Genomic DNA, 101,085 nt, shown 5'->3' with positions numbered 1-101,085 from the left:
AACAAACAAACAAACAAATAAATAAAAGCTATGCAGGGGCAGTGTGGTGTGGTGGTTACAGTGCTGGTCGAGCATCTGGATAACCTGGGCTCAGAGGTGTAACTAGCCTACTTGGTGCCTGGGGCAATGGGTGGCTGGGGCTTGGTGATGCATGGGCCTCAAGCCTCTGCCCTCCTCCTCCTCTTCGTGTGGGATGTCACTCTGAAGAAGTTTAACTCTACCTGAAGGAGTTTCAGAACACTTAAACTGCTAGGGCTCTTCTCTCTTTCTATGCAAAGTTGTTTCTATGCGAAGTTGTTTCAGCCTAGTGCTTTACTCCTCTCTTGCAAATTCGAAGTCTGCCCCCATGAGGTCCCTGTTCTCCTCCAGTTCCACCTTCAAACCTCCAGGAATGTCCCAACCTGGAGTTGGCAACCCTGCCCTTCTGCCCCCTGCCGGTTAAACGCATACTTGCTTATAAACATGCTAGAAGTCCTTTGTTGTTGTAATTAACGTGCCCTGGCATCTAGGATTCTAAACTGCTGGGAAAGCTGTGGGTGGGTCAAATACCACATTCATCAGTTTAGTTATTAGAAGGGCATATTCCTAAGTGACATCTGTATGCAATTCTTCCTGCTTATTGTTTATCCTGCATTGAACTAAGCCATAATGCCACAGAGTCCTCCCTCCAAAGCAACCAGTTTCTTCAGGTGAACTTATCTTGATCATCTGGAGAACAATTATAATAGCGAGAGGTCTCCAGGTGCTAACTGGAAGTTGGCACCCCTGATCCCTAGATTGACACTTGGCTTGCTAACTCTGGGTTGGGAGAGTGTTGTTGGGGGAGGAGAAGTTCAGCTGGGTTTAATGCTACAGAGTCCTCCCTTCAACCAGCCAGTTTCTTCAGGGGAACAGATCTCTGGGGTGTGGAGATCAGTCGTAAATCTAGCAAGCCTACTGGTTACTATTGGTTGAAAAGTTTCATCTCTCTCTCAAATATTGTCATTGTTTGAAAGTTTTTAATCATGTGTTATTATCTGGGACCACAGCCATGAGTTCCTGGCAGAGGCAGTGTGGGCCCTGGATTTCCCCACCTAATCCGTCATGAATGGCTTCCAGCCTTGGGTCACCAAGAGCCGGGCTGCCTGCGGTTGGTGCACACACTCTGAGGCAGGCGTCAAAGTCATGAAATGGTCATGGGGCACATCTCCCACCACTCACAGCAGCTTGATGGGGCCCCAGAAGCGCCCCCATTAACCCCTGGCTACCATGCCCTTGATATGCCATTGGTTGGAGCCTCTCCTTTCCCCAAATCCTACCCTCCACAAGATCTTCCACTGAAATCTCTAGGTATTTCCCACCTCAGATCTGGCAGCCCTATGTATTCAGCCACTGACTGGCGGAGGGTTACAGAGTTTGGCCCACAGTAAAAAACCTTTGTTTGTTGTAGTCTAAACATATCATTCAGATTTGCATTTTTAAAGGAGTTTCCTTTTCCTTCCATTTCTGCACTGAAACCCACTTCTTCAGGTGCAGACCTGAATTGCCCCCTCACTTGCCCTGCAGCAAAGGAATCCTCCGGAAACCTTGTGGCTGCTCAGTGCGGAAATAGGTGCAATCAGATCTTTTTGCTGCGCCTGCCATTTTGAATGTTTGGACATGCCCCTTTCCTCAAGGTTAAAACAAGCTATGTCTCCTAATGTGGAAACAGTCACAGATCACAGGGCCGTTCCGCATTCGTCCAAAATAGCACAATGGTTACTAATTGAAATCGCTACAGTTTTGCCATTATGCACAACGTCATTGACAATCTGCAACACTCCTGAAACCGATCTGCAAAAAGCGCTTCGTTGTAGCACTTTCAGGGAAATCCCAAAAAGTGGATTCACCCTCCGGAAAGCGCTACACTCCTGCAACCAATCTGCAACCTTAGGGGTAAAGTTCTGTGCATTACAATTGTTGCAGTTTCTGCAAAGTCCCTCCCCCTGGCTCTCTCTGATCTTCCGGCGAAGCGATCACCATTTTTTTTTCTCCGAGCGAGCGGAGATCAACGCACCAGCGAGCCTTCGTTTACCCAGCGAGGCTTCCCTGGCTGCAGCCCCTCTGTTTAAAGTCACCAAGCACAAGCCCGTTTGCTGGTTTATTTTCACTTTATTTTTCACACTGTTTTCGGCCGAAAATCATGCCCATGAGGGGGGGGATTTTCTTTTTCACTCGGGGGGAGCGTGGCAACGATGAAACGGCAGCTCAAACACCACCTGCTAGCTGGATGGGTCTCTCCGTTGCAACGAATCAATGCATATTCGTTGCAATGGGTGTGTTTTTTTTTTTAAAAAACCTTCCTTAAAGGGAAAGGGGCTTTTTGGGAGCATGATAACGGCCACCCATTGGCTGCTTGACGGCCAGGGGCGGGACACAGCTTAGCAATAGCGCTTCCTGGCTAGCGATTTGATTTTTGCAGAGACCGGAACCCTGTGGGAAACGATAGAAATGCAACTGGATTCCACTACAAAGGCAGGTATGCGTTACGCCGAATTCCACTATTTAAAATGGCGATTTTTCGTTCAGCAAACAATTTGCTACATGGATCCCTGTGTGGAATGGCCCACAGAGTTCCTCAAAGCTTATTTGAAATGAGCTAACAACTCTTGATTTGTCCGTAAATGGCAAGATGCTGACTGGAGAAACCTCAGTTTTCCTCAGGGTCATGTGAGGACGTTGAATCAAACGCAGCTCCCTGATCTGTTATCGGCAATTTAAAAAAGGAAAGTGAATGTTTTTGAAGGAAATGTCTTTGCTCCTTTGAACTCCTAACAGCAGACTTGGAGCCCTGGTTTTGAAAAGTGAAACCGAGTGGAAGTTGAAGGGTTAAACATCCTCTTCCTTCCCAGCATGCTCTCAAGGCAAACTGAGGCTGTCCAAGGCTGTATTTGGCGTTTGGTGGCCGAACTGAGGTAGACGATCGCCTTCTTATGTGTTTGAGCCCCAAGTTAGCTGGGACATGACTTGAAGATCTGCAGAGCTCCCAGTTCAGCCATACAGTGCTTCCTTTCGTTGGAAACCTTCCTGCCATTTTCAGTATTTAGTTGAACTTGAAAGCATTTCAAGGCAGTTGAGGGCAGCCCAGAAGGAGAATAAGGGTAACTGTGGAATGTGTGATTGCGTGGTCTTTCAGCAGCAACTCGATGACACCGAAAGTTTGAAGTGGAAAATGCCCTTGGGTGATGATGGCAGGTGTGTGAGAACCTTTCTTTCATGTATTCTGAGCATTGACAAGAGGTGGATCACCATTTATTATTCAGATAGCATCAGATAGCATATTATTCAGATAGACTGCACAGATTGTGGACTGCAGGAATGGTCTTCTGCTTATACTGATAACCAAGAATGAAACAGGAGGGGTGGGAGCCAGTGGAAGACCAAACAACAAACAAGCAGAAAGGCACTGGGACCCCAATATGCTACATCCAATTATAATAAACTGGCATCCAGGGAGTCCTCAATTATCAGTTAATTCTTTAATAAGTGAATCATTAAAGAATTAACAGAAGGCTGAAGACTCCCCGGGTGTCTGTTTATTACATTGGTAGCCAGCAAGGTGACTTTGATCTATTCACAGTCTTGTGAGAGCTGTTCTCACAGAGCAGTTCTCTCAGACCTCTGTTGGCCCTGCCTAACTCACAGGGTGCCTGTTGTGGGGAGAAGGGAAGGCGATTGTAAGCCACCTTGAGACACCTTTGGGCAGTGAAAAGTGGGGTATAAAACCAACTCCTCCTCCTCCTCTTCTTCTGCCTCGGGCGCTTCCTATGGCAGTAAGAACAAGCAACTATTCTAGAGCAGAAAAAGTCTGCAGCTGTTTCCCTGAGCCATTACTTCACTGCAGTCATTTGTGTAAAGGAAATCACGGTCTGTGCCAACAACTGGAATTATGTGACTGAATAATCTGTTCTTTCACACTCACACCCAACCACATTGTACTTAATACAACCGACAGGAAAGTGAATGGCATACCTAAAAGAAAGGCATAGGCTGATTTCGTGTTAGTCCTGTCTCCTCAGGAAACCATGGGAAGTGTAGTTCTGTGAAGGTAGCGGAGTTAGAAGAATTCTCAGCTGAGATCTATTTAATTTTCTGTGAATAATAGAGATTGCTTACCATTATTTGTTTTGCTACATGTTGTCCGCCTCAAGTTCTTAAGGAGAGAATCACCCCATAAAACGTAGGCATTTTCGATCCTCCACTGGTTACCCACCTCTCACAAGCTATTCTCCACATACATGTGTTTCCTGACACTCATTTCGGGTAACATGCTGGCGTGGGGCCAGGCCCTGTGGTTTTATCATATTGTGCCAGTAGCGTTATACAATTTAACTCCAAGATGTTTCTGCTTCATTAGCATCCCCTTTCTAAATAGATTCTTGAGGAAGTGTATGCGACAGATTTCACAAGGACTCATTTCCAGAGGTGTGGTAGATGGCACTCTCAGGGTTAAACAACACATCTACAATGCTATTCAAGATGCATAAGAAGTCGTTCTCTTATCTCACACACACACACACACACACACACACACACATGCCCTGTAGATTAGAACTGTACAGATTCTTTTGTGCTTAGCAATTCTGCCATATAATGTCTTGGTGGTTTATGTAATTACAGAACGCAGCTTCCTGGGTGACTGCAGAGTGGTGACAGTGTGGTTGGCATACGGTCATTCCATGGCTGTCTTCACATGGGGAAAGGTCTCACAAGAGGGATGCCAGCCTCCAGGTGGGGCTTGGGGATCCTCTCTACATAACAGGGAGCAATTCCCCTGGAGAAAATGGGTGGTGTGGAGGGTGGACTCTATAGCATTGGACTCTACCAAGGCCCAGGCACCATCTCCTGATGTTTCCCAACAAGGTTCTGTCAACCTTACCCTCCAGGGAGTAAAGGGGGAACCTGGCAACTCAAAAGTGCTAAGCTAAAACTTCTTTTTGGAATGCAGGGGATGGGTGTGGAAGAGGGTTGTTTAATCTCTCTTTTACTGGCAATTACTCCCCCAACTTCCTTTTCCCTCTATGGCAGACTTTCTCAAACAGGGTTTCATGAAACCCTGGGGCTTCTTGAAGGCCTCGGAAGGGTTTCCTGAATGGGTGGGAGTTAGTTATTCTTATACATATTTCTTAAGCCAGTTTGGTGTAGTGGTTAGGAGTGCGGACTTCTAATCTGGCATGCTGGCTTCGATTCTGCACTGATAAAACTGTTCTGACCGAGCAGTGATATCAGGGCTCTCAGGGTATCTGTTGTGGGGAGAGGAAAGGGAAGGGGATTGTAAGCTGCTTTGAGACTCCTTCAGGTAGGAAGGATGCATGCTGGCCAGCATGATGTAGTGGTCAAAAACAGCAGCTTCTAATTTGGCAAGCTGGGTTTGGTTCCCTGCTCCTTCACATGCAGCCAGCTGGGTGACCTTAGGCCAGTCACAGTCCTGATAGCGCTGTTCTCACAGAGGAATAACATCAGGGCTCTCTCAGCCTCACCCACCTCACAGGGTGTCTGTTGTGGGGAGAGGAAAAGGAAGGGGATTGTAAGCTGCTTTGAGACTCCTTCAGGTAGAGAAAAGCAGCATATAATAACCAACTCTTCTGCTTCCTCTTCTTCCTCTTCCTCTTCCTCTTCCTCTTCCTCTTCCTCTTCTTCTTCTTCTTCTTCTTCTTCTTCTTCTTCTTCTTCTTCAATTTGTTAAACATTTATTAGGTGATATGACCATATATGATCATGTCTACCCGCCCTCCCTCCCCAAGTGGCCAATGGTGGGCCTGGAGGGGTTGAGAAGGAGGTGGACCCCGGGTTGACATACGCACAGCTCTGCTTCCCAACCATATTCTGCATGATTGTACCACTTCTGGGGTTTCTTGAAGCCTGAAGGATATTTCAGGGGTTTCTCAACAGTAAAAAAAAAGTTGAGAAAGGCTGCCGTACGGGGATCTGGTCAAAACCAGATCTGCAAAGTTAGGTGAAAAGTCAGCTCATCCCCTCTAAACTTCTACTTCCTCCTAAGGGCATTTGAATAAGGATTTAGTTACAGTCGTTTGTAGGGGTGAGCTGGTCACACCCTCCATCCTGTGGCCGATCTTGACCTGAAAGCTCTCAAAAATGCACTGTTAACAGGCATCTCAAAGAGACTCATTGCACCAGTCAAGAGCATGTGTCCTCCTCCAGAGTTGGTCAGGTGATCTTTTCTGCCTTCAAGGGTATTTTGCAATGGTCTTTTGGCGAGCCAAGGATGAGGGGAAAGATTCGAAACTGGCCTTGGCCCTTTGAGCTCCTTCCATGCATGTACGGATAAGTAATTTTAAAAATTGGCCCTCTTATGCATTCCTTTCTGGGGAGGGGGGAGAGGAGCATTGGGCAACAGGAAGAAATACTCAAGTTGCAGGAGAAACAAAGCAATTGTGGAGCAAATATACCCTTCACCTGTCCCTCACCTGAGAGCTGATTGTCAACTGAAGAAAAAATGAAATAAATCTCTGAGAGCACACCAAGGCTGGCCAGCTGTAGCCCTGTCGGATCCCTTGCTGTCAGTTTAAAGGTCCTGCAATGCCGACTAATTTTTTTTATATCATAGTTCTCCATTGCAATGCCTATGCATAGAATCATAGATGCATAGTGCTTTTGAATGCCACCCTTGATGGGATCACGAGTAGGCTAGTGCACAAAGGACCCCATTCTGCTAATTTGGCTTCGGCGCCCATGGAAATCAATGTTGCCATAGACTATAATGGGAATGTTGGTGTGGGGGGTGGGCCTGGGGGGGGTTGAGGTACAGCCTGCATACTTTTAGGATAGCTCTAGGAGGCTCTTCCCTGACTCCCCTCCAAATTTCATAATGATTGGTCCAAGGGGTCCACGTCTAGGGGCTCCTGAAGAGGGTGCCCCCATCCCTCCATTGTATCCAGTGGAGAGTTGTCCGTCCATCTGTCTATGTACCTACCTACCTATGTACCTACCTACCCACCCATCCACCCACCCACCCACCCACCTACCCATCCATCCATCCATCCATCCATCCATCCATCCATCAATCCATCCATCTACTACTTTGTTTATGTATTTTACTACTCTACTAATTTATACTTCCCAATGGGGACCCAAAGTAGTGTACAATGCTCATCGCCCCTCTCCGTTTTATACCTGCAATAACAGGCTGAGTGCACATGACTGGCCCAAGATTCTCTGGAAAATTGGAGATTCATGGATCAGGCCTGACACCCAAATCACTGCAATGCACCAGTGCTCTTTATTTGCTTTTCGTGACCCTCACAAGATGTTTACAATGCATGCACAATGGTCTCATTCAAGTCTGAATACAGAATAATCTTTAAGGCCATTACATAATAGCCGTCCTGTGGTCCGGGTCCCCTCACATTACTGGAGAGCAAGCTACTTGTGATCTTCCTGATACATGCAGCTATTTGGGGGGGGGGCAATGCACATCATCTCCAACTTTGGCACACCCGAGCCTTTACCTGCAAAGAAACAGGTCTTCTAATTATGTGTCCCCAAACTGAAAAAAAAAATGTTGTCCTGGGCACTCAAAATGGCAGCCACACAGATGGAAACGATCGCGTATACTACAGTCACCTTTGAGCAAGAGACGCCTGAACATTCTGTAGTTGAGTTCATGACCTGCTAGCTCAAGCTTTCTCAACTAGGGCTTTGTGAGACCCTGGGGTTTCTTGATGGACCTGGAAGGATTTCCTGAATAGGTGGGAGTTTATTTTCTATAAATTATTTAAATTTGTTAAACATTCAACAGGTGATATGACCATATATGGTTATGTCAACCTGCCCTCCTAAAATGGCCAACAATGGGCCTGGAGGGGTGGAAGGGGAGGGGACAGTTATGCTTCCCAACCATATTCTGCACAATTGGGCCACTTCTGGGGTTTCTCAAATTCAGAATTCTTCCTTCCTTCCTTCCTTCCTTCCTTCCTTCCTTCCTTCCTTCCTTCCTTCCTTCCTTCCTTCCTTCCTTCCTTCCTTCCTTCCTTCCTTCCTTCCTTCCTTCCTTCCTTCCTTCCTTCCTTCCTTCCTAACCTAAGTGCAAAATAGTTGATGCATAGCTACTTTCCCGTGCTCCTTTACCAGTTAGTTATTTAAGAATTTCCCTGTTAAAAGACTGTGAACAAAATGACATTACGTAAGATTAGCAGTCCTGCAAATTGTTTTATTGCCGGGAGTGAGGAGCACATTGGAAGAGGCTCGGTTTGCTTCTCACCTGATTCGGGACGGAGTTGTGTACCATTACAAGTGCCATGCTGAGACAAGGGAATAAGGGTCAGTGACTTGCACAAGTCCTGAAGTACACTGGGTAGCTTTCAGCAGCAACCCCCCCCCCCCCGATCAAACTAACGCATGTAAAATTCTCAATGTGGGAAAAGTCTTACCGTGGTCAATTTTCTGCTCTTTTATTAATTTATTTATTTAAAACAATTTCCACAAAGCATTTTCGTCCGATCAGGAGTCATTCAACCATCTGGACAACTGAAAACAACATTTACAATTATAAAATAAGTGAGTAAAAACACGTAAGCAGAAACCTAGGAGGAGGCTAGTACCCATTAAGGGGATATATGTTTAAAAAAAACAAAATTTTTCACACTGATTACAGGAGATAGAAAACTTTCCCTGGGAGAGGGACTGCCAACGTTTTGGTGATATTAACAAGAAATCCATTGGTTTAAACAATGCCTATCAGGAGTAGTCAAACTGCAGCCCCCCAGATGTCCATGGACTACAATTCCCATGAGCCGAGGCCATGGACATCTGGACATCTGGAGGGCTGCAGTTTGACTACCCCTGGATAAACTAAACAGGCTTCCTCAGGAGGTGGTGGGTTCTCCTTCGTTGGACGTTTTTACAGTAGAGGCTGGATAGCCATTGGACAGAAATGCTGATTCTGTAAACTTATACAGATTGTGAGTGTCAATGCTTGGCTCTTGTGGCCCTTCCTTGCATGCCCAGGGAAATGCCAATTGTCACTTTGGGGTCAGGTGGCAAATTTCCTCCAGGCCAGACTGGCCAGGGATTCTGGGTTGGGGGGGGCATGGAACTGAGGTCACTGTGGGTGGGCAGGTAGTTGTGGGTTTTCTGCATTTTGCAGGGGATTGGACTAGATGACCCTGGAGGTCCCTTCCAACTGCATGATTCTGTGAGTCTATGAAACGAGAATAAATAAGAATTCTGAGGCATGATTGTCCTGTAAGTTTGGTGCAGTGGTTAGGAGTGCGGACTTCTAATCTGACAAGCTGGGTTTGATTTTGCACTCCCCCACATGCAGCCAGCAGAGTGACCTTAGGCTCACCCCAGCACTGATAAAGCTGTTCTGACCCAGCAGTGATATCAGGACTCTCTCAGCCTCACCCACCTCACAGGGTATCTGTTGTGGGGAGAGGAATGGGAAGGCGAATGTAAGCTGCTTTGAGCCTCCTCTGGGTAGAGAAAAGCAGCATATAAGATCCAACTCTTGTTCTTGTTCTTGTTCTTGTTCTTGTTCTTCTTCTTGTTCTTCTTCTTCTTCTTCTTCTTCTTCTTCTTCTTCTTCTTCTTGTTCTTGTTCTTCTTCTTCTTCTTCTTCTTCTTCTTCTTCTTCTTCTTCTTCTTCTTCTTCTTCTGCCCAGACCAAATGTTTGTGTAGTCAGAAGAAAAATAAGAGCTGGCAGCTGTGGGATGGGGGAAGACAAATGCCAGCCGTGGAGAGGCAGGGAGGGGGAGCCTCGGACAGCCGCAAGAGCTACCTTCCCAATCACTTTCCTGCCTGCCTGAGACCCCACCTCCAGAGGCCTCAGCTGGCCTGTCCGGGGCGGGGTAGGGGGGACCTCACACCCATTGTATTTTGCAATACAACGGGCTTTTTAGCTAGTATGTGTGTATGTATGTATGTACATATGTATATACATGAAAAACTGAGGTGGTTTCTCTATGTACTTCATAATCATAGAAGTCAGTATGCAGAGCGGAATAGCCAGTCATGAACATGCCCTAACATGCTGCAGTACTTTGTTCAATTAAGTTAACAGGCTTTTTTCCAAGTAGTTTGCAGAATGCCCTCCTCAGAAGAAGCCTGGATATCATCCCAGTTTACTGCCTGACATGAAACGTGAACTTATCTGCCAACAGGCAGTTCATGAAATCCAGATAATACTGCTCTCCTGAGCGCTTTCGACATGCCAAGGCAGGGGGATCAAAACTGTTTCTAGCTTCTGCCAGCACAGCTTGGCGAGGACTGCCCCGATTTTACGGCCCCCGATTATGGTCATCTGGAGATCGAGTGGAAAAGCTTTCCGGGTGTTATGCAGAAGTTATAAAACTTATTTCCATATTTTTTGTTCAGTTGTTTACAACCTTGTGACCATGGAGGAGCCCCTGGACTTTTTTTCAGGCTTCAAGGAGCCCTGGAACCAGGCAGGAAGTGATGTCAGCTGGCCACGCCTCCCTGTCACTCCTGAGGAAGGCTGAGAAGGGGAGAGAAAGGAGGAAGGAGTAGGCGGCCAGGCTCCCGCCCCCTTTCACCAATGTGCAAAAATGCCACTCCCAGGTCAACGGAAGCGGCTGGGTTTCTGTTTTCACAACCATGCCAGGAATAGCTCGTGGATGAGTCCATTAAGGCAGGATATAGAGGGGAGGCTGGGAAGCCCCTGGGGAACTGTAACAGAGCCCCAGGACTCCAGAGAACCTTGGCTGGGAATCTCTGTCTTAACTTCTCTGCAGCAAATTTTCACCAAGCCATGGCCCCTCCCATGGTGTCCTCTATGACTGTCTAGTCCACACTGTTCCAAGCCCTAAGGCTTTCTTTTTGGTGTCTGGAGGGCCCTTCAGGAGAGAGGCGGGTGAAGGATCTGCTTCCTGTAGCTTTATTGCCTCCTCCTGGAGGATGTAGGTATTGCACTCAACAGCATTAGTTGGATCAAGCCAAAGGTCCTTTTGGTTTGGCACTCTCATCAACCACAACCATGTTTTTGGGGAAGCTCACAAGCAAGGTTTCCAACTCTGGGTTGGGACATTCCTGGGGATGTGGAGGTAGAACATGAAGAAGGACCTCACTGGGGTGGAATGACATGCATTCCACCCTCCATACCAGCCATTTTCTCCAGGGGAACTGGTCTTTGTCATCTGGAGTTCACTTGGAATTCCAGGAGGTCTTCTGGTCCCACCTGGAGACTGGCAACCCTACTCACGATAGAAACAGCTGATTCCTGATACTTGCCCATAGCACTGGATAATCATGGCAGAGTGTCTCTGATAATGGAGTTTCCACTTAGCCGTCATGCTCAGATAGTACTATCTGCCATGAATTTGTCTAATTCAGGGGTTCTTGCACTGTGGACTGCGAGACAAAAGGCAAGGCGCTGGGTCACAAAGTTCAATCTCTTGAGCTGGAAACACCCCACCACCCTTCCAGCTTTGGAAGGAGAGCGTGGAACTGCTGCATTCTCCCCTACTTTCCTTTCTTTTGTCCATTTATTCCAAAGACTTTGGCTCACTTGCAGGCACCTGTAGTGTGAGAAGGGATGGGGTTTAGGCCATGCACTTGGCTCCCCGGACCCACAGCACCCCCAAGGGCCAAACCAGTGACCATTTCCCGGTGCTAACTTGGCCTATGCAGCCATTTCATGGATCTGTCCATGGTCAACATTATTTGGTCTGCAAAATATATTGTAATTAGTATCTCCCATGGAGAGTGAGACATTGAGGTGGAAAGAAGTAATAGTCAAAGAGAGAGATCAAAATGTAACTTGGACAGAGGGCTGTCAACTGAGGATTGGGAAGTACCTGGAGACTTTGGGGGTGGAGCTGGGAGTGGTTGGGATGGGACCTCATTGAAGTACAATGCTATGGAGTCCACCCTTCCAAGCAGCCATTTTCTCTTGGGGAATTAGAGTTTCCAGCTCTGCATTGGAAAATACCTGGAGACTTTGGGCATGGAGCTGGGAGTGGGTGGGATGGGACCTCATTGAAGTACAATGCTATGGAGTCCACCCTCCAAAGCAGCCATTTTCCCTTGGGGAATTAGAGTTTCCAGCTCTGCATTGGGAAATACCTGAATACTTTGGGGGCGGACCCAAAAAATGAGTGGGATGGGACCTCAGTGGAGTATAATGCAATGAAATCCACCTTCCCAAGCAGCCATTTTCTCCAGGGGAACTGATCTATTTAGTCTGGAGAGGAGCTATAATTCCAGGGTATCCCCATGTCCCACCTGGAGACTGGCATCCCTACTTGCCGATAATTCTATGTCACAACATGAGCTCAAACCTTGTACCTGGTTTTTACTTTTTCTTTCTTGTTTATTTAGACAGAACACAACACAGGTTAACGTGACATTAAAAGCAACCCTGTGATTGACTAATACCAGGAGATTTATGACCTGCTCAGGGACGTATCCCCACAGGGAGTGAACACCGCTTACATAAAGCTCCCCAGAAATGGGAGACACCATTCCCTTCATGTTTCTTCAGAAGATGCTTTAATCTCATGGCTGCTCTCTCTCTTCTCCTCACCCGCCCCTCCACCCTAGGACAAACAGGAGGCGATGGAACATCAACCAAGAGCTAATTTGTCAGCATGGGTGCCTTCCCGTCCCAGCTGCCCCCGTTCACCCTCTCATATACAGAGATACCAGTCACACTAACGCACCCAACGCACATCTACAGGGAGGGACCTCCCAGTTACGACCCAGCTTATGTGTTTGTCTAAGCGCCACTCCGACTTACTGACCTTTCCATCGGGGAAAGGAAAAAACAATTTATGACCCCCCTCACCCTTCGCTCCCGTGCCTGCCCACTAGGTTAGCAAACAGCGGCCCAAGCAGCTCCCGTATATCAGAACCAAAGAGGCTGCTCTCGTTGGTTGAACTGTAACCAAACAGTTTTTATTGCCCGCAGAAGTTCATGGGGTTTATCTCCCCAACGGGATGGACTCGCTCACCTGTTGCGTCAAAATGAAAATAATCGGGCTTCTTGAGACAAAAGCAGATATCAGGGCCGTATCAGCTCCTGAGTAAGGGCAATTCTTACTCAGCAGATTTAATGTGCATGTAAAGTCCCAGCAAGCTGAAGCCAACTTACGGCAGCTCTCTGGTAGAGTTTTCAAGGCAGGAGAGGGATGGAGGTGGTTCACTGTTACCTTTCTTTGCTGAACGAGCCAAGACTTTCTTGGTGGTCTCCTCCGCAAGTGCTAACTAGGGCTGATCCTTCTTAGACGTCAAGGTCAGAAAAGACTGAGCTGGTTCTGAGCCGTCAAGGTCAGAGGATACATTCATTAGGCTGAGAGATAAAAGGAAACGGAAAATGTGAGTGACGGGGTCTAAGGGCTTGGTTTTGTGATGTTTCCAAGCAGGCCAATAAAAACACGGATCGTTTGCAAAAGCTGCAACTGATGATAACCCGACTTGCTCCATTAAGTTTATTTTAAGAAAAAGATCTAGGACAGATTTAGAACTTTTTTACCATTGTGAAACCCCTGAAGCATTCTCCAGGGTTCAAGAAACTGCAGAAGTGGCGCGATCATGCAGAATATGATTAGGAAGCAGAGCTGTGTCCATGCCCACCCATGGCCCTCCCTTTCCCATCCCCTCCAGGCCCATCATTGGCCACTTTGGAAGGGGGGGACTTCAGCTAAACTCCACCCGCCCCAAGTTCTGTTCCCAAAATCTCCAGGCAATTCCCAACCCAAAGTTGGCAACCCTAGGTGGGAATACTGGAGCAGCCTGCCAGCTGGGACAACTGCAGGAATTCGGAAGTGGAAAAAGAAACGTTTTTGGGCAGATTGTCCTTCTCTTTTCTACATTTCGCCAGAAACCCATCAAACGGAGAGAGTTCTGGTTCAGGTGAAATTTTCAGAGAAGACGGTGGCTTTATGATAAGAATAGGGAGGTTTTTCAGGAGGAGGTTTGCTTATCCCCAGAGCAGCCTTTTTCAGCTTTTTGCCGTTGAGAAACCCCTGAAACATTCTTCAGGCTTTGAGAAACCTCAGAAGTGGCACAATCGTGCAGAACATGGTTGGGAAGCAAAGCTGTGAACGTGCCCACCCAAGGCCCCTTCCCTTCCCACCCCCATCCAGGCCCATCATTGGCCATTTTGGGAGGCGGTGGGTGGGCTGACATGCCAATGCATGGTCATAGCACCGGATAAATGGTTAGCAAATTTTAAAAATATATTAGAAATTAATTGACTCCCACCCGTTTGGGAGACCCTTCGGGGGCCCTGCTTGAGAAAGCCTGACCAAGCATGAGCCTGGCTGTCCAGGCTACCCCACTGCCCCATGCAAGGTCACCCCGGCGCCTTCTCCCAAAGCAGTGGCACAGCTACAGGAGGCACCTGCACCATTGAGAGACAGGAGCGATCCAAGACTCTGCGATGCAGCAGCGCTCCCCTTATTGTGCCATTCTAGGTGATTATATGGATGGTTTTGTTGGAGAACCAGCCTGGTGGGTGATATGAAACATGGGGGCTGAAGCCCTCCAGGGCAGGCAGGCAGAAAGAGTCTGTGGGGGACTGTTTTCTTAATAGCCCATCATTTGTCCCTCAGGGCCTGCCTGGCCAATGTGTGCCCCTCTCAGAGCCTATGCACATTGCTTTTCTCCTTCTCTTTCTTTGCTGCTTTGCTGGTGTGTGCTAGGGTTGCCAACTTCCAGGTGACACCTGGAGATCTCTCCCTATTACAACTGGTCTCCAGGCCAGGGATATCAGGTCACCCAGAGAAAATGAACACTAGGTGTAGTGGTTAGGAGCGTGGTGGTCTAATCTGGCGAGCCGGGTTTGATTCCCCGCTCCTCCTCCACATGCAGCCGGCTGGGTGATCTTGGGCTCACCACAGCAGTGATGAAGCTGTTCTGGCTAAGCAGTAATATCAGGGCTCTCTTGGCCTCACAGGGGGTCTACTATGGGGAGAGGAAAGGGAAGCCGACTGTAAGCCGCTGAGGCTCCTTCTGGTAGAGAAAAGTGGCATATAAGAACAAACTGCTGTGCCGGCCTTCATCTTATTATTAGAGAGAAAGGAAGAGAGGGTGGGGCCAAAGCATGGAAGAGTGACCCCCGGATACAGATTTCACCAGATAGGCCAGGATAATTTTGATGTTGTTCTGAGTTATGGGTTGCTAATCTCTCTCCTGGAATGACAACTGACCACTGACCTCCAAATTACAGAGACCAGTTCCCCGGGAGACAATGGCCGTTTTCGCGGGTAGACTGTATGGCTTTGTACCCAGCCAGGGTCCCTCCCCAAACCCCACTCTCCCCAGTCCCCACCCCCAAATTTCCGGAACTTTCCAACTCGGATCTGCAAAGTACTGGTTATTCCGCACGCGTTGAATACTGCACTTTCAATTCACTTTTGAAGTAGATTTTCCGGTACCGTCCTGACCCGGTTTTGGGGAGGGTGGTATAGAAATTCAAATAACAATAATCACAATGTGCAAAAGAACATTGAACGTGCATTATCCAACATGTACGGGATGTGACATTATCAGGCAGGGCCTCGCAAACAGGTCACTGATGGCCAAGTTTTCATTTCAACACCCCGGGAATTGCAGAAGAGCCTCCCGGCTGGTGGTATCAGCAGAGCTCAAGCGCCCAGAACTCTCTGTTTCTGCAGCCCCTGCAGTCAACCGGCCTCCGAAACAGCCCATGCAGCCGTTCTTGCCCGAAACCATTACAACATCCCGTGGCAATGAATTCCAAAGCCCAATTAGCCGTTGCACAAACACGCATTTCCTTTTGTTCTCCCAGAACCGGCTGCCAACCACGTTCCGGAGTTTTGCGATGCAGCAAAGAAGGCAAGAGAAAACAGCCTCAAGGCCAGGTCGGAAGTTGGAGCTGTTCCCCAGAGACTGCTCCAGGCGAGAGTCTTGAGAGGTGGGAGCTGCTTGGCCTTAGCCCTCTGCATTTCCCTTGCAACCAAGGACTTAAGAATCTCGGTCTTCCCTCCCAGGGAGAGCTGTTGAAGTCTGAAGTCACCCTCAGGTGACTTTCCTCCACCTCAATTCCTATGGATGCCTCCAGTATTCAGAAGCCTGGAAGTCCAATGCCCAGTCCTAATGGATGTGCCCGATGCTAATGAGATTAAAAACAGGAGCGGAACATCCATCCCGTGTTCCGGCTTCGGATGCAAATGAGAAAGCCACCTCCGTAATATTGATGAAACCGAATCCTGTCCGACAAGTCGCTCGCATGTCGAAACAGACTGACCATGGGCTAACCAGGCGTGAACGGTGGGTCAAAATGTAAAGCCAAGTTTGAAAGTGCAGATTTCCACCTCCTCCCTGATTAGTAGGGCATTCCACAGTAATCTTTTACGGGGCCTGTTTCCTTGAAGGATGGGGGCGTAGGGTGACTCATCTCTCGAACTGGCATGGAAGAGAGAGCCAGGGAATTTGAAATGTGGCATAGTCAATTAATTATTATCCAAACTCCTGAGCTTAATAGAACGATCTAATTATCCAACCCATTATTTGCATTGAACATGGCATTAACCTTTGGTTTGGCTTTTGTGGATTAGATCGTTGACTTTCTTTGAGACTCCGACATCTGATAACGTGTCACGGTATTTTACATAGATTCAGGTGGGTCTCCGTGTTGGTCTGAAGCAAAAGGACAAAGTTTGGGTCGGGGACACTTTGAAGACTCACATTTTATTCAAGGTGTGAGCTTTTGTGCACAAACACATTTCTTCAGAAGAATCTGGGGTAGTGCAAAGAAGTCTGCCCACACACGAAAGCTCACACCTTGAATAAAACTCTCTTGAGTTTTAAAGGTACCCCTGGACACAGACTTTGTTATGGTATTTTACATGTTCTGGAGCAATGATAGTCATTCCATAGTTCAATAGGTAAGGCCTGGTAACTGGTGGGAGATGGGGGAGTAGGAGGGTAGGTGAGTATTTATGGTGGAGGAAATTGCTACTGCTGTGTGATGATGTCCCTTCCCGTGTATCACACTGGGGCAATAGTCAAGCGCTCACCCCAAAACTCTATGGAAACCATAGAGTTTTGGAGTGCTTACTGCAGCCTCACCCTGGTGCAATGCTGATGCTGCCAGGATGCACCAGAAGTGATGCCGTCACATGGGAACAGCGACCACCGCCCTTCCATTTGGTTGGCCTACTTCTGCCTGACGACCAGCTGGGTTTTAGTAAGAAGTAGCCAAAATGTCCAGGAGTTGGCCTAGCCTAAGCAGGCACCTGATGGACAGCCACATCCACAACTACAGCATCAAACAAAAGAGCCACATGACTAGAGTATGCCACTCGAAAACCATCTGTTCCACATAATATATTTCTGTTAAGGCCTTGGAGGAGGAGCTGGTCTCATGGCTTTCGTGCCACTCTGCGCTTAACACCCACTCATGGAAGCTGTCCCGCCCCTGAGTGCCTCCTCCTCCAACCAGCTTGTCTGTCTGTCCAGCGGCCAGCCAATCACCTTCCGTCCTCCACCACTGACCACCCCTTTCCCCTTCCACTTCCCTCGGAGGCTGCAGATCCCTACTGCATGAAAGCTGCCCCTGCCGGTGAGTTCCTTTCCCGGGGGCCTCCAGTCTGCAGCCTTTCCAGGTCCTGAGAGAGCATATATTGTTCCACTGCCCTGCTTATGTAGACATTCGTAGCAACTTGATTGAACCACTCCTTAAAAAGTTGCCAGAACATCATGATGTAGATCAAGCAAAGAGGCTGCTAAGTGATGAGTCCCCCCCAGGTGACAACTCAGCTGGCTACGTTTTGTGCCCCTGCCGTAAAAATCCGATGCTCTAAAGTAGCATAGTTTTAAGTTCTATTTTATGATCTGTTTTAAATTGTATTACATTAAATCAGTGGTCCCCAACCTTTTTATCACTTTTTGTTACCTTGACAAGTCAAGGCTTGACAATTTTACTGAGGCCTGGGGGGGGGGGTAGTCTTTTGCCGAGGGACGTTGCCACCGCCGCCTGAGCCCCTGCTCCACTTGCTTTCCCACCAGCACCCCTGACTTCCCACCACTTGCTGGCCGGCGCTGCCAGCAGCAGCTGTGCAGTCCCACACCGAGGGGGAGCCCCAGCCATGGCGGCCGCTGGAAACCACCATAGGTAAGCCGGTGGCAGAGTGGAGGGTGGACTTGATGGCATCGTATCTTACTGAGATCCTTCCCTCCCCAACCCTCCCCAATTTTGAGGCATTTCATAACCCTGAGTTGGCAACCCTACCCGCTACTAGCCTCCCCTGCTTTCCCAAAGCATGGGGTTGGTGTTACATTGGGGAACAGTGCTCAGGACAACCACAGGTGGCATGTCAAAGAGTGTCACACAGTTCCTGAGCCACTATTACTGTTAGAGAATATAACAGTGTAAAGAAAAATAATTAGTAGTTCATGCCTTCCAAAATTAAAACCATGAAGCAATGTCAAATTTGAATTTCACAATTAAAAATATCATACCAAATTCTAATTCCAAAATTTAATATTTTGCATTCATTGGAGATGAATTTTGCATCTCCGCTAGGGCCAAAGTATGTGTGTGTGTTTGAGGGGTGTGTGTAAATTTCATTAACAATTTGACAGGGCTGAAGAATGCTTCTCCACCACCCTTCTGTTCAGTGTCTGCTTTGGAAAGAGTTTGCCAATTCATGGACTATTGGCCTTCATTCTTTTTCTTTACAACCTTTTATTTTGAAAAGGACGCGCAGTAATGGGTTTAAACTACAAGTACAACGATATAGGCTAGATATCAGGAAAAAATTTTTTTACAGTCAGAGTAGTTGAGCAGTGGAATAGGCTGCCTAAGGAGGTGGTGAGCTCCCCCTCACTGGCAGTCTTCAAGCAAAGGTCGGATACACACTTTTCTTGGATGCTTTAGGATGCTTTGGGCTGATCCTGCGTAGAGCAGGGGGTTGGACTAGATAGCCTGTATGGCCCCTTCCAACTCTATGATTCTATTATTTTCATTATTTTAAAAAGTTACAGAAGCAAAGAAAGTTACAAAGCTTTTTGATATCCCTCCCAACAATCTTGGAATTCTTCTGGTGGTCTCCAGTTGACCAAATCAGTCAATTTCACCATCAGGACAAGTTCTCTTATTTTCCCCACGGGTGCATCCCTGTGTGGAAATTCTTGCCTTTTCCATCCTGCAGCAATTTGAAGTATTGGAGCTGTAATTGTGAGGGGGAAACAATTCTCTTCCGTCTTTGGTAAATATGCTGGTATAATACTTAAGAGCATATATTTTTTTGGATCTAGAGAGAATTTACATTTTAAAACAGACTGTAATTTATCGTGAACTTTTATCCAGAATTTTTGATGACTTCACAGTTCCACTAAATATGAAAAAGTACCCAGTTGGTCTCACCACATCTCCAGCATTTATCATCATACCCCTTAATGGGTTTTGCTTCTTTACATGATTTTACCAGAAAGCCAGATCTGATTGAGTACGTTATGACCCAATCCTGTCCACTAATTCCTGATTGGCTGGCATCAAATAAAAAACCTTTAGGTGGAAAATCTAAGCCAACCGGGAAGGATGGGCTATAAAAATAAAGTCATAATAATAACAATGATGATGATGATGATGCATTTATAACAGATTACACTATACTGCACAATGTCAAAAAAATAACACACATGAACTGCTTTACGGAAAGTGGAAAAAAAAATCAAAATTTTCCAAAGTTATCTACAATCAGTTCCTGAAGCTTCATGGCAGCTAGAAAATACCTAGCTGCTTCTTTATTGATAAGAGGGTTCTGGGCTGATAGAAGATATAAAACGAACTGCTTATCAGGGTGGCCTTCCAACTTACGTAAAAGAGTGCTAATTAAGGAGCTCTTCAAGTCAATATAAAAATAACAATGAGGCACAACATGAGATAAAAATTCAGTTCCAGCTCTACACGGGCAGAGTCTTTCCTGATGCGAGCCATAAAAGCTCTGCAGATTTGCAGAGACTGGGAAGTTCAAGAAATAAACAGCTGCAGTAGCCCCATATTCAGGAACTGTATCAGAGGGGTGGAAGTCATGTGTGGGCTAGATCTGACATGAATGTTACCTTGTCAGGCCAGGCCACCTGTGCTGTAAAATCTAAGGGCAGGTACAACATTATCGATGACAGGGGCCAGCCCAATTAATGATGTTATTTTTTACTCAAAAGACAAATGCAAACAAGTCTTACAATTGATTGAATTTGTAGGAAACATAGGGATGCCAGTCCCCAGGTAGGGCCGTGGGATCCCCTGGAATTACAGCTCATCTCCAGACTCCAGAGAACAATCCCCTTGGAGAAAAGAGATGCTTTGGAGGGTGGCATTGCCCCCCACTGGGTCCGTCTTCCTTCAGGCTCCCCCCCCCCCCCCATCTTCAGGAATTTCCCAACCTGGAACTGGCAACCCTATCCTTCATCGCCCAATGATGGCCAGGGAAGATCTGGCAGCCCTACATATCTCTCCCACTCCACACAAGGGCTGCTCTCAATCTCAAAATGGTCCATTATCAGATCAAATTAAATATGGGAGGCCTTACTGATGTCCTGGAATTAGTACTTATTAGGATTGTATTCTAGTATATTTTTACTCCTAACAACATGGGCTAGCACAGCAGTCCACTTTTTAGTTTCCAATCCCCAACTGAAATGGAAAGTGTGTTTTTTGGGGGTTTTTGGGGTTTTTTTGCAGTATTGAACGGATGCGTGCTTGAAATGTGGAGGACAAAATGACCTTAAATAATATATACATCTATAGAAGAATTATTTTTACTTGGATCTAGGACGTAGATATCTAGGGACAAGTGGATTCCATTTATCTGTTACTTACTTTAATGTAAAGTTTTGAGCGATTTATTATGTGACTTTTGGATGATGTATACAGTGCACCAAGGGTCTTGTAGTCTTTGCTCCCCGTTATTTCCTGCAATGCATGCATTTCCTTCACCATTGCTATTTTTCTTCTGTTCATCCTCCTTCTATCCTGTTAATTTTTAAATTAGTTTACCAGCCCAAGGGCAGCATCACTTATGCGTTTTAATGATTGCACAGCTCCTAGAAGACATTTAGATATGCTCTCATCATCATGTTCATCTCCATGAGCAGTTAGTCCTGCACACATTTTTGCTCCATCTCACTGCATCATGGGTTCTGTACATGAATGAACCCTGGAGCAGAAATTCAAAACATTCAAAGGGTTTAACTGCAAATATATGAATGAACCCTGGAGCAGAAATTCAAAACATTAAAATGGTTGTCACACAAGCTCATATCGTAATATCTGATGCCATTGTAGGCATTTGTATGTATAAGAACAGTGGTCCCCAGCCCCCGGTCCGGGGACCCGTACTGGTTCGTAGATCAGTCAGTACCGGGCTGTGGCTCCTCCTTGTCCTCCTCCCCAGCTGCTGCCTCGGGGGCTGCTCTGCTACTCTGCCACTGGCTCACCTTTGGTGGTCTCCAGCGGCCGCCATGGCTGGGGCTCCCCCTCGGCGTGGCACTACGCAGCTACTGCTGGTAGCACCCTCCAGCAGGCGGCGGGAAGTCAGGGGCACCGGCGGGAAAGCAAGTGGAGCAGGGGCCCAGGCGGTGGTGGTGGCAACATCCCTCAGCAAAAGACTACCTCCCCTGGGCCTCAGTAAAATTGTCAAGCATTGACCGGTTCCCGGTGATAAAAAGGTTGGGGACCACTGTATAAGAAGACTGAAATATTTTTCAAAAGACATTTGGAGATTACGTAACAACTATTCACATCAACTTACCAGCAAGGCATCCTTGTTCAGGACAAGAAAGTAGGATTGTATTTGGCCCTTCCTCTTGTGGGTATATGGAACATTTTATCTTCTTTTATCCATTTTATCCTCTTGTCAATTCTATCACTTGTCCAAGCCTGCTGGTTGAACATCATGGTTGAGAGGGGATCGAAACTGCAGTCTAAAGTCCAGTGTTCTAAGCATTACATCATATTTACGTGACAGAAGCACCATCCTTTTCCAAACAGCCAGATCACAAAATTCAGCCCAATTCAGCTTTGACAGATGCTTCTAACTATCAAGAAAATAATGGGACAATTGAGGATTTCCTGAGAAGCTTTCTCTGGGCTTAAGAGCCCTGCAGTGAAGTGAGTCTCCTTTGGAAACATAGAGTTGCCCATGTGTGACATCTTTAGAGCAGAGATGTGCAATGGCTCGGGAGGCACCTGTGGCTCTTTAACAATCCACCTGTGACTTCTTCTGATTCCTCAACTGTTTGAGTGTAATATTTTTGTACAGTTCTAAATGCTGCAAACCGCCCTGAGCTGGCCATGCTGGGAGGGGCAGTTATAGAAATAAAATAATAAACAGACGGATAGACAAACAAACAAACAAACAAGTAAAAATTCTGTTGGCCAACCAGAAGCATTGCCACCGAGCCCACCCACCGAGCCCTACCCGTTTTCTAAAAAACAAACATAGCTGGTGCCAGGAAAGGTAATCCTTCTGGCTTTGCCCTTTGGGGAATTTTCAGAGAACACAAAAGCAATCAAGATTGCAAGATGTTAATTCGCTTTCTCCTGTTAAGGGCAATGCAAATCACCATTCCATTATGGAAAACACTGTGTGATTTTGATGTACAATGGTGGAACCTACAATTATGGCTCCTTGCCCTAAAAGAGAAACTCACCCATTGGATAAGGGTTAGTTAAAGGTCTGACTAGCCCAAACGGCATTTATAGGGCTTGGCATCTCTGTCTCTGTCTCTCTCTTTCTTTACTCACTGGGCCCTGTTTTTTTCTCTTTCCCCAAAACGATTGCAATCCTGAAGATTTTTGTCACTTGTCGGTTTCTACATTCCTCTGTGTACCGGCACAATGCGTTCTCTCCCGCTATTTTTGCCTTGACAGGTTATCATTATTGGTTTCCAGGAAGACTTCTTCCTAGCTATGAATGTACATGCCTTAGATTCCTATAATTTAAACCTTATTTAAAATTAATATCCAGTGTCACATTGTTTAAATCCATTTCGACTCATTGAGCCAGTTTGGTGTAGTGGTTAGGAGTGCGGACTCCTAATCTGGCATGCCAGGTTCGATTCTGCACTCCCCCACATGCAACCAGCTGCGTGACCTTGGGCTAGCCACAGCACTGATAAAGCTGTTCTGACCAAGCAGAAATATCAGGGCTCTCTCAGCCTCACCCACCTCACAGGGTGTCTGTTGTGGGGAGAGGAATGGGAAGCCGCTTTGAGCCTCCTTTGGGTAGGGAAAAGCGGCATATAAGAACCAACTCTTCTTCTTCTTCAGTAATATCAGGGCTCTCTCAGCCTCACCCACCTCACAGGGTGTCTGTGGGAGGAGAGGAAAGGGAAGGCGACTGTAAGCTGCTTGAGCCTCCTTTGGGTAGGGAAAAGCGGCATATAAGAACCAACTCTTCTTCTTCTTCATTGGTATAAGGGGTTCCCAATTTCTCCACGTGATATTAGCTCTTAGGGGTCTCCAGAGCTTCAAAATATTTTAGATTTATTTGTAATTTTGCTTTTCTAGCCAGTTTTACCATACTGACGAATCCTCATGCTTGATGTACCATATTTACTTGAAAAGATGACCCAGAATATAAGATAATGCCCCTAAATATCCGCCAAACCTTCTTTATCACTGGGCAAAACTGTGTGCGAAACTTCTTTTTTGATGCCATTGTGGGGTGGGGAGCACCTATCCTTGCATTTAATACTGTAAATTAAAGTTGCTCATTCTAGCTTGGTAGATGCCTCAAGATCTGGGGGCAGTACTTGGGGAGAGACCACTATTTCTCTCAGGCTGTGTGGTAGGCCCTAGAGCCGACCCTCTGAAGTTGCCATTTCCTCCAAGGAAACTGGTCTCTGCCACTTGGAGATCTATGGGAATTCAGGAATTCAGTGTCGTGTGGCAACTTTATTACACGTTTCCCCAAGGGGGGCTATAGGGCGCAAAGCAAAGGCCAACTGCGCAGGAAGAAGGAGCCCTCTAAGCGGCGTCGCGGCGGGGCGGAGCCTTGCGCGCCTCTCCTCCCCCGCCCGGCCGGTCGCGCCGCGGCTGTTGCTGGGACGCCGCCAGGCTCCGGCCTCGCGCCGCGGCCAGATGTTGCCTCCGCCACCTGCCGCGCGCGGCGCTGTCGGAGCGCAGCGCCTCTCCTCCGCCATCCGCAGCCAGCAGCCCGGGAAGCCCCGTCGGGGATGCGCCGCCGTTCCTGAGCCGCCCAGCGATGGGGATGCTGCTGCCCGGCGAGCGCGGCTGGCTGCGCGGGCTGTGCGCGCTTCTCCTGCGCCGGCTGCAGGGCGAGAAGACGTGGGAGAGGAAGCTGGACGAGAGCAACCTGCTGCAGCAGAGGAGGTGAGTCGCGATCCCGGACGGGGCGGACGGGGAGGGGAGGGCAGCTCCGTCGGGGCTGCCGTGGGCGAGCGCCGCGGCGGCTCCCAAGCCTGGGCAGGCGATGCCCGCGGTCCCTTCGGAAGATCTAGCTGCATCCCTCCAAGCAGCTTCGCGTTCCTCGACTCTGGATCGGGCGCAGGCTCCGGATCAGTCGTCCCGTCTGGCCCCGGAGCCCTTCCTTCCGATTCCTTCCCCCAGTCCTGTCCTGCGCTCTGGAGCTGTAACGCGATCCCCGAGAGGGGCGCGGCTGCGGACAATCCGGTCTTCTGTGCTACGCTTGGCTAGACGGAGCGCTTCACTCTCGCTCGCTCGTTCTTGCGACGCGTGGCGCAAACTGGAGTCTAATCCTGAGCCCCTCTTTGCCTCCTCCCGGGAGCCAGAAACCCGCCTTGTATCGGAATCCCGACGCTTGCGGCTGTTCTTTTCCGCGTCGCCCGAAGACTTGGCACCCGGTTTCCCTTAGCCCGGCTCAAATAACTCGCCGGCGGAATTTGACACCTGTAGATTTAACCTCGAGTTGTCTCGAGCAAATCGAACATTTTGGGCGCTTGGTTTTCGGATCGGCGGGACGGGAGCTCGGAACGGTGCCTCTGGGCATGTGCAGACGTCCCCGGGCGCCTACACCATTAGCGTTTTGTTGCGGATCAGGGATGGAACTTCATCTAGGCTGAAGGGCAGGACTGGAACAAACAGGGCAAAGTTTTGGAAAGCAAGCGGAGCTGGGGATCCGGCCAGGAAGCTCTCTGCATTTCTCAGTGGTCTTATTAGATAAGCAGTGGATCAGGGCCGCTGCTGTTGCAGATTTGCCTGACTCGGGTGGCGACCAGGGGAGAGTTTCCTCGGAGTAAGCCCCCATTGAGGAACATGAAACTTATGTCTGAGTGTCTTGATGAAGGAATGGAGTATTGTACTGAGCAAATCCAGTCAAGGAGGGTATCACGTTTTGATCTAGCCTTGCAATGACTGTCAAAAAAAATGAATAAAGTCCCTTCCTTTGAAGATTCAGTATGGTTTAAGAGTGCCGACTCCAGGAGTGGGAATTTGGGCTGGAGACCAGGGCAAGGCAGAGTCTAGGGAATGGGCAGAGAGGCGATTATGCCATAAAAGCTTGTCTTGGAAGCTGTTGTTTTCTCTCTAAGTGGGCATATCAGTTGTCATTCAGGGACAGTGCCAGCCTCTACCTAGAGGTTGGCAACCCCAGCATGACTCCTGCTTGGAGACCTTGGGCATGGGAAGCAGGGTCAAGTCACCTCTGACTTATGGTGCTCCCTCTGACTTATGGTGATCCTATAAGGGTTTTCAAGGCAAGGGACATCCAGAGATTCTCAGACTTCCTTGGTGGTCTCCCATTGAAATGCTAACCAGGGTCAATGTTGCTTAGCTTCCAAAGTCAGATGAAATCAGGCTAGCCTGGGCTACTCCAGTTTGTGCTGTGTAGATCTCTTTGCACTGATGCTACAGCTTCCTTTGCATGTGATTCAGGTTTGTGTCCTGGTGGTGTGGTCTCAGCTATCTAGGATATAGTTTTGTGGAGAAGGGGCACCAAAGCATTTTCCAGCAAATTAGTAAATGGGACCCTGGCATAAGAATGGAGTCAACACAGGCCTTGGCTGGTCCTGAGGCCCAGGAAGAAGCAGCATCTTTGCTGTTGTGTAAAAGGTCTGTTGCACTTTCTATAAAGTCACTCCTCCCTTCCCTTTTGCTGCGCAAAAGCTGCCTGGGAGGTTTCTTTTTTTTTCTTCTTGAACATTCTAAGCGGAGCACTATAGCACTAAATGAGATCAATTGACCAATTTATAAGAAGTGGTTATATGATTTCAATGGTGCTGCTATAGCAGTATAATGCAACAAAAAAAAAAAAAAACACCTCCAAGGTAACTTGTGCGGCAGAAAAAGACAGCAAAATTAGCAACACTGTTTGAAACGGCCACTTCAGAGACATCTCATTGATGGAAGGAATCACTGTGTGAAACTCCCATTTCTGGATTACTTTACTTGAAATCGGGCCAACAACGAATACCATCCAGTTTAGAACGGTAATGTGAAAGCCCTCTAGAATATGCGAGATGCTCTGGAATGTCACACGAATCAGAATTTCTGCAGGATTTCATGAATGCCCAGATTCGAATGGCAGACTAGAATTCGGGGAAAGATTCGAGGGGGGAAGTGGCGGGAGCTCCAAAACATCTCCAGAAAGCCCTCCCCCCAGCCTTTCATAATGATGGGAGTTGATGATTTATTTAAATCATACATCATTATTCTACTCTTCCTCCAAGGTACTCAGGGTGGTGTACCTGGACCTCCCCATGTCCATTTTATCTCTACTATTCTAAGGCTGTGAGGAAAAGAGGGAGGCTGACCCAAGTAACCCAGCAGACTTCATGGCAGGGTGGGGATTTGAACCCGAGACTCCCAGATCCTGCTCCCATACCTTGAACACTGCACCATGCTGACACAGGACTCCGCTTGGGCCTAGCAGGAGCTGATCTGCTGTTGCTTCCTCCAGCCAACAACCCTTGCTGTCTTCTGTGATATAATGTCACTTCTGGGGAAAACCATAGAGTTTCTGGTGATTCCTAGGGCTACCATAGGTCACTTCCAGGTTTCCCCTGGAACTGACATGATGGTGCAGATGACACAGTACCCATCCTCATGTCCCTGCCTCCTGCCTTTCTGCTGGTTGCCAGGCAACCCTTCCTGCTGGCCTGGCCTGGCCATCCTTGAGGGGCGTCCCCAACCACTTTCTCAGTAGCAGGAGCAACGTTGGCTGTCTTGACAGGGCTGAACTTTAGCGCACCAACATAGGTGGATGACTTTGGTGTATGCAAGTAGGCCTCAATTCCATCGCGTTTTTCTCCCATCCTTCCCCCAAGGTTCTGTCACATTTTTATCCCACCCGACTCAGCCCTGCTTGACCCTCTATGAAGCGGGTTGTCCTAAAAGAGTGTCATGTTAATGTTAAAAAAATAGCATTACACAATGGTAAGACTTCAACAACATTAACACTGTGCAGAATGGCTCTCATAGTTGCCCCCTGAACTGAGTGGGGCTTTGAACCTGGATCTCCTAAAAGAAGAAAAGTTGGTTCTTATATGCTGCTTTCCTCTACCCAAAGGAGTCTCAAAGTGGCTTACATTAGCCTTCCCTTTCCTCTCCCCACAACAGACACCCAGTGAGGTAGGTGAGGCTGAGAGAGCCTTGACAGAACTGCTCAGACAGCTTTATTAGTGCTGTGGTGAGCCCAAGGTCACTCAGCTGGCTGCATGTCGGGGAACGGGGAATCAAGGGAGGGAGGTGAGGCCACATGTGCAAGTCTCATCCATGCTTTGCCTGCTGGCAAGTGATCTGGAGCCAGAGTCAACCCATGGATGTCCCGATGACTCATCTGGGTCAAAGGCCATGAGCAGGGCTAGTTGGCCTATGGGTGTAATTGTTCCAGGCTCCCATTTTTAAGTAGCATTCCTGATGGCTGTTCTTCCATAGTCATCAGGTCTACCAACCTCCGGACAACAGAGATCCCTTCCCCTGTGGCTGCAGGCTGCCAGGCCGGAACACCAACCCCCCGGAAGGAAATGGGGAGGCAGCTGTGCGCTGGCATTTTGCCAGCGTGCTTATGTCCCTTCCGGTAAAAACCAGAAGTGAACAAGGGGGCCTGCTAGCCTTTATTAAAAACTTCACCAGACTCTGTTCTCTCCAAGCACTGCCCCCAAATCAGCAGGGATATCTCAGACTGGATTTGGCAGCCTTTTGTATCACCCCTATGGAGACTGGTCTTCCTTTGGGTTATTATTCAAGAGGATTCAGTAGCTGGGTGTGACGCTCCAAAAAAGGCACCACCAGGAAGAGTTCTGAAGGGAAAGCAGAAGGGGTTTCGTTGTCATTCAACCCAAGCGTGACCTGAATTGGGTGGCCCAGGCTGGCTCAGTTTTGTCAGCTCTCAGGAACTAAGCAGGGTCGACCCTGGCTAGTGTTTGCATGGGAGACCCCTGAGCAGGTCCAGGATCGAGACGCAGACGCAGGCAATGGAAGACCACCTCTGAATGTCCCTTGGCCTGAAAACCATACAATGCGACCATGTCAGCTATGACTTGACCGTTCTCTCCACCACGAAACCAGAGTGCAGCTGGTTAAAAATAAAGCTATGTAGAGCATTTCCCTGTTCAACTGCAAGGAAGCAGTCCAGAGAACAAGAAACCAACCCCATCCAGAAGGAGTCCAGGGAGCACCTTAAGGACTGACAACAATTGCAACATCAGTTCTGTGAGTCAGAGCTCACGTCATCAGATGGTAGGTTTCTGAATGGGATGTATGTGAGCTTCACGCACCTGATGAAGTGAGTTCTGACTCAAGAAACCTTGAGATGGATTTCTACTAGCCTGCAAAAGTGCTACTAGCTTTTTGACCCTACTGACTAACAGGGCTACCCCCTCTGGAACTAATTTCAGCCCAAGAAGATTCTGAATTACTGATTATTTGTATTATTAATCTAGTTTCTAATCTGTTCTTCAGTTATGGCATATGGGGCACTCTAGTTGAATCCAGGCAATTTGAGGGGCTACTGCAGGCTTGGAGAACAAGTGATCTCTCAAAGAGGTTTATAGAATAATTAAAATTAGGCATGGGGTGGAGAGAGTCAACAAAGAAATATTGGCCTGCCTCTCCCAGAATACTAGAATTCAAGTATATCCAATCAAATGGATGGGCAGTAGGTTCAGGGTGGATTAAAGGGAATACTACTTTACATAGGAAGTGATTAAAATATGGAGTTTGCTGCCAGAGGATTTAGTGATGGCCACAGGACAGCTTTAAAGGAGATTAGATTTTGTCAATGGCTACTAGCCATGGTGACTGAAGGGTACATTCGGAGGCAGGAGGTAACATCAGGGGAAGGTCTCAGCCTCTATGATCAATGACTTTTTTCTTCTTCCTGATATCTAGGTAGTACTGTTCTCCATGTACTTTAAACCCATTACTGTGGATCCTGCAACATGAAGGGCATTTTATGACATAATGACTAAAGCCAAAAGTGTTTGGATACAAATACAGAAGGTTTTAATCTATGAATGAAACCAGAAACCTTTTTTTGAAGGAGGGATGGGACGAATAGAAAAATAGCTTGAAAGTAGCCATGGAGGGTTGGTTTTAGATTTGATTACAACAGCAAGACTATTATATGCTCAGAACTGGAAAACTTCAATTAGGTCCACAGTGGTGGACTTCCTATTGAAGACGTTGGAACTTGCAGAGATGGCTAAACTTACTTGTTTGATTAGAGAAAAGACAATGACCTCATTAACCTGGAAACCCCTTGTTGACTTTTTGCCTGGAAAGGAAAAAAAATAATTTGATGATTTGTGGTTTTGTGGGGGGAAATATTTTCTCAGTTTGATGATAAATAGAAAAATTGTTAGAGGTTAAAAAGGAGATTTTTTGGTTATTAAGATTTTTGTTATTACTTGACAATAATTTTAGGAGTAATCTTATGTTAATTAGTTTGTAATAACTATATGTATGTGGGTTGGTTTATTTTGCTGAGAAACTCATCAGATTGATATAGTTTCACGTTATCATCTATTCCTTTTTCTTTTCTTATTATTGGTTCTTGTTTCTGAATTTTTATTGTATTGCTTTTAACATTTTCAATAAAAAATAAGTTAGAGAAGAGCAGGTTGGCCACTGTGTGAGACAGGATGCTGGACTTGATGGACCACTGGTCTGATCTAACAGGGCTCTTCTTATGTTCTTATCAAGGAAGGCCTCAGCCTCTAAGCCCTGTTGTGGGCCCTCCAGAGGAACTGGTTGGACACTGTGTGAGGCAGGATGCTGGACTAGATGGACCCTCACTGGTCTGATCCAGCAGGGCTCTTCTTATGTTCTTATCCAGGAAGGCCTCAGCCTCTAAGCCCTGTTGTGGGCCCTCCAGAGGAACTGGTTGGCCCCTGTGTGAGACAGGATGCTGGACCTTTTAAATTCACAAGCCTCCTTCACTGGGTTGTTCTCAAACAAGCTGTAATACTGGCAGTGAGTTATCATCCTCGCTAGCTGTTCCTAAAAAAGTCTTCTCAGTAATTGGATAATTTTCAGCCGGAAAAGATATATAAGGTGGTAGCGAAGTCACAGAGGCTACAGTTTAAAGGGGGAGATTGGTACCAGGGCGGAGGAGGACTCAGCTCAGGTAAGGTTGCCAGCTCTGGGTTGGGAAATACCTGGAGACTTTGGGGGCTAAGCCCAGAGTGGGTGGCATTTGGGGCAGGGAGCATAATGCAATGGAGTCCACCCTCCAAAGCAGTCGTTTTCTCCAGGGGAACTGATCTCTGTCACCTGGAGATGAGCTGTAAAGCTGGGCAGGTCCCCAGGTCAGCACCTGGAGATTGGCATCACTATGTTCAGGCCTTCCAGGAGCAGATCCATTGTCATTATGTCACTTTCACAGAGGGTTGCCATGTGTATGTTGGAAAGATCCTGGAGATTTGGGGATAGAGTTCAGGAAGAGTGGGGTTGGGGGTAGGAAGGGACTTCAGCATGGTATGATGCCATAGAGTTCACCCTCCAAAGCAGCCATTTTCTCCAAGGAATCTGATCTCTATTATCTGGAGAGCAGCTGTCATTCCAGAGATCTCCACTCACCACCTAGAGGCTGGCAGTCCTGTTTTCAGGGCCACCCGAGGATCAGGTGTCATGTTGAAGATTGCCTGGAGTTTGGTTAGCGCTACCTGGAAATCTCATTGGTCTTTCAGCTGCTTCTGCATTTGAATCTTGCTCTTCTACTGCAAATCAACAGGACTATCTGCCTGAAACAACAAACTGCAGATGGGGGGAGGAATCCTTCAGAGGTCGGAATTGGATAGCACGAATGCAAAGGAGAACTGGAATCTTTATACAGCACAAATCGTTCGGAACTGTGCTCCAGAGCGTTCTGGTGTGTTTTCTGCTCAGGCACTATGCGGACCGGACACAAACAGAAGGGCCATTAAATTCCCCGGATCGAATGACTCCCTGCCCGTGTCTCTCTCTCGGTCTCTTGTTAACTCTGCTCGGACACTGTCCCCAGCGTGTTCCTGGGCCTGCAGACAAAACACTCTGTGGCTCTACCCCCTTAATTATGACTAACTTCCAGGATTGGACGTGAAATGCCTTTCATGAAATAATCATTGGAACGGCTATCAATAATTAATTTTGACTTGACAATAGGTTGTGGGGTAGCTCCGCGATAGAATTTCAAGACCGCGGAGGAGTGTTTCTGCAGAGCGGTGGTTAGGGCTGACTTGACCGGGCAAACAGTGACTTGTGCTAACACTGAGGCGGTGGGGGGATTGACTCAGAAGCGGAGCATGCATCCGGAGCGTATTCTCACCATCCAAGACGTCCCGGGACACTCTTCTGTGGTTTGCGTGGTGCTTCAGGAACTTGAAGTGCCACATCGTTGTGGTGCATTCCTGACCACTGACTGTTTGTGCCGAGCGTGTTGCCTCAGTGTATGCTTTTGTGAAGGCCACAGCGTGACCAAAGGGTGCCCATAGCAGAAGACAGCTTGAAAGAAGGAGCTGCAAAATATTCCCAGCATACTCTGTGATTTATTTATTAATTTTGTATACCGCTGTTGCAGCAGACTGGCTCAGGGCGGCGTACGTCCTACTGTCCAGACATCAGCAAAGTTAAAACAGTTTGTTAGTGTTCAAATTTAAAATATAAAGGGGTCAAATTTAAAACTGCATGGCCTTTTAGTTTAATGTCAGATATCAAGTGTCAGAATAGTAGCATCAACCATCCTTCTGTACTCTCCCGGAATTAATGTATGATCTGGGGGCATCTTTTTAGATAAAGAGGGCCCAGTACTTGTTCCTGCTTCAATGGCCCAAACCGAAAACCAGGCAGAAGAGCTCCGTCTTGCAGGCCCCGTGGAACCGTGCGAGCTTCAGCAAGGCCCGAATCTGCAGCTGTAGGCCGATACATGCTTGCATTGTGCAGAAAGTACAGATACATATCTTTGCAAGGGCTCTCCCCCCCCCCCCCCACACACACACTGATGGTGGCATCTTGAAATGCTAGAACCAAGGAAACAAACCCTTGGTCCATCAAGGTTGATATTAACTCCTCAAACGGGCAGTAGTTCACCAGGGTCTCAGAAGGGTCTTTTGCATCACCTGATTCATTAACTGGAGAGTCTGGAGTTTGCATGTGCAACCTTGCACATGCCTAGCAGATGCCTCACCTGTACCCTCTAGGGTCAGGATTGCATAAGCATTAGGATAAGGATCGGAGGTGCTCCTTCAGTATCGCTGATTAGCTATCCAGCCAATTACAACCTGATGGCCCTTCTGCTCTAGTCTGTATGGAAGAGAGTGGAAACTGAAAGGGGAAGGTTTGTGGGTGGGGTGCGATTAATGCTTCCATTACGTCTGAACTCTCTATGGAAGTATTTCCTCAACTCTCACTTGAGTGTTATGTCGTCTGCCTTGAGATACCAAGGAGTTCCTTTTGAATTACTGCCGTCCTTAATCGATTGGAGATTTCCAACGGCATGGGTAAGGCTTCCAGTTCCAAGTTTGGAAATACCTGGAGATTCTGGGGGTAGAGCTGGTGTCGGTAGTCCGGTTGAGAAATCACCTGGAGATTTTGGGGGTGAAGCCTGAGGAGGGCAGGTTTTGGGGAGGAGAGGGGCCTCAGTGGTCCATTTTCTCCAGGTAAAGTGCTCTCTGTTGCCTGGAGATTAGCTGTAATCCTGGGAAATCTGCTGGAGATTGGGAACCCTGGGCTTTGGGACTCATTCCAGTCTTTGTCTCTCAAACATGAGTGGACATGTTTGCTCTCTTTAAATATTTGAATGGTTGTGACTTGGAGAAGGTTGTGACTTGGGGAATGATTCCTGTTGACAACAGTAGACAGTAATGGGTTTAAACTCCATGGAGAACAGTACCAGCTAGATATCAGGAAGAAATATCAGAGAAGCTGAGCAGTGGAATGAGCTGCCTAAGGAGGTGGTGAGCTCCCCGTCACCTGGTGGTCTTTAAGTAGTAGATGGACAGATACATATCATGCTGTAGGCCAGCCTTTCTAAACTTTTTTACCATTGAGAACTCAATGAAACTTTCTTCAGACTTTGAGAAACCCCAGAAGTGGCACATTTGTGCAGAATATGGTTGGGAAGCACAGCTGTTTACCCATCCAGAGCCCCTTCCCTTCCCATCCCCTCCAGGCCCATCATTGGCCATGGGGATCCGACATGACCATATACAGTCATGTTGTTGTTAGGTGCGAAGTCATGTCTGACCCATCGCAACCCCATGGACAATGATCCTCCAGGCCTTCCTGTCCTCTACCATTCCCTGGAGTCCATTTAAGTTCTCACCGACTGCTTCAGTGACTCCATCCAGCCACCTCATTTACAGTCATATCCCCTGATAAATATTTAACAAATTAAAAAATACATTAAAAATTCATTAACTCCCACCCATGCCGGAAACCTTTCAAGAAACCCCAGGGTTTCACAAAACCCTGGTTGAGAAAGCCTGACCTAGAGTTTATGGGGCAAGGGTTATAATCTAAGAGATGGATGCGTTGCACACATTGACACGGGTGTTGGCATATGGCCATGTCGGCTTCAGGACTGAAGTGCCGGGTTGGATAGAGATCTTTTTTGGGGGATGATCTTGTTTGACAGCTATAATAGCCATAACTACCATAATAATACACCCACTCATGGCTTTTGGGAGAGTTTCACAGACACCCTGGGAGGTGTGCAAGTATCTGTCATTATCTCCACATTTCGGATTAAGAAGACTGAAAGGGAGAAATGGTAGCATGGCTGCAGACGGTGCCAGTTTCCAAGTTTTTGGGTTTTCAACATTTAAATACTGCAAATAGACAGATGTACTTTGATGCTGGTTTTTGTTCTGGAATTAAGGAAACCTAAACCAAACATTGGTGAGATTCAAGAGTTGGCCCAAAAAGGTGGTTATGGGGAAGAGAACAAGCATGACCAAGGCCTAGTCTGCACACATAGGATAAAGCACTTTCAATGTGCTTTGGCCGCTGGATTTTCCTGTGCAGAACAGGAAAATCTACTTCTAAAGTGCATTGAAAGTGCATTATCTATTGTGTGCAGACTAGACCCAAGTCTTGCATGGTGCTAGTGGAGGTGTATTTTGCTGGCTGTCACTGGACAGGCTCCTGTTTCCCAAATTCAAGTCTTCATAGTCAGTGGATGTCATAGAATCATTGAATCATAAGAGTGGGAAGGGATCTCCATGGCCATCTAATCCAATCCCCTGAAGAATGCAGGAAATTCACAACTACCTGCCCACCCACAGTGACCCCAATTCCATGCCCAGATGATGCCCCCTCCAAAAAAAACTGACTCCCTGGTCAGTCTGGTCTGGAAGAAATTTGCATTCTGACCCCAAAGTCCACGTGCTCCATCCCACGTATGGCCCATGTTATGTATGTAAACGTCATTGTGCGAATTCCAACCGCTATGCAAATGAAGGATTTTAACTTAGCCAATCATCTGGCAGCCCTAGTCTCCATCACCTACCAGTGGCCATGGGGGACCTAGTAAGCTTAGTTTTGTGGTGATGCACCCCCAACCCCTCCAGCGCCAAACGTCCCTGGGGAATGATGCCTAGCTTTGTACACTGGCCAAGATATTCCCTCTCAGTAAACCACATTCCCCCCTAAATGAACTTGTGACTTCTACTTTTTAATATTTCGCAATCTTGTTTGTTGCTTGGGAGAGAGGGCTAGTTTAGTATAAGCTTGTGATTGCACCACAGCAGCTCTGACCTGGCTAGCCTGATTGTGTCACATTTGGGAAGCTAAGCAGGGTCAGTCCTGGTTAGTCCTTGGGTGGGAGACGGGTGAGCAAGTTCAGGCAGGTAATGGGAAACTCCTCTGAACGTCTCTAGCCTTGAAAACCGCAGGTTGGCCGTGTCTTGACAGCAGCAAAACAAACCGCAACCAGCGTTGCAGCCTAAGCAAAAACTCCCAGCGATAAATCACTATGGGCTCCTCCCCCAAGTCCTCCATCATTGTGAGTTACGGATGGTAGACCTGTCAGGAGGGTTGTGCAATGCTGCTTATTTCCCCATCATTCTCAACTGCAGACCAGTAATTAACTTTTTTGCCCTGCAGTTTATGCAATCATCCCAACTAGCCTTCCTAGGTCTTTTGGCTTTGGGACATTCATAGTCTGCGAAGGGTGCTTGCACTCGAAAGCTCACACCTTGAATAAATCTTTGTTGGTCTTAAAGGTGCTACTGGACTCTGGTTTTATTGTGCTACTTAGACCCACATGGCTATCCATTTGAATCATGCTTTCTGCGGTAAGTTTTCTGGCCCTGACATTCAAACCAAGAAAAAAAGACCTATCCTTATAGGAATGTTTTTAAACAATATCCTTTCTTGAGTTTGCTTTTAGTTTATTTCATTCCAAGGATGTCAGCCAGAATGGTTTTCCAGATAAACTCTGTTTTCTATTATTTTTTCCTCAATGGCAAATCCTCAGTACAAGTATATATACCTTTATTGGCATAACAATAAGAGGCAAGCAGTACAAGTCATAATATAAATTGGCCGATGGTTCAAAATAGTATGGAGATCCTGGTCCAAAAAGATAAGGTCCCCATACTGACATTCAGCAAAAGTACAGTGGGTATCTCAGTCAGTATTCTTTATTAACAATATTGAGAACATCACTGTTGAAGATATCGAAAACGGACTATACCTAGGAATCTGTTTTGAAATTGGTTTGAACATTATTTTCACTGGAGTAAATCATTTTGCCATTGCCAGCTTGAGACTTTTTTCTTCTGCTTATCAGAAGGTCCACCAGCAGGACCAGAACTCCAGAAGACCTACCACTGTGGCTCCTCAATCACCAAGAATATAGAGCTTCCCTACCTCAGACACAGTGTCCCATCTATATCTTGTGTCTAACAGCCACTGATGGACTTCTGCTCCAGATGTTTATTTAATCCCACCCATCTTTTGAAAGTGTGATACATGTTAAGTTCTACAGGACACCGCAGTAGGGGGCAGGACGCCATGGGTGTGGTTTTCTTAGGTGCCCAATGACCATCTCATCTTAGTTTTGCTCTCCATTAGACCTGGGGTTTTAACCCTATAAGTGGCAACTGGAGATCTCTCACCATTACAAATCATTTCCAGAAGACCAAGATTGAGTAAGTGGCTGCTCGGTAGGGTGCTGCAATCCTGCCCCTCCTCAAGCCTCTCCCTCCTAGGCTCCACCTTCAATATGTCCTTTCCCAACCTGGAGCTGGAAACCCAGTTTCAGTCCAGAAATCAGGATAACAATTTATCCTAATTTATGTTCTGCCAGAGATGAGGGCATTTTTTCTGTGACCTCTTCTCCACTCTCAGGCTTGATTATATCACAGACTTAAGACACCTCAGCTGGTGTTCGCTTGCCCTAGAGGAGCTCTAAGAAATTCTGTGGAGCAAAGACGGTCAAATAGGTTTCCCAGAATCCCCACCAAACTGCAGCTCCTAAGATTCTTTAGAGGAAGCCGTGACAAGTGATACAAACCGGATGCCAATTTCTCTGACAGATGTTTTAAAACAAACGTTGAATACAATTGTGTCCTGGTTTTCCTTGACGGAAATGAAGGCAGCTTTTCCTGTATTTTATACTCACAATAGCCCTGTCAAGTAGAATAGGATGACAGAGAGTGGTGGGTCCAGGATAGGATTGCCAACTCTGGGGTGGGAATTTCCTGGAGATTCCTGGAGATTAGGGGTGGAGGCTGGGGAAGACAGGGTGACGAGAGGAAACTCAATGGATATATTGTCATACAGTAAATCCTCCAAAGAAGCCATTTTTTTTCCAGGGAAGTTGATCTCTCTGTTAGTCTGGATGCCAGTTGGGAGATCTCCAGGAGGTTGGTAACCGTGGTCCAAGGCCATCTAATGAGCCCCAAGGCGGAGTGAGGTTTTTAAGCAGAGGTTTCCTCAATCCAAGGGCAAACCTATGGCTCTTACTCAATTGGCTGTCAAAAACCACCAGTGGCGTTGGGCTCTATAAATATGCTCATCCCATGTTCAAAACAGGTGAGCTTGTATCATGTAAACCTGACCCTGTAATTATGTTCATACTACTGATGCACAGTCACTGCCTCGTAAAAACCAGCAGGAACTTGACTTGCTCTTTCCTCCTAAGTAAGGTGATGGAGAAAGTAGTATTAGAAACCATGTTGGTCACAGAGATTCAGTTATCTCCGTCAGAGTTTCTCTTCTCTCTGTTTAAACAAAGCTGGGTGTTTTTCCTGGGCAGAGTTTATTGGTATCTTCTTTGCACTGATTTCCCAACTGCGGGTTCTTGGTGCTAATTTTCATAAATTATTTGTGTGTTTTACGATCCAGAGAGTGTATTCCCTAATTCTTAGCTGTCCAGGATCTAAATGGCATTGATCTCATTTCTCAATGTCACGGTTAGAGGGCTGCACTAGGATCTGGGAGACCCAGGTTCAAATCCCTACTCTGCCATAGAAGCTTGCTGGGTGGCCTGGGGCCAGTCACAAATAGCCTAACCTACCTCACAGGGTTATTGTGTGGATAAAATGGAAGAGAGGACAATGATATAAATCACCTTGAGTTCCCCAAACCTTAAAAAAATACACAGGGGAATTTAAATCATCCACCCTAATTAAATAGTATTCTATGTGCAAGTGCAGAGAACTTTTTTACCTTTGATGGTCAGCATCAGAACCTGGAGGAGCATGCTGCCTGGAGCAGAGCAACCCAAGAGTTGTAATAGGCCCAGCAAGAAGGGGGGGGGGGATCTCCTCCAGAAGTGATCCCAGGCCTACATGAGGTACGCCTGGCCTCGACTAGGACCAGGGCCTTTTTGGTCCTGGCCCCTACCTGGAAGAATGAGCTCCCGGGAGAGCTGAGGCCAGGGCAGGGAGATCTTATTGGCCCCCTCCTCCAAGCACCTTTCCTGAGACATTAGGTCAAGATGGGCTATAGAGTCAGAAACTTTGGAGGGTGGGTTTTCATTGTAAGAAGTTTTATTTTATTGGACTATTATGTTAGTCTGTTTTATTGTATTTTACTTGTTGTAAATAGCTGTGAGCCAGCTGTCCTGAGACAATATATAAAAATAAAATAAAAAATAAGTATTGCAGGCCCACCACACTTGTTGTTTCTAAGCCAGATGAGGAGTATGGAAGAAGAACGTCCTGTCAACCTTTGCACCTTCTGTTGACTCTGTTTCTGCACCTCCTGGAAGAAGGCCTTTCTTCTTTGATTTGTAGCGCTCAAACCAGCTGGGCAGAATAACTTTTCAGCAGCTGAGGAGGAGGTGCTCAAGACTATTCATCCGCGAAGCATCTGAGATATTCATAGCTGAGTTGCCCAACATTTCAGCCGTAATTTATCACCGGTTTTGGGGCATCCCAAGATTCTTCGTATTCTTGGGTTTTTTTAAGCATAGTTTCGTCAGTCCTGATGTAAAAAACAGCCAAAGACTGTCACAGAAAAGATGAATGTAGCTTATCTTGGAATGCTAAAACAAGATTGTGTCTTAGAGGCAAGGTCATCCACCTGCCTGTCCTTTGTAGATGGGATCTAGCCGATGCAGGCCAATTTTAGGCGTGTTTGCTGAGAAGGCTCACTGGGTTCAACAGGACTTGGTCCTGAGAAAGGGTTCCATGGAGTGACTTGATATGCAGTGCTGTCTTGAGAACATGTGGAGATCATGGCTTGGAACAGGAGTGGGCCTGTGGTTCTCGTGCTTCTTTGACGCTTGTCTGCTCCAGTTCCCATCCACTCTTCTTCTTTTGGGGCAAATTGCAGCTTGCACCGGGAAGCTTTGGCTTGCACCTGCCAACTAATGGGAAATTATCTTGGAACGGTTTTGCAGGAGGCATGGTCTACTTCACGGGTTCCCAGTGCAGGGCCCAGGGGCACTGTGCCATCCACTGGCAGCTTCCCTGTTTTTTTAGACTGTGGTCTTGGGGTTCTGCCCAGAAAGAATTCCAATTGGCTGTTGGAAATTTGATTGACTGTACTGTTTGGGGGTTGTAGCCACAGCACAAGGATCTTCCTTGTGCCACTGAAGGGAAGCCGTGGCAGCTTTATGGCTGGCTCTGCCCCCTTCAGCAGCCATTTTGTGGCAGCCATTTTGTGGCTGCATCCACCACCCTATATCAGAACTGCAGAGGTGGCCATAGGCTGAACATGTTTGGGGACCTGGATTTACATCAATTATTATTTGGTTATTTTATTTATTTCCCCATTTTTAGCACCCGCTTCCCCGAGGGTTTGGGGCAGGTGACAAGCGGTAAAAATACAATCCAATATTTCCTATAAAAGCTAAACATTAACTTCCGTATAAAATATAACATTATGGAACACATTATAAAGTACATTCAAAAGTTACATACTATATATAATCATGACATGATTTGCCTGACTCTGTATCCCCTACTGAGGAGAGAGGAGGAGGCAGTATATCAAGACAACACCCATGATATCACCCCCTTCTCTCTCCTCAGAATATGGAGCTGACATGATGGAAAGCAGGTCAAAGATCAGGCAGGGAGGCCAGCTGAAATGAGATATACCTCAGGACTCAACCATAGCCTCAATCCATGGCTTGGAGCGCTCAAGCAAGTCATGTGCACCACCGCTTTGCCGTTTTTTTTGGAAGGCCTGCTTCAAAGGCACTTGTGCACTGAGCCAGAATACCGTGCCTTCTGCCTCTCTTTGTGCACTTGATGGGAGGAACTGGAAATGAGGAAGATTCCCCTCCTAGCAGAAACGGTTTCCGAGATTCCTCCTCTTCTTGGCCTGGAACTCTGGCATCACCGCTGGTGTCACAGGCTTATAGTTCAGTGGATGTCTCCTGCTGCCAGGGAGGAGGGGGTTAAATTTGGAATCTTGAGACCCCCACCAGTCTAAGTAACAGATCACATGACTTTGTGTCATCCTGAATCGGAACATGAATCCATCATGGTTAGCATTGTCTAAGCCTGGCAGTGGCTCTCCGGAATCTCAGGCCAAAGAAGGAGAAGAGTTTATACCAGGGGTGGTCAAACAGTGGCCCTCCTGATGTCCATGTACTACCATTCCCATGAGCCCCTGCCAGTGAATGATGGCAAGGGCTCATAGGAATTGCAGTTCATGGACATCTGGAAGGCCACAGTTTGACCAACCTTGGTTTATACCATGCTTTTCACTGACCGAAGCAGTCTCAAAGCGGCCTTCAATCGCCATCCTTTCCTCTCCTCACAACAGACACCCTATGAGATAGGTGGGGCTGAGAGAGCTCTGAGAGAACTGCTCCTCAAGATCAGCTCTAACAGGACTGCGACTAGCCCCAAGGTCATCCAGCTGGCTGCACGTGGAGGAGGAGCGGGGAATCAAACCTGACTCTCTGGATTAGAGGCTGCTGCTCTTAGCCACTACACCAAGCTGGCTGTCCCATCTTCCTCTTTAACTGGAGTTGCTGGGCACAGAACTTATGCGGCCAAAGCTAGTGCTCTGCCACTGAGTCTTTCCATCCTGCGCAACAGCATCTTTGGCTCTGCATTGCACGTGCAACCGGCTGCTGTGTTTGCCTCCTCCGAGGGCTGAATTGCTGATTGCGGAATCCTGTGCCGTCCACCCCACACCGTTTATGGCGTATTGACACAACAGTTTATGGAGTATTGACCCAACAGCTGAATGGCCCTGCATTGCTCAGGCACGGTCCTTTGAGTCGCTTTTTATCTTCCTCTGTCATCGTTGCCTTCGATAAACATCTCCAAGTTTTAATTATAGCACTCAAACAGCCCCGAGCCTGTGTATTTTCAGGGACAAGCTTTGCTCTCAGCGAAATCACTCAGCCTCAATGACCTGGTACAGCTTGAAAGTTGAGTGCAAACACGGGATGAAAACATATTTACTCTCCAGAGGGGAGCCTTATTCTGGACAAAAATAGCCAAGAGTCTTCAGGCACCTTGAGTTTTATCCCAGCATAAGTTTTTTGTCTGGCCCAGGGAAGTCTGCATAGGAGAGACTATAGCTCAGTGTTACAGCAGATACTGGGCATGCAGAAGGTCCCAGGTTCAGTCCCCAGCTGGACCAGTTGAAAGAACCAGATGTTGTGAAAGACCTCTGCTGGAGATCTGGGAGAGCCATTACTCATCTGAGTAGACCTTGATTGACTGACTCACTGTATATATTCATGTTTGATCTTGTCAGAAGCTAAAGCAGGGTCAGCAAGATCCCATCAGATCTCAGAAGCTAAGCAGGGCTGACCCTCTTTAGTATTTGGATGGTGGACCACCAAGGATCTGGGTGGCGGTTCCTCCAAGGGTCACGAGGGGTCATGCTTGTGCCCAGGAAATGGCAAACGACCTCTGAACTGGGGACTAGGGGCAGAATCCAGTTCCCTTTTCCTGTTTTATTCATTTCCCTGCTGCTACTCCCATCTGCTTCTTCTGCATGTGGGCAGCTGTACTCCCACAGGGCACAGAATGGCTTGTGTCCAGAGCTTTTCTTTTAAATTCGTGATAAGTACAGTCAGTGCTTCCAAACTGGAAAAAAAGAACTGGTGGCACCTCTTGGGCAGGAACACACACTTATTTTATTGATAAGGTCATCGACCAGTAAGATTCCAGCATAACATAATATAAGAACGAAAGAAAAAATCAGCAAATTAAAATTCTGGAGTAACACCCCTCTTCTAAGTAAATACTGTATCCAACATCATATGTATAAAAAGTGCATCATAAATATAAGAACAAAATTACAAAACCCAATGCAACATAAGTATAAAAACTGGATCATAAAAAATGCATCATTAGCTAGTACACATTAGCTGTGCATGTTATTTAGGAGTGATTTCCGTTTACCAATCATCATGTAGCAAAACTTTGATATTGCGTGCAAAAGCAAATCGTGTCTGTCCTCCAGTTGGTATTTCAATAGTAAATCCTCTGCATAAATCAAGAAACGTTCAAGGAGATTGAAGCACATAAGGAAAGGCATAATTAACTGTTTTCTCTCTTCCTCAGATAAAGCACAGTGTATAAAATATCAGGAAATTGTCTCTGCTGCGTTGTCAGAGCAGAGACAGTGTCTCAGATGCACCAGGGTTTGAAGAAATCTGCAGCTCTTGTGCAGCTCTTGGTTGGTTGCCGTTGTGAACATACTCTGGTTTCTGCAATTCTGTGTTCTGGTATGGAATAGAGTCATAGGGTTGGAGAGAACAACCTGCGCTCCAACCCAGTCTCCTGTATTTTACTGGTGAAAATGGGACAGAACTGTCCTTTCAACATACTTTCCTCAGAGGCCCTTGCATGAGGCCACCTGGTTCCCCTGACCTCCGGCCATGCGTTGATGAAAGCTATTCTGCACTGGACGAACACTGCACTGGAATTTTGTACTGGAACTTTTAAGGCTTGCCTGGCTTCCCACGGCCAGTCCTTGGCCGCCACTGCTTCAAACAGCAGTGAGAGAAAATGTTTTAAAAGGTCAGCCTTGTCTGTGCTACAATATCACTTCTTACTCAGAAGTCCCAAGGGGAACCTGGAACTGGCACCAGGTAGCTCTAGAAATCACTGGGCACTCGTTGGTTTTACCACAGAGCTTCAGGCAGTTCCTAGAGCTAAAGGTAAAGGTATCCCCTGTGCATGTCTGACCCTTGGGGTGACACCCTCCAGTGTTTTCATGGCAGACTCAATACGGGGTGGTTTGCCAGTGCCTTCCCCAGTCATTACCGTTTACCCTCCAGCAAGCTGGATACTCATTTTACCGACCTCGGAAGGATGGAAGGCTGAGTCAACCTTGAGCCGGCTGCTGGGATCGAACTCTCAGCCTCATGGTCAGAGCTTCAGACAGCATGTCGGCTGCCTTACCACTCTGCGCCACCAGAAGCTCTTATTCCTAGAGCTACTGGATGTTATTTCCAGGTTTTCACAGAAATGATATCTTGACACAGATGACGACTCACACCTCACATTCCAGCCAGTTGCCATGCGCAGCCTGAAAATCCTAACAGCTGTCCCCAACCCCAGTCTGGGGACTGGAATCAGTCTGTGGATCAGTCAGTACCAGGCTGTGGTTCCTCCTCCTCCCCGGCTGCTGCCTCAAGGGCTGCCCTGCCACTCTGCCTCCGGCTCTTTGGTGCTCTTTGGTGGCTGCCATGGCTGGGGCTCCCCCTCGGAGTGGCACTGCACAGCTGCTGCTAGCAGCACCCCCCAGTGGGCGGCGGGAAGTCAGGGACGCCAGCGGGAAAGCAAGTGGAGCGGGGGCTGGTAACGCCCCTTGGCAAAAGACTAGGCCTCAGTAAAATTGTCAAGTGTTGACCGGTCCCCGGTGATAGAAAGGTTAGGGACCACCTAGAACATTCACCTCAGAGTGAATCTGGCTGTGCTTATTCTTAAATAACTGCTGCTCCAGCATACTTAGCAAAATGTCCTGGCTATTCTCCTCCTCATTGGAAAATGTGCTTCATAGGTTCCCAGGATGAATGGGTCTGCAGCCAGCAGGAATCACAGGAGGATGCTTGGCTTGGAACCTCTCAGTGTTTTGTGATTGGCCCCAGCACCCCATGGCAACCAGTTTATGGTGGTGCCTGAAGTTCCTTGTGGGCCTAAACAGGAGGAGCTCTGTGTGGGAGTACACAGCTAGTGGAGAAAAGTTTTGTTTTGGAGCTTCAAGTGCATAAAAGCAAGCTAGGGATGTAAAAAGGAAAGTGGAAATCTGTCTTCTTGAATGGAGTAATGTAAGTTCCCAAAGTAAGCATAGCAACAAAAAGTTTGGAGATTCCTGAAAATGATTACATATGTTGTCTTGGTAGGTTGACAGAGGAGGGCTTCTGGAGTTCTGGCCCTACAGGTGGACCTCCTGATGGTGCCTGGGTTTTGGCCATGTATGACACAGAATGTTGGACTGGATTGGCCATTGACCTGATCCTTTTTGCATACACATGAGCCTAGTCAATGTCACACCAGAATTAGAGGTCAAACTTTGAAAGTCCTGGGAGGTGGGGTGGGGTTGTTGAAACCCCAAAACATTTTTAAAGTATCCTTAAACAGGCTTTCTCAACCAAGCTTTTGTGAAACCCTGGAGTTTCTTGATGGCCCCGGAAAGGTTTCCCAAATGGGTGGGAGTTAATTATATATATATATATATATATATATATATATATATATATATATATATATATATATACACACACACACACATACATACATTTTGAATTTGTTAAACATTTATCGGGTGATATGACCATATATGGTTATGTTGATCCCCCTCCCAAAATGGCCAATGTTGTTTATTTTATTTTATTTTATTTTATTTTATTTTATTTTATTTTATTTTATTTTATTTTATTTTATTTTATTTTATTTTATTTTATTTTATTTTATTTTATATACCGCCCTCCCCGGAGGCTCAGGGCAGTTTACATTGAACTTATGAACCATACATGAAACAATCTGCACTAATAATCGTACAATAATATTAACAACAGTGGCTGTAACAATTAAATAATACAACAAATACAGTTGTAACAGCACACAATACAATACAACAGCACAACAGTGCAACAGTGCAATGGCACAACAGGTCCAGAGCGCTCCGGTGGAGTTCTGGGGTGGGGGGAGCAGGGGCCCTTCATTCGTTGTTGGGCCAGGAAGGGGTGGGAAGACAAGGGGCTCTATGTGGGCATGTCCACAGCTGTGCTTCCCAACCATATTCTGCACAATTGCGCCACTTTTAGGGTTTCTCGAAGCCTGACGAATTTTTCAGGGGTTTCTCAATGGTAAAAAAGTTGAGAAAGGCTGCCTTAAAATGTCAAACAAAGGCAAAATAGGTCCAGTAGTTTACCAAGGACAGGAACCAGGGTGAAAAAAGTCACTGCCAGTACAACTCTAAGTACACTTTCCTGGGAGTAAAGCCCCACTAAATAGCCCTGTCTGCTCAGAATCCTACCCAGGTCTCAGTACCAGAAAAAATTTCCCCTTAGATGGTGCTCTTGGTCTGGCGGAGAAGGGCAGTGGTTGGCAATATCAGGAGTTGTTGCCATAATCAGGTTTTTAGTGGTGTGAGAACCCTTCATAATTTTGAAACAAAGTGCTGGGAAATTCTTTTTATGGATCTTTTTACAGCCACATTGGATAAACCAGTACAGCAAAAAAGGCAAGATATGAATTTATGGGGAAAGTTGCCTCTCTCGGACATTTAGGGCAATAAGTTAATTGCTTCTTATGTAATTTTTAAAAACCACTTCCCCATGGAGTGACTACAAGCATTGCGGACAGAAGGGCAGAAGAGCAGAAGGATGATGTAAGCATAGCTACTTTGAAGGCATTGAAATCCTCTCACTGCCTTCCTACGCAGAGTAAGAGGGTTAGCAGCTCCTGGGTTGGGAAATTTGGTGGGTGGAGCCTGAGGAGGGTGCAAAGATTCTGTGAGTGAAGTCTGAGGTGGGCGGGGAGATTTTGTGGGTGGAGTCTGAAGAGGACTGGAAGATTTTATGGGTGGAGTCTGAGGACGGCAGAGAAATTTTGTGGATGGAGTCTGAGGAGGGCAGGGAAATTTTGTGGGTGGCATTTGAGGAGGGCAGGGAAAACCTGTTTTTTTTATGGCCCTCAAAAAGTTTCCAAATGGGTGAGAGTTAATTCATTTTTAATGTATTTTTCAAATTTGTTAAGCATTTATCAGGTGACATGACCATATATGGCCATGTTGACCCACCCTCCTTCCCAAAATGGCCAGTGATGATCACGGAGGGGGTGGGAAGGGGAGGGGCCCCATCGGGCATGTCCACAGCTCTGCTTCCCAACCATGTTCTGCACGATTGTGCCACTTCCACAGTTTTTCAAAACCTGAAAAATGTTTCAGGAGTTTCTCCATGGTAAGAAGTTAAGAAAGGCTGGGTTAAAGCAGCCATTTCCCTCAGGGGGATTGATCTTTATCATTTGGAGATCAGGTGGCATATGGAACTTTGCTTAATAAACAGTTATATATATTTATGTTGCTGTTTCAGTCAAACACTATAAGGGAGGGAGGATTTGTGCAACAAACTGGTTATTTCTGGAACCTGTACTAACAGCCTCAAAGTGGAACCTGGAGTCATCCAGAAATTAAATCTGACTACCAGACTACCCAGAGAGAGGCAAATTGTTTAAAAGTACATCGGGATCCTCAAAAATCAGTGAATTTTCCAATGCAAAATTAACACGGAAGCTAATGACTACACTAGTGAAGTTGTCGCAGGTTGGTCACCCCCTCCGGTGAGCACTAATAACCTAAAAAGAAAAGAAAAGAAAGCATCTCCGCCACAGGTGTGGTAGGGACAAAACAGGGACGGTATTTTACCAAAGACAGCTAATGATGGTGGGAACCATTGGAGCATGCACCATATGTGTAGTGCATAAATATGACCACTTCCTAGAATTGCCCAGTTCCAAGGTCGTTCATTACACACTTGCACAACAAATGGTTTGGAGTGTGGGTGAGCGTGAAGCTCCAAATTGGACTGCACAGACAGACCTGACAGTGTTGTCTCCTGGCCTTAACCAGTATGGGGGGGTTGAGTCACTGCATCCAGCCATTATGCGATTTATGCAATTAAATTCTTTTCAAAAGCCTGGGTGTGGCTGGGCCTATTAGCATCTCCGGGACTGCCTGTACCTAATGACTGAGCCTTGTTAACTTCCGTTCATTGACTTGTGTTTGTAAAGTATTTCCCTTTCTGCTCCTTTATCTTTTCCTCTCCCCCTTATAAAAGCCTCCGCGCCCCCTGAGCCAGACTCATATATCATCTGCTGCCTTTCCTGCATCTTGCCTACAAAGGCTAGGACGGATGCCTCGGCCTTTCGATCACTGCAGGATTTTTGGCTGTTTATCCTGAACTTGTAACTGGATACTTCTGTTTAGGTCCTGTTCTGGCTGGGGTTCAACAGGAACATTATTACAAGCCGTGCATAGGCACAGTGTAAATTTTCTGAATTGCATTGCAGCGGCCACATGATGGGTTGAGCAGGGTCTCCTCCTCTCCCCTATTCCTTTCAGGGTGACTTGGACAAAAACTGCCTGCACCTTTCCTCCTTTATCTCTGCAATGAAAGGGCTAGAGGCCCGGGCCTATTCTGCACGCAATAGATAATGCGCTTTAAATGCAGTTTAGAAGTAGATTTTCCAGTTCCGCACAGGAAAATCCAGCTGTCAAAGCATATTGAAAGTGCATTATCCTATGTGTGTGGAATGGACCCTGGTGCACCCTCCTGTTCACACAACTAGCAAGTGTGCATGCGATGTGTTCTTTGGGGGAAAAGGAACATAATCTCATAGCCACTTTAACAACAACAACAATAACAATAATATATTTTTGTAGCCTGACCTTCCTGGAGAGCTGAGGTTGGGTGACAACATGGTTTAAAACAAGCCAACACATAGTATAAAATCTATATAATCAATAAAGCATCATATAGTACATCATCTCCTGATTCATTTGAATGCAGGGGGTTAAGCTCTCTAGAGGGGAAAAGCCTCTCTCCATTTTATCACTGAGGCCAGCACTACTTGATGGTCTCTGTGGGCCTCGACCATAGGCCTGGTAGAACAGCTTTGTCTTTCAGGCTCTGCAGAACTGGAAATTTCAGTGCCTCTGACTCGAGCCCCCCCCCCCCCCCCCAGACTGCCAAATAGGCCAGTCCTCCTTGAGTTTTTTAACATTGAGAAATCCCTGACACATCCTTCAGGCTTTGAAAAAAGCCAGAAGGCATGTGATTGTGCAGAACATGGTTGGGAAGGATAGGTGTCTATGTGGTCACTCAGGGCCCCTCCCTTCCGCACCCCTCCTGGCCCATCATTGGCCATTTTGGGAGGAGAGGGCAGGTCAGCGGGACCATATAGGGTCATATCGCCTGAAAAATATTTAACAAATTAAAAAATATATATTAAAAATTAATTAACTCCCACCCATTTGGGAAACCCTTCCAGCGCCATCAAGAAACCCCAGGGTTTCCCGAAACCCTTGTTGAAAAACCCTGAAATAGGCAGAAAGGGGGAAATTTTCATTGATTTTAATGGCGCTGAATCACTTTGGATTTGGCCGAATCCGAGCCAGGTATGGGCGCTTTGTGTGCTTCAGATGCGACCGGAATCGATCTGGTCCGAATCCAAAATGGTCTGATTAAAAAAAAAAAGTTTGCACATGCCTAATTGTGGCACGTGTGCAGAGAGGTAAAGATGCTCTGGGAAGCCTGATGACGCTGCTAAAATTCTTGACTTCTCTGCTACAAAGCAATGTCAGCTCCCCCATCCCCCCGCCGAAAACTTGGCTAGATTCTTAGCAAGCTGTGTAGCATCACGCCTTCAGAAATAACTCATTAATTACAAGATCAGGGAGAGGAAGCGGAGCCTTCCGGGAGTGGCTGAGTTTCTTGGCGAGGCGCTAGCAATCCCGGAGCATCGGCCCAGGTCGGCAGGGTTGTGCACGAAGCCGTCTCTGATTCACCCGCTGCCTCCGACACTTAAGGCTCTCGGCCTTTTACTTCTGGCTGAGGCGAAGGCGAGGGCCATGATCCTCAGCCACGTGCCGCTCGTGACTTCCTCTACTTGCCCTCGTGAGAAACTGCTAGCTTTGCGATGCAAAGTGTTCGAGGGAGTGTTCAAGCATGACTGTGTGTCTTGAATAGTGCAAACAGCAGCACTCTGTATGCAGATGAGATGTTGTTGCTGTTTTTTAAAGAGCCCCGGGAAGAAGAGGGTGCTCTGCAGCATCTCAGGTTTGCCTGAGGCAGCACTGCCAATCAGGCGCATCCGACTCTTCCCCTCGGGAAGCCAAAAAGATCTCCTCTGCAAACAGGCTTTGCATTTTGTCTCTCGGCACCCTGCTGCGTTGCTTCTTGAAAAGGAAGTATGTTCTAGATAGGAGCACCCATCGTGAGGGCTGCCTTGGTTTTCCTTGCAGTCTGTTTGATCAGGGCACAGGTGTGCACCCACGGAGCCAATAAAACCATACAATAAACCATCTTGATGCAGATCGCTCAGGACGATAACGTCAGTATCGCTACTTGTGGCGTTTCATCCAGGTGTGCAGGCACGTTTTATACTGCCAAGGAAGGGAAGGAGATGAATGTTGCAAGTGCAAGGCTCTGGCCAAAATGCTGAACCAGAAAAAAGAAACAAAACCATGGAGAATTGTTCATATATCAGTTCCATGGGGAACCATACTAGTACTAGGTATATTGGAGTCTAGTAGCACCTTTAAGACCAACAAAGATTTATTCAAGGTGTGAGCTCACGCCTTGAATAAATCTTTGTTAGCCTTAAAGGTGCTACTGGGCCCTGATTTTATTGTGCTACTTCAGACCAACACGGCTACCCATTTGAATCTAGGGATTTTGGAGTTTATCTAGGGAGATGTTCAGATGCAGATAAGCTAGGGAGAGCCCACCTTCATGAGAGAAGTCAAATGCTAGCTGTAACTTTTTAAAGATAGCTTTTAATATGCTGGTGATGGATGTTGGCCGTGATTGGCTGATCTACTGTGATGTCACAGAGAGGGTGATGTAGGCAGCAGGTGTCTGGTTGCCATTGATTGAGCTTGCTCCAAATAAATAGCTGAATACATTGTGAACCGCCACAAACCGGCTGGTCCTGGAATAGGTGGTATAGAAATTGAATGAATGAATGAATGAAAAAAATAAAAAGAGGAACTTCCCCTTGCTTGGAGGCATCATGGAGGCAGCTGGAGCTGTTTTTATACCCTGTTTTTAGAAGAAGAAGAAAAAGAAGAGTTTGTTCTTATATGTCGCTTTTCTGTAACTGAAGTAGTCCCGAAGTGCCAAAAAATCTCCTTTCATTTGTCTCCCCACAACAGACACCCAGTGAGATACATGGGGCTGAGAGAACTCTGAGACAACAGCTCTAAGAGAACTGTGATTGGCCCAAGGTCACTCAGCTGGCTGCATGTGGAGGAGTGGGGAATCAAAAGCAGTGGTTAGAGTCTGCAGCTCTTAACCACTGCACCACATAGCCATGCTTTGTGTAATGTTTGCTGGCATCTCAGAAACATCTGGAGGCTCAAAATGGTTGGGGACCCCTGGTTTGGAGTGTCAGATTAGGATCTGGTGAACCCAGGTTCGAATCCTCGTTCCGCCATGGAAACTTGCTGGGTGACCTTGGACCAGTGTTACACTCTCAACCCAACCTACCTCACAGGATTAGTGTGATTGTAAAATGGAGAAGAGGAGAATAGTGTCAGCTGCTTGGGATCCCCATTGGACAGAAAAGCAGGGTATAAATGGCGCAAGAAAATAAAATAGATCCACTGGGCTTCCCCCTCACTCAATAGCTACTACACAGACTAGCTCAGCAACTCTTGGTGCTTCCTAAAGGCACCTTTGCAGCCACTGTTTGAAACACGATGCTGGACTGGACAGATCTTTTTTTTGATCCGTGTTTGTGAATTATTAACGCACTAGGATCTGCCGTGCTTTCTTCACAAGAAAACTGTTCCTGTAACTGACTGCCTCTCCCAAAAGACCGCCTGATAAAAGGAGCATGAATCACGTATCTGATCCGCGCAAGAACCTTCTGTGTACTTTTGCTGCGGATTTCCAGTAACATTTCAGGTCTTGCAAAAATCCCTCTTTCTGTAAGCAGTCCTTGTGCTCGGCCTCGGATGGGAACACCTGCCTCCCTGGCAAAAAGCTGAAGCCGGTCGGGTTCGTGCAGTCCTGAGCCATATTGGGTTTCCCCCTGAGCACGGATCGTTTGAGACGTGGTTGAAATGTTATATGCAAATTACATCAGTGCTTGGGGTAACCAGAGCAGCTTCCCAGAGATACTCTGTCAGAAAAGACTGGTGTTGGCTTTGGGGCCTCACAATGGCAAGGGAACGGCGAAACATTTTGTCGCGGCGTCCCGAGAGGAAGAGGCCAAGAGCTTGTAACCTGATTTGTGGCGAGAGGTATTGGATTGCTGGCGGATAGATTAGCCCTGTTTGTTGAGGATTAGCTTTTCTGTTAGGTTGGAATCTATACAGTGTTTGGTGTCTCACGGACACCGATACACTGGAGCAGGGGCCAGTGACCTGTGGCCCCAAAGCAAGATGTAGCCTAGTACGAGAACAAATATGGTTCTATTAAAAATGTTTCAGTTCAGGACTGTTGGAGAGGTAGGTGTGATGCTAGAATAACCAGTATGTGAACTCAGGAATCTCCAACATGGTGCCTCAGCAACCACCAAAACCTTTCCTGTGGGCCACCAAGTGGGTGGGATCAAGAGGAGCATTCCCCCAGAAAGAATCCTGATAGGCCACTGGAGATTTGATTGGCTGTGCAGAGTTTGTTTGTTTGTTTTTTTAATCACTGCTTTGGCGGCAGCTGCCACCACAGCACAAGGATCTTCACTGTGTGGCGGCCATTTTGTGACTGGCTCCACCTCTATGGCAGCCATTTTGTGAATGCACCCACTGCACTGTGTTAGAATTCCAGAGGTGCCTGCCGGCTCAAAAAAGCTGGGGACGCCAGAGTTAAGGGAATGGCAGCAAAATATTTCCTGGGACTGAAGGATGTCTTAGGGATGCTTTAGAAAAAGGGGAGTGATAGAATTGTGGGTAGTGTGTGAACCGTGCTCCACTATATGCCAGTGAATTAAAGTAACCATGCTGGGTACTGCTGTGTATGTTTATACTGCTGTTACCTTCTTCTGATTGGGCAGAGTGGCCAGGATGAAATGCTGACTAGACTCTCTAGGAATCTGGTCTGGCAAAGTAAAGCATCCCTTTCTCCCCTTCAGCTCAAGTGGCTGGCTGGAAAGATCGCAGACTGAAAAGATGGAAATCATTAGGTCAACCTGAGAAAGGTATTGGGTTAGGTGCACGGGGAAAAATCTTTGCCTCCTCAGTCTTCACGCGAATTTTTATTTTTTTGTCAGTAAACCACACAGAAAGCCTCAGAGGCTGCCGAACTGTCATCTGACTTCATTTCTACATAGGGTTGCCAGCTTCCAGGTGATGGCTGGGGATGTCCCTGCTGTTACAACCAATCTCCAGGTGACAGAGAGCACTCCTCTGGAGAAAATGGCCACTTTAGATGGTGGACTCTATGACATTAAACCCCACTGAAACCCCTCCCTTCCCCCAAGCACCACCCTTCTCAGGCTCCACCCACCAAATCCCCAGATGTTTCCTAAGGTGAAGCTGGCAAGTCGATTGCCACCCCATTGAATTTTGTCCCCCTATCGTAGTGTCAGTCCAAGAATACAAAGACATCTATGGCTGGCTCACGGTGGGTTCACAGCCCATATGAACTCCTGACACTTCTCTGTAACACTTCTCTTTACCATATATGTATGATGAAAGAAGAGTCTGTAGCTTTAAGAAATCAACTCCCTCAGGGGCCATTGCTAGGCAACCACAGCATTCCAAGGCTTGGTTTATGTGAGTAAATGTTAGGGGGAGGCACCAGGGTCCTTTCCAGGACTGCTCTGGCCTTTGAAGGAAGTCTCATAGGGACCAGGCCTGACAGCAGCCAATGGACAATTTTGATACCACCGGACTTGCGTTAATCACCCAGATCTGGGAGCTTGCTACCCTTGAACAGTAGCCACCCTATGAAAGCTACCGTGGCCTCCCAGAGCAGGGTCTGGGAGACTTCGGCATTTTGGAACTCTTGAGTAAAGTTCTTTGGTAGATGACCGGACCACCACTACCAAAATTCTGTTGCCTTGCCGAGGAGCCCATCCGCAGAGAGGGACGTAGTGACACCCATTAGGTCTAGCAAATGGAAACGAGGCACATGCCCTGAAATATGCTTTGAGATTCTCTGTGTGTCGGTGTGAGCTTTTGTCACAGATTTGGTCAGTCTTTAAGGGGCTACTGGATTCTTGCTTTTTTATACTGCTACAGACAGACTAACGTGGCTGCCCATCTTGATTTATTTCGGGAGGCCTTCTTCATCTCAGCTTCTACCCTGAGCTTTTCATTGGTGCGATTTTATAATCATTATTGCATGGCATTTATATTTTAGCAGACTCATAGTCTAAGACTCATAATGCTATTTTAGGAGTAAAACTGTGTTTTAGCCATATTATTTATGTAACTGCGAAATTGTTATGATTTTGCTGGTCTATGACCGTAATAAAGAATACTACTACTATTGCATGGCATTGATCCTTAATTGGTTTGAGTCATTACCAAATTGGAAAGGCGCTATATTGATGATGATGATGATGACGACGACGACGACGACGATGACAACAACAACAACAACAACAACAACAACAACAATAATAATAATAATAATAATAATAATAATAATAATGGTTTGGGGGGATAATGCCAGCTTGGTGTAATGGCCAAGGATCTTGGCTTCAAATCTAGAGAGTCAGGTTTGATTCACCGCTCCTCCACATGCAGCCAGCTAGGTGACCTTGGGCTAGGCACAGTCATATTAGAGCTATTCTCACAGAACAGTTTCTCTCAGAGCTCTGTCACCCTCACGTACCTCACAGGGTGTCTGGTGTGGGGAGAGGAAAGGGAAGGTTTTGACACTTCTTTTGGCAGTGAAAAGCGGGGTATAAAAACCAACCTCCTCCTCCTCCCCTTCCTTCATCTTCCCCTACATCTGTGATTCCACGTTTGCGGAACCAGCAAATTTATGAGGAAATTATAGGGGCTTTCACGGCAAGCGAGCCGCAGAGGTGGTTGGCCACTGACTTTCTCTGCAGCATCTTCTGCGGCGGCCTCCCTTCCAAGTACCCACCCTGCTCAGCTTCCGAGATTTGGCAAGATCTGGCTATGCCACGCCGCCTTACCTCCCGGCAGATTGATCGGAGTGATGATTGCGCTCGTGGGAGTTTGGGGCAGCCCAGCTCCACTGGTGCACAAAGGCCTTGGCTATTGCCAAATCCTTGCCATACTGTAGAACTTCTCGTAGCAGCACGTTACGAAGGATGGCCAGACCCATGAAACTGTCTTATGGCCAAGTGAAGGTGAACGCATATTGCAGTGGTTCTCAACCTGGGGATCTGGACCCCTTTGGGAGTCAAACAACCCTTTAATAGGGATCATGGCAGGGCAAGCAGTTTGCCCGGGGGCCCAATCCACACAACAGCCGTGCGGGGTAGATCGAGATAGAGCATTTGTCTGTCTGGAGCAGTGGAAAAGAGCAAGATCGGCATGGTGGGACGAGGCAGAACTGAACTGAGAAACCCCGGGAAAAAAACAATTTATATACAATCATGAACAATGGCTCTTCACCTCATTGGTCAGTTTTGGTTTAATTTCTGTAAAAGAACACTTGCATAATTTTATGGTTGGGGGTCACCACAACATGAGGAACTGTATTAAAGGGTCACGGCATTACGAAGGTTGAGAACCACTGGCTTATTGCTTCTGTAGAAATGTTTTATATGTTTCTAGCACAGTCTGTTTGTTTGCATGCATGTATGCATGCTTGCAGTTCTATAATTTCAACTTATATTTATCCAGCGTTTCTATCCTACCCACCCTACAATGAGCTCAGGTTGGCATGCAGAGTTCCCCCATTTCTATCTTCACAACAGACCTCTGAGATAGGTTAGGAAGAGAGAGACACACACAAAGTCACCAATGCCAGAGTGGAGGATTCAAATCTGGGTCTTCCTGTTCTGACACTTTAACCACCAGACTGCTTGGGCAGACGTAAACTGCCTATAAATAAGAAAACCCTTTGCCAAGCCATTCAGAACTGCTTGCAGGTTTGATGACATTGGTGTACGTGTCCAGCATTCGCATGTGCTATGAATCTACTGGGAAACGGGTACAGCATCGACCTTTGTTTAGCAAACAGGACAGCAAAAAAAGGGGGACAGCCAGTCTACCAAAGTCTGCAGAGAACCCTTTCCCCTTTGCTTCGGCTGCTGCACTGGCTTGGCTCTCTACTGACACTATTTGGCCACACTGTGCCACTGCATCTAAAACAGCATTGTTTGCACAAAGCTCTCCAGAAATTCCTACCCTGCCTAGTTAACTTCTCTGGACCTGTCTCAAATGTTGAAGCAGAATCCAATTCAAGAGGTATTTAAATAAGGGGAGTGAGGACGGTTCACCCAGGCCACTGTTCTGAGTGGGATGAAGGTACACATAAAGAAGAAGAAGAAGAAGAAGAAGAAGTAGTTCTTATATGCCGCTTTCCCCTACCCGAAGGAGTCTCAAAGCGGCTTACAGTCGCCTTCCCCTTCCTCTCCCCACAACAGACACCCTGTGGGGTGGGTGAGGCTGAGAGAGCCCTGATATCACTGCTCGGTCAGAACAGTTTTATCAGTGCCGTGGCGAGCCCAAGGTCACCCAGCTGGTTGCATGTGGGGGAGTGCAGAATCGAACCTGGCATGCCAGATTAGAAGTCCGCACTCCTAACCACTACACCAAACTGGCTGTCAAGAGGGATAATGCAAAGAGGGATAATCCAAAATGAATGGTACCAAAACTGAATGGGAAAGAGATAGAACCATAGAACCATGGAGATGGAAGGCCATCTAGTCCAACCCCCTATCAATGCAGGATCAGCCTAAAGCAACCTTTTCCAATATTTTGACCATGGAATCACCCCTGAAATATTCTTCAGGCTTCGGGTATCCCCAGAAGCGATGGCAGCTGGGCCACACCTCCCTGCCACATCCGCAGGAGTCAAGTGTTAACAGTGTGCATGGCATCATCACTCATAAAATAAAATGCTTGTTAAACAAGGACACATTAATCTCCGCTGTCATAAAGCCCACCGTGCAAAGCAGCAATTCTGTTCAGGGGAAATGATCTGTGTGATTTGGAGATCACTTGTAACATTAGGCCAGCCTTGATCAACTTTTTTCCCATTGAGAAAACCCTGAAATATTCCTCAGGCTTTGAGAAACCCCAGAAGTGGCATAATTGTCCAGAAAATGGTTCAGAAGCATACCTGTATACATGCCCACCTGGGCCCCCCTCCCCTCCCCTCCCCTCCCCACCCCCTCCAGGTCCAACATTGGCCATTTTGATGGGGGGGGGGTGGGATAAACATGAGCATATATGGTTATATCATCTGATAAATATTTAACAAATAAAAAAAATTAACTTCCACCCATTCAGGAAACCCTTCCAGGGCTGTCAAGAAACCCCATGTTTTCATGAAACCCTGGTTGAGCAAACCTACATTAGGCCCTACAGCATCCAGGAAAAGGATCTGTCCAGCCACTACTTGAAGACTGCCGGTGAGGGGGAGTTCATCCCCTCCTTAAGCAGCCTATCCCACTGCTGAACTACTCTGATGGAGAAATCCCCCTCCCCGAATTTCTAGCCAGTACCGTTCTACACATATAAATAAATAATAAAATATTTTATTTGTATACTCCCTGTTAGCTTGAGGCAGTTGACAATATTTTAAAACCATACACACATTGGGAGCGACAACACAGTAAAACAATAGAGCAACCATCCTTCATTAAAAGCCACCTCCTGTTATTGCCTCCCTGTGGGCTTGCGTCAGAGCTTGGAGGGGTCCCTGTTGGTGGGTGTTCCCAGTGGGGAGGCCAGCATCTCATGATGTCATTGCCTGGCCTCAGCTCAATTTTGCAGGCTCTTTGGAACTGTGTGAAACCCCAGGCAGAGTGGCTGACCAAGGCCGAGAAGGCCCTGTCTCTGGTTGAGGCCAATTGGTCTCCCCGGGCCCAGGGACCCCAAGCAGATTTAACGTTTTAATGCCTGGTTTTAACATTGATGGCAGTTTAAACCCATGACTACGGGTTCTGTCCTCTGCTTCCAACAGGAACTGCTCCCTGCCCTCCTCCAAGTCACAGCCTTGGGGTTGATCAGGAAGTTGACTGGGGGTTATTGGGAAAGAGACTGAAAATAAATCAGCCAATATTCTACTGTATTTGTAATAGCTCTGGGGTATAGCCTTATTTGGAATATTGTATGCCGTTCTGGTCTCTGTAACTCAGAAGGTTTATTGCATGGTTGGAAAAGGTGCAGAAGAGGGCAACACATTGATTGCTAGGTTAGAGCCCCTTTCCTATGATGAAAGCCTAAATAGTATGGGACTCTTCATTTTAGAGGAAGATATATGAATATAGAGGGGGTGTGATAGAAATCTATGAAATTATGCAAGGGGTGGAGAAAATGGATAGAAAGGACTTTTCCTCCTTGTCCCACTAGCAGTCTTCAAGCAGTGGATGGGCAGATACTTCTCCTGGATGCTTTCGGCTGGTCCTGCATTGAGCAGGGGGTCCAACCAGAGGGCCTGTATGGCCCCTTCCAACTACATGATTCTAGGATTCTATAATAAAAGCTAGAATTCAAGGGCACCCAATGAAGTTGATGGGCAAGAGTTTTTTTGGGGGGTGGGGAGATAGAAGGAAATTCTTCTTTATCTAATGGGTTTACAGATGGCCACAAGCACAGACGGCTTTGAAAGAGAGTGAGACAGATTCATGGAAGACGTCCATTCATGGTTATTAGCCATGGTGACAGAAAGGAACCTCCGCATCATGAGAAAGTTCTTGCTCATATCCAGAATTCAACTTGGTTGGTCTTGGAGGTGTCTCTGGACTCGAGCTTTGTTCTCAGATGTTTGTTTTGTATTGTCTTGTATTTCTTGTATGTCTTGTATGTAAGTCTTGTATTTCTATGCTCAATTGTTGCCATTCGCAGATCTAACCAGTTTTGCAGCAATATGGTAATGTGACTTCTCATCATTCACCCCCTCCCTTTCATGCCGGGTTCCAGCCGATGGTTGGCAATCTTCGTCTCCAGATGATGCCCAAAAGATCACCTGCTATTACAGTTCATCTCCAGACAACTAACATCAGTTCCCCTGCAGAAAATGGCTGCTTTGGATGGTGGAGTCTTTGACCGTATACCCTGCTAAGGTCCCTCCCCTTCCGAAACACAAACCCTCCTCAGGCTCCACCCCCAAAACCTCCAGGTATTTCCCAACTCAGAGCTAGCAACCTTAGTTTAAGGGGTAGAATTTTGGCATTTGTTTTAATTGACGATAATCCGATTTTAATTTGGTATTTTTAAACAGAATATAATCCATTCACAATTGCCTTGTTTTTGCCATGGGCCATGAGGAAGAAAGGAAAATAGCAATTGCAGTACAAACTAAAACCAGGCACAATGCATAATGTGAGCATTTATTCTAAGCTGGCAAAAAGGGGACGGTGAAGAGAACACACACAGAGAGAGAAAGCCACACAAAGATTACATTCCAGTGCTGTCTTATTTGAGAGTAGCCCCACTGACGTCAATACAACTCACTTCTGGCTAAACAAGCATAACTGAAACTGTATCGGTGGCAAACTGAGTTTTTTATTTTCATGTGTGAATTTCTTTTTGAACAGGAATGATGGGTTGGGATCCATTGAGCTTTTTAATTCAATATCACTCACCTGTTCTCCTTACTACAGCCCATCAATACCTTTCTGTGTTCAGGTCCTGTGATTCCAAAATAGTCATTTATGGTCCAAGATGTCTCTTCTCTTTTTCCTGCAGAAAAGCTGGCAGCATTCAACCGAATATTCTGTTAAAATGGTTCGGTGTTTGAAATAGGGCAGGGTGGGCTAAAAATTTGATGTAGGAATTGCCTGACAATCAACTGGTGACTCAGAGGGTGGGGACACTTTGAGACAGCTGACAGTGTGACATCACTTACAGCAAGATCAGGAAGTGACCTCACACATCTCTATAAAACGGGGGGAAACGATGGTAAAGCCATAGCATTTTCTGTGACTCCTAGAGAGGACTGAAATAACTTAATGGGATATCAGCATGCTGGACACTCTTCTGAGTTTGGGTAAGTGCTGGGAGGAGCTCCTCTTTACCGACAGTGCAGTGGCACCTGGTAACCATATTTGTGGCTGATGTTCAGTAATACTTCCAATAATATTGACTCTTCTATCATGTCTAGACCCCCAACCCTGGACATTCCTTTCACACCATATCTGTCTCCCCGTGTGGGCATATCCCCTTGTTTTGCCTTCCATACAATGAACAGAAGACCAATTTCCCACCAGATGTATTTAGGATTAAACAAAAATCCCCAAAGGAGGAGAAAAGGGGATGGCAGCCATCTGTGCCAAGCTAGTTTGGGTGAGTTCAAATGTTTCTACCTTGAGGGTGGTGCCAGTTTCCTCTTTTTGAGGGCAAATGCTGGCACCAGGCCCAGCCTTTTTAATTAAAAAAGGGTTTGAGGTGTGGCGGTTGGGTCCTTATCCTCTTTCTTGTGGTTGACCTACCACCCTTTTTGTTTTCCTTCATTGAGGTAATCCCCGGCGGTGTGCAAGCACAAGAGCTGATTCACGCCGGGCTTCAGATTGTGGCATTCTTCCCACGCTCCTAGACATGACAGGTTGGCAGTGTGCCACTGGAAAATCCTATGTGGGAAAAGAGCAAAGAGGAAAGCTTTGGGTTTTGTCATGCCTTATTGACAAGGTCAAATTAAATAAGCTCTCCGGTTTTGTTTTTTTAATTCTTCCCCAGATGATTGATTGGCACCTGGACTGGATTTGTCAGATCTCCATGGAGGGAGAGGGATATCCCCTTCTGGACCCCCCTCCCAAATCCTTTTAGTGGAGCTTATAATAGTATTAAGTACTTCAGTGAAATCAAAGTCACACTATCAAATAGGTTTGTGTGTGGCGGCACCCAAATTGGCCGTTCCAGGCCGACTCAGCCAGCGCCGCACTGCAGGGGGGAAGGGAGGGGAGGCGCGGGTGCCGGTGCATAACTCAGCGCGCACACACAGGGGCACCTGTGTGTGTGCGCCGAGTTACGCACTGGTGCCCGCACTGCCCCTCCCCCCCCACGGCGCTGCGCCGGCTGCGTCGGCCTGGAACGGCCAATTCGGACACCGCCGCGCACAAGAGGGTTTTAAAAAATGGTTTTAAAAATGCTTATGGATGTACATGGTTTTTCCTTCCTCTGTTTTATCCTCTCAAGAACTTTGTGAGGCTGAGAAAACATGAATGGCCCACGTTCCTGTCAGAATGAGTCGTGACTGGCAGAAGTGGTTTGAATCTGGACTGGGGCGGATTTGAACCTGGCTCTCCCAACGTCTAATCTAGCACTCTAATGGCTTCCCCACCCTTGGTCTCATAATGTGAGGGAGGCAGATTTGTTGGATCTCCTGGTAGTCAGAGATGACTCGAGAGATTTTGAGGCACGATCCAAATGCTATCTCCTCTCGCTGTTTATGACTTTTGTCATGAAAACCATAATTAAGAAGAAGAAATTACCGCTTCCTGTGATGACAGTCTAATAAGAAACCAAATACTAACAATTTGCTTTCTTTTAAAGTCACCATAAAATCTGCCGCCTGAGGTGCGCCTCACCCGCTCTGTCTGTTAGCAAAGCCAGCGCTGCATTCCTCAAATCTCCACCTAGATTGAAATAAGAAAGACGTTCGGGAATTGCCCCAGAGTAAAACATTTTAGGCATTTGAAGGGAAATTTATAAAGGAGATTGCCTAGGAGGTGACGCTGATTTTTCAGAAGGGGTTTTCCTTTCTTTTTGGATGGTGCTGGATTTTTACCTCAGCCAAAAGTCAAAACCAGGCTGAAGACCTCTAATAAAACTAGCCAAGTTTCTTTTTCCTCCCTTGTGAAGGAGCTCCATATCTCAAAAAAAAAATAAATAAAACACAACCCAGGGAGATGAAAACCCTTTAAAAAACCCTTTTTATTGCTCAGGGGTTCTATACACAAGTTCAGAGCTACAAAAATTCCAAAATGGTGCCCAAGCACTGGCAGTTTGCTTTATGCCCCATAACTACATGTGCTGGCAGGTTTTTGGCAAATGGAGGTTACAGAAAAGGTTACTAAGGAGGTGGTTTGGTACATCCAGAGAGCCCAGGCTTGCCAGATTTGTAGTAATTAAGACTGGCCGTGATCTATGAATTTTACTATTTTTCTCTTATTTGACTTCCCTGCCTTTACTGGAATTTGTCACTCTCCCCTTCCCCATGTTACACCCTTAATAGCCTTATGAGGTAAGGTAAAATGAGATCCAAAGCCTACCTGAAGACTGGAGGAATTTAATAGGGCTACCAGACATGACCTGGCCTCCAGCTGGAGATGGGTCCGTATAGACATAGGGGTGGTCATCAGTGACAGCGTGCCATCCCATCTAAGGAAAACCTGTAAGTGTTAGCACTCCTCTAGGAACCATCAGAAACCCAATGATAAAACCATAATGTTTGGGGCACTCCCTAGAGAAGACTGCTGTCACTTCCTGGTTTTCCCCAGAAGTAATGTCAGTCATCTCTAGGAATCGCCACAAAATCTGTGGTTCGGCCACAGATTTCCCAGTGTTTCCTAGAGAGTTGTGATGTCACATCTGGATTTTCCCAGAAGCACCACCATCCTTTCCCCAGGGGCAATTTTTATTTTTTCCCCATATCCAGCCAGCCACTGCAGTGCCAGTGAACACATGGTAGCAGTAGATTGGAACCTGGGTCTGCCTGGTTCAGTACTCTAATCACAACACCTCACCATCCATCCATTCATGTGGGAGCCAGCAGTTCACAGGTGCAAGTTTTGATAGGATATCTCAGACAAGACTGCATTCCTTTTCTCAAATTTAACCTTAAAAAAATAAACATTGAGAACTGGGGGACTGAAGATTCATCTCTCAGTCTCAGATGACAGGTTGTTCATGGGCCCTCTGCAGTTAGGGAAGGGAGGCTCTCCTGCATAGGCCTCCAGGATAGTGAACAGGAACTGTGCAAGAACACCAGCATGATCTGAGCAGAGTCATTTCAAGGGGGCTCTCACAGGAAAACTAGATTAGGCCCCAAGGTCTTTCCATTTCCATCTTTGAGTTGAATCAGGCAACACTACAGTTTGGGAAACCCCAAGCGTCATGAGAGCATGTCTCCCCATTGAGCCAAATTATTACGTAAGAATACAGGAATGTGTCTTTGGGGGAAGGCTCACCTTCTCCTGGAGTATTGTCTGTTGAAGGCATGTCAGGATTGGCTTTCATTATCTATCCCAGTCAGAAGCTGAGCCACACCTGCTGGGGTCATTGGCAGACCTTAAATTAGGCGCAGACAGAAATGTGGATTTGTCTGCTTGGTTTCTAGCTGCTCTGTAGGTCTATCCCCATTTGAACATAACTAGCCTTCATAATTTATCCAAAATTGAAAAATCTCAGACTTTGCTTTGTGGTTGTAAGTTCCTTTGAAACTTGGACCATTTCTGCATGGAAGGGTAAAACACGAGTGGCTTTCTGCTTGCAAACACAAGATGGTAAAACTCGCATTTGCAGCCCTCCTCATGGGGAGATCCCGCCTGTGTTTTTCTTCTGCCCCATTACAGCTTTTTACCTCCTGAGAAGACTGCAAGGAAAAGCAAAACGAACTTCTCCCTCCACTCCTTGGCTTGTCAATCACAGCAAGCCACCAATCATAACACAGCAGTGCTCTTGTGGACTGAAACATTCTCCTCTCCATGAACCGAAATTAACTTTAAAAAAAAGACACTCCCATGTTGCTATTTGGTAATGCCACAACACAGATGCATTTTAAATAAAAATAAACACTGATGCGTTGCTATAGAGAAACACCAGAACGATACAGCATTCCTGTTTGGGATTCCTATTCTTTGGGACTTTATTTCTGTCTGAGTGGATTTCTAAGTCACTGAACATGGTCCCTGGAGCCCAAAAAGACATTTTGTGTTAATGGTTGGTTTTCAAACATAGTGCTCATACCCATGTATGATTGGGAGAAGGATGCTTAATCATCCCCCTCCCCCCTTTCTTAGCTCATTTCCCACCTCCAGAAAATCAAAATGGGGCTGTTTTTTGCGTACCTGAGTTGTGAGAAGGCTTAAGAAGACATGTTGTGCTAATTATTGGCTTAAAAACAAAGCACTCAGACCTCTGTATGATTGGGAGAAGACTGCCCAATCACGCCCCCCCCCCCTTTCCCAACTCATTCCCCACCTGCTTGATTCCATAAAGACCTTGGACACTTTAAAGAAGATTTTATTTTACCTTTGACAATGTAAGTTTATGGTTGCACTGCAACGCGGACCATACCATTTTTTAAAAAAATTACTTGGAGCAGAAAATGGAGGGGGGAGGGAGGGTGCAAGGGTGGAACAATGCTGCAGTGACTATCACATGTTTTCCCATCCATACAGGCTTATCCCTGGTTGCTCATTGGTTGCTCACCATCGGTTCACGCAATTTAGGGATGTAAATCCAGTTTTGGTGATTCCCGAAATTGCGAGTTAAAAATGGCCAAAACTCAGGTGGACAGCCTTGGTATGCAGGTGATGTCATGTGAAGGGGCTCTAAAACCCACCAACTTTCAAAGGCTGTCCAGGAACCAATTCCTTGTGCGGAAATGTTCTTGGAGTGCGCATTTCTTTTCAGGCATGCCAAAAAAGTCCACAGAGATTAATTGAGAGTTTAGATGCTGTTGATGGTTAGGTCTCATTCACAGACCACTTTACTGCTCAACACATGGTCCGAATTCAGATCCTTTCCCAGGCCGAATATCTTGTTCCTATGGGGAAGTATCATGCAATGCTGTTTTCCCATACTTCCAGGTCTACCCAGTGGGGTGGGATGAGGCATATGATCTCCTGTCTTTTAATGGGCATATCATGAAGTTCTGTACAGTATGTCAGCCTTGCTCAACTTTTTTACCTTTGAGAAACCCCTGAAACATTCATCAGGCTTCACGAGACCCCAGAAATGGTGCAAACGTGGAGAATATGGTTGGGAAGCAGAGCTATAGATACATGTCCATCCAGTGCCCCTCCCTTCCCACCCCTTCCAGGCCTATAACTGGCCCTTTTAGGAGGGATGGTTGGGTTGACATGCCCATAAATGGCCGTATAACCCAATAAATGCTTAACACATTTTTAAAATATATTAAAATTAACTCCTACTCATTTGGGAAACCCTTCCAGGACTGTTAAGAAACCGCGTTTCACGAAACGCTGGTTGGGAAAGCCTGCGGTATGTCCATCCATAAGTAGATACAACACTGTCAGGCTTGGAGTGGTTAGCATGCTGTAAACAGATTAGCATGCTGTAAACAGATTAATGCTTTTACCTCTAATGAATCCACCCATTGCTTTACAAGCCTGTCACTTAGAACTAGGCATCGTAAAGAATGACACCATGAACTCAATTACCAGGAAAACTGGTCATGATCAGATTTCCTTGTTTAGTTCAATGCATTATCAGATTGCCTTGATGTTGTTGTTTTCCCCAGCACCATGTCCAACAGCTTTTTGCCCCTGCAGCACTTGCTTGTACTCCAGGGCCACGCCATGTCTTTGCAATGAATAACAAATAATAAACTTGAGTAAATCTACTGAACTACCAAGTAAGAGGCACATATCCCTTGGGGTCATGATTAGATCATTAAAGTGACTTGTCAAGCATAGAATTGCTCACAGTTGTTCTACTTTGTACACCTACACAGTTGCATGAAAGAGAAGAGACCAAAAATAGGTTCTCTCTCTCTCTCTCTCTCTCTCTCTCTCTCTCTCTCTCTCTCTCTCTCTCTCTCTCTCTCTCTCTCTCTCTCTCAGCTAGTGCCATAGCTAGGAACCTGTTTCCATCTTTTCTCTTTGCTATCAGATATATAGGGCCTTTTCAACCTTTAGACCATGGAGGAGCCCCTGAAATATTTTTCAGGCTTCGAGGAGTTCTGGAAATGGACTGGAAGAGATGTCAGCTGGCCACACCTCCCTGCCATGCTGTGTGTGAAAGAAGGCGGTTTGAGGCAGGAGTAACCATCCAGGTCATGCAAGAACACCACCTCCAGGTCAATGGAAGCAGACAGTTCCCTGGCATATGGACTCCCAACCATGGTTCCTCTTAGCCATGGGGCTATGTGAGAGCTCCCCAGAGGCTCCCGGCCTTTCTCCTGTAGGCTGCCTTGATGTGAAAGTAGGGGGCTGGCCACTTCTATTGACCTGGGGGTGGTGTTCTTCCATGGTTACTGTGCCTGGGAAAGGAGGTGGAGCCTGGATGGCTACTCCCCTTTTTAGAGGACATATACTCTCTTTTTTGGTGTCTGGGAAGTTTATGGAGTGTATCATTGACATAACATTTAAGTTCCATCCTGCCTCGTAGTTTGTGCAGGTCCTGCAAGAATAAAGACAACCTAAGCCGAGTAAGCATTTTACATTCTTTGTGCGATGTTTAGCAGGACCCAAGGACTGAATTTTCTTTGTATGATGTGCCCAGCAGCAGGGTTTTGCTTCAGGGCAAATGGGAGCTTCGTCTGTGTGTCCGGCCGGGTCACTGGGGCATTTTTTTTAGCTGTCTTGTTGCTTTTGAAAGGCAGCTGTGTTGATTTTTTTTTTGGGGGGGGAAGCTTCTTCTTAGGATTGTGAGGGCCAGTCTGGTGTAGTGGTTAGGAGTGGGGACTTCTAATCTGACATGCCGGGTTCGATTCTGCTCTCCCCCACATGCAGCCAGCTGGGTGACCTTGGGCTCGCCACAGCACTGATAAAATTGTTCTGACCGAGCAGTGATATCAAGGCTCTCTCAGCCTCACCTCCCTCACAGGGTGTCTGTTGTGGGGAGAGGAAAGGGAAGGTGACTGTAAGCCACTTTGAGACTCCTTCGGGTAGAGAAAGGAGGCGTAAAATAACCAACTCTTCTTCTTCTATAATGCAGAGACTTTGCTTTTGTGTGTTTCAGGATTTGGGAGTCTCCTCTCCTCCTAGCCGCGAAGGAGAATGATGTCCAAGGCCTTCAGAAACTGCTTAGCAGCCAGTGCTGTGATATTCATGAGAGAGGTACGATTCCATGTTACTCACTGTTGTCACGTTGAGAGATGGATCGGCTAGCTTCCAAAATCCTCTGCCATTGAATTTCCCAGATTCTGGAACTCCAAACTGCTTATTCTTGTATCCAAAATTAGAAGCATTACATTACATACCGTTGCCGACTTCTGGCTGGGAAATATTTGGACACTGTGGAGCCTTGGGGTTTGGAGTGGGGTGGGGTTTGGAGGGGGACTTCAGCACTGTATAATGCCATAGAGTCCACCCTCCAAGGTTGCTGTTTTCTCCCAGGGAACTGTTGTAATTTTGGGAGTTCTCCAGGTCCTACCTGGAGGCTGGCAACCTTAGCATTAGGAATTCTCCATTGCAGTTTTTCCTCAGCAAAGTTTGGTACAGACCATTGTGAATCTGCAATCTGCTGTCTTTAAGTTTACAGTTTACAGTACCAAAGCATATGCATGCATTAATGAAACACTGCAAAAATAGAATCATAGAGTTGGAAGGGGCCATACAGGCCATCCAGTCCAACTCCCTGCTCAATGCAGGATCAGCCTCAAACATTCGGGATAAGGATCTGTCCAGCCGCTGCTTAGGATCAAAGAGCCATAGAGTTGGCAGGAGCAAGACAGGCCATCTAGTCCAACTCCTGCTCAATGCAGGATCAGCCTAAAGCATCCAGGATAAGGATCTGTCCAGCTGCTATTTACATGTGTTCATAGATTAAGGGGAGAGATGTTCTGGTGTTTTAGCAGTGTGCAAGTGCATAGGGGACATCAATAAAAGACTGCAGAGGAAGACTCTTGGTACTCTCGTATATAAAAGCTCATCAAATTAGATTCTGAAGAATTTTGTTGCAGGACGTTGGTAATATGGGGGGTGTAAAAGAGTAAAAGTGATGCAAATGACCTAGACTCTGTGAAAAATGATGTGCTCCAGACCCACCGCTTAATCTTAGGAGCGCTCCTGATTGTAACAAAATTCAAGAGAAGCAGAACAAAATTTCAGAACAATAAGAGAAAGAAAGGAGTGAAATTTTCCTGTTCCTAAAGGCTCGAGCATTAAGAGAGACATAGTTCTATGAATATGTTTTAGAGGGAAATTTGGGGAGCTTTGGATGTGCCAAATGGGCCAGGAAGACTTTGTATTTCTTGAACCCAAACAGAACGTTTGCTTCTCCTGTACCTAGAACAGGGATTCCCAACCAAGGGTCTGCAGAAGCTCTGAAGTGGTGTGATATGAGGGCAGTCTGAGCTCTCTTCTCAGCTCCTACTCTTCATTCCAGTCTGCATGTGGTGGAGCTGCCTAGTAGTAGCAAAGGCCAGGAAAGCAAAAAGAGGACTAAGGGTGAGGGTAGTGATGTAACTTCCGGGGATGTGGCGGGTGGGCATAGCTAGCTGACATCACTTCCAGGGTTCCTAGAAGTCTGAAAAGCTATTTCAGGGGCTCCTCCATGGTCAAAAGGTTGAAAACAGTTGATCTAGAACAGGGGTAGTCAACCTGTGGTCCTCCAGATGTGCATAGACTACAATTCCCATGAGCCCCTGCCAGAAAACACTGGCAGGGACTCATGGGAATTGTAGTCTATGAACATCTGGAGGACCACAGGTTGACTACCCCTGATCTAGAAGATACCACCACTGTATCAAAAGCACACATATCTTCTAGGGCAGTGGTTCTCAACCTGGGGGTCAGGACCCCTTTGAGGGTCAAACGATCCTTTCACAGGGGTCGCAGCAGGGTGAGCAGCTTAGCTGGGGGAGGGGCACTGCCACTGCTGCTGCTCCTCCCGAACGCACCCGCCAATTTATATACAATTTATATACAATCATGACCAATGGATCTTCACGCCATTGGTCAATTTCAGTTTAATTTCTGTAAAAGAACACTGGCATAATTTTATGGTTGGGGGTCACCACAACATGAGGAACTATATTAAAGGGTCGCGGCATTAGGAAGGTTGAGAACCACTGTGCTAGGGGAAGCAGAGGTTCTTTCAGATGAGCAGAGGTGTGAAGGAACAGGAAGAGCATGGGGCTTGTTCCTGCAGCACTAGAGAGCACCTCATATGAAAGTTACCTTCCAGGTTTGCTTGGAGAACGTTTGGCACATCGGTGGAATGGCCTGTGCAATGCTTTATGCATCTCGTGCTCTTTCTAGGAGCAGTTGGAGAGACGGCCCTTCATGTCGCTGCCTTGTACAATAGTGTTGAAGCTGCCCAGCTCCTGATAAACAATGCGCCAGACCTAGTGAATGAAACTATGACGTCAGAGCTGTATGCAGGTAAGGCTCCAAACAGGGAAGATGGAAGTTAGCATTTCGCCAAGCAGCAAAGCGAAAAGGATTAGCCAAAACGATGGCCTTGATTGAATGGCGATAAAAGAAATGATTGCCAAATTTTGCTTCGTCCTCAAGGTTTTAACCCCCCGCCATCACCCAGGAAGATTGTAATCAATTGGGCCTCTGATACACATGCATATTGCTTTGCATATTTTAACATGTAAAATAATATCAAAAAATATTTCTACTTCCCATAGCCTTTGCTGACCATGTCAGTAACTCTTTCCTAGCCATAACCATACCTAAACTCACCCTAACCCTAATCCCAAAATATACTCTGATATGAATCCCTATTTTTTTTACATATTTTAACATGTAAAATAATATCAAAAATATTTATATATCCCACGGCCTTTCCAGACCATATCACTAACACTTTCCTAGCCCTAACACTCCCACTAAACCTAAAAACCAGTTCAAACCATACCTAAGCTAACCCTAACCATCACTAAGTCTTCCCCACTAAACCTTAAAGCTCCCCAACCCAATGAACACCTAAGCATACCATAACCCTCATTTACCAAGTAATGTGTGTTTTATACATATTTTAACAAGTTAAAAAATGTCAAAAAGTATTCATACATCCTGTGGCCTTTCCTAACTATGTCAATAATTCTTTCCTAGCCCTAACACTCCCGATAAATCTACAAACTCCCCAATCTGAATCATACCTAAGTTAACCCTAAAATTTAACCTGATATAAATTTTTTTTACATCTGAAATAACATCAACAGATATTTATACATCCCATGGCTTTTTGTAAGCATGCCTGGGCAATACAGTGATGTCACTTCTGGCATGCACAGGAAGTGATGTCATCGCATCATCAGCAACACAGGATACTCTGGCATTTGGGCAAAAGCTCTGTGGTAAAAACAGCTTCTATGTTCCTCTCTCTTTGGTGGTTAACCCGAAGCTCAGCTGCACACGCTACAACTTTCCCAGGGGAGGGAGCATGGCTCAGTGGTGGAGCTTGGCATGAAGAAGGTGCAGTATTAACCAATACTGATCTTGATGAACTAATCATCCGAGTCAGTTTGAGACCACTTCATGTATATATGCAATCTGTCTGTTTGCTCTCTCCACCACTCAGTATCAGTGTGTGACTGTACCACTGCTAGTTCATCTTCAATAACTTGCCTCAATCTCATGCCCATTTGACAGTGATATTTTTGCATGCAGGACAAGGCTATAGAGATCAAATGCCAGAGTATCCTTTGGGTGTCCCCCCCCCCTCTATTGCCATTTCTCCCTCCCTCCAAGAGTCCCCAGCTGGATTGTGTGTATCGCATTTCCAGGGCTTTCCCGATCAGGTGAATTGATTCCTGTCCTGCATAGTTCACCCACAAATTAGCCCAGGGGTTATTGATGTCCTTTCTGCTGAAAAGCTGCTAAGAGCATCTACTGGTGTATTGCAGGGCAAACCGCTCTCCACATTGCCGTGGTGAACAGAAACCTGAGCCTGGTGAAAGCTCTGCTCGAGAAAGGGGCAGATGTTAACAACCCGCGGGCCACCGGCTACGTCTTCAGGCGCAGGAGTGACAATCTCATCTATTTTGGTAGGTCTGCAGTTCCAGGTACCATCTGCTGGCTGGATTGTCTTTTTCAGGGCTTTGTTTTTCCCGGGGCCATCCGTTGATCTTCAGGCTGCACCGTTTCAGGCAGCAAGTGGAATTGCACTTCTGTATTTTTATTTTTAATACCCTGCACAACGTACCAGCATGCCAGGGGAAATGTGGCACTAGAATTTTCCTTCCACGCATTAGTTTACTCCGCAGAGGGAGTGCTTCTCTTTTGCAACATATTCCATCATGTGAACCCCCCTCCCAAATGTTGATGTGGTACAATCCAGAACGGGATTCCTACCTCAGAGAGAACAGGCCTCAGTATTCTCTCTGTCCCTGCTTGGCTGTTAAAGGCCTTTCCCATTATAATTCCACAAGAAAAAGGGATAGAGGCTTACTTTATTTTTAAAAAATGAAATCTGGGAAGTAGTACACTGTTGCCATATTAACTTACAGGTAAAATTCTATGGAAAACCAAAGAAGGTGCCCCCATCCCCCATGAGGCTCATGGGAACTGTAGTCCATGGACATCTGGAGAGCCACACTTTGTCCACTACAGCTCCATTGTTTCCAATGCAGTGTCTGAGAGAATCTCTGCAATGAAATTGAAGGGGGGGGGGACATAAAAGTGGGGGGGGCACAGCACAACCAGTGCCAACCCAACAAGATTAAGTTCACATCAGATAATCTCTGATGTAGAAACTGAAGGGGAGAGGGGCATTTCTGCGGGGACAGCAGAACCAGTCCAGTGTACCAGAGTCCAGCAGCAGAACCCTATGCCACACTAACAGTGCCCAGCAGCCAAACTCAGAGCCAACCTGCTAGTGCTCAGAGCAGGACACAGTGCTCTATTGTGGCAGATGCCAGCTCAACAGGGCTGCAGCACAGAGTCATAGCCCCTGGCAGCAGTATTGATCACTGTAGTCTGCAGACGTGCAGTAATTCTAGGGGATCCCCAGTCACCCCCTGGAGGTTGGCATCCCTTCTTAGGCTGATGGTCAGATTCTGGGTAAGGCAGCTTTCATAGTTCTTCCAAAAGGAAGATGGGGGTCTGAGGCTTGCAGTTGGCTCAAAGTCACTTGAGTGACTCATGCCAAATTTCGGCGAGGTATTTCCCAGCGCTTGTTTTTGTCACAGACTTCAAATAGCGCCTTCATAATTCCCTCACCCTAGGGAATCCTGGGAACTGTAGTTTGGAGTGGCAAGGCTAGAGATTTCTCACAGATATCTTGCCACCTGTGCCAAACTACCAGTTCCCAGGATTCTGTGGGAGAGGGGGATAACTGTGGCCGTTCGTAGTCTAAAACCGATATGATCTGAGGTGCGGATATGCATCGGAATCTACACCGCATTAAAATATTATCTTTTCTTCAGCAATTCAGCAAAAAAAAAATCTTGTGGTGCTAAGCATTTAGCAAACTATTCCATCTCCAAATTCCCTTCTCTGCTGGAGTGTTTATTATTATTCCGCGCCTTGCCTTGGCTTCCAGAGTTTGAATCTCCGGCGGAGGTAAATCAGAACGTCCCAGATGACTTCAACAGAGCTGAGGATTTGGTGCACTCTGCTTAGATAATGTTCCCCAGTTACCTTTCTGCAGGCAGTAATTAACCGTGCTTAGTACATCCATTTTCAAGCATTTGGGTAATGAGCCTTCATTAATTTCCCCCCAGAATAGATTGTAACACTCCAGAGAGAGAGAGAGAGAGAGAGAGAGAGAGAGAGAGAGAGAGAGAGAGAGAGAGAGAGAGAGAGAGAGAGAGAGAGAGAGCATCTTCGAATCCTGCCTCCTTCATCTAACTGTTTTTGTGCAAATTGATTTCCAGGCCTATTAATAGGGGAAAGTATGCTCCCCGAGTCTTTGAAGCATAATAGGTTATCGTTTAATGAGAGCAAGGAGTAAAGGGCATTTATCTTGCTCGGCAGCTGAATTTTTAATCTCTGGGATCCAGGGCTGGCTGCAAGTCTTTTGTCGCCACGATTTATTTATTTATTAGACTTTTTTTTTTAGTCACCACTCACTCAAAGGATCTCATGGTGACTGATGACATTAAAATAATGTAAAAACAAAGAACATATATATAAGATATTAAAGTTAAGATATTAAAATATGTGGCTATCACCATACCTGTGTTAGAACAGCCCAAACATCTGGTTCCCCTACAAAAGCCAACCTGAATAGTTCAGCTTTGCATGCCTTGTAGAAATTAAACAAGGGCACAGGTGTCATCTGAGAGTGCATTCCAGAGGAGCCATTAAGACAGTAGGGAAAATGTGACGTACCCCATCCAGAGCCCCCATGGACCTTTGGAGGTCCATGGACTCCTGGTTGGGAACCCCTGGTCTAGCTTCTTTGAGATTAGTTCTTCACTGTGAACATCTGATGATGAAGGCTCTGATGAAGACTTTGTGAAAATGGGCAATTTCCGGATGCCGATTTGTACAGAACATTAAATAATCACTTTCAGTACTTTCAAATAAGCAAGATTTTTTCATATCCTTATTGCCTCTTATGGCTTTTCTGCATCTCTTGCAACTTCCCACCTGGAAGTTGGCAACTGTAGTAAAGGAGCTAGAATTTCTTGCTTTCTTAAATGGTAGAAGCACCAAAACCCACAGCACAGAATGACTTCTCTTCTGCACCCTGATACATTTAGACATGCCTTCCCATGATGTGACATCTTGGTGTTGTGCATTTTCCCACCAGCCACAGATAATGGGCATAGCTACATCACAGATGGGCGTGACCATCATTTCCCTGCCCCAGGGAACCTTGGAAGTTGTAGTCATTTTGCCGTGAATGGGCTAGGAGTCCATTAGACAATGTCTGGTTCTCCTTCCGGAGTCCAGACAAACAATTCCCAGAACAATGGCAAGGAAATGCTTCACGTGATGACATCGCCGCACAGAGAAATAGCTTTACATTGGCCAGTGAACTAACTGTGCAGTGTACCATTTTAATCTTTATATCTGTGATAGGGGCCTTTGCAACATTGGCCTCTGAATTCTGCTCCCTCCTCCTGTGCTCTTGGAGTTACTGGCTTTATTTAATCCTCCCTCACCATCATTTTTTCCCTCTTTCTCCCTCAGGAGAGCACATTCTGGCTTTTGCTGCCTGCGCAGGGAGTGAATCGATTGTGCAGCTGCTGATAGAAAATGGTGCAGACACAAGAGTTCAAGACTCCTTAGGTATGAACTCTTCCAAGGAGTCAGGTCTGGTGGGGAATGCGCTCTGCAGGGGAAGGTGGTTTCATTAGGGTTGCTGGGTCCCCCCGACCACTTGTGGGGGAAGGTGGGGTAGGGCTGCCAGATCTAAGTTGGAGAACTTCTAGAGATTTTGAGCCTGGAGAAGGCAGAGACCTCAGTGGGGTACAATGCTGTAGAGCAGGGGTAGTCAACCTGTGGTCCTCCAGATGTTCATGGACTACAAACGCTGGCAGGGGCTCATGGGAATTGTAGTCCATGAACATTTGGAGAACCACAGGTTGACTACCCCTGCTGTAGAGTCCAGCCTCCAAAACATCTATTTTCTCCAGGGGGACAGGTCTCTGTAATTCCACCAGCCTGGTGGAATGAGCTCCCGGAAGAGCTAAGGGCCCTGCAGAATTAACAGCTTTCCACAGGGCCTGTAAGATGGAGCTCTTCCACCAGACATATGGTGGAGGACAGGTTGAGGTCCCAGAATGACCATCAGGGGTCCCTGAGAATTACTGAGATCAGGTCCCTCCCTCCTAATGGAAGAGCTCCAGACTGCTAGCTGGATGGGGTGGGGGGAGATTAAAGAGGAGCCAACTCCATCTCTTTTGTATGGGGAATTTTATGGGTATTGTTGTTTTATCATTTTTTTGTAAACAGCCGCAAGTCTTGGAGAGCAGTAGTATATAAATCAAATTAGATAGATAGATGATAGATAGATGATAGATAGATTAGTGATTGATTGATTAGTGATTTATTTATTTTGTGATTTATTTCCCACCACTCCCCAAAGGCTCGTGGTGGGTTACAAACGACAGATATAATCTAAAAAATCCCATTAAAGCCTCTGACATAAAAACCATACAATACAACAATATCAAACAGTATAGAATATAGATACAGCGGAAACATCGCCCCACCCCTAACATCCCCAACAATACCTCTGGGGGGGGGGGAGGAGAAGGGTGAGGAGGGAACAGATGGAACTTGCAAGCCACTGCTCCTATAGAGGGGGCCATGATCGTCCTTGCCGCCCAGCCTCAACCATAGACCTGGTGGAAGAGCTCCGTTTTGCAGGCCTTGCGGAATGCTGAAAGTGGAGGTAAGGAACATCTGTTGGCTGTCAAACTCTCCTCTGGATTCAGGAGTGACTCCGGATTTTTCTCTTTGCACCGCTACAGGTAACACCATCCTCCACATCTTGGTCCTCCAGCCCAACAAAGCGTCTGCGTGTCAAATGTACAATCTGTTTCTCTGCTACACGAAGGAAGACGAGGAGCTGGGGGCCCTGGACTCAGTGCCCAACAATGAGGGGCTGACTCCATTTAAGCTGGCGGGGGTGGAAGGCAACACCGTGGTGAGTGAGCTGGTGTGGAGGCACCTCTGTCTGCCTTTGGGATCGATTGTTTTACAATCCGTGCACATTTTAGAGCCACAGCCCCTCCTGCGATGCCCTGTGGTAACCTGGCATCCTCTTGCTTCTAGAGTCTAAGCGTTCTATCCGATGAGTCTGGAATGTAGAACTGAGATCCTCATGAGCAGGAGGGTTACAGCCATGTACCTTCAGCCTTACCACACCACAGCCCTTCTGCACATGGAAGCTCCTCCCTGGGGCCATGCAGAAAGTGTGCTCTTCCTTTTGTGAATTGGAACCCAACAGCATCTCTCATCCAAAGCAAAGAGCCAAGCCCAGCCCTCCTCTTTTCTTTGGGTGAATTGCCTTTACACCTGCAGAAAGGGCTCGACCCAAAGTAGCTTCTTCCACTGAAGCTGGACGTTTAGCTTGCAACCTCTGGGCACTTTTTATTGATGCTGCCTTCAAGGCTGTCATCTTGATCTTGGCCTCAATGGCAGCCATTTTGTGGCAAAGCTGGGGTCAGTGGCCTCTGGCTGACAAGCAGCAGGAGTTGGGAGAGGCAGGGTCTTCTGTTGTCTGCCCCTGGTCTATTCTAGTCTAATCAAGGTGTGGTCTTTTTGCTTCCCGATGATCAGATGTTCCAGCACCTAATGCAACGAAGAAAGCACGTCCAGTGGACCTATGGGCCTTTGTCGTCCACCTTGTATGACCTCACAGAAATCGACTCATGGGGTGACGACCAGTCTCTCCTGGAGCTTATTGTCACCACTAAAAACAGAGAGGTATTTTGGGAGCAGAAACAAATCTCTAACACTACAGTTTTCCAGCGATCTTCTAGGAGTAGGGATGTCAGCTTCTGGGTGGGACCTGGGGATCCCCTGCAATTATAACTCATCTCCAGACTACAGAGATAAGTGCACCTGGAGGAAATGGCTGCTCTGGAAGATAGAATCTGTCCCCTCCAAATACCATCCCCAAATCTCCAGGAGGTTTCCAAACTGGATCTGGCAACCCTACTGCATCTCGCATCAATGGCCAGGGGATACCTGATCTCATTGAAGAAAAAGAAGAGTTGGTTCTTATATGCCGCTTTTCTCTACCTGAAGGAGTCTCAAAACGGCTTACATTCGCCTTCCCTTTCCTCTCCCCACAACAGAAACCCTGTGAGGGAGGTGAGGCTGAAAGAGCCCTAATATTACTGAAGAAGAAGAAGAGTTGGTTCTTATATGCTGCTTTTCTTTACCCGAAGGAGTCTCAAAGTGGCTTACATTCGCCTTCCCTTTCCTCTCCCCACAACAGAAACCCTGTGAGGGAGGTAAGGCTGAGAGAGCTCTGATATTACTGCTCAGTTAGATCAGCTTTATCAGTGCTGTGGTGAGCCCAAGGTCACCCAGCTAGCTGCATGTGGGGTAGCACGGAATCAAACCCGGCTCACCAAATTAGAAGTCTGCACTCCTAACCACTACACCAAACTGGCTCATTCAATTCTCTTTATGCCTGTATCATGAGGGCTCTAATTTTTATTGAGAGCAGGCTTTATATGTAATGGATTATATTTGAGACATGGTGCCCATTACAAAACCTCTCTCATTTAATTTGGCTTCTTGTGAGTGTAATGTCAGTAAGAAAATATATCACATGCGGGCCATATGGATACAGCATTGCATGATTATTTCCTTTATAGGTATCACAGTTTCTAGTAACATCAGGCATGCTGATGTTGGAAGTACTCATGGGTAATGCACACATTACCAGTAAAACCAATACTGTTATTAAGATCATCTCACTTTCCGTTGTTACCCATCAGGTGCCAGAATTATTGACTCTCAAAGTTCTGTATAAGTCCTTTATTTCAGTTCAGAGAGCTAGTGTGGTGTTCTTAGATATAGGAGTTTGCTGGGAGGTATAGGACAGGAAACAGGAAGTAGAAGGGTGGAGCTCTGACCTGGGCCTAGGCCTCCTTCTTGAATAATTCCGCCGGTTTTGTGCCTGTGTAACGTTTACAATAATCCTTGTTTGGAATCAAAATTGTACTCAGTTGCATGATACAACATGTAAATGTTGTAAGATTAGAGTAGTACCTCAAAGACCTGGGTATAAGGTTCATTCTGCCATGAAGTTCACTGAATGATCTTGTGCCAACCATACTCTCTTAACCCAGCCCACCACACAAGATAAATGAGGGAGAAGCATGACTGCTGCCTTCAGCTCCTTGGATGAAAAGTGGGATCAAAATGCTAGAGAGATACTTTGATTTTTAAATCCGATCAAAGCTCCACATTTTGTACTGTTTTCCGTATCCTTCAGGGTCACTTGCACATGGGGGAGGGTCTCCTTGGGAAGGCGTGCTTGTTTAATCACCTCTCTCTGTCGTCTAGGCTCGGCGAATCCTGGACTTGACCCCCATGAGCGAGTTGGTAAACCTGAAGTGGAATAAGTATGGAAGGCCGTATTTCTGCATCTTAGCCGGGTTCTACATCTTGTATATGATCTGCTTCACAATGTGTTCTGTCTACCGGCCTCTGAAACACCGGAGCTATAACAAGACAAGCGAGAGAGACAACGTGATATTAGTTCAGAAACTGCTGCAGGTAAGTTCTCATTAGTGCAAGAAAAGGAAAAAAAAATATGTACTAGTAGTAAAGCCCGTTGTGTGCTGTAATACAACAGGCGCTAGCTCATGGTTTGGTGTGGGTTTTGTGCCTCCCTTGGAAGCTGGCAACCCTAAGAGGAGGTCTGCTTTGCCCAACAGTGCTGACCCAAGTCAGGGTCAAGCACACATCAGTTCATTCATTGCAATAAATGCATCGCTCTCCAGCCTTGTGCTCCTTCAATGAGGGCTGGAGCTTCACACAACCACTGCTCCCTTTGCCCCCCCCACATAGCTTCCCCTATCAAGCAGGCAGGAGAGAGGAGCTGGACAATTAAGTGCAGGATTCAGCATCTGTTTCAAGTCGGGAAAGGAAAGCGGAAGATCCGGGTTCAGATTGATCAGAATTCGGCAGGATTGACAGTGGGTAAAAAAGTGAGTGCAGATTCAGCCCAGGTCTCCAAAACTGCCGCGTTCTGACAGACCCACCTCATGGCATAGAAATCAGCTCGCTTTTGACAATATGTCTGATTTAGATTGTATCTTCCCACCATTTTTCAAAGCTAAATCCCAATCCTATGTGCCTCCAAATTGGATCTGATAAAGCCAGGAAAGGGAGGCGTCCTGCATATGTGTGTATGGGAAGCTCCAATCTTCATCTCACCTGCTTTGGGGCTGCAGAGAAACATCCACAGGTCTCTTAACCCTTCATCCAATTTCACCCTCTAAAGGTCATAGCAGGTTGTAGCATACACTGGCTGTTTCTAGATGATGATGATGATGATGATGAAATTTCTATACTGTCCCTCCCTATAGAGGCTCAGGGTGGTTTGCAACAGTAAAACATTCTATAAAATGTTACAATAATGAAATTACAATAAAATACAATCTAAAAACCCCATCCCCACCACCTTCGTGCCCCCTGCCAGGTACCCCAAATTGGAGATGATGTCAGATAGGTACAGCCAAGATGTAGGAGATGGGGGGAGGCCCATAAAACTTCAGGATGCCCTGGCCTCAACCATAGGCCTGGTGGAAGAGTGCTGTTTTGCATACTGTGCGGAACTTTGAAAGTTCCGTCAGGGCCTGGATCTCAACAGGCAACTCATTCCACCAGGTTGGAGCCAAGACCAAAAACGCCCTAGCTCTGGTCGAGACCAGTCACACGTCCTGTATTTTGAGTTGAGCAATGAATGCAACAAGGCTAGTTGAAACACACACTTGGCTATGTGGAATTTCTAACAGCAGGGGTCATGTTTTCTTTTCAGGAATCCTATGCCACTCCAGAGGACGACCTCAGACTGGTGGGTGAACTTATCACTGTGATTGGGGCCATAGTCATCTTGATACTGGAGGTAAGAGGAACCTAGTGTTGATACACACCTGTTTTTCAAATTGATACGTACGGAAATGAGAGGGTTGGTGGTGATGGGTGAAAAACGCCGTCAAGTCACAACTGATTGATGGCAACCTCTTGGTGTTTTCAAGGCAAGAGATGTGCAGGGGTGAAGCTACCCTGATATTCCTCTGAGAGCTCCCATCCAAATCCTAGCAGGGCTGACCCTGTTTAGCTTCTGAGATCTGACAACATTGAGCTAACTTGAGCTCTCCAGGTCAGGGCAGTAAGATTATCAGTGATTCCAGATTAGAAAATATTGCTCATTTCAGAACTGGGACTTACAAAGGATACAGTGGGGAAAGAACCATCCAGAGTTACTTATTATTTTAGAGGTTGTCCTAGAGAGCCAGCATGGTATAGTGGTTAATTCAGACTTTCTCAACCAGGGTTTTGTGAAACCTTTGGTTTCTTGACAGCCCTGGAAGGGTTTCCTGAATGATTGGGAGTCTATCTATCTATCTATCTATCTATCTATCTATCTATCTATCTATCTATCTATCTATCCATCTATCCATCTATCTATCCATCTATCCATCCATCCATCCATCCACCCACCCACCCACCCACCCACCCATCCATCCATCCACCCATCCATCCATCCATCCATCCATCCATCCATCCATCCATCCATCCATCCATCCATCCATCCATCTATTAAAATGTGTTAGACATTTATAGGGTGATATGACTCCATGTAGGCATGTTGTCCCCCCCCCCCTGTCCCAAAATGGGTCTGGAGGAGGTGGGAAGTGGAAGGGCCCTAAGTAGATGTGTGCAGTGTTCCTTTCCAACCATATTCTAGACCATTGCAGCACTGGGAGCCAACACTTCTCAGTGTACACAAAAATGGGGGTCCCAGGGAGAGGGAGGGGAATGTATGGAACTGTTTGTTGTTCTGCTCTTTCCTGCCTCCCCTGGACTCTGCCTGATTCTTTTTTGGTGGGAGAAGGCCACTCCTGCAGATGTTTGATACAAAGGCACTCTCAACTCCAGGTCTGGGTTCTAACATTTAAAAAAGATTCTGGAGGGCTTCGGCGATGTGCTAGCCAACCATGAGAGATTGTTTAGGTTGCCAGTGGCAACTGCACACCTGGAGTTTTGACCATAACAGTGAACAGAATGGTCATCTATAAAAAGCCACCCAATTGATCAGATGCTTTCTCTCAGATTCCAGATATTGTCAGAGTCGGAGCCACAAAGTACTTTGGGCAAACGATTCTCGGAGGTCCTTTCCACGTCATCATGTAAGTCGCTTTTCTTGTAAGAGTGGGTGTTTGAATTACCTATAATAAAACTCCCAAGACCTCCCCCCTAGGGGGAGGGTTTGCATGGAGCAAGGACAGGTGACTCTAGGAATCACCAGAAACTCTGTGATTTCCCCTTGGAAGTGACAATTTCACACTGGCAATGCCATCCCCCCCTCCCCCAACACATCCCTGCATCCAACCCTCCTGCTGGGATTAGCATAGCAACCCTAGCCTACACATTTTGTGATTTGGGGGGAGGCTGGGAACAAGAGTCCAATGTGTGACCCTTGCTGCTCTTTTACAGCATCACATACGCCTGTATGATCCTGGTCACCATGGTGATGCGTCTCACTAGCACGGCGGGAGAGGTGATCCCCCTGTCCTTTGCTCTGGTGCTGGGCTGGTGCAATGTCATGTATTTCGCACGAGGGTTTCAGATGCTGGGGCCCTTCACCATCATGATCCAAAAGGTCAGTGACTGTTAGAGGGGTCTTCATTATCCTCAGTCTCTTCTCCCCAAAGCTCAGGTTCAAAACATGTGGGACCCACCCCCTTTAATCCTGCAACTGTATGGAGTTTAGACATTAGAGATCCGAGTGGTTATATTACTGCCTGCCATTAGCTTAACCTGTGCATCATGTTCCTCCTTCGGAATCAAAGCATAATGCAATGTTGGCCATTAAGTGCCACTGGCTTGACCACTTGACCCCTTAATCTGGTCTAGTGATGGCGTTGAAGCTAGAGATCCGGGTTTGATTCCCCACTCCTCCTCCACATGCGGCCTGCTGGCAGACATTGGGCCAGTCCCAGTTTTCTCACAGAGCAGATCTGTAAGGATTCTCTCAGCCTCACCTTCTTCTTCAGTAATATCAGGGCTCTCTCAGCCTCACCTCCCTCACAGGGTGTCTGTTGTGGGGAGAGGAAAGGGAAGGCAAATGTAAGCTGCTTTGAGACTCCTTCAGTTAGTGAAAAGCGGGGTATAAAATACCAGCTCTTCTTCTAATTTTCCATGCAACCAATGATAACCATTGCAAGCCCGCCATCAGTTCAGAACAGTTATCCACGGCAACAGAGACATGGCTGAATTGAGATCAGAAGCCCGCTTATCTCGATGAGATCCCAGTGCTGAACTGGTGCTCCTCTAATGGATTTGCGCATGGCCAGTTCGACCCAGCATTCTACACTGCACCTTTGATCCGCGACAGATTCAGGGTGAACAAGAAAACAGCTGTCATGTTTTCTGTCCGCAGATGATCTTTGGGGACCTCATGCGCTTCTGCTGGCTCATGGCGGTGGTGATCCTTGGCTTTGCCTCTGGTAAGTGGCACATCATGACAATGATGATGATGATGACAAGCTTTTAATGTTCTGGGTTGCCTGCCTCCAGGTGGTAGAAGCAATGAGGAAAGCAATCTGTCAGCAATTACGGCAAGCAGAGAATCGGAAGAAACTGACTGGCGGGGGCTACCTTGTGCTATCGGATAATCAGGTCTTTAATCCAAACATAAGTAGGGGGTGGGTATTTAATGTTTTATGGGAATTTTGTATTGTATTTTAATGAATGATGTTAGCTGCCAGGAGCTAGCTGGCTAGGAGCAGCTGTCTAGAAGTCGAAGGGAGGGAGGAAGCAAGGAAGGGAGGGAGGGAGGGAGGGTGGAAGAGAAGGGAAGGGAGGGAGGGAGGGAGGGAGGGAGGAAGGAAGGAAGGAAGGAAGGAAGCAAGGAAGGAAGGGAGGGAGGGAGGGAGGGAGGGAGGGTGGAAGGGAAGGAAGGAAGGAAGGAAGGAAGGTCAAAACTTGGACCTGTTAATAATGCGTTTTCATGTTCTTCCGCAGAACTATGAAGCAGAATTACAAACAAGACATTTCTGTGTCAATAATAAATGTCACATGGAAAATCATTAATGACAAGGTATACTTTTCAGTTTTCAATGAAAAATACCTTAAAGGGGAAAAAATAAGATAACCAGTAATCAAATCAAATCAAACCAGTATTGTTTATGGAAACCAGTCATCTTATTGTTTTTCTTTGAGATAGTTTTCATTGAAAACTAAAATGTACTAAAATGAAAACTAACCTGCAAGGCTTTGTTCATGCATGCAGGATGATTAAAGAGTACGCCTGGCTCGTAATGATTTTCCATGCAACATTGATTATTGGCACAGACATTTCTGGCTCACAGTTTTATACAATATTGCTTCATAGTGAAAATGAAAATGCGTTATTAACCAGTTCACGTTTTGACATAATATACATTTGGATTAAAGACATCATTAGTCTACGGCAGAACATAGCCCGTCTGTCAGTTTCTTCCAGTTCTCTGCTAACCTCCAGGCTGTGATGGATGGGTTTCCGAATGGGCGTGGGTTAATTAATTTTTAAAATATTTTTTAATGTGTTGAACATTTATTGGGTGATTTGACCATATATGGTCATGTTGACCCCCACCTCTCCAAAATGGCTGATGATGGGCCTGGAGTGGGAGGAACCCCAGGTGGGCATGTCCCCAGCTCTGCTTCCCAACCATATTCTGCCTGATCGCACCACTTCTGGGGTTTCTCAAAGCCTGGAGAATGTTTCAGGGGTTTCTCAAAAAAGTTGAGAAAGGCTGTTCCTGGGATTTCAGCTGATCTCTATGTGGCAGAGATCAGCTTACCTAGGAAAAAATGGCCTTTTTGGAGGGCGGGCTCTATGACATTAGAACCCTATTGAACTCCCAAATTCTCTAAGTACTTCCCATCCCACATCTAGAAACCTGAAGGTTACATGTAACCCTGAGGTCTTGCCATGCTACCCCAAACTGGGAGCATTTTGCGGGCCGATTTCCCTTCTTCACAGCACCAGTGGTGTCCACAGATCAATGTTCACGCAGGAAATTGCTTTCTCTTTTTCCCTCTCCCCCTTACCTCCGCCCTTGTCAGCCTTTTACGTCATCTTTCAAACGGAAGATCCAGATATGTTGGGCCACTTCTACAACTACCCCATGGCCCTCTTCAGTACTTTTGAGCTCTTCCTCACCATCATCGATGGGCCGGCCAACTACGAAGTGGACCTGCCTTTCATGTACGGGATCACCTACTCCGCCTTCGCAGTCATCGCCACCCTCCTGATGCTCAACCTGCTGATCGCCATGATGGGGGACACACATTGGCGGGTGGCCCATGAACGGGATGAGCTTTGGAGAGCTCAGGTGAGTTCAGATCAAGGAAAATTTGCAGCTCAATCCTCAGTCAGGTTTCCTTACTCCCTATAATTTCCCAGAGCTCAACATGAGCCACTTTTTAGAATCTTTATGGAAATATGGAAGTGATGTCACGTCTCTCTAGGAAGGACTTGAAGCTCTTTGGTAAAACCATAGAGGTTTTGGTGGTGCTTAGAGAGGACTGATGTCACTTCCTGTTTCCCTGAAAGTGACAGCATAGCAACAGAGATTTTTTCTTCTTTCTCTCACCCCAAATCCCCCCTTTTCTTTTTGCACTGAAATTTAGTGTAGCATGACGTATAGGCTTTTCTTAATGTACTATCATCATCATTAATATCATTATTAATTGCATTTCTATGCAGCTCTCCTTGTAGGCGTGGGGTGACTCAGAGCATTATTAAGTAACACAATTAAACATATTAATGAAAATATATAAATATTAATATCTCATGAGCGGCCGTCTTCTGTCCAATTGGATTACACCTGATCTCTACATGGTTGCCAAGTAGGAACAGGGAAACAGGGAGGGGCCGTGGCCTGAGATTCAAAAGAAGCCTGCAGCTCAACCCAAAGTGAAAGGGAGAGTAAGGAAGGGGATGACGTTTAAAGGGTGCTTACCACTTTCCTCCCTGCACGGCCCTGGGAGCTGTGACGGGAACCAAAGTCAGTAGCTGACAGCCCTTCAACCTCCATCCCTTCCACATTTGTCAGATTCGATTCAGACTCCTCATGTCTTCATTCAGTCCCCATCACTCAACTCAAGCCAGTTTATGTTTGAGTAGAAACTATTTGTTTCTACCAGACTGTCCTCTGCTGGCATTCAGGTTGGATATTCATCATCATCTGTCCACAAAACACTTGCTGAATAGACCAGCAGAACGTCTTTTCATCCTAGAATCATAGAATCCAAGAATCATAGAGTTGGAAGGGACCTCCTGGGTCATCTAGTCCAACCCCCTGCACTATGCAGGACACTCACAACCCTATCGCTCATCCACTGTAACCTGCCACCCCTTTAAGCCTTCACAGAATCAGCCTCTCTTCAGAGAATCATCCTAAGATCATCCATGATTCCCCCTTTTTCTCTTTGCTGTTGCTGATCTTCCTTATTTTAGTTTTTGCTTGCTTGCTTGTTTAGGGTTTCTCTTTCCGCCTTCAGGCTGAAATGTCACATCCTGCCACCATGATTTTCCTTTTTTCCCCATGGCCTTTAAACAGCCATCTTTTCCAAATTATGTGTTCTAGATCGTTGCCACGACAGTCATGCTAGAACGGAAACTCCCACGGTGCCTTTGGCCTCGGTCAGGGATCTGTGGGAAAGAATACGGACTCGGAGACCGATGGTATCTCAGGTAAGTCTTGCACACATCAATTTAGCCGTGACTGCAGATCTTCTGTGTCATAAGAGGATTATATGCAAGGAACAGGTGGAAATCGGTAGTACCTTCTTTTCAGTAGTACCACTGGAGTGCCTCATGATCTCATTGTTTGTAGAAGGAAGAAACAAATTGTATTTAATGAAATAGTACCAAACACCTACAGATAGTAGGGCTGCCAGACCCAGCACCATTTGGGAGACTGGGGTGTGCATGTGAGGAGAAGTCAGGGGAATGTCAGCGATGGCATGATGTCACTTTGGGGGAAATACGGAAGTGGTCATACCTCTCTAGGAAACACTGGAGGCTCTTTGGTAAAACCATCGAGGTTTTGGTGGTGCTTAGAGAGGACTGATGTCATTTCCGGTTTCCCTGGAAGTGACAGCACACCACCAGAGATGGTTTTCTTCTTTCTCCCACCAAGAAGTAGAGTACCAGTGGGCAAGGCATACTATGCTCAGAAGATCTCCCCTCCAAAAGGATATATGTCAGTGACTAGCATTCAGGGACGATAGATAGATGGATGGATGGATGGATGGATGGATGGATGGATGGATGGATGGATGGATGGATGGATGGATGGATGGATGGATGGGTGGGTGGGTGGGTGGGTGGGTGGGTGGGTGGAGATAGAGACATATATTTGTTGTTGTTATTAATTTAATTTGCATCCCGCCCCTCCCTTGCAGTCTCAGGGCAGCTAACAACAAGCCTAATAAATGAACTGGTACAAAAAGGCAAGTAGAACAGTGGGGGCAAATCCCCACCCCTTTTCTTTTGCCCTGAAATTTGGTGTAGCATGAGGTATAGCCTTAGTTACAGTCCATCATGCTGTGCTGACTGACGCAAAGGCAAATTGTATCAAGGTCTAGGGTAGCAGCCTGCTTTCCTTCTTGTTCGGTTCCAGAACAATCTAAAAATGTCCCTCTGAAGGTAATAGGATCTTTGGATGAAAGTTAATGATCAGATTGAGAGAAATTCACGTACGTGCACCGTTGAATTCTTCCCAGGTGTCCTATCTTGGCATGGAGCTCCCTAATCTACTCCTTATGCCCATCGGTTGCAGTCATCCCCTCTGTGTGTAATTAAAAATCACAACAAAGCTTTGCCAACAGGCTATCCTGGGACTCAGCCAAGCTTCAGACTGCAACAATCCCTGTAGCACTTTCCAGAACAATTGAACGCTAATACCTTTCCGCATGGCAGGTGGAAAACATAAGGGTTACTTTTTTATCATTAAGCGTCATCTCTCAAAATGCTTCCACATATTTTGTTCCAGCTTTCCAAAACAGCCAGCAACCAATCATTCTCATTGCTAGTTCAGAAAATTCCATGAGCAATGGAGGGAAATAAATCGGGAGAGGAAAGGACCGCGTGTAAATAGTGGGCTAGTTAACAGTTCGAACGCTGTAGTTTTGAACGAGACATTGGCTATTGAATACCTATTTGAGTTGCTTTAAAGTGTCCCCCCCTTTACAAGTTACTTTGAAGCAGCCTTTCTCAATTTTCTTACTGTTGAGAAACCCTTGAAATATTCTTCAGGCTTCAAGAAACCCCAGAAGTGGTGCAATAATGCAGAATATGGTTGGGGAGCAGAACTGTGGACACGCCCACATGGGGCCCTTCCCACCTCCGCTAGGCCCATCACTGGACATTTTGGGAGAGGTGGGTGGGTTAACATGACCACATACAGTCATACCATCTGATAAATGTTTAACAAATTTATTTAATTGGAATGATGGGTGGGTGGATGGGTGGATGGATGGATGGATGGATTGATTGATCAATTCCATGGCTGTCATGATGCCCTGTTGAGAAAGCCTGCTTTGGAGGAATGGGAAACTCACATGCTGAGTTGCCGTATTTTCATTATTATAAATTCCCAAGGGGAAGGCCATTACTGTAGCATTTTGAAGCCTGCAGGAAGTACCATAGGTCTCCTGAAGTGGACTCTAATTCATGAAAGCTTCTGACCCCAATACATCTTGGAGGAATATCATACGTCACCTTTTTGGTTTCATTATAATTCAGTGTTCTTTTTAGTAGTCAAAGCCAAGGGGTTTGAGAATCGCCCTTCGCCGCCTATCCATTGCATGCAGTACACAGCTGCAGACCTGGACCAGTGTTTCTCTTATAGGGCTAGGCTTCATTTTGTAAGACGTTATAAGGGGACCAGCAGCCATCTCGATTCAAGAAATGATTTCTGCCTCGAGGTGGAAAAGAGAAAGGCCGGGTTGTAACATCGTCCTTGACCGCTTCTATATGCATTCCACCCGCAGGGTTGAACGTCTCTGTGAACTCCGGCAGCCGAAGGCGAAAGCCTACGATCTCCACCGAAGGGACGGCTTTGAGATGTACTTGAAGAGCAAGAAGGCTCGACCCACCGAAAATGGTGAACTGTTTGGCTCCAAGAAGCAGGGGCCCTTTGGTACTCCTTCTGACACCCCAAGTTCATCCCGGAGGAGCTCCAGTTGCGGCTGGGACATTTTGCGCCGCAGCACACTGAGACAAGGGCAAGGGTATACCAATTATGGGATGGAAGAAGTCTACCATGTCTGAGCTATCAGCCCCAGACCCCTGGGATTTCCTTTTGGCTTCAGTGCTCAGGCTGGAGTAGTACGTCCAACAGTTCGTGTAGCAGCTGTTCCGACCAGGATCGGTGACTCTTTGGATTTCACAACTGCTGTGAGCAACACACCGAAAAGCCTTCTGTTGCAGAAGCGGGAGCAAGCTTGCTGACCTTGAAGCAGGAGCACAGCTCCAGCTGAACTCATGAGGAGATGCTTTCGGTTGTGACTCTTCTCCAGAGCCTTCCAGAACTGCGTGCAGATCAGGTAGCAGCCTGCTTTGGACAGAGGCGGTGGACCACGGCACTTCTCCTTCAAGCCCCAAGCCACTTGTGTCTTTTAATATCATTCCTGATTTTGTATTGCCCTAAACGGAAAGGGAGGGAGGGAGGGAAAGCAGCATGGGTGTAGCCTGACTTCATCAGATCTCAGAATTGTAGCAGGGACGGTCCTTGACCGAGACAGAGAGTCTGCAGAAGGAGGCAATGACCAAACTGTCTTTGCTTCTCACTTGCCTTGTAAGCCCAGCACTGGGTTTACCATGAGACAGCTGCAACTCAATGTCACTTGCGTATGGACACAAGCAGAAAGAGATTGCCCGGGAATTCATGTGGTCCGGTTGCATGCACTGGCGTACATTTCATCATTCCTCGACTGCTAGATCTTTTGGATGTTAAGTGGAACGACGCTCTTTCCCCACCCCATGGCTTCAGTTGACTTTCTTCTCTTCCGGGTGACTTTTGGGATAGACAGTGGCGAGGCCTCAGGTGATTGGTTGCCATCGGATTCGCAGGGACAACCCAGCACAGGGCCGTGACATCACAGGTTGGGTGTCAATGCCACTGGGAAAGGGGAGGCAGAAGCACCCTGCCCCATGTGTGTCTTCTCCATGGCCTCATAAGCCATTTAGTGAAGGGTAGTTGAAGGGTAATTGGCTCTCATCCTTCTTGCCTTTTCTCTATCCATCAGTAACACTAACTAAGGATGCAGTGCTTAGAGTAAAAATAGGTGTGGTAATTAACAGTGATCCAAATATCTAATACAGGTGTAGTCAAACTGCGGCCCTCCAGATGTCCATGGACTACAATTCCCATGAGCCCCTGCCAGCAAATGCTGGCAGGGGCTCATGGGAATTGTAGTCCATGGACATCTGGAGGGCCGCAGTTTGACTACCCCTGATCTAATAATTAAACCACAGAGATCTGATATACAAAGTGCCACAAAATTCCACAATGATACAATTGCATAAAGGGCGATACACATAAGGGGGGGAAAGTCATGAGAATGGGATTGTTGCATAAGATGTATGTGAAAACATCAACCATTAAAACACCATGGTTTTTTGATGTGTGTGTTTTTAAATTTTTTCGTTTTCATGACAGATCATGTGTATGTCCAATTAGAGATCTCAACGAAATGAAGCTGTTGGGTTTTAAAGTTTTGACGTAGTCTGAAAAATGACAGAGGTATCACAATGCAATGTTGGATTGTTATGCGTGCTGCTTGTGGCCATACCATATAGAATATGGCTCACTACTGAAGTGCGTACCTTGCGCCCAGCTTCCTGGATGTTTACATCTCCTGTCTCCATGTCCCTTAAATTTTGCCAGTCGATGATTACTTCTGTAATGGATTTCCACTGCATTTTCCCCTATGGCTGCCACATATGATATTTGCACATCAAAAATGCCCTCAATAGACAATCATTCCTGGTCCCATTTAGGGCATCAGTATAAGTTGAAGAGGAGCAGTGCAAAGAGCATAAGTGTGCCAAAATTTTCAGGACATGAATTTTCACTGCAGCACAGCTGTTTGAGCCTAACTCTTGCATTAAAGCTTCACGTAGCCCGAACTGAAGCCTTCTATTCCCTCCGAGTCTGGCATCTGCGTGGTGACAGGCATCCCAGTCAATATGTCTGTTTCGAGTTTTTTTCCATCAGCCACAGGGAAGCTGGAGAGCCAGTTTAGTGTAGTGGTTAGTAGTACGGATTTCTAATCTGGCAAGCCGGGTTCGATTCTGCACTCCCCCACATGTAGCCAGCTGGGTGACCTTGGGCTCCCCACAGCACTGATAAAGCTGTTCTGTCCAAGCAGTAATACCAGGACTCTCTCAGCCTCACCCACCTCATAGGGTGTCTGTTGTGTGGAGAGGAATGGGAAGACGAATGTAAGCCGCTTTGAGACTCCTTTGGGTAGAGAGAAGTGGCATATATGAACCAACTCTTCTTCTTCTTCTTCTTCTTCTTCTTCTTCTTCTTCTTCTTCTTCTTCTTCTTCTTCTTCTTCTTCTTCTTCTTCTTCTAGAAATGTGCTCTTCAATACAAAAAAGAATCACAACAGTGACATCGTAGCTCCAATCCAAATTAACAAGCTAAATAGCCAAGAGGAAAACACTCACTTGAAGCATGCCCATGCCTATATTTACTCTCAGTGCTGCATTTTTTTAAAGTTAGTGTTGCTGAGATGCTCTCTGACAGCTCCCTCTCTCGTTTTTTCTATATCTCTACGTGGCAAAAAAAGATAAAGAGGGTTTCTTTCACTTCCAAGGCAGCTTTCCAATGGTTGGAGCATGGTGATGCCTGTTGTTTGCTTGCGATCCCCCGAGCACAGCTTGATTGTCAACCCGTTTTATCACTTTATCTTTTCAAATTATCCTTGGCAGTCAACATTATAGGGATGATACGCACCTTCCACTGAGATCAGCCCCCTGGTGTCTATCCCTGGAAACATCGCAGAAATGTAAATGGGGGACGTGATATTACAACAGGGCAGAGTTTTCTCACAACAAACGGCGGGGGGGGGGGGTGCACGGCTTGCAAAATAATGCAGTCATGCTATATATTTGAATTTTCTCTTTGGCAGCAGAGAAGAGGAAGTTGACATGGAACACGTTGAAAATAATTATGTTTTGGATCCGGGTCTTGGTTTCCTGAGGTTTGAATCCTCTAGGCAAGCTGCACTTAATTCCTCTTACGTTGTGTGCAAATGTGGAGTGTGCATCCTTCATGTTTTTTCAGTTCTGCAAAGCCATCACTGGGTTAAAGACAGAACACAGGTGACCTTTATATTTAATGTGGGTCCAGGCTTGGATCTTTTCTCCAAGACGGTTTTGGATGAGTCACGTTCCTAGGTGCCGAATGGCATATCGATGTTTGATACATTCCAATATCAACGTATCATATTTTTTAAAGATTTAATTCACCCTCTGACCCCAGAAGCATCTTCCGCACTCTTTTTTTCCTTGTGGGTGCCCTCGCTTTTTCAGACCAGATTAATTATGTTTCGGTTGCTATGCCCATAGGGATTTCTTTCCTTCCCTCTTTCTGTGTAGAAGGGAACATTTCATGCGCTTCCCTTTGATGTCTGCCTTGAACTAACTGTGAATTTAAATGCAGATCATCAACCCCTTAAAATTCTTTCAGTCTATAGCCGGAGTTCCATTGCCTTTAGAAAAATGAATCTAAAATTGCAACTCAGGCACACCCGTTAGGAAGAAACAAGGTGCAAATTGATGCGAGCATTTCCATGTGCATCGGGCATTCCCTGCAGATCTTAGCCTGTTTGGCAAGGCATGTATGGCAGTAACGATTTCACTGCTGTGACCTTAATAGTTATTTATGTGTCATTTTCTGTCAGTTTCCCTGCCCCCTTTCTATCCTCACAGTCCTGTGGGGTAGGTTACCCTGAGAGCATGTCTCTCAGAGCAGTGGTCCCCGACCTTTTTATCACCAGGGACCAGTCAATGCTTGACAATTTTACTGAGGCCCAGGGGGGTAGTCTTTTGCTGAGGGACGTCGCCGCCACCTGACACCCTGCTCCACTTGCTTTCCCACTGGCACCTCTGACTTCCCGCCACCTGCTGGGGGGCGCTGCCAGCAGCAGCTGCGCAGTGCCATGCCAAGGGGGAGCCCCAGCCATGGCGGCCGCTGGAGAGCACCAAAGATGAGCCGGCGGCAGAGTAGCAGAGCAGCCCCTGAGGCAGGAGCCAGGGAGGAGGACAAGGAGGAGCCGCGGCCCGCTACCAACTGATCCACGGACCAGTACCGGTCCCCGGACCGGTGGTTGGGGACCACTGCCTCAGAGTGTAGATTTGAACCCGAGTCTCGCAGATCCTAATGCGACGACACCAAACTGGCTCTCGTAATACAAGCTGTGTCTTGTTAATACCAGTCGGGAAAGATTCGGGACTATTTCATCAGACTCATATCAGAGCCAGGACAAATGGATCTTGGCAAATGGATCCACAGGGAGAGGAAGGGAACGCGATTGTAAGTTGCTTTGACACACCTTCGGATAGTAAAAAGCAGGGTACAAAAGAAACCAGCTCTTCTTCTTGTGAGGAGCAAAGAAATCTAGACTCGAAGGGGTTTTGGATTCCTCCAGGAAGCAGCATGACCAACCTTAAAAGCAAGGTGACTTTGCAATGGGGATGAAGTGGTGTCGCTCTTTCTCAAAAATATCCAAGGAAAGTGTCGATTCAGAGGTACTCATGATGGGGGAATGTGCACAAACTGCTTGACCGTGAGTATCGATGATGGCCTGCAGTCCTCCTCTAATAAAACTTAGAACACGCATTGTCCTGAGCCCAGTTATTTCTGTTGGCGCATACAGTCAGCGAATACCAGCTCCTTTTCTAGCTGGCCAAGTCTTCAAGTAACTGGGCATTGGCTTGGCCTCGATCCCGAAGGCTTTAGCTGCACGGGGGGGGGGGCAAGATGTGATAAGGGAAAAGCTCTAGAGCAGGGGTGGCCAAACCGTGGCTCTCCAGATGTCCATGGACTACAATTCCCATGAGCCCCCTGGCAGGGGGCTCATGGGAATTGTAGTCCATGGGCATCTGGTGAGCCAGAGTTTGGCCACCCCTGCGGTGTTCACTACACTTTCTGTAGTGTGAATTTCACTCTCTGAGGTCCACTGACATGGAATGTGTCCATGGCCCCACTAGAGGGCAGCAGGACATCAAGAGTGGTTTCCATGGCAGCCAGAAACTCGTTTTATCGCCAGGAAATGGTTGCAAACAGGACTCCACATAAGCTGTTTTTCCTTCACTCACCCATTTCTACCCTCTGGAAGCCGTAGGGTGCTCAGCTATCCCCAACACCACCTGGTCTAGCCCTTTCATCTCGCCTAAGACCCATGGCCCCTCTTCTAGGTTCTCCTTGCTAGGTTTACCATGGGCTTGCTAATGGCGAGCAGATTCCGGGAAATTGTTGCCAATGCCCAGCTACACTCATCTGATTGGCTGGCAAAATGGGCGGGGGGTAGTCTTTGTTGCCATACAATGACATCACTGGGGCATGTTTCAGAGAGCCTCCCCAGTGCCATGCCAGGCCGGGCTGGAAGTGTCACCGTCATGAAATGGTAAAGATCAACCCCTGCAGAAAGTACCCACCTTTCTCCCCTCCATCTCCTGCCAGTTCCCTTTTGGGCAAAGAGATCGAGCGGCTTGGCTGATCTGACCACTTGGATCTAGGATAACACGGAGACTACACCACTGTAATGCTCTCTATGTAGAAATCCACCCAGAGACTCTGGCTGGTGGGGAATGCTGCAGCTAGGTTATTATGGGCGCTAGGTGGAGCATGCACCTTACACCCATTTGTCAGTTGATCCATTGGCCGCTTATCCATTCCCGTCCTCAGTTCAAGGAATTGGCCATCACGTATAAAGCCCTTCAAGGCCTTGTCCCCTTATATCTGCAAGACCACCTCCCCACCTATGTCCTGCCATAACAACTTGGCTCATCGCAGCAGGGTCTTCTGCAGGAGTCAGCCTTTAGTTGGGCATAATCGACATGTGCCTTCTCCGTAGTGCTCCCCCACCTCATGGGACGGCTTGGCAGAGGAGGCCAGCAGGGCTCTCACATTGACGTAATTTGGAAACTTATGGAAAACAGAATTCGTGTTTTTTTTTAAATACATAAAAAGATATTTTCCCACTTTTAAAAACAAGCCTTTAGAAAAAATTGGAGCAAAGTCAACAAATGGTTGAGTTTTGGTTAGGGAACTGGGTGTAACCAGAGAGAAACAGACCTATCCACTGGCAATATGATAAATATGCCAATATATCCCACAAGGGAGTGGCGGGATATAAATCTAAGAAGAAGAAGAAGAAGAAGAAGAAGAAGAAGAAGAAGAAGATGAAGAAGAAGAAGAAGAAGAAGAAGGAAAGAAAGAAAGAAAGAAAGAAAGAAAGAAAGAAAGAAAGAAAGAAAGAAAGAAAGAAAGAAAGAAAGAAAGAAAGAAAGAAAGAAAGAAAGAAAGAAAGAAAGAAAGAAAGAAAGAAAGAAAGAAGTCCTATTTTGGTGGTTTACTTGTTTCTTTATTCTTTAGGACTTCTGTCAAAGCAGAATCCAGGTAATCTCCGTTTTCAGTTCTTTCATCAGTGACAAGTCCTTATATGTTAATAGTATAATACTGGCCACAGGCTCACATAGGTATGGGGATACCAGTCTGTATTAACACGTTTTTCTTTATTTATCATATTGCCAGTGGATAGGTCTGTTTCTCTCTGTTTGCTTTAATTATTAGACCGTCCTTGTTATACTCTTGTAGGGAACTGGGTGTGCCAATCGCCGGCTCCTTGACCTCCTCTGTGTTACAGAACGTGCCTCCTCCGCCCATGGATAAAATGCTACAAGAAGCGTTATTGATGTTATCCTGCATGATGATTTGCATTGAAATTATTTTGGGGCAATGTTTCATTGGCCATGCATACCTGATGGAAAACCGTGTGCAAGCAGAACTAGGGACACATTCATGAAGGGTGACCACGTCAAGACCACTTTTCCTGTTCCGGAAGGAACGGGACACGGTGCCAAGAGACCAAACCCAGAAACCGGTTCACAGAGGAGACCTTTGGGAGTCCCGTGGAGTCCTGGCATTGTAATGTGGCCTCACCTGAGATCACTTGAGATGCACGAGAGCTCAGCTCTTTGAAAAATACCTGACAGCAGCAGTACCTCATCTGCATGCAAACCAATGTTGCTTATGCCATTCATGATACACATTATATAATAACAACCATGTGACCTGTGCATTGCAAATGTGGCAGTTTTCCATCAGGGCAAGGTCATGGGACGGAGGATCGTGGCCCTCGCTTTCAGCTCCGCAGTGCCCAGTGAGAAGGAAAAAGATGAGGCAGCAGCTGAATGAGACACTGACATGCAGCAGACCTCTGCTGACCTCTGGTCAGGGATGGCTAATGCTTTACCAACCTACCTGGTGGCAAGGATGCCATTGGGGCCTAGAGATCCCCTGGGTTGGTGCCTTTCCTTCTGCTTTGGGGGTTTAAGAAATGGAGAGAAAACCCCCTCAAAAAGCAGGCAAGAAGCTTGAAAAAAAAACAGCAATTCTACGTTACCCAGCAGTGATGTTGGAGATGTGTGGTGGGACACTCTGATTTTTGGGGAAACTTTATGGTAAGAAGCAAATTCTACTATAGAGTTTTGCCCAGATACCAGAGTGTCACTCACAATGTCACTGACTTCCCTATGTCATGTCTGGGAGATGTAGAAAAGATGCATTTTTTTCAGAAGAGCTGGTTTTATACCCCGCTTTTCACTACCTGAAGGAGTCCCAAAGCAGCTTACAAACATCTTTCCCTTCCTCTCGCCACAACAGACACCCTGTGCGGTAGATGAGGCTAAGAGAGCTCTGAGAGAACTGTTATGATGGTCAGTTCTTAGTCTCACGAAGAGTGCTTGCACTCGAAAGCTCACGCCTTGAATAAATCTTTGTTGGTCTTAAAGGTGCTACTGGACTCTGTTTGCATTGTGCTACTTCAGACCAACACAGCGACCCATTTGAATCAAATCTGTGAAAACGGCTCTAAGAGAATGAGGTCACCCAGCTGGCTACATGTGGAGGAACGGGGAATCAAAGCCAATTTTCCGGATTAGAGCCTGCCACTCTTAACCATATCCAGTCCCTTCCCAGTGCTCAACACCGTCATCAGACTTCTTTCCTTCCCCAGCTACCTGTAAATTCCCCACCATTCCCCACCCGGTGCTCCAATGGACCCGGCCATTCTACCCAGTGGGCTCTTCTTCCCCTCCTTGGTCCTGTAATTCCAAAGGTTACTCAATTTTCCGAGAACCCAGCCCATGACTTCTACGCTGCACCGTAACAGAGGAGCCAAAAGTGTTAGCGGTTGCCACAAGACTTCCCCCAAGGCAGCTTAAGAAGAACATCCTTAGATCACCACAGATGTTCGATTGCATTTCAGGAGCCTGCCTGCCACATGTTTTGGCAGCCCAGTAAGCGTGACTGCCATATCATTTGCATTGGGCAACGTACAGGTTTGTTCTGTGCAGATATGACTTTCGTTCACACTCCTGGGGTTTGCGTTCCTACACAGAAAAAAATATCTAAGCTGTAATTCCAAGAGAAACTCAGGCACTTTTACAAATGCTAAATGATGCCGTTTCAGTCCACAACAGGGACTGTTTACAAGCAGATTTTGCCATTCCACACAGTCAAATCCAGCTGCAAAGTGGATTGGAAGGGGATTGAAAGTGTGCTATTGAGCATGTGTGAAAAGGGCCTCCCCAATCTGGAAGCTGGGAGCCCTCATGGACACCCACTCCATGGGAACTGCGGCCGCATAGGAGATCTGCTAGTAGGCTGAAAGAAGCCCAGTAACCCCCAGACTTGCTCCGGCCTGTTTTAACTTTCCCCCTGCAATTTTCCATGTTCCAGCCATAAAGTGCCTTTTGAGAACAGGACCATCTTGCAAAAGGTGGGACAAATGGTCTTTGCCACATGTGTCCCATTTATAGACACACAGAAGTGTTAAAATATGCAAGATCTGCAGTGTGCATAATTGAGCAGAATATAAAGGGTGTCCTGCAGGGGGCATCGGAGGAGGTGTATATTTGGCACTGTTAGAACAGGAACTTCCTGACGATTTTCAAAATTACCTCTCATTTGTTTTGATTTGTAGGACCCCCCCCCCCTCTGAAAACCGGCTCAGGGCACATAACAACATATAAAATCCAATTCATGTCCACAGTTAAAGCCATGTTAAAATAAGGTTTGTCACGGTCCCATTTCAGATCTAGCTTTCACTTGGTAGATTAGAGCAATAGACTATTTTAAAAATTTGCACATTAAAAAAAAACAACTTTTAAACACCCTGGTGCTCAGCTGTCCCTGCGTATTCAAACTCTGCCAGGAAGAGGCAACTTCTAGACATCTGAGTTTGCAATACATTTCCAGAGTCAGGCATCAAAATGTAGTTCAGGCACAAGCTAGGCAATACTTACAGCTCCAAGTACCACGGGGAAATCCAAGAACAAAGTTACAAAGGGTCAAAAGCAAAGAAAACCAGTTGCTAACAAACAAGTTGCTTTCAGTCACTTCTTTCTCTGCTGTTTCTAAGTATCATGCTGCTAAAATACCTGTATGGTGTCATGCACATGCCGTCTGCCTCAGTCCTGCTCCTGCAAGCACTCATCCTCACTGCTGGTGCTGGGCTAGTGCTGTGCTGCCAAGTGAGGACTGCACCATCTGTCTTTCAAGGCTCTGGTGTGTGTAAACATGTTATTCATGTTATTCATGTTTTTTCTCCAGTTCTATGTAAACCGCCCTGAGCCTCAGGGGAGAGCGGTATATAAATATAATAAAATAAATAGATAGATAAAATGGACAAGTGGCTTTTAGTTTGGTGTAGTGCTTAGGAGAAGCGGCTTCTAATCTGGCAAGCTGGGTTTGTTGCCGACTCCTCCACATGCAGCCAGCTGCGTGAACTTGGGCTAGTCACTACCCTGATAATGCTGCTTTTACAAAGCAGTAACATCAGGGCTCTCTCAGCCTCACCCACCTCACAGGGTGTCTCTTGTGGGGAGAGGAAAGGGAAGGGGATTGTAAGCTGCATTGAGATTCCTTCTGGTAGAGAAAAGTGGCATATAAAACCAACTCTTCTTCTTCCCTGTTGATTATCCAGGGCTGGGAGGCTGAGGGAATAGTGTGCTGGCTCCTGGCTGAGAATCTATATCTGGCCCCTCAAAGACCACCTCCTCCTGCAGCTCTTCTGCCACTGGCTATGGGTTGGGGTCAGGTCTGCCGGCTGCCTCTTCCTTGGAGGAAATGGGAAACCACTTCCAAACATCTCTTGCCTGGCTGGCTGACAATCCTCAATGCAGCTGCATGCTAGATCAGCTTGGAGGGACCGTGTTCAGCCTCTGCTGTGGCAGCTGCACTGGCTACCAATTTGTTTCCGGATCAGGTTCAAGGTTCTGGTCTTAACCTTCAAGGCTATATGTGGCTTGGGTCCTACATACTTGAGGGACCGCTTACCTCCTTATGTCCCCCACAGAGCTCTTCGCTATGTGGGTAGGAATCTGCTGATGATCCCAGGACCCCGAGAAGCATGCCTGGCCTTGACAAGAGCCAGGGGCTTTTCAGTCCTGGCCCCTACCTGGTGGAATGTCAGAGCTCTCCAAGTTCTGTAGGGCCTGCAAAACGGAGCTCTTCCGCCAGGCGTTTATCTGAGGCCAGGTAGCAGACCCGGGGATTAAGATCGGGTTCCCCTCTCCCCTTAAGGTCTAGGCCAGTATTAGATTGGCCTGACTTGACAGATCCCCAGTGACAAAATCCCAATTTCCATCAGCCATTTTAGGGTCTGGAGGTTGGCAACCCTAGCTAGGCATGCAATTGGACTCCTTCCTGTTGCAAGGAGACACTGCGGAGACAGAAGAACTGGGTAGAGGAAGCTGCAAGGATGGCAGGAATTTGCCGCAGAAAAGATGTTTGCGGATGTTCTGCTGCTGTCGCAAGAGCTACTGAGACCTGGCGACTCTTCACTGGGTGAATGCTCGGCCTGTGTGGCAGTTTCTGTTGAAACCCAGCCTGAACTGGATTTCAACAATACTAAACAGGATCATGGTTCAGTATTTATAGCAAAATAACACAAAGAAGTCCCGGCGTGCCCCGAAGGCCAAGCCATCTCCTGTGGCCTTTGTAGGCAAGACAATAAATGCATCCTGCAAAGAGTCTCTTCAGAGGAGATAAAGAGATAAAGGAGCCGAAAGAGAAACACTTTGAACCCATGCATCAATCAGCAAGGCATACAGGCCTCAATCCATCCGTCATTAGGTGCAACCAGGCCCACAGGTGCTGATAAGCCCCGGCACACCCAGGCTTAAAAAGGATTTCATTGCCAAGAGAGAGTTATGACGGTGCGCGGTGACTCAGCTCCAGTCCCGATTAGAACCAGAAGACCGAGTGATGGATCTGCTGACCAGCTTGCAACTTTGAGGTCTACCTGCCTTTAAAATCCTTGTTGTGCAAGCATAATGAACAGCTTCAAAGCTGACATATTTCTCAGCTAGGGACCAAAAAAAAAATAAAGGTTAATAGCAAGGGAAATGTCTAAGGCAGCCTTTCTCAGCTTTTTTACTGTTGAGAAAATCCTGAAACATTCTACGGTCTTAGAGGTATCCCAGAAGTGGCACGTTCAGGGAGAATGCGGTTGGGAAGCAGAGCTGTGGATGCCCACCCAAGGCCCCTCCCCAGTTTGGTGTAGTGGTTAGGAGTGCGGACTTCTAATCTGCTGAGCTGGGTTCGATTCCACACTCCCCTACATGCAGCCAGCTGGGTGACTTTGGGCTTGACACCACCCTGAGAAAGCTGTTCTAACCAAGCAGTAATCTCAGGGCTCTCTCAGCCTCATCTCCCTCACAGGGTGTCTGTTGTGGGGAGAGGAAATGGAAGGCGATTGAAAGCCACCTTGAGCCTCCTTCGGGTAAAGAAAAGCGGCATATAAGGACCAACTCTTCTTCTTCTTCTTCTTCTTCTTCTTCCTCCTCCTCTTCTTCTTCTCCTTCTTCTTGCCCCCTCCAGATCCATCACTGGCCATTTGGGGGTGGGGGGTCAACAGGACTATATATGGTCACATCGCCTGATAAATGTATAATACATTTTTAAAATATATAACAAATTAAGTAAATCACACCCATTTGGGAAAGACTTCCAGAGCTGTCAAGAAACCCCAGGGTTTAGAATCCATGGTCTCCCATCACCTTCTACCTAATGCCTTTCACTAGAGATACCAGGGACTGAACCCGGGGCATTCTGAAGACCAAGCAGATGCTCTACTGCTGTGCCACGGCCCTCCCCTTCACATAGAATCATAGAGTTGGAAGGGGCCATACAGGCCATCTAGTCCAACCCCCTGCTCAACGCAGGATCAGCCCAAAGCATCCTAAAGCATCCAAGAAAAGTGTGTATCCAACCTTTGCTTGAAGACTGCCAGTGAGGGGGAGCTCACTACCTCCTTAGGCAGCCTATTCCACTGCTGAACTATTCTGACTGTGAAAATGTTTTTCCTGATATCTAGCCTATATCGTTGTAGTTTAAACCCATTACTGCGTGTCCTCTCCTCTGCAGCCAACAGAAACAGCATCCTGCCCTCCTCCAAGTGACAACCTTTCAAATACTTAAAGAGGGTTTCAGAGGCTGCAGATCCCTGCTGCGTGAGAGCTGCCCCTGCCCGTGAGTTCCCTTCCCAGGGGCCTCCAGCCTGCAGCCTTTCTAGGTCCTGGGGGGAGGGAGAGACCATTCAAAGAGTTCTTCCACACACACACACCTAATCTAGTGCCTGTTGTATTCCTGAATGCAATGGGCTTGTCCCCTAGTGTACAATAAGTCTTGTAATATATTGGCTTCTTTACGTAGACGAAACCTTGAGAGACCCACTGTGTGGTTGTTAGTCACATAAATGGACCATTGGGCCAGATAAAATAATTGGAGGCCTCTATATTTTCCAAAGCAGGCCATGGTCACAGCCAGCATTAATCTTGTCTCAGCTTGTATTTTCTGGGTCCACATCAGTGTCCTCCAGTCAAGTATTTCCTATGTTCTTGGCTCCGTACTTGATTGGAGTCACTGAAAGTGCAGGCTGAGACAAGATTAATGCTTGTCTTGACCAGGGCCCGACAGAAGGCAACATAATTTCTGGACCTTTCGTCCACGAAGACCCACCGTCTTTAATTTTTGTAGCAAAAGGAGAAAAGAACCAGTGTGGAGTAATGGTTAAATGCAGCAATCTCATCTGGAGAACTGGGTTTGATTCTGCACTTCTCTTTCACATGAAATCTGCTGGGTGACCTTGGGCCAGTCACGGTTCTCTCAGGACCCTCTCAGCCCAGCCTTCCTCCCAGGGTGGCTGTTGTGAGGAGAAGCAGGGAAGACATAAGGTGCTTTGAGACTCCATGAGGAAGAGAAAAGCAGGGCATGAAAACAACTTCTTCTCCCCTTCTTCTTCCCCCTCTCCTTCCTCCTTTGCTTTATGTATGCTTTCTTACATTACACATCAAGGTTAGCTTTTACCACCTTTTATCAGAGGCCAGCTGTTCCTAGAACCTGCACCCTTATCTGGGAGCTGGCAATGGGAAAACATTGCAGAAAATATCGTTCTTTCAAAGAAACTCTGGCAGCTGCACAGCTCAGGAACTTCTGACCTGAACAGATGGCAGAGAGGCAGGAGGCAGGCTCCAACAATTTCTGGTCACTGGGTACCAGAGGCAAGGAAGAGAAGTTTTTGCTTGACATCTCAAGATTCGTAAGTACTGAATGAAAGGCCCTTTGACAGGCAGCAGGAAGGGCTCTGTGCAGGGTCCTTTGATATTTCCCTGGGTGCTCCACACCTTCTGGCTCATCCATCGCCTGGGTTTACAAGATAAAAGAAGCCAAAACCCTGTTGTGTTTCACTTTCAAGTGCAGTCTTGGACAGAGCAATTGTGTGCCAAGGATGTTCTATTTTCTCATCTCCGGGGGGCCATTAAGCCATGAGATCAGCCCTTCTCAACTCTTTTACTGTTGAGAAACCCCTGAAATATTCTTCAGACTTTGAGAAACCCCAGAAGTAGCGCGATGGTGCAGAAGATATGGTCATATCACTGATAAATTATATTTAAAATTTAAATTTAAAACATTTTTAAAAACAATATAAAAATGAACTCCCACCCATTTGGGAAACCCTTCCAGGGCTGTCGAGAAACCCCAGGTTTGCATGAAATCCTGTTTGAAAAACCTGCATTAAGCTAAAGAATGATACCTGCCCCAGGTAGTTATAAATATTTGACTGCCCTGCCTTTAATAGGTTATCCCAGGAAGCCATTAACAATCAGGATCTGGACCCGTGCACCAATAGGATCTCAGGCCTTTATG

General features: G+C 46.7%; 1 protein-coding gene and 1 long non-coding RNA gene across 2 annotated transcripts; one reads left to right on the top strand and one right to left on the bottom strand.

The window, feature by feature from the left end:
* Window positions 1-24,001: 24,001 nt before the first annotated feature.
* LOC143841430 (transient receptor potential cation channel subfamily V member 6-like) lies at window positions 24,002-87,990 on the top strand. The gene is made up of 15 exons (XM_077345720.1): window positions 24,002-24,305; window positions 65,997-66,094; window positions 68,240-68,362; window positions 69,838-69,978; window positions 73,073-73,171; window positions 74,359-74,534; window positions 75,170-75,316; window positions 76,913-77,125; window positions 78,393-78,479; window positions 79,691-79,767; window positions 80,075-80,240; window positions 81,021-81,087; window positions 82,691-82,959; window positions 84,217-84,323; window positions 86,627-87,990. Exons 1-15 carry the CDS (start codon window positions 24,178-24,180, stop codon window positions 86,904-86,906), a joined length of 2,178 nt encoding a protein of 725 aa, XP_077201835.1. The 5' UTR covers window positions 24,002-24,177; the 3' UTR covers window positions 86,907-87,990.
* LOC143841431 (uncharacterized) lies at window positions 76,367-96,300 on the bottom strand. The gene is made up of 2 exons (XR_013232689.1): window positions 96,180-96,300; window positions 76,367-77,070 (listed from the first exon to the last, which is right to left on the bottom strand). It is a non-coding gene; the product is annotated as an uncharacterized LOC143841431 (long non-coding RNA).
* Between the last annotated feature and the right edge of the window lie 4,785 nt (window positions 96,301-101,085).

This window comes from Paroedura picta, chromosome 7 (genome assembly GCF_049243985.1).
Source record: "Paroedura picta isolate Pp20150507F chromosome 7, Ppicta_v3.0, whole genome shotgun sequence".
Lineage (NCBI taxonomy): Eukaryota > Metazoa > Chordata > Lepidosauria > Squamata > Gekkonidae > Paroedura > Paroedura picta.
Note: the sequence above shows the minus strand (reverse complement) of the source record. Positions and strands in the feature narration are given on the sequence as shown.

Bases quoted from the DNA above. Each gene is read 5' to 3' on its own strand.
- LOC143841430 (XM_077345720.1), top strand. From the start codon at position 24,178: ATGGGGATGCTGCTGCCCGGCGAGCGCGGCTGGCTGCGCGGGCTGTGC. The intron at 24,306-65,996 runs GTGAGTCGCGAT...TGTGTGTTTCAG, and splicing joins AACCTGCTGCAGCAGAGGAG to GATTTGGGAGTCTCCTCTCC. The intron at 78,480-79,690 runs GTAAGAGGAACC...GCTTTCTCTCAG, and splicing joins TAGTCATCTTGATACTGGAG to ATTCCAGATATTGTCAGAGT.